The 121896-nt window shown below is 42.7% G+C and overlaps 2 protein-coding genes across 9 annotated transcripts; one reads left to right on the top strand and one right to left on the bottom strand.

The window, feature by feature from the left end:
- Positions 1-14916: 14916 nt before the first annotated feature.
- On the bottom strand, positions 14917-29326 carry LOC136102320 (uncharacterized). 6 transcript variants are annotated; one of them, XR_011739478.1, is made up of 7 exons: positions 27171-29284; positions 23064-23284; positions 22493-22633; positions 21663-21748; positions 21106-21202; positions 18664-19619; positions 14917-17907 (listed from the first exon to the last, which is right to left on the bottom strand). XR_011739478.1 is itself a non-coding variant. In XM_071809815.1 (7 exons), the coding sequence occupies exons 1-3, from the start codon at positions 29324-29326 to the stop codon at positions 23279-23281; spliced, it is 276 nt and encodes a 91-aa protein (XP_071665916.1). In that variant the 3' UTR covers positions 19448-19619; positions 21106-21202; positions 21663-21748; positions 22493-22633; positions 23064-23278. The 6 variants fall into 6 exon arrangements, 1 of the variants encoding a protein (XP_071665916.1); XR_011739479.1 differs by having other exon boundaries at positions 14918-15677; positions 16630-19619; positions 27171-29303; XR_011739480.1 differs by having other exon boundaries at positions 14919-16786; positions 17780-19619; positions 27171-29292.
- A 20-nt stretch (positions 29327-29346) lies between these two features.
- Positions 29347-56642, top strand: EXOC5 (exocyst complex component 5). 3 transcript variants are annotated; one of them, XM_065838226.2, is made up of 19 exons: positions 29347-29478; positions 33517-33608; positions 36873-37020; positions 37413-37607; positions 42352-42416; positions 42855-42883; positions 43031-43140; positions 43615-43659; positions 43756-43896; positions 44963-45045; positions 45924-46133; positions 46392-46427; positions 47315-47462; positions 49146-49254; positions 49975-50095; positions 50209-50295; positions 53077-53185; positions 53656-53871; positions 54297-56642. In XM_065838226.2, exons 1-19 carry the CDS (start codon positions 29452-29454, stop codon positions 54483-54485), a joined length of 2160 nt encoding a protein of 719 aa, XP_065694298.1. In that variant the 5' UTR covers positions 29347-29451; the 3' UTR covers positions 54486-56642. The 3 variants fall into 3 exon arrangements, with proteins under 3 accessions (XP_065694298.1, XP_065694299.1, XP_071665915.1); XM_065838227.2 differs by lacking the exon at positions 46392-46427; XM_071809814.1 differs by lacking the exon at positions 33517-33608 and having other exon boundaries at positions 29390-29478.
- Positions 56643-121896: the final 65254 nt, after the last annotated feature.

The raw sequence follows: 121896 nt of genomic DNA, 5'->3' as shown, positions 1-121896 counted from the left end.
ACACTGGAGACATCATTTGACAAATTTGCAATTAAAAAGCACCCCAAAACTAAACTACCCAAAAGCAAAGCAGCCCTGGAAGGTTTGGGGGGGGCTGTAGGATGGTGTTATGGTTTGAACAAAGACTGGGCCAGTGCCTTGTGATGATACTGCCAGGAAATCTCAGACACCTTGGATCTCCTGTAAGGTTTCTAAATATTAATATTTTATTTTCTTGCTGATGGGAAACATGGCATATTTGCATTTTTGAGCCTGAATAGTTTTAATTCAGGGTTTTTTTATTGTACAAGCTCAAGAGGAACATTTACTTTGTTTTCACTGATTAGTTATACAATTATTCCTTTCAGATACCACATGAACCATGAACCATAATATTGTATTCTTTGCTAATACATTTTGGAAGGGGTATTTACATGAAAACACAATACATAAATGTAATGAATTTTTCAAATGAACACATTGGTAATATAAAGTAATCATTATTTTTTTTTTCCTGCACCAAAAATTCATTAAACTTTTCTCAATTAGCAAACCGACTTTTCTAAATAAGCTGCTGATTGAGCAAGAGCTCGTCACGCGAAGCAGCTGGATTTGAGGATGTTGGATGGTGCGTGTCGCTGGGGAGCACATAGGACAGAGATTATCTCCACCAGCCGATGGATCTTCTGCTGGATCCAACACCAACCGAAGGGGGAACCACTTCCAGCTAATACCTAGATGAGAATAATCTCCTGTCTAGGAGGTGAAATGAAGTCCTGGGCCATATCCATCCTGCAGGCTTGTACCAGCACCCACGCTGTTGCCAGCCAGGTCGGGGAGAGGATGCAGTTGAGAACAAACCTGGTTATTTTCAGCTGGATGACGGGGCAGATGTGGCCGCTCACGTCCCTGCAGCTGCGCCGGGAAGAATGAGGCCCGACCGCAATGTAGATGAGTCTCATACACTGCAATATCATTTTTCCTGGATTCAGGAGCCTGGAAAACTGTAAGATGTTGTTTTTTTCCAGGCGTGATTCTGAAACACACGGTCACCCTGGGTTTGCTAGATTGGGTCCAACAGAGCAACAGCAACTCTGTTCAATAGTGACGTGAACTGTTGTAACTTGGAGAAATAAACTCATCCTCCTTCTGAAGACATCCATGAGCTCTGGCTTTTATTTACAGGCTTTAAAACAAAAATTCTATTTCTTCTTTTTTTCCATTATTTCCCGAGGGAGAAATTCCTTTTGTGGACTGGTGAAAATATTCTCTGCACGAACCAGTGAATGATGCTGAAATCTTGGTCTCACTGAAGTTAGTGGGGAGCTTGCTGCTGGCTTTGTTGGGAAGATTTGACTCTGGTCAAGTCTTTTCATACAAAGAGGAATAAATCTGTCAGGAGTGGAGTGTCTCAGCACAATGAACACCTCCCAGTGCCTTTTACATAGATCATACTGTCGTATCATGTGCCTGACCTACTTTGCTTTAATAAGCTCATCTGCGTGCGGTGGAAGATAAGCAAAACCACTCTTCTGACACCAAAAATCCATCCTGTCTGTCGGTATGTGTGTGCTGCTGTTGGTGGGGTCTGATCCTCTCCTGATAAGGGCTGGTTTTCCCTCCTGTGCAAGCAAAACTTCCCCTGGCACCAGTGAGGCTCGAACTGGGAGGGACAGGCTGAGCTGGGGTGTTCAGCTGGAGAAGAGAAGCTCCAGGGAGACCTTATTGTGGCCTTTCTGTACTTAAAAGTGGCCCATAAGAGAGATGGGGACAGACTTTTGAACAGGGCCTGTTGTGATAGGACAAGGGGTGATGGTTTTAAACTAAATCGGGCAAGTGTAGAGTCTTGCATCTGGGTAGGAACAACCCCAGGTTCCTATGGAGTTCCTATAAGTTGGAGAAAGACCTGTTAGAGAGCAGTGTAGGGGAAAGGGACCTGGGGGTCCTGGGGACAGCAGGGTGACCATGAGCCAGCACTGGGCCCTTGTGGCCAGGAAGCCAATGGTACCTGGGGTGGGTTAGAAGGGGGTGGTCAGTAGGTCAGAGAGGTTCTCCTGCCCCTCTGCTCTGCCCTGGGGAGACCACACCTGGAATATTGTGTCCAGTTGTGGCCCCTCAGTTCCAGAAGGACAGGGAACTGCTGGAGAGAGTCCAGCGCAGCCACCAAGATGCTGAAGGGAGTGGAGCATCTCCCGTGTGAGGAAAGGCTGAGGGAGCTGGGGCTCTGGAGCTGGAGGAGACTGAGGGGGGACTCATTCCTGGGGATCAATATGGAAAGGGGGAGTGTCAGGAGGATGGAGCCAGGCTCTTCTCGGTGACAACCAATGGTAGGACAAGGGGCAATGGGTGCAAACTGGAACACAGGAGGTTCCACTTAAATTTGAGAATTTGCTGAATCAATTTGCTGAATCAATTTGCTGGAGCAATTCTGGAGATGAATTCAACCAGTTGTGTTTTACCGGTGAGATGAGGCATGCCAGAAACCAAGCAAATCCACAAAGCTTGGTCTTATTCCTGGGAATAAGGCACCGATGTATCTTTGGGGTCAGCAATGCCTTTGTTTGCAGTTGGTGATGTTAATATTTGGTCCTGTGGGACATCTTGGGTTCATGTTCTTTCTGGTTAATAACAGCCTTTGTGTAGTCGCCCCTTTGCTGGGGGGAAAGGCTAATGCAATACTCACTGCGCTACAGCTGCTGGCTGGGAATTGTCAATAGGTCATAAATAAATCTACCACCGCACAGGAAAGACAATGAGATTATACATCCTCCTACTACTGCCAATTACAGTAAGAGCAACAATTATAAGGTAGCACTCCTACAGCTACCCTAGGGAGAAAATGAGAGGAAAATGTTCCATTAGCCTAATGAAGAGAGTGTGGCAGAGCTACAGTCAAATTTTCTCACTATTAGCCCTGACTGCGTGCCACTAACACACAAGGGAAGCAGGAGTCATAGGGCAACAATTAAAGTTTCTGACAATTAACCCCTATGATGTACATGCCTTTAACCTGATGAGAAAATTAAAAAGAGGCACGGTTACATTTTCCCACCATTAGTCCCCAGAATATCGAATGTGGCATTTGCCAGTGACAATGAAGATTTCTCCTAGGAAATGCCATGTGTGTTGTGGATTTGGTGTTAAAAGCTCTTGGGAGCACTGGAGTGACAAGAAGGCGTGTGGAGATGGCTTAAACCCCTTCTTTTAACACAGAGGAAAGAGTTACTGGCACATTTCCTCATTAGTCAGAGGAAAGGATGGATTCGCTGTGGGTTATTTTCTGGTGTCCACCCCCTGCGATATCCCTGGAGGGGAAGAAAGAAGGAAGACCAGCTTTGGAAGGAACAGTGTTCCAGTATAAGTTGGGGAATGACCTATTATAGAGCAGTGTAGGGGAAAGGGACCTGGGGGTCCTAGGGACAGCAGGGTGAGCATGAGCCAGCACTGGGCCCTTGTGGCCAGGAAGGCCAATGGTACCTGGGGTGGGTTAGAAGGGGTGGTCAGTAGGTCAGAGAGGTTCTCCTGCCCCTCTGCTCTGCCCTGGGGAGACCACACCTGGAATATTGTGTCCAGTTGTGGCCCCTCAGTTCCAGAAGGACAGGGAACTGCTGGAGAGAGTCCAGCGCAGCCACCAAGATGCTGAAGGGAGTGGAGCATCTCCCGTGTGAGGAAAGGCTGAGGGAGCTGGGGCTCTGGAGCTGGAGAAGGGGAGAATGAGGGCTGACTCATTCCTGGGGATCAATATGGAAAGGGGGAGTGTCAGGAGGATGGAGCCAGGCTCTTCTCGGTGACAACCAATGGTAGGACAAGGGGTAATGGGTTTAAGCTGGAACATAAGAGGTTCCACTTAAACGTGAGAAGAAACTTGTTCCTGGTGAGGGTGTCAGAGCCTGGCCCAGGCTGCCCAGGGAGGTTGTGGAGTCTCCTTCTGTGCAGCCATTCAAACCCGCCTGGACACCTTCCTGTGGAACCTCAGCTGGGTGTTCCTGCTCCATGGGGGGATTGCACTGGATGAGCTTTCCAGGGCCCTTCCAATCCCTAGCATTCTATGATTCTATATAGAAAATATCTTGCTGGATTCATATTGGCTAGTAGTGCAAAAGGACAACTTGAACTCTTGCGTAAAGTAGCCACTGGCCTCATCAAGAGCTGCTTCATTTCTTGCAGTCAGTGCCATTTAAGGACTGCAGCCCAGGATTTACCAAGGTTTACTGCACCATCCTGCCTGAAATATTGCCGTTTCTATGGCTTTTTTTAAGGCAAGGGAAGGAATATGGTGTCCTGAAAACCTGCCTGTAGCAAGTGTCAGGCGTGCTGATTTTTAATGGTGGTGCCTAAGGTGTGTTGGAAAGTCATAGCTCAATTTTCACGTCAAAAATTCTGGAGGGAAATTCAAATCTTACACTAGCATGGACTCAGGCCCTCTCTTCACGTTTTTGCATTTTTGCTGTTGCCTCTGTGGCAAGTTGGTTTTAGCTTGAGGATCCATGTCAGGAGCCAGATTGGCATCTATCTGGGGGATGCGGCCTGGCACGTGGGTTGGCTTTATTTCCACACCCCATAAAACGTGAGAAGGGAAAAATCTGGTTTTGGACTTCACACAGGCTTGTGGTGCTGGAGTGTCTCAACACTGCTCAGCCTGTAACGTGATTATCCTCAGAAAGCCCCTCTGTAGAGGATGGTGAGACCTTCCTGGGATCACCTGCAGATCAGGAGGACAACAGCAGAGGGTCCAGGTTGGCAGGATCCCGGGCATCTGCGTCCTGGAACAGGATCAGATATTAGCCCAAGCTTAGCACCATGTTGACAGATCTATGGGTTCTTCTGCCTGTAGCTGCCTCCTGTCCAGCCTGTGCAGGTCTATTTGAGCTAAAATTCTCGCTCCACATCTCAGGAGGGTTTGTGGCTTTTGAGCTTGGCCTTGCTGAGGGCTGAGCTCGTGCTTGGCTGGACCATCCTGTCTCTGCCATGGAAAGGGTGGTAAGGGCAGGACCCTTTCGCTTGAGCTGGACATGGTTCCCAAGCTCAGCCCAGTCCCTGGACTTCTTGGCTTTGCTTGTGGGACTCTCCACACCATGTGTGAGACCCTGAGCACAGGCTGGGCCCAATTGCCCTGGTCCCAGCAGTGAGATCTGCAGTGCCAGACTCCTCCTTGCCAGGCCTGAGATAAACACCCTCAGATGGTTCCTGTCTTGCCATTTTGGGGAGCAGCCACGGATTAAGACTTGCTAATTCCCTTGTACAGCTTCAGATCATCCTCCCTCCAGCTACGCTGAACCACAGTTTTTCTAACTTGCTGCTTAGCGAAAGGGCAAGCACAGTTTTTGCAGCATTGCCGTATCTCTTTGCCATGCCTACAGACACAAAAAGACTCTCCCTCTCATTCCCTTTCTTTCCCACTGTAAGCTCCTTGCCTTCCTAAATGTCCATCAGTGCTCCGGATTTACCGTATTTTCAGTAACTCATTTCTGAGTCTAAAAGAGAACTTGGCATCCGTGTATTTATGTGACACTGGGAATGAGCTTCAGGGTGGGACTTTCAAAGCCAGCAGAGAGGTTTAGAAGCACAAAAGAATGGTGGCTAAATTCTGTGGCTGATTTCAAATTACCTGAGCAGAGAGCCTGTCCCAGCACACCCCCTGGATGACCTGCAACCAGAGCGGGACCTGCTGCACTTGAACCTCCATTTTGATGGAAGATGAAAACGCATAAAGCAGATTTATGGCCACATGGTCCCCAGGTTTGGCCCAGTCTGGATGGTGAGGATGACCATGCATGGCCCAGCACAGAACGTGGGGAAATGTAGGTCCAACCTGTGCCACCAGCTGGGCTTGGCCGAACTGAGAGCTCCCCTTGCTCCATGGGTGACGATGTTGCCCTTGGCCTGCTCCTCAGGGTTCATACCTTGGATTTGGTTGCTTTAGAGAAGGCCCTTTTGCTTGACTATGGAGCAGAGGGATGTATTAACAGCAGCTGAAGAAGTACTAAGATAGAAAATCTCAGATATCCACCCAAATATCCCATTCATTGACAAGGACAATCACAGCAGGTGGGGAAACTGGAGCAGGAGGGAGTTGGAGGAGGAAGATGGTGGCTATGAGACCACATCCATCTCCTCAGAGAATCTTTTCCTCCCTTTCCATGCCTTAGAGGCAGTGGGGCTAAAAACTTCACTGCTCTGAGTGATTTGTGTAGTAATTTCAGAGCTGACAAGCACTACGTGGCAAATCTGAATTCCACTTTTAGCCCTGTTAAGAGATAAGGAATAGTGATTATTATAATTATGATGTGGTTACTTTATTGGTTAAATTAACATTTCGTTGTTGGGGTTGCTGTGCAATATACAATATTATTTTACCTACTGTGCCTTCAAAGTCATCTTGTCACAGCAACAGCATGGCAGCATGGAAAAAGCCTTTTAACAAGTAGGTAAATACATGCCTTTGGGGAAGCCAGAGCGATAATTATGTCAGCTTCAATACATTTGACAGTGAAAAAAAATAAGGCTAAAAATAAGTTGAAACAAAAATGATGGAAAATATTGAATGCTTTAAATAAAGTCACTGGAATCGAAAGGGTGCAAGGAATTTAATACGTTGACCTTACTCTTTGGACTAGGTATGAGTAGTCCACCTATTCACACTGCAAGGGTTGCGTTAGGCTTACAAGGGTGTGTAAAGGGATCCTACACCCATTCTCCAGGGATCAATAAAGATGTATCGCTCGTCCCATCTCAAATGGGTGGAATAGTTCCTTCCGTACATGATCATGCTTTTGCAAAGCAAAACTCCTGGAGACGGTGCCCCCCGCTTGGCCATCTGGGGTCAGAGCCCCCATAACACGAGCTGCTGCTTCGGGGCACATTTCCCTTTTCTTTCCCAATATTTTATTCTACAGATGCATCAGTGCTTCATTGTCTATAAACTAAAATTGGGGATGTAAATCAGAAGAAGGATGTTTCATGATGTGCATGTGTGCTCCCCCAGCTCAGCTTCCCCTCCCTCTCCTCCTCCTCATTTAAAGTCAAAAGGTTCACCGAAAATCACAGCTATGAAAACACAATTATCCTTTTTACGAGCTACTGAATATCCCGTGCATATATGATCGCTATATTTGATTACACAACCACTTAAACAATATTCACACACTAGTTTGCATCTGTATGAAGCTACAGTTGGACACTTCGAATGGGTTGTTTGCTGCGTACCATGTTCTCCATGAAGAAAAGCTGCAAGACTTTTGGATAAAACACATGTCAAGTCAGGTATATGCATAAAACGACATTATTTTTAAGATAGCTTGATTTGGAAACAGGAAAAAAATCCCCCGTACTGTGCTTGTCCTAAAAAGTGGGGGAAAAGCTTTCTTCTGAGTGTAATCTTCAAAACCTGAGTTTCCCTTCATTAGGCTGGAAGTGGGAAATATGATTGCTTTTTTTCCCACAATAAAATGCTTGTTTCCCTTAGTCTTCCCTCAGAATGGTGCAGACCATCCAGAGCAGCTGAAGATGAGACTAATCTACCTCCAACACTTCAATAAATCAAATGTAAATGTTTGTTATAATAATGCCTCCATTGTCAGCACCGACCTGGGATTTTTCAACCTCTGACTCCCGGGCAATAACCGGCTGAGGAGCAACAGCCGAGTGCTGAAAGAATTTTTCAACAGCAATTTGCTTGTTCCAATTTACTTTTCAGGGCTGCTGATCAGGATTGCTGGCCAGCCGGTAAAAGGATCTCGTCCTATTAATTTGGCCCAGCCTCTCCTCTTGTTCTCGTCATATTTAGTTTCTCCGGTAGTTCCAATGAGTAAGTTAATTGAATTAGAAGTGCCACCGGGAGCTTGCCTGCGGATCTACGGTTTCATGTAGGAAAGCAGCTCCCTTTGGCTGCAGAAACAGATCCATGCACATGTTGAGAAGGTGAAGAAATGTCTAGAGATGACTTATTCCCCCCGTGATAGCCCCCAATTCTCCTCTCAAATTAGTCAGACAATAAAACTCCCTTCATCTGGCACCGGTTATTCTCCAGCTTGCTCCTTGGACAAACACAAATGGGACCGAGAAGCGTGATCGATGCATTGGAGCAAGGATTGGGAGCGCAGCGATTTGGAAAGTGATTTTGTAGGAACGGATTGATGCCGGTTGTTCTCTCTGTGGCTTGAGGCCAAATGAGTCTGTTTTAGCAACGTTATTTTTAGCAGTGTTATTTTTCTAATTGTTTAGTCCTCAATCTCAGCTCACCCACTGGTATCAATAAATACAACTGGAGCCTGACTTTGTTTCTATTGGCTTTCAATTAAGCTCAGGGTGAAGTATGGACACACTTTTTTCTACCAGTAAGTAGATAAATGGAAACAAAGTCATAGTTTATGCTTGCTATTGCGTTTTTAATGAGAATTAGATGTGAAAGGTGCATAATATTGTACTCCCAAGCCTTGCAGGTGTGGCATTTGTAAATTGAAATAAACCTTGGAGAAGCCCTGCAAGTGGCAAAGTGATTTCATAGCAACTTGAGAATATAACCCTGAGACCATTTCAAAGCTTTGCACAGCTTGTTGTAGTCATCAGGGTGTTTTTTCCCAGCACGATGTATCTCTGCTCACCTGGACCATCCCAGGATGCTGCTGAAGATGTGGCTGCTCTGGGCTTGGATGGGACGGGAGCTGAGAATGAGCCTAAATACTTTTAAAGGCCAAGTTTCAGTAACAAAGTCATTCCCAACCCTCTTCCAGCCCTAAAACTAAGCTACACCGTGCCAGACTCTGAGGAAACATCCACCTAGAGGAGCAATAAATGAAATATAAAAAATAAAAGGTGAAGAATGGGATGGCCAAATCCAAGGCAGCAGAGTTTGCAATGGTGCAGCAAACCAGTTACACCAGCGAACCAGCAGCCTGCTGGGAAACCCACACCATATATATAATAAGCAGCATAGAGAAATGACAAGTAAGAAGCCATCCCTTCCTGCCAGGCTGGGTTTTGCAGCTGAAGCGATGGTTTTGCCTTTAGTGCCACCACAGGAGGGCAGAAAAGGCCTTTGAAGAATATCGGCTTTGCCCGTGAGAACTGCAGTGTTGCTGAAGTAAATCAAGTTCTTCTTTTATGAATATATCCCTGCCCTTTATTGAAATTAGGAGGTTGACCTATTGTACTTCACCTTTAAAACAGAGCTCTGCGCAGTGGTTTAAGGTATTTATTCTCTACAAATGCCGCTGAGGGCTGAAAACAGAAATTATCTGCATATTAGGGGTGCTGTCTGTTTTTGAACAAACCCCCGTTTCTTAAGAAATTAAACCACAGATTACTATGATTAATTAGGAAATAGCTTTTAATGTAATCAGAACAGAATATCGTCCTATATTATGTATTTGATGAATGTTTGTTATTTCTTGATTTGGGAAAAACAGCCACCAAAACTGATGGATTGCCATTCAGATACTTTGCCTTAATATATTTCCCATCTTGTTTATACTATATACTTATATATCCGTATATAGTGTATATACATGAACACAGACTCACACAACCACCGCAAATAAAAAACACCCCCTCCACATTTTTCTTTTTGCTCAAAATCCAGGTGATGCAGTTGAGGCATTTTCTATACCTCATATAAATACGACCCAATCTTCCTAAATAATGTAATGTAGTCATTATCTAAATCGAGTCATCAATTATCCATCACCAACGAGGCAGCACAGAGAGCAGCATGGGGCTCGCGGGTCTTTGCTTTGATTGCTTGTGGTCACCCTGTCGTATTTGTTGTGCTAGAACATTGGGTAGACAACAGTTTGGGCTTATTTGCAAAGCTTAATTTCTTTCTTTCCCTGCTATATAGTCAATATAGAAAATATTTTTAAATTCTCCCTTTTTATTTTTACCGAACCGTAAGTACATGTAACATTATATTTGCAAGAAAGACCCTAAAGCCTTACAGACTATCACGTTACTCCAGATTTTGGCATTTCTTAAAAGGGATTTCTTTCTTAAACCCACTACACTGTAATGGCTCTTAAGAAGCTGTTACTGTCTTGAGTGCAAATCCTTCTTAGTTTGTGTATTATTGACCCGATCAAGTGTGATGGGGGCCTTCGATGAGCCCTCGGGGGGAATTTTGCAGGCAAGTGTTGTAAGGAAACACTTGAGAAATGATCATTGGAAATGGGAGTAAATGAGGAGGGGTGGAACTGGGGTGGGGAAACCCCAGGTTAGACCACAGCACCTTCACATGCAAGTGCTCATCTCCTGGAGCAGCTTTTGCAAAATGCAGATGTATTTAATATAAAGGAATATATAATAATAATAATAATAATAATAATGATAATAATAATAATAGTAATAATAATAATAATAGCACATCAGAAGGATGGTTTAAAGCGTGCTTGTAGAATGTAGAAATTCCCAAATACAGCCCCGATTCTGCAAGGACATATATACACAGTTTCACTTTAGGAGGTTAATTTTAACAGATCCTACAAATAAGGTATTTGTTTAAGTAAATGTCGAATATCTCAGGGTGGGTAAAGTCCTAAAAGTGGAATATAATAATTTTTCTCCCCTTTCTCAGGCATAATTACATACAAACAACCCCCCTAAAATCAGAATTTAGAGTGAAAATCCTGGCGGCCACTTTAACCAAAAAAAAAGAGGATCCTGCAAATGATATTGTTCCGCCTTTCCACTCGCAATAAGAAAATACAGCTTTGCGCCCAATCCCCTAATCAGCTTCTCACGGCCTGACCCAACTAAGCCCTGGATCAGGACCGCGCTCCCGTGGTGCCGTCTGGGTTGCGGCAGCGTTTGTGCAGGTTACACTTCTACAAAATGATGGCATAATTTAGCTAAAAGGCAACATATTGGTGAGTGGGAAAGCAAGGAAAAATATCTTACTTGAGATGTCAGGCAGCCACAGATGAGTTGCCTAAATTTTTGTATTTTGGTGAATGACTTCTCTAATCTGTCGTGATGTATTTTCCTTCCTAAACAGGTTTTGGCACAATATTGCACTTGCTGGAGAAGCGGAAAAGGGATTTTTAGCGAAAAGCAAGAGGAATCCCAAGGAATAGCTTTGAACAGATTAAAATGTTTGTGCCTTATGTGCTTTTTCAAAAGCAGAGATCCACGCGTGCCACGCACCGATCTGAAATAAAGCGGCGGCTTTGTAAGCGTGAGGAGAAACCTGCCCGCAAAACAAGGTCTGGACGTCGCAAAAATCACAGTGAGTGGGAATATCTTGGGTTTGAAGACGTTACCTCGGCCGGCCGGCCCGTTCCAGCAGGACCAAACACCGCTTGGTATTCAATTGACTTTCTAAATTGGGAGACAGGACTTTCCATCTTCAAATACTGAAAATAGATTGCATTCTTGGCCCTTCGCTTTGAACGGTTGGGGAGAATAAACGCGCACCCTGGTCGTGTTCTAGTGATCTCCCTAATCTCGGTTGCACTTTGTCAGGACGAGGTAACTGGTAGTTAAGTGAAATACCTTAGATCAAAGGGGGATTAATCGCCAACTGAATCCTTGCTGAATAAACCTGTCATTCAAGAAAATTATTTCCACTGAACTTAGCAGAGGATTGAAGGTATTTGCATAACAGGGACCAACGTACTTCAGCCAGGTTAAAAGGTTCAGAATTCAGGCAGTGTTTAGCTTTTTGGCTCCTTTTCCTTTCAGCGGCCCTGTACAATGGTTTTTAATCTGATAATACAGCTAACTATCTAAATGATGTCAGAACAGGAAAGTATTGCAAAGTTTGGCTGAGGGATGGATCAATTTCACTTTCAGTAACTCCTAAATCTGATTTGTTGGAATTTAAGATGTAATCCTTAAAAAAAGTCCCTTTTAAACCGAAGGGCTGTTTATTAACATCCTTTTTTTATTTGACCTTTGTCTTAGAAACACCGGCTCTTGCCTGCTGCCTTATCCGGGGCTTTTGGGATCGTTTAGTCCAGGTTTATACCCGCACATGCGAGCGATGCCCGTGGCTCATTGTGCCCACCAAACACAGGCACACAAACCAATTTTCAGTCTTTTATTCTTCAAAGATCATCTTTTTGTAGGTCACCCTGAATTCGAATGTGAGACGGAGATAATTAAATAACGGGACCCAACAGGCTGCCATTATTTTGAAGGATCAGCCCTCGGAAGAGATTTAAGTCTTGTTCAGTATTTGTTGTGCAGTTTTGGCAGTGATTTTAAACTGAACAATTTCTGTTTTATTGCAGTTGTTTTCTTGCTGTGACTTCTCATGGAGAATTCATTTCTTGAAGAGAGAAGAAGGGCTCTTCCAGGGCTGGAAGGCAATGGCTTTTTAATCTATAAAAATTGGGAAAAACAGTTAAAAAAATGTCGATTTCTAGAGAATGCTTTATACCAACTCCCTCCCCAGCCTTCCTGGGGCTCATTTGCAAACGCTTACACCTTTCCTACCTTTTGGGCATATGGAAGGGTGTTGAGCTACATGGCAGACATCAGGTTTCATAATCAGATTTTGACAATAAATGGAATTTAGCCACTTCTGCATCCAGCCTGTGCCTGACACCATTCATTCTTTCAGGGGGCGCCGTTCATATTCATCGCAAACTCAAAGCATCTTTCAAGTTAAAAAAATCGCAAAGAATGGTTATCAAAGAAAATGAATAAAATCCATATTGAGATAATTTTTTAGAAAATGATTGAAGTTTTAACCCAAGAAAGGACTCTTAGAGTTTCTTATAGCTTAGAATAAGAACATGTCAATCACGATTAAGCTTCTGGAATTGGAATCCCTTTGAAATGCAGCTGTTTCTTCTTTAATTGTGGCAGCGGACTCAAAAGAAAAGAAAGGTCCAGCCTTTAAGATGAGTAAGGAATACAAAATAGCTCAGGATTAGTTGCGGAGTTCAAAGGTCGCTAATTACACTAAGGAGTTCCCAGACACAGGGAAAACATTAAACAGGTCACCTACCAAAAGGGAAACAGACTTTGACTTCAAAAATAAAACAATAAAAAAGAAAAAAAGGAAAAAAAAAAAAAGATCCTGAAGAGATAGGTTTCTAGAGAAAAGCAAAAGCCACCAGCTGATCTTATTGGGAAGAAAATGGGTTGGGTTTAGTTGTCTGCTGTTACGTGTCGCTACAGATGGCATCGGGCTTTCAAAAAATTACCTAGAGCTCAACCAGGTCTCTAGGGGTCTCTGTGAAAGCAAGAAGGGGAAAAGGGGGCAGGCCTTTGCCTTAAAAGATCTGATTTGTATAGAATCATAGAATGGTTTGGGTTGGAAGGGACCTTTTTAGGTCACCTAGTGCCACCCCTGCCATGAGCAGGGACATCTTCACCAGCTCAGGTTGCTCAGAGCCCCGTCCAGCCTGGCCTGGGATGTCTCCAGGGATGGTTCAGCCACCACCTCTCTGCCCAACCTGGGCCAGGCTCTCACCACCCTCAGGGACAACAATTTCTTCCCCATGTCCAGCCTGAATCTCCCTCCTTTCGTTTAAAACCATCACCCCTTGTCCTATCACAACAGGCCCTGCTCAAAAGTCTGTCCCCATCTTTCTTATGGACCCCTTTTAAGTTCACAAGGCCACAATAAGGTCTCCCTGGAGCTTCTCTTCTCCAGCTGAACACCCCAACTCTCTCAACCTTTTAGTTGCATTGTGGGTCATGAGTCCCTGAAAAAAAAACAACCCAAAACATGAGGGTTGAGACTTCCCCATCAGCATTTTGGGATGAGGCATCTGTGCGAATGGGCATGTCTCAGATGGGAAGCCTTTTGGGAGCGGCCTTCAGCCCCTTGGTGGGTGGAGAGGTGAGGTTTGGGGCACAGTGGCCCTTCCCTCAGGAGAAGCACAGCTCCTTGATTTTCCAGCTCCTTGATTTTCCAGCTCATTCCTGGCCCCATTGCCTTGGGATGGACTGATGGGACTGCTGTCCCTCCGGGCATCCTGCACATCAGACAGCCCCTTATGAACCAGCACTCGTGTTTCCAAGGATGCTGGTTCCTCCTGAAATTCTCTTGGGAACACACTGCTGGTTGTCCTGTCTCCTGGAAGGGCTGGAGGAAGCGATGAACCTCTGGTCCTTTAGATCTGCATGTGGTTGGAGAGCGCCCATGGCTTTATTGCCACTTTGCTCACAAGAGAGAGAATTCTTGTTTTCAGGAAAAAGAGCCTTTTTCTCTCAGATCCTGCTCCCCTGCATGAATCATCATCTTATTCCTGCAAAAACTGGCAGATCGGTACATCGAAGGGCAAAATTAGATTTGTGGACATAACAAAGGGAAATTTTAGATAATTGAGGAGATGCACCTATCTAAGTGGCCTGTGCTGGGCTTGTACAGGCTCATACTCGTGCCTAAGGAATATTTAGCGTTGATATCAACGGGAGTCAGACTTGAGAGTTAAGGCTCCATTCTGTGTCTTCTGCACCTGAATAACTTGGGGTGGCTCAAAGGGAAGGGAGTTTGGGAACAACCCCAAGGTGCCCCTTTGGGATTCCCACTGACATCCATATGGTGCTATAGCAGCTCTTCCAATGAAGCTTGAACTTCCCAAACTAGGAGCCACAAAACTCTAACGGCTCTTTTGGGATTGAAGGCTGTGGGGATCTCCTGCCATGGTGCTCTCAGGATTGACACGGCTATGGGTGGGCTTGGTTTTCTCCACCCTAAAAGGTGCTGTTGGTAGTACCTTGTATTTTGTTCATGCTGATTCTTCGGCAAATTCTTGCTGCAGATACAATGTGGTCCAGGTTCAGAACCCAGTCTGGGGTGCCAATGTATGATGGGATAGCAGGAGGCCATGTAGGGAGATGGTGACAGTAAAATAAGGCTTGGAGAACTCCAGCCATGGGAAAGAGGAGGAATAGGACCAAATTTCAGTGTGTTTAGAAAGCTGGTAAGTGGGAGCCTATGGGCTATAAGTCAGATAGAAGGCTGCCCAGGAGGGCAGGTTTTTCTAACATGTTGTCATCTTCTAAATGATGGGAGAACAAGGTGGTGGTGAAGGAGACAGCAAAAGTACTGGAGGACAAACTTGGACATACAAGCTCTTTTATGACTTAAAACTCAGCAGGGCATGTACAAATAGGACAAAGTGTGACAAATTTCTCAGAAAGCATGAATACATACAGGAAAACTGCTATTAAATGTTTAATGCGTTGTTGTTTCAACGTTCAACTCATTAACAAATGACCAAAGGAGTTAACACTGGCAAAAACAGGATAAAAATGCAGAGAAGGGAAGGCTAAGTTATGCACAAGAAGTAGCTGTTTACAAATTAGCTGAAGTAACAGGATTTACCCCAAAGTACTTGAGGAACTGGCAGATACACCTTGGTGCTGTCACCAACTACCTTGGGAACCTGGTAGGAGGGAAGAGTTTCCAGAAAACAAGAAAAGCACCAAATTGCTGAGCAGCGATACGTGACAGCCAGCACAGATTTGACAACATCGAACCACGTTAGGTGAACTAATTCCCTTCTGTGGTGAGAGGAACAGACCTTGTGAATCTGGGGGTGGCACCTGCTGTCTCACACGTGGGCACTGTGTCTCCCAATATGACTGGCAAGCTCAGGAGATATGGCGGAGGTGACTGGTGGGATGATGTTCCCCAGCTGAGGGATGGTGGGCTTCCTGGTCCCGTCTTGCTTCTGGTATGATTCAGGATTTGGAGGGGGAGTTCACAGGACACCCGAGGAGATGCCTCTAAGTTTACATGATACCTGAGGAGGTCACAGAATCCCAGAGTGTCAGGGGTTGGAAGGGCCCTGTAAAGCTCATCCAGTGCAATCCCCCCATGGAGCAGGAACACCCAGCTGAGGTTCCACAGGGAGGTGTCCAGGCGGGTTTGAATGGCTGCAGAGAAGGAGACTCCACAACCTCCCTGGGCAGCCTGGGCCAGTGTTCTGTTACCCTCACTGAGAAGAAGTTTCTTCTCAAATTTAAGTGGAACCTCTTGTGTTTCAGTTTTAATCCATTGCCCCTTGTCCTATCATTGGTTGTCACCGAGAAGACCCTGGCTCCATCCTCCTGACACTCACACTTTACAAACATTAATGAGGTTGCTCTTCAGTCTCCTCCAAGCTCCAGAGCCCCAGCTCCCTCAGCCTTTCCTCACACGGGAGATGCTCCACTCCCTTCAGCATCTTGGTGGCTGCGCTGGACTCTCTCCAGCAGTTCCCTGTCCTTCTGGAACTGAGGGGCCACAACTGGACACAATATTCCAGGTGTGGTCTCACCAGGGCAGACAAGAGGGGAAGAAGAATCTCCCTGACTACTAACTATCCCTCCCCTAAGTTCATGTGACATCTGAGGAGATCTGATTTCACGTGGTGCCTGAGATCCCTCTCCTTTCCATGGCACCTCGGTACAACCCTTTGGATGGACCATGCTGAGGGACAGGCAGGATACACCAAGGTAGCAAGGGAGCGGGGGTGAAGAACAAGGGAGATTTTTGATGAGAAGCTCAGGAGCTCTAAGAAGCTTCAGAGTCTGGATGTTTTTCTAGAAATGCGGCCATGTGGGTTGTAAGCATCACACCAGTGCCAGGTATTCATCCTGAATTTTTCCTTCTTGTGCATTCAGCTGGTTCTTCTACCTACTCTAAGTCTCTTTGACACTCGACCACCATTTTCTCTCACTCTCTACCAATAGCACCTGTTCTCAGATCCACACCTTTGCACCTGCTTGTGCTGGAAGTCTTTAAAAGTTGTTTTTTTCTGAGACATCCAAACCATCAGGGTTTGATGAGGCCTTCAGCACCTTCAGTAACTGCTGCTTCTCAGCCACTGCACCAGCATCAATGCAAATTCTCCATTTCCTTCCACACCTTCTAGAAAGAGTTAAATAACACAGTCAGGCTTCAAAACATGTTTGGTGGTGCTTCCCCGTTGCCACTGTATTTAGAAATGCCAAGAGTGTTCCTTAATTTTGAAGGTCCGTTACTTCAGTTCTCTTTGCCAATTTAATGTACAGACTCATCTAAAAAGTTTGACAGTACATATTTGCTTTAAATTCATGTCAGTTGGCATTAGTTACATTACCCCAAAATTTTAATGAAGTTCATTTTAATAATGAAGTGAGTTCTATCCTAACTTCTTATTTATACCCATTATTTTATTTGGGAAAAAAGTTGGGTTGACAAGCCAGTATTTATTTAAGTTTGTTCTTTTCCAGGGTTTGCTTGTTAGTTTTCTTCTAGGCCTTTACTAAGCCTGGAGAACTCTTTGGCCACCTCTTTGTGCAAATCTATCAGTGTAGATCTCATAGAGTTGATACTTGTGACACAATTATAAGCATTTCAAGCAGCAAAGACTCTTGGACCAAAAGAGTATATTGTTATTTTTTTTCCATTTAACACAGATTATTTTTAAGTAACTGTTGTATTATCTTCAGAGAACTTGTTTTTTTTTAAAGAGCTAAAGGAATACCAGAGACACAGGGCTTAACCACCTTCAGAACCCACCAGAACTACTGTTAGATGCCACCTCTGCCACAGAGTCCTCAGGCTCATGTGAGCTCTCAATCTTTCCTCGATTTAGTTTTTAAAGTGTTTTTTTCTCCCTTTTAAAACAGGGAAAGTGCTCAGAGTGTGTAGAGAAGCAGCAAAATTGTCTGGGGAACTCCAAGGGACACACAGAAGGGTTCAATCATTTTTAACTCCTTGAACTCCAGACCCATCACTCATTTCTCTCCCTGTGTTCTCCAGGTCTCACCTAAAGGTACCTCAGTTGTGATAGACCTGAGTTGCTACAATGTACTTACTAAGCTCACGAAGTTCATTACTAAGCTCACTTTACTAGCTTACCGGCTTACGAAGACTTACAAAACATCCATGAGAATGGGCTCTTCCCAAAAGCCAAGCGTAGCCATCAGGTCAAGAGAAAGGCATCATCTGTTTCACCACCAACTGATCCAACAACCTTGTCCAATAACCAGAGTTGTTGCACAAACCTGTTGGATTAAGACACGTGCCAATATAACCTCATGTTTTGCTGCCTGACTCATTCGTGGGTGCTTTCCATGCTGCATATGACAGGGTCTTACATTAATTTTTTGCTCCAAAAGATGCTTGCTTTTTTACATGTATAGCTGACTGGATGCTATTTAAATTGACTTTCTTTATGAACTGTGACTAGGGCTTATTTTTGGAGTAGGGCTTATATTTTGAGCATCCTCAAAAATCCTGAAAAAATCATGCTAGGGCTTATTTTTGGGGTAGGGCTTATTTTTGGGGAAACAGTACAATCCAGAGGTTTATGGAGCAAACCCTTCTAATAAATCAAAACAGGCAATGGGTGGCATGAAGTTATAGAAAACTGCTCAGGGCTAGAAGAGAAACATTACCCACCCCAAGATCCTGACAAACAGAACGTGATCTAAAACCTTTCACAGAGAGATCCCCTCTCCCCGCTCACATCGTGGTGTCCAGACACACTGACTGTAACAGGTAGGGGCTGGAATCTGGGAAAAACAATCATTAATTCACCTTTTGCTGATTAAAATGGACACACCACCTGTGTGAAACGAGTCAGAGCATAGCTCTGTTTTATAGGTTCAGCTGAACGACATGTTTCACGTGAATTAATCCACCCCTTAGAACATTTAGCCAACCTGTTAGATTACCATCTCAATCTAAGCATTTTTTAAATTATAGCTTAAACTTTTCTCCTTACATAATCACTTATCGTAGAGTTAAACAAGAGGTACCGGAGTAGCCGGTGTGCTTGGTTATTCAATGGTGTTCTTCTCTTCTTTTGTGCTGCTCTTCAGGTTCCTTCATGTTTTTCACCAGCCTTTCACAATTTGCTCGTTTCCCGATAACTTTTTTAATGTGAATTTCCTGTGTTCCTGCAGATACCAAATCTCTTCTCAAAATTAGCTCTGCCTCTGTAAACAGAGTCCTTTTCTTTTATGCCTTGTTTTTTTTTCCAGGGAAAATGGCTCGGCAATGTTGTTTTGGAACCTCCAGCAAACTTGGCTGGTTTGACCTGCTCAGAGCTAGGCCTGGGATTTGATAGAACCAGCTTCACACCTCTGGATCGTCACTAATTCTGGGTTTCAGAACAATGCAGTTCGCTGGCTTGTATGAAACGCAACTCATCACTGACAGAGCAATAAAACCCCCTCTATTATCCTCTCTTTTAGAAGCTCTGCTCATGCCATACTCCCCCCACCCCCCCAAATCCTGTAAATTCTTGACTCGTATGTATTCTGTAAGCATCTTGTGAAAATAGCAGAAGTCTTGCTCTTAACTGTCCTATTAATCTGGGGTCTAATCAGATTCTTGTGACCTCATGACACATCTGTACCACTGGGTGCTTCTTTTGTACCAGTTAATGTTAGAAGGGAAAGTAAAAATAGCCACGGTAAGTACATTTCAAATTGTCTTCTCTGGGCTGTTATCCACAACTAAGCAACTTAAAGCCAACTAATGCTTTTAAGAGAAGTGATTTCTTTTGTTTTTCCTCAAAAAAATTGTTAAGCAAACATGCAAACTACAAGTGCTGGAGGATGTTTATTTTCACTGTATCATGAAGTTACTCTCATTAGCTGTCCATTTTGTTTAAATACAAAAATAATTCACAAGCAAATGAGTCAGTTAGGGCTTTGTACACCATAGGTGCTGGTCCAGATGTAGTAATGGGAAGAAATTAGTTCCAGGACTGAAAAACAAGCAAGAAAAACAAGCATTACAAGGTGCTTATAATCAGACATTCCCTCATCCAAGTTAAGAGACTACTAATCCATCTATACCAGTTTACAGGAAAGGTATAATGGCCTCTTTGAACTCTAAGACTCTTATTATTATTTGAAAATAATTTCTGATAATGAGCAATTTCAAGTCTCAGCTTCAATTACCTTTACCAAGGTATGAGCTTAAAATTCAAACAGAGGTTAAGTCCAAGGCAGGTGAGTGGCTTGGATTTTGTTCAATGAATATAAATTGCGTACTCGATGTTAAACATACACTATGAAAATGTTGATTTTTGTGTTACAATTTAGGACTGAGTGTGACCCGTCGCAAAATTAAGTGTAGATGACAGTTTTCGAAAGGTTTTTACAGACTTCTGTTAGCATGACTGACAGAAGTTGCAGTAGATAGACAGCAACAAATGAAAAAATGGTTCCATTAAGTAGCGCTGCTCAGATTTAACGAGCGCTCATTGTATTCCCAGTTTGTGTATTTTGGCAGACTTGGAAGCAGGCATGAGTTAAGTCAAGCATAAGCAGATTTGGTTTCTGCTCCACGGATTTTACGTAGTGCCACGTCCACCAAGGGATGCTGGTGCCACCACGCTGACCTTGCATAGGGGAGCTGGTTCTGTATCTGGGTATTTCCAATCCACGTATCGTATCTCTGACAAAAGCTTCCTAACCAAGAGGCCAGACCATGGAGAGAGATTCTCTGCCCCCCCAGTAAAAATTCTGCCATGCAGAGCACAGTAAAACACCACAGGGTGAAGGGGAGAGAGCCCAAGAGAGAGCCTGAGCTTTCATGTGAAAGGGAGATGCCAGCACCTCCTCCAGGGATGCATTAAGCATCACAAGAAAAAAAATACGAAGCAGAAAACAAAATTTATGGGATGCTCCAAGCAAACCTGGAACAAGTAAACCTTTGTCCAATTTTAACTACTGAATTTTAGGCATTGACATCCAGTTCAGGATGGGGCAACGAAGGTGATGAATGGAGTGGAGCATCTCCCGTGTGAGGAAAGGCTGAGGGAGCTGGGGCTCTGGAGCTGGAGAAGAGGAGACTGAGGGGGGACTCATTCCTGGGGATCAATATGGAAAGGGGGAGTGTCAGGAGGATGGAGCCAGGCTCTTCCTGGTGACAACCAATGGTAGGACAAGGGGCAATGGGTTCAAACTGGAACACAGGAGGTTCCACTTAAATTTGAGAAGAAACTTGTTCCTGGTGAGGGTGGCAGAGCCTGGCCTAGGCTGCCCAGGGAGGTTGTGGAGTCTCCTTCTGTGCAGCCATTCAAACCCGCCTGGACCCCTTCCTGTGGAACCTCAGCTGGGTGTTCCTGCTCCATGGGGGGATTGCACTGGATGAGCTTTCCAGGGCCCTTCCAACCCCTGACATTCTGTGATTCATAACTTCAATATGCAGTTTCAGTTAAATAAACGACATTTTGAGCAACTCACATGCAGTAATTTTGGGTTTTCCTGGTGCGAAGATCTGAATAGAATGTTGGTCTACATAACATCCAGTAAGTGTGAAATCTGGGATCCTAAAATACAGCTGCAGAAAGAAGGAAAACATGACCAGATGCACATTGTCATACTGGCAATCTGTGTTACGTGCGCTTGGTGTACAAGAGTACTCCAAAATGACAGGAGGTCAAATCCCGTAAGCAAGAAAACAGAAGATTCCATGCTCAGCACAAAGAGGTTACCAATTATGTTTGATTTAAAATCAACATATTTTCATAGGCTATTTATGATAATTAAAAAAATTACTACTAAGGCCTCTTTTCACAGCCTGTGACTTACTTTTACGTAAGCAGTGTTCCCAGTGCAAACATAACCAGTTGGGTGCTATTTGCCCACAGTGCCAAAAGACAGTTATAGAAACTTCCAAAGATTTAGGGAACTTCTGTCCTAAAGCCAGAAACAACATTTGTAAGAAATTCTACAGCTGTGCCTACACCACACAAAACCGACTGGGGAGGAATTAAGAACGCATGGGGTATTCTGCTTACCGACGACCCAAACCAGTAGGCTCTTCTCTCATGACAAATCCAGTTGGCCATAACTAACTTGGGACTCTAATTAAGCGATTGGGCCCCTGCAGTATAACAGAGGAGAAATAAAACCACTGGAATTAGTATCATTCAGTATTTGTTAACACCCATTTTGTTAAAGCAACAAAACGCTGAAAGACGTTATTTATGCGCATACAGACAAATCACACTTATCTGAGCACACCGCTAATTTGTGGAAAGAAATTACAGAGCAGGAGGAAATCACCATGGTCTCAAGCTAGTAATCATAAAAGAGCTGTTGATATTTTACTGTCTTTAGTTCACTGATAGTGTTTTACTAATGCTATGATCAGCATCATCAACTTTGTATCATCCCATCTTTATAATTTCGATGATAATTATGTGACGGCATAGCCATTGCAGTTGCCGGAGAGGCTTAAATGAAAACTATCGTTTTAATTTTAAATAACTGTATTTTGGCTAAGCTGATCTGTAGCTAGGATTAGCAGTCTTAAGGAACAGGTAACCCCGGGTTGTTAGTGATCTCAAGACTTAATCCACCTGAAGGACTGTGCCAGGGTTTCAATGAAAATATACCACAGGGGAACAGGATGCGCAACGCAAGTATTCAGAACGTTACTAAATATTCTGGTATGATTCTGTATTCTGGAAATTACAAGAATCCCAAGGGGGCTGCCTGACATATGCAAGGTCAGTGTCTACTGGTAGTATTTTGATGGAGCATCATCTGTCGTATTCACTCCTGTTAATTTCAGGAAGACCACAGAGAAATGGAAGAAATTTGGTTAGGATTTCTTTATTCTTACCTGTTGAAAAAAGGTATAGGAGCTTCACAATACTCAAAAAGAACTCCTCATGCTTTTATGAAGCTTTAAATTAACTGTTATTTTTAACTGTGAATCCTCTTTGATGAGTTGATAACATCTCAAAATTGGTGGAACAGGAACCTGGAAAAAACCGTATTAGTTCCCAAGATAAATTAACACCATCATCACAAGATCTGTTATACACTGTTTAATTTGCTAAAGTACTTTAAAAAATAACAAACGTATTAATTGTTGACTGTACCAAACTCTTGAGGCTGCTTGCGATAAGTAGATTTGTGGTATATCCACTTTATATCTCAGCCTGGATATATTTTGTCTAAGTAGTTCATTTAAATTAAGATCAGTAGAGTCAAGCAGTCAAAGGTACCAGCCCGTCCTGAAGGTGACTCAGATGACTCAAGCCCTGAAGCACCTTCCAAGCAGTTTATTATATAAAAACCATTTTACCCACCTGTATCAGATTGAGATTCATTCAGACACATTCAACAACACAGGTATTTTTATTTCTGTTGGGAGACTGGAAAATAACACAGGTCAGGGATGTTATTACCTGGGAAGTGTGGTAATGCAAGTTGAATGAATCTGAAGGAGGAATGAAAGGAAACTTTTATGGTCTGTTATACGCAGAATCATCCAGGGGCTCAGCACTGCTGGACATCAGCATGGCAGGGTCAACAGAAGTGATGGACCACGGTATCTTGGACTGGAGGACCATTCGTCGGGACATTCAAGCTTTGGGCTGCGTTTGGTGCAGATCCCTCTACGTCACACCTGAAAAAATGAAGTCAAGAAGTTATTCTTGAATTTTCCCCTCAAGCCAGAATTAGATGTTAAAAAATGGAATACAAGAGTGTAAAAAAAATCACACTAATGTTTTTCAAACATGAGTACTGACAAACACTTCCAAAACAGTCCCTCCCCATTTCTGCAGCCTTTTGCACAGCAGTGCTAGTGAGGCCGTCTTAGCTAAACACCTCTTAATTACCAAGGACTCTTTAGCAAGAAAAGAGCAGATAAGCAAGCCACGGACTTACTGTACATCTACGCTGTAATGAATGTCACATAAACACACTTGGGGATTGTCTAATTAATTCAGTGACTTCTCAAACATCCACCTAATGTATTGAAGTGCGCTATTAATGGCCACTGTGGTCCCACGTCAGCTTTCTCCTGGGCTTCTCTTTCTTTTAAATATAAGGTCATCCACTCAACAAGTCAACCTAGAAATGTGTTGCTCTGTGAGCAGGAACCTGTTCATCCCCATGATCTCAACCATCATGGCTGGTGGGAAGTCACCCTGTCTTCGGAAGGGCAATACCTGCGTTGGTTTCCTTCAGAGATGAGTATCCCTTCTCTTGCAAATAATTAAATTACTGTGATCCCCTTTATTAGGTCTTTTTCCTCTTAAAACACTGGTAGTTACAAATACAGCGCACTGTGATGATGTAGTGTGCTTCCTACGCATAATCCATGACAAAGAATCCTAAATACACCAATTATAGAAAACACAAATATGAATGTATTCCATAATTATCTATTCAGCCAGTATGCCCCAAATTCCAGTATTGACCAATGAAAACCGCTGTCACGTACAAAACAATTCAAAGTAATTACACAACCAGATTCTTTCACCAGGTTCTGTATCAACAGTTTTTACATCGGTCCAACAAACGGCACTTGTGGATTCAAAAGGTTGCCGTAATAGAATAAAGTAGGGTAGAAGATTGAACTTTCATTTGGTAGGAAAATTAATTAAAAATGGTCATGTGAAGACACTTATAGAAGACTCACTCAGAAATTCCATTTCTAATAATTATTTAACACATTGCTTATTAGTTAGCTAGAGATAAACTTGGTGTTAGCACTGCTGTTTCTTAGTCTCTATACGCCAAGACTTTACAAAATCATTTCTCCCTATTTCATTTAAAATAAGAAAAATTTGGGAAAATACATGCAATGTAGCTACTGCTGGAAATTTACATTTCATAGTTACTGAAAAAATGCTTGAACGATCCAGGAAAAAACAGTGAAGATCAAAATAGGGGAAAAAAAGCACTGCTGACACGTCATTTTAATTTGTAACAGTTTTTTGCTCTTATTCTCACACCCGGTTTCATTTTTCCAACTTGTAGAGCTGTCATCCACAGGGCCTAAGAGAAGAGCTGGTCCTTGCAAGAGCCCACTGATGGTAAGGAGGGGAGGCCGTGGCTCCAAGGTCTCCTCAATTAGCGAAAGACACTCATTTATCAGACCACTCTTCTGAAAAGCAAGCATGGGCCAGAGGTCCCCTCCTTTGTCGTGAACTGAATAAACCGACGAACGATTGACGCTCCACAAAAATATGGTCATCTCTAAGTTGCAGTTCCAAAAGCAAAGCTTTAAGAAAGGTGCTGTCTGATGGTGCAGGCACGTGTTGACCTGTTGAAGGTCTTGGAGTGTATTTCAACGGTGGGGTAACACCTGTGACATGTGTCATTTAGAGCCACCAAGATGCTGAAGGGAGTGGAGCATCTCCCGTGTGAGGAAAGGCTGAGGGAGCTGGGGCTCTGGAGCTGGAGAAGAGGAGACTGAGGGGGGACTCATTCCTGGGGATCAATATGGAAAGGGGGAGTGTCAGGAGGATGGAGCCAGGCTCTTCCTGGTGACAACCAAGGGTAGGACAAGGGGCAATGGGTGCAAACTGGAACACAGGAGGTTCCACTTAAATTTGAGAAGAAACTTGTTCCTGGTGAGGGTGTCAGAGCCTGGCCCAGGCTGCCCAGGGAGGTTGTGGAGTCTCCTTCTGTGCAGCCATTCAAACCCGCCTGGACACCTTCCTGTGGAACCTCAGCTGGGTGTTCCTGCTCCATGGGGGGATTGCACTGGATGAGCTTTCCAGGTCCCTTCCAACCCCTGACATTCTGGGATTCTGTGAAATAAGAGCATCTTAGCATAACTCATCTTTTCACAGAATCACAGAGCGGTTGGGGTTGAAGGGACCTCTGTAGATCCCCCAGTCCAACCCCCCTGCTCACGCAGGGTCCCAGAGCAGATCACACAGGTGGGTCCAGGCGGGTTTGAATGTCTCAGAGGAGACTCTTTTCCCACCCAAAATACCATACCAGCAGAGTTTCTAGACTCAATCCCTTTGCTGGCTGTCAGAGAATACAAAAACATTATAAAAGTGTTTGGAATATTGATACAATCAAGGATGGGTTTCTCTTAGGTATTCAAATAACTCCAAAAGGCCTCCCGGACCTCAAAGTAACCTCGTTCAAGTGGAATCCATCAGTGTCCCAATGGAAAGAGTGACAGGGTCAGCATCTAAGTTATTGCCAATAAAGCTATTTCACATGTAATTAATATTCATTCTAGCTGGTGGATTTCTAGTGGAAACTTTGAGCAAATCCATTCACTCATTTTTTTAATAAAATGTGAATTTGTGTGTTCACCCTTCCTGTTGCACAAAGGTAAAAGGTGTTTAAATGGCACCAATGAACCCAAGGACGATTCACACCAGTGCAGGGAAACTTCAACAGCGAGATGTTTCTAAGAGGCCAAATCACATTGCAGACAAGTTTTCAGCCATTTAAGAAAACTGATGTCCCACATAATCAAATTCAACTAAAATCTTTACAATATTATAAATATTTTACTGTGCGCAAGTCAATTTTTTCCAGCAAGAGCTGGTTTTAACGGGGGAGAGAAATGGATTCCACCCTGCAAGTGCAACATATGTGACTTAAGGCTTTTATGACTGTTTAATCATTTCAATATTTTTTTGAGTATTTAAGATGTAACCATGTCACGGAGACACAAATTTTGTACATTTTAAAACTGCTATGCCGCACCAATGTATATATTTAATTTCAAATTCCCTAGAGATAATGTTTGAGAAAAGTCATACTAGCTGTTAATGCTCCATCTGGGATATTTTTCTTCTGAAGCGGTATTACTTTTTAAAGGAGAGAGGGATGAATTTCTGCTCAAGCTAACCTCAATCTATCAAGAGGAACTGGAAAGCTGTCTTTTAATAAATGAGAAAAGAAAAACTATTACTTCCACAAATGCATTGTTTTTCATCCTTTCTTGGAACTGAGCGTCTCTTTTTAAAGACACATCCACAGTCTGCTGCTTAAATTGCCATGGAACTTGTAATGCCAGCAACGTGGCACTTTGGTTTATCTCTAACCTCCATATGGAGCGCTCCCCGTCTGCTCCTCAACACTTGCACGGTTCTTACCCCGTTACCTCTAAGTCCCACCTACACCAGCTTTTCTCAACTGAGCAGCAGAGTCTCTTGCTGGAGGCAGCTTCGTTTCCTCAGGCTTATTTGCAGCGACTGTGCTTTTTTTCTTTGATTCTTAATCAGGCATCTAGGGCTTTTTTATGTTATTTATTTTTTTCAGTAAGGAAAAAGCAAGCACAGGCAGAGAGAAGCCAGAGGCACGAGATCCATAAACAGGATAAAGACGACAGTAAAACGCCTCCTTACAGCCTCATGTCTATTTTGAAGAGCAAAGAGAGTGGTTTTGCAGCTTGAAAATTCAGGAGGACTCCCAGAGCAAGGCTGTTGATAAGAGGCTACACGTAACTTTGGCAAGCATCTCAGTCAATGTTCCCGAAACAAAGGAAGGGGTGATATTTCAGTCTAGTTTTGTCTTACTTATGTACCAACCTGTCTGCTCCATTTGCTGAAGCTGTCCCCACACCACCGCAATCTTCTCCTCCTCCTGCTGGATCTCCCCAGCTTCAGCTGAATCATTAGATGATGATTTAGCCCTTCGGATCTCGGTTCTTCAGTATTCCCTTCTAGAAAGTGATGAAAACTTAAAAAGATGACAGTTTCCAGGGATGAATGAGCTTTGGTGATTCAAGAGAGAGCCCGTACTTGTTGCCCGAATTAAGTTATGATCGGCTCAAAAAGAAAAAGCGGAATGCTTTGATGTCCCAGATGTCTTCTCCGAGGTTAAAGATCAGGGCTCACGTATCTCCAGCTGAGTGCGTAAGTCCCGAAACCAACAGTTTCCATGCGATCCCGCATTCTTTATATTGTCTGCGCGCTTTGTTGAATTTAAGGTCAGTTAGGAGGATAAACTTGGGGTTTCCACAGCCCTATTATTTCCTCTGGGAACGTGAAAGATCTAAGTCTGGAAATCACTTCAAGCATCAAGTCGAGTTTGCCCTTTTCAAAGGGGCTACTCCTTGTCTCTGCCACTTACTGTGTGACAAGTTACTTCACATATCCCTGTCACTACCCCCCCTTTTCCTCCATGGCGATTACACTCTCAGATTTTTGGGACAAGGCTTTCTCTTTCTCTGTGTTTGTAGAGGGGAGGCCTCATCTCTAGTCTCGTAGGTAATACAAGGACTATAATACTAATCCTAAAACAATCAGAGGAATGTCCAACGTGGAGATCTGTCTGCACCTGAAGATGGAAGATAGCCTACTTGCTCTTTTTTTTTGTTAATCCTTCTTGGTTCCCTTTTCAGTTTTACCGAATTCAGACTAGGACTGTAGGTCGTGTCTCTTTGGCCAAGTCTCACTATTTTCCCTTTTCCTACCTCCCAAGTTGTTTTTCCTCTCGCTCTTCGGAACTGGGTCCATCAAAATCACGCATGGAAACGGCAACAAACTTCACCAGCCCAACAAAAGCAGCCTGCCCACTTAAAACTCTGTAAGAGTTCTGAATCAATTCCTCCTTTGCTTCGCTACCTTAAAAAACCCTGTCCTTGAATGTAAAAATTGAAATAAAATTCAATTACAACAGCTTTTTACTTATAGCATGCTACTACTACAGCTTTGCTACTCTACTAAATATGCTATTTCTAAGACAATATAAGGGAAGTTACTTATAGACTGGTCCTTCTATGCAAAAATTAAAATCAAATGGAAAGTTAAATTCCAGCCTGAAAATACTGAACTTTTAGTTCAAGTATGGAACAATGTAAAGAGAATATAAGCAAAACAGAAGCAAAATACACCTTTTCCACTTTGCCCATTTTGTTGGCCTAATCACTTCATAATCCCCACCTTATCCTTTGCCACGTAGGGACAGCGAGAGCTCGGTAAAATCTTTAACAATGATTGCTTCTAAACTGGATTTTAACGTGGCTCGGTCCAGTTTAGTTTCATTTATACAGAGCAGATCAAATAGAGAGAGGATCAGAGGAAATGAGAGTCGTGCAAAATGCAGAAAGAGAAACAAACAAACAACAAAACCCAAACCAAACTGAACCAAGCAAACAAAAGTGAAAAGAAAAATAAACCAATCAACCCCACGAAACAGAAACAAGCAACAAAACCCAAACAAACACACAAAAACCAAAACAACAAAAAACGCAAACCAAACAAAACCAAAACCAAAACAGATTTAGGCGGTTGTGAAAAGCACGTTATCTGAACGTAGACATTTTCAAACCCAGGTTCACAAATGTCCAGCGGCCGGGGCTGCTCTGAGGAGCGAAGGGATTTATAAGACATCAAACTATTGTTTGTTTCGCGGCCCCGGCCGCTCTGAAAGCACCGGCGGCTCCGACCCGAACCCGCGGACTTTTCTCTCTCTCCCCCTTTAACCGGGGCCAGACGCTCCCGACGGGCTGCGGGGAGAGGCGGCGGCCGTAATCCCTCGCCGAGCTCCTACGGACACCCAGCCCGGCCGGTGTCCCCCCCCGGTTCTCCACACGCCCGCCGGTACCTGGGGAGGTGCCCGACGCCGCCATGAGCATGAGCAGCCGCAGCCGTAGCCCCGCGGCGGTGCCGGCGCTGACAGCGGCCGCCTCGGCGCGCAGCTGCCGGCCCCTCCCCGGCCCGGCCGCCCGGCGCAGGCCCATTTCCGGCGGGCGGAGGCGGCGCCGCGGCGGCTGCTGCTCCTGCCGGGGCGGCAGGACACAATGGGCGGCCGCGGTGGGGAGGTGGTAGCGGGCCGCTGAGGAGCCTCGCCGCCCTCCCTGTGGCCATGGCCACCACAGCCGAGCTCTTCGAGGTGGGTGCGAGCGGAGCGGACCGCGCTGGGCCCGGGGGTGGGAGGCGGTTTTGCGGCCGGCCGGCGCTCTGAAGGGATGCGTGGCCTCATCCTCCGCCCCTGGCCGAGCTCCTGCTCGGGCGGGGATGGAAATGGGCCCTCCCGCCCGGGGTGAGGGGGTGTAGGGGGGCGAGCGGCGCAATGGGGGAACCGAGGGAACTGGGGGGCTGAGGAGAGCTGCCCCGGGAGGGCTGCAGCCCCTTCCTTCCCTAAGGCCAAGGGGGTTTCGGTCCATTTTATGCCTGGGTCTCCTTCCCCGGGGCTCTGCAGCAGATGGGTGCTGCTCTGGGCAGGGTGACAGGCCAGGCCAGGCCCCACCGACAAGCAGATAACGTGGCTCCTGTGCTCCTCAAGGCACACACTCAGTTGACCTCAGCGCCTGGTGTGTCAGTGCAGCTTCGGCTTCTCTGAAATAAGGAAATAACTTTGCTCTCCCTTTTGCTGCAGTGGAACAGAGGTGCAAAAAAGCCTAATAACTTGCCCAGGACCACACGTGAGCAGGGAAGGAATATAGATTGAATGTTAGGAAACATTTCTTCATGGAAAGGGCTGTTGGACATTGGAACAGGCTGCCCAGGGCAGTGGTGGAGTCACCATCCCTGCAGGGGTTGGACAGACATGGAGATGAGGCTCTTAGGGCCGTGGGTTAGTGCTAGAGTTAGGTTGGACTCGATGATCTTAAGAGTCTCTTCCAACCAAAATGATTCTATGATTCTCTAGGAAGAGTCTGGGAAATTCTTCTCCCCTGGAGTGGACCACAGGCTTTCATGATGTGACCTGTGTTTGCCCCCCTGGCCGGTTTGTGGGGATGTGATGTTGCTATGTACCCTGTGTTTGCTCTCTGAGTCACTCAGGAGCCGGTTGTTGGTTTGGTGTGTTCGCACTGGGACACGCTTTGCCCAGCCTGCACGAAAGGTCTTCCTGTTTCTGTGGAAGATCCTTTCTCCGTGGTTTATATCAATGCATTGTGTGTGCTTTTATTTATGAATCGCTCTTACAACACATGAGTGTTATGACTCACATCTTTCAGCTTGCATGGTTTAAAAAAATAGGAAGACTAATATATTACATGTGAAGTAGCTCAGTGCCAGGTTTTGTGCCTTCTCTACATGTCTCTAGCCATCCTAGGGCTATGTTGATTTCTCAACGTGATGACAAGGCAGTTCTGTTCTTTGTGGGATGTGGAATGTGAGATAATTTGGATGTGGAAATGAAACTGTATGTTTGGGCTGGTTTGGGCCCTACAACAGTTTGTTCCATTTTGCAACACCAATAAATGTAATTGCAAAGTAGGTGAGACCTTTACCCAGAGATGGGGCTTGGAATTATGTTTTCCAATATGGAAACCAGTATTTCTTTCTCTCCTCTTTCACTCCAATGCAAGAGATGTTTTGTTGCTATTCACTAAATTCATGTTGCCTACTCTGTTAGTTTGAAGTCACTGCCATGAAGGGTTAGTATGTGAAAACATGTTCTAATTATGGGAGTAAGCCTGAGCTGCCTACTGAGGGTGTTATTTGCCTGAAATATTCACATGAAAGTGTATTTGAAAGTCATTTTCAATATAGTTATGTGATGTTGTGTAGAAAGATCTGTGCTGAAAATGAACCCAATATGGACTCAATTCTCCTTTGTGTAATTTTACAACAATTGCTTCTAAACTGGATTTTAATGTGGCTTGGTCCAGTTTAGTTTCATTTATACAGACCAGATCAAACCAGGTTATCACCTCCTTCAGGCATATCTCTTATTAAATCAGTAGTATTGGCTCAATAGATGGGATCCCGTTAATTCATCTATGGCTAGAGGGGAGTTCAAAGCTGTGAAGAAATTGACTGTTGGGGCTCATCTGATAACAGGCAAAGGACTTGCAAATGACATTTGTAATAACTGATTTCCAGCATTTTCTGCAGAACTGGATAGGAGACTTAAAATAGGAATTAGGTGGTCAGCTATAGGTAACCCTATTATCAAGATGACATTAAAAAGAGCAAATGTATAGGGAAGATTAGATATACAAACAAAACTAAAAAGTTTTGGATTTGCAGTGGAACGCGTTAAGTCAGGTCTTAAAAGACACTGTTGAACTTAATTTGTTCTTTATAAATCAAGTGGGTTATTTTTAGCACACCCTTTGTGAAAATTTGGAAGAAAAAGCTCTTTTTTTTTTTTTTTTTCCCCCTCTGTTGGTCAGTATTTTACCTATAATGGTATCCCCACAGTTAATATTTTTCAAATAATAGAGAACAGGAGAAATGCTGAGAAGAACCATAAGGCAATTGGGAAGCTGGAGGGCTCCCCTGGAGGGAATGTTACTGTATTGAATGGCTCGTTCCCAAATATTTAGATGTAAAGGTGAGATAAGGAGAGAATTTACACTTGATATGACAACACTGCATTGTGACTTTTGTTGGAAAGGATTCCTGTAAAGGAAACTTATCGTTGTGTATCAGGAAGAAGTGGGTTAGAGATGAGTGACCTGTAGAGAAACTGTTTGTACGTGGTATCATCCAGTTATTTTTCAAGTTTAACCACGGAGGGTGAGCAGAACACAGTTACTCTGGTCAGTTTTTGAATGAGGAGTGACTGGGTCATCTCTTGAAAGGGTGGAACTTCCATCCTGTCTAGCAGGATTCAGCATGTTGCAAAGTATATTTAAAGAACTTTTATATTTCTGTTTAATAGCCGGACCTGACTCAATAGAGTAGAATGTGTTTTTGAGGAATGACAAATCTTGAACTGGCAATATTTTCTTTCCAACCCTTGTTTCTAGTGATTAGCACCATAATGCTGGTTTTCCCCTCTCTGTTACTTCTGGAAGGTCTTAGACCTATTGATACAAGAGCAGATTTGATACCTGTGCAGGTCTGTTTGGTTTTGATTAATTTTTTTAAACCAAGCTTTATCAAAAGCACTGGTACCACGTTCACGTTTCATGATCACAGATGAGTTGTGGTAAATGCCACTGTTAACCAGAGCTGCTCCCAGCTCTGTGTCGGGTGATGTTTCACAGTTAGAACCATTGCTACATGGAGTTGTAAAGTTTTCCGTGAAATCCTGGTGGCTGGGAGGATACTTTGTGTATCCTTTCCCAATGAAACTGAAATGATAAATAGTTGGTTTTTAAAGTATAGGTGGCGGACTGTGTTTGGGGTATTTGCAATTAACTATGTGAAGAAATGTTTGAGCTGGATTAAATGTTAGGCCAACTAAAATAGGAGCTCTTGGCTTTATTATGAGGTCTCTGCCTTCAGAAAACACTGTAGGGTGGAAAAGTAATCTTAACTGTTTACCATTGTGCGGTATATTTATGGAAGATCCAGCAAATATTATGAAACTTCAGTAACCTTGTGTTTTTTAGCATCACTTATACCTTGTTTTCCTTTCTTGGGAAAGTCAGGGTCCGTCATCTGTTTTTGTGCTTGTTTTGGTGGGTTCTTTTTCCTTTTGATCTGCTTTGTTTCTGCAGCTGCGGTTTGATGTTGCGTAGTGTCCAGTGCCAATCTCGCGCTGTTTTTGCTACCTCGGTCAGTTCTGCTTGTGATGCCGTGTTGCGAACTTCATCAGAGATCTGAGCGACTGCAAAGAAAACTTAATTTGCAGCGGAATTTTTTAGGCAGATCAGTTCTCCTGTGTGATTCGCGATGGAGTATCTCACATCAGTGTAGCTGCTGCCCGGTTGGGACACTTTGTAATGACAAGTGTAAGGTCACCTGGAAATAAGGACGGGTAATTTAGAGCCAGCTCTTCAGAGACCCACAGCAATTTGTTTGCTACTTGTTTGGCAATCTCTAGACTAGATGTTCAAACCCACCACATGAGGAACAAAGTTCTCTATATTAAATACATAAACATAAGAGGTGACGGGGTGATTGTCAACACTTGTACTTGCTCTCGGTTGTGGTAAAGCTTCCGAATGCTTTCAAAATGATGTGTAAGCAGCTGCTTAAGGACTGACCTGCTGTGGCACATTGTAAGGAGTTTTTATTCTGTGGCCAGGAGCCTTTTGTGGCAGATGAATACATTGAACGCCTGGCATGGAGAACACCTGGAGGAGGTTCCAGAGGTGGAGAAGCTTTTGATCCGAAAAGGTAAAATGAAATCGCATAATGGTCAAAGTGAATGTATCTCTAATTGTACTGTTTTATTACACATGTAACAAAAAGCCTGTATGTAGTGTTGGTGTGTGTCCAAGGAGGTTTTCATTTGGGAGAATTGCTAGAATTTGTGACCATGAGCCAATTATTCAGAACCAATTATTCAGTAACAAGAGCAGGGAAAGTCACTTTCCGATTTAGACCTTTTGGATGAAGGAGAATTGACGTTGCTTGTCTTTGTCAGACATGAATGTTTCAAAGCACTGGAGTTGCTGGATTAAAGCATAATATGAGGCTTCAGTGCTATGATAGTTAAGTCAATTTAATGAGTTTCTTGCTAGTTTAGCTTCCTGAGCTGCCTTGTTTTAAGACCCAGTGGCTTACAGTCCTGGCTGAAATAAAAGGCACAAACAAGTAGGATGGGAAGAAAGGCAGGAACCTGGCAATGTTGACTTAGATGATTTTAAACTGAATTTGTGTAGTCTGAACCAAAGTCTGCTGCCCAATGGAGAAGGGCTTGTGCCCCTTTTGCTGTTAGCTACGCACTGTGGTGGCTCATCTTGAGCATGTTCTAGGTGTGTGATCCCATGCTAAGTCAGAAAACTAACCTGATGAGAAAGAAATAATCTTTTTAAGTTGGATTAGCAATTTTGGGGGACTGGAAGAGCCTGGAAGCAGGTGCAGAGGAAAGAGATTGTGTGTCTCTGAGCAGGTGGTGAGAAGGAATGTAGGTATAGAAAGGAGCAAGTGTAGGGTAGGGGAGGAGGTGGTTTGGGACCTGTTTGTCCTGCACTTGTTTGCTGGCTTGGTTGTGCTCAGCCTAAGAAGCCAGCTCTGTGGTTTGGTAACTCAGATGCACCATTTTAAACGGTGGTTTTCAACACCCAGAGCTTCTGTACTCCAGACCTCTGGATCTTTTATTTTGGAAGGAGTGACTCTCTCAAATAGTGCTACTTCACAGCTTTTGTACCAGTATTGATGGTCTTTCTAGAGACATAATTAACTCAAGTGTTTTCATTTTTCATGTGATTATAACTTAGGGAGATGAGCTTGACCTTCTTCGTGTTATAGATATTGGAATGCTGTTGAGCTAGCAGAGTCAACAAGAAATCTAGATACCTGAATGTTAATTTAGATTATGATGGTGTAAATTCAAAGTGCAACAGCTGTTCTTTATTGACTGCTTGTCCATATAATATTATTCCAGATTGAGATTGTTTGTAGTAACCTGAGCTAGAACTCTTGAGAAGTTTAGGAGTTACTGACTTCATAGATGAGGTGTTGTTATTCAACAGCAAATATGAAAAAGCTTCGTTAGTGTGGTCAAAGGATATTCCTTCTGGAGCTGTCTGGCTTTTTAGGGGTGAGCAACAAGAGGGAAGGATATTGTTGGAGTTCTAGCAAGATGCTGAGCCCATGATATTCAGTCTGAGGCCTGTATCCTATGCAGAGCTTTACACATGATTTAAGCAGCAAGAAACCTGGAAATACACATTGCTTCCTGTAGCTCTTATTCTACATTATATACTTTAGTTAATGGTTTGTACCAATACCAACTCAGTTTAACTCATTTTCTATATTTCTGCTGGTTTGCTTGTGTTAACTTCTGTGATGGCACTTTGGTGTTTTTTTCAAGACAAGTGGGAGAATCCTGCAACAGTAAATATTTTTCTTGTGGGATCTTGTAGTATTGGGTAGGGAGCCAAGATTAATATCAAAAAGTAACGGACCTTTTGGTGTATGCTTTTTCTTTTTTGTTTTTAGAAGGTGATGCTTTTTTTTGGTAGAATGTTGGATTCTTTATTTCTGTTCCAAGACACCTGACTAAGAGCTACCTCTTCTACTTGAGCATTCTTTCCTTTTCTTCCTTGTGGTCTTCTGTGGAATAGAATGTAATGTGCTTACTCTTGAGCTTCTGCTGAGCAGGAACTAGAGGAAAGAAGTTATAAACATCTGCCCCAATCCAGTTTTCTCTAAGTTGTGCCTTTAAGTCACTTTCTGTTGTAAAGATACTACTTGAAATAGGTTTTTAGACCAACACAGTGAGCAGAAGGTGGTTGATGTGCACCAAGCAGCAGGGAAAGCCGGTCATTTTAGCAGCAGAAGTTAAAACTGAAATTCAGTGATCCTCCACGCAATTAAAGAGAATCACATTAGTATCATTTTGCTATTGCTTGGAGAAAGCTCTAGATCAGGGGCGTCGAACTCACTTTCACAGGGGCCACGTCAGCCTGGTAGTTGCCCCCAGAGGGCCGAATGTAATTTTAGGGTTGTATAAATGTAGAGGTGGGAAGGGCTTCACATTCCCTGTATACCTTCTGAACAGATTATATGTGAAAATGCAGATGCCTGAGCGGTCTAGAAATAGCTCCCTAGAAGGGATTCCCATATTCTGTCCCTTGGCATTAAACCTGGACAGCAGAGTTCTCGGATCTTTCATATGTTTTCAGTTATCGCCGTGAGTTTTATCGCCATGGAGGATCTGGGAATAATCCATTCCCTGAGCATCAGTGACTGGGATGTTTAGAAAAGTATAAGCTGAAAAGATGACTGGAATGGGACAGAATGGACAAAAACAGGAATGAGGAAGAGAGAGATCTTGGGAATGGAATGGAATGGAAAAGAATTGAGGAAAGTTAAGAAAGCCTTCCAATGTACTTACTGTGTTTGTCCCAAAGGGTAAAATATGAGAGTGCAAGAAAAATCGAAGTGATGGGAAAGGACAGGAGAAAAACCTTCACATGGCTTATGTTACTGGAAGAAGTGAAGTCAGGAAACAACGTGGTTATAACCAAAGCAACATTATGAGACTACCTGATTGTATTAATTGCCTATTAATGGAATGCTGATTTATAAGTTTACAGTAACATCTACAGGACAGTAGAAAATGTTTTCCTGTTACAGCTTTTGCATTGAAGGGGGATGTAGTAGCCTCGGCTCTCTTTGCCCTGTTGAGACTTATTTAGGAAAGATGGGTGTGTAGGGATTTTTATACCTGTGGTAGAGGCATGTTCTTGAGTAATTGGTATTTAGGTTTTCCCCTCAGCCCCAGCATAGCGTGTGTATGGTCATACAGTGTTTATGTAGGCATAGAGTTCTGCACAACTAGGGTGATGTAGTTTAAAACAAAATAGCATTTGTAAGTTAGACATGAGCCTCATAGGCAAGTTCTTATTTCTTTGAGGTTTTTTAAGCTCTGTGCAGAAGACAATGTGTTTCAAACTAAAGTCTGCTTTACTGTATTTTATTTTAAATCAGATTATTGGAAGAATTTGTAAATCATATCCAAGAATTACAGGTAATGGATGAAAGGATTCAGAGGAAGGTGGAGAAACTAGAACAGCAATGCCAGAAGGAAGCCAAGGAATTTGCCAAGAAAGTACAAGAGCTGCAGAAAAGCAACCAGGTAAAATCTAAAGACTATAGTCGGTGCTATGCTGTGCAAGTTTTAAAAGCATCACATGGGCTATTCACATTTCTTGGTACAGCGTGCTACTGTTTGAGATAAAAACAAAGAGTTTGATGAAAAACAGTTTCCCCTGTCAAAGGGGGCTTATCTACGTGTTCCGTTAACGAGCGGTAGCTGTTCTAAAACTCTTCACAATAGTTAAAAGGAAGACACTAAACCTTAAGCAGTTGTGTATACTTAATTAGCGGTTCTGAGTAGTTCTGTAGTTCTGAGATACAGCACCCGCAAAGCTGGTGCCTGCGTTCGTCGTGCTTTTTACTGAAGTAACTCTGGTGTTTCCTAAAGCACAGTAAATGGAAATTGTGAGTTCTGTGTCTGTGTTCTCCCAGGTTGCCTTCCAACATTTCCAAGAACTAGATGAGCACATCAGCTATGTAGCAACTAAGGTCTGTCACCTTGGTGACCAACTGGAGGGGGTAAACACGCCACGGCAACGGGCCGTGGAGGCTCAGAAGCTGATGAAATACTTTAATGAGTTTCTGGATGGAGAGCTGAAGTCTGATGTTTTTACAAACTCTGAAAAGGTAAGAGCTGTCAGCGGGATGAAAGCAGTTCAAAGCAATAAGCAGTACTGCCCTAATTACAAGCTGCTACCATGACTTACCATGGTCAGGCTTCAAACCAGTGAGTGGCTGACTTGTTAAAGTTTCATTGTTCTGAAATGGAAATTAACAACACTAGGCTGCAGATCGCTGATAAAGCATTTGTATTCCATGATGCTTAATGTGGCAATGTTGGCTTTTTTAATTTTATGAAATTATCGGAGATTTGAGAAATGCTGGAAAGGAAACTTTAGAGTACGTACAATATCTGCCTTTTTCCTTTGAACCCCTTGCCTCCAATCCACCCTGTAACGCAGAATGTTTCTGAATACAACTTCTTTGTGAAACTTTACTCTGTTGGGTCAGTCCACTGGCCTTGGATACCTTTTTGTCACAGCATGCCTTTGGGCTTTGTGTAGTCCTGTGGTTATGTCTCCACCCTCTGAATTTAGAGGAAGCAGGCAGGGAAACTTCAAAGAAACCTGAAAGCATTTTGTTTTTCTTCTGCTTCAAGAGTTTGTTCATAAAGCAAACGTAATCTGAGTGGTGTGGCTAATAGAAATATATTGAAGGAAAAGTGTTCAGCTGTAAGCAAAAGGGCACATGTTATATTTCCCACTGCAGTTTGAAAGAACAGTAAAGTGTTGTGGGGTTTTTTTGTTGTTACCTTTTTGGTTTGTTTTGTTTTGTGGGTTTTTTGCTGTTGTGTTGTATTTGTGTTTTGTTTTGTTTTGGGGGGTTTGAGGTGTGTCCTGAAGAATCTTCCCACTCTTCTCCAGTTCTGTGCAGTGGTGTGGTTGTAGTCAGGAAAAATATTCCAGTACGTGGAAACAGTAAAAACTTGGTTTGCACATTCAACAAAAGCTACGTGCTTGAAATGCAGCTCATAAAGGAACCAAGACTAGGTTAGTCATCCCCTCTCTACTGAGCTGAAAGTATCTGTCAGAGAAATGAAAAAAACTAATAATTTCAGGTAGTTGTATTCCCAAGAAGTCAGTTGCATAGTGACTTTTGATTGATGGTCTCTGGATTAAGTGCCAGTTGATAGTTTGCCCTAATCAAAGAGGGAGCACATAAAAACTTCTCTGACTTCCAAGGGAAACAGGAAGGTTTCACATAACAGAAGTTCTTCTATGGACAGCCTTTTCCAGACCTGCATATAGAATTAAACTTTCACTTATAACTTGAAGTTTCATAATACCTTCTGTTGAAGGAGCTGAAAAATCTGGTAGATACGTAGGGTAAACCTGGAAATCGGTAAACAAATTAATCTTGAAGAATAGTAAGACATGCAGCAAATCTGGAGGAAGATGAACGTAATAAAGGTCAGAAATCTTGTGCCAATCTGCAGAGGAAATGTGTGGGAACATAAACAAGATTTTCTGGATGCAAGTTATCTTGGAGACGAATTTCAGTCAGGGTGGGGTAGTACCATTCTCGAACTTTTTGCCTCCTACTTTAAATAGTAAGTAGAAGAGTGTTTATAAAAGAACCTACTGAGACATGTGCTACCACAACTTCATGCGTCTTTGGACTACAGATAGTTCTAAAGTATGAGGTAGGAACAAATGCTCTTAAATGTGAAACCTTAATGCTTTGTCAGAGTCCTCAATCTGATTGGATTTTAGATAGTATTTTGGAGGATGTTATAATTATTTTTGTCCTATGCCATCCCTCACAGGCGTGAGTTTTTCTTTGAGACACTGAAGGCAGGGGATAACTATGAAAGGAGAGTCAAGGAAGTAGTTATAATGCAGTTCTTTCCTAGGGAATTAGTATTTTTCTCTGTCAGTTCTTTAAACTGGTTGGATTCTTTCTTTTCCTACTCTCAGATTGTTGCTTACCACATTTCTTTCTCCTAGCTGTACTGAGCAATTTCTAACTAATCATCTCTGTGAAGGTTTTTCCTTGCGGTCTTGTCCCATTCCATGTATCGTCTTCATCCTCTGAATCTTTACCATTTCACTGCCAGCTAACGAGTCCCTCTCCTGTATGAGTCTTGAAGTGAGCAAATCACTCCAGTTAAAACAATTAAACTCTCAAAATGGTAGAGCAGCTCAGTTGTTTATCATGCAACAGCATTGTCTTGTGTTTGCTATTACTATTTCATGCTTTGCCCCATCCATGATGTCAACATTATTTGATTATGCCTTTTAATTTGTTCATAAAAATATTTAGTGTTAAAATTGTCATTATTTGTCCAAGATTTTCCTGTTGTGTTTTTTTTTCACGTTAGAGCCTTTATTTGTATTTTCCAGAATCTATATGTATTTTCATTTAATAGTTTACAGAAGCCCTATTCAATTAAAAATGAAATATGTCCAGATTTAAGCAGAAACCATGGAGAACTGATTTGTCATGTCTTCTGATGTGCATAAGAAGAGGTCCTGAATTCAATACAAAGTTATTTAACAGCTATTGTGTGAAGAGAAGACAATGTTGCAGTTTATTGTTTATTTTCTGTAAATCAGTGAATAACTTCTGATATGTAGACTAATGGCATCAGTATTGATCACAATTGGTAGGTATTAAGGTTGCTGTAGGCTAATAGAAGTAACTGCTGTTTCATTGGATTTATTTGAGGAGCATATGTAGCGGCTTTTGACTCAAGAGGCTATTGTTCAAAACATAAGCTGCTCTTAATAAGCAGAATGGAGATACTTTACGAGAGCTGAACAACCTATTTTTGCTGAACAACCAACCTACGGGTCTTGTTCTGTTCTTAGAAAGTTTCAATCCCAACCTGCTCCAAGTGGCGGGAGGATAGCCTTTCATTTCTTCCTTTCCTCTCGCTGCCATTCCCTGGAACACGACCAACAGAAGAACAAGATCAACTGCACATTCTCCCTTGGGTCAGCTTGTAAAGGTTTTGCTTGAATGTCGTAGCTGGAGCTTCCATCGTGCCCCTGGGGTTGTCCACCAGCCACCCAGATGGCATCAGAAAGCCTGGAAAACCATCCCAGAGCTGTGTCTGGCGTGAGCTGGTCAACACTGTTCACTTCAATCCTCTGAACTTCAGTTGCAACCAGCTGCGTTCTCCACGTTTTCAAAAGCAACAGCGTTTTCTGTAGTTTGTCAGACGGTGAAGCAGCCACTAACTGGTACTTGGCTACACTTCCCATGCTGATTGGTTGTGGGGGGAAAAAAAAGTGATAAAAGGTTTTGCTGGCCAGGACAGAGCAGTGATTTGTATGCTGCGTTAACTTTATTTGTTAGCTTTTGTATTTGTGCAGCTATTCATGTTTTGTAGATGCATGATTAACTTCCATCTTGATTTTTGCTTTGGCCCTCAGAGTTTGTCATTTCTAATAGGGAAATTTCTCCTTCCTTGGGAGAATATGACATACTCCCAACTATACTCTGCTTTGATCCCCTTTCTCCCCTTCCTCTCCTCTTCATGGTGAGCACTGTTGTGACTTTTTTTGGATACAGCCGATTCCATCAAGGGGAAAGGGACCTGGGGGTCCTGGTGGACAGCAGGATGACCATAAGCCAGCACTTGGCCCTTGTGGCCAGGAAGGCCAATGGTACCTGGGGTGGATAAGAAGGGGGTGGTCAGCAGGTCAGAGAGGTTCTCCTGCCCCTCTGCTCTGCCCTGGGGAGACCACACCTGGAATATTGTGTCCAGTTGTGGCCCCTCAGTTCTAGAAGGACAGGGAACTGCTGGAGAGAGTCCAGCGCAGCCACCAAGATGCTGAAGGGAGTGGAGCATCTCCCGTGTGAGGAAAGGCTGAGGGAGCTGGGGCTCTGGAGCTGGAGGAGACTGAGGGGTGACCTCATTCGTGTTTACAGATATATAAAGGGTGAGTGTCAGGAGGATGGAGACAGGCTCTTCTTGGTGACAACCAATGACAGGACAAGGGGTAATGGATTCAAACTGAAACACAAGAGGTTCCACTTAAATTTGAGAAGAAACTTCTTCTCAGTAAGGGTAACAGAACACTGGCCCAGGCTGCCCAGGGAGGTTGTGGAGTCTCCTTCTCTGCAGCCATTCAAACCCGCCTGGACACCTTCCTGTGGAACCTTATCTGGGTGTTCCTGCTCCATGGGGGGATTGCACTGGATGAGCTTTCCAGGTCCCTTCCAATCCCTGGCATTCTGGGATTCTGTGAGCCATGTCTGCAAGGGTTGCTAACCATTTCACTTTTGAGTTCAACAGAGTTTTCTTCTGCTTGGGTGTGAGTCAATAAGTCTTTTATCCTAATCCCTTATAATGCTGCTGTTTGGCCAGGTCTGTGTTACAGTTATATATTTGATTCCCGAATGGGAAGGTGACAATTTTCCTGAGGTTGCTCTAGTTACATTCTGATCTAATCAGCCCTGAGGAATCTTTGGTTGGCACAGTGTGGTGATGAGCCATCTATCCAGGTAACTTAGACACCTACACAGACAAGCTCCATGTGAACACATAACTGAAGACTTTTTATCATCTTTTGACCTATGTAATTTTATGTTAAAAACCAACCAAACAAAACCCCACACAAACCAACAACTACAAAAACAACCCTCCCCCCAACACAACACAAAATCAAACCAAACAAACTAAAACAAAAACAAACCCCAAAACTTTAAGCATCATAAAAGAACATACCGGGACTTTAAGTGGGTGGTTTCTTCCATGGGTGCATCAACTGCACGTATAAAAATTAGGCAGTGGAGGAGGAGGAAAGGAATAACCCATGATCAGACCTTCTTTGCTAATTCTGTCATGTTTTACTCTTAACAGATTAAAGAGGCAGCTGATATTATTCAGAAACTGCATTTGATCGCCCAGGAACTGCCTTTTGACAGGTACAAGTCTATCTGAACTTCTTTAGGGGAAAAAAAATCATCCCATAACTATAATTTTCTCATGCTTCCCTTGTCTACTTTTTTGGTGCTTTACTTAGTGACTCACGTAGCCTTTAAGATGGATTGTGTGCTTATTTCTTTCTTCTATTCTCAAACTTACGTTCGCGCGCTCGTGTTGTAGGATCATCCTTACATACACATCCTAAACTGCTTAGCAGACTTTAAATGGGATAATTTTGCTGTGCTGACTTAGTGTTAGATTTGAATTAGATGCTTGTAGGTTTTTATGGATATATAATGTGTAACTGTTCTGTCATCTTTGTGTTACATGTTTTCATTCTGAAGCGGACTGACTGTTATTCATGATCTAGGATGGCTGTGATTCTTCTCGTGATGTGGATTTGAATTTAATCGTGGTATTTTTTTTTTTGTTAACAGGTTTTCTGAAGTGAAATCAAAGATAGCAAGTAAGTTATCAGTTCTGTTCAGTCTGTGTTCCTGTATTTGAGTTGTTAAATATGATTAAAGAAGTACGCAATACTGTCGGTGTTACAGTTTTGGTCGGTGCTTGCGTTACGTAGCCTGATGGATTTTTGTTGTTATCCCCTTTCCAGGTAAGTACCATGATTTAGAGTGCCAGCTAATTCAGGAGTTCACCAGCGCACAGCGGAGAGGCGAAATCTCCAGAATGAGAGAAGTAGCAGCAGTTTTGCTTCATTTTAAGGTAAAAACCAAAGGTTTCCATTTAAATACATAAATAAAACAACCCATGATACACCAAGTGCTTGTTTTAAGTGGACATGTTTGCATGGGCACAACCGCCACACCAGATAACGTGAATAACTTTAAAAATACTGAGATGTTCCATCTGAAATCAAGTGCAGGGGAATAAAGGAGGCAGACGATGGGGGATTGGAGGTGGTGTCAGTAGAGACTATTCCAAGATAATATTTTCTTGTATATGTGTGAACTGACTTCCATGCTCAAGAAAGTGTGTTGAGACTTGTGATGTGTATCCACATAGAGTGGTGAAAAGTGACGTTACGTTAGGCTTGTGACAAAAATGGGTTTAAAAGAGTCTACGCTTTCAATGAATCTGGTTTTTTGTTCAGTAACAAGGATTGTTCCCTTCATTTCATTCTTTAATGAAAACACAGAGAACCTGCTTTAACACCAAGTTGTTTTGCTCCTTCCACAGGGCTATTCCCATTGCGTTGACGTGTACATAAAACAGTGTCAAGAGGTAAATGCGTTTTGTTTTTTATGTATCTCTTTGTGTGTTGAACTTATTTATCGTATAGTTCTAAATATATGACAAAATGTGCTTCTGAAACCCTAGGGTGCATTCCTGAGGAATGACGTCTTTGAAGATGCAGCCATCCTCTGCCTACGAGTGAATAAGCAAGTTGGAGAAGTCTTTAGCAATCCGGAGACTGTGCTAGCCAAACTCATCCAAAATATCTTTGAAGTTAAACTTCAGGTATATTTTAGATTTTTAAAACATTGAAGTTCGTTGAGGTAACTTTTCATTAAAAAGCATTGTATCTAGTAGTAACAATTAACGAGAATTGATAATATTTGTTATCTTGGATGAGAATGTGGAGTCACAGCTGATTGCTCTGTAACAATTCAGACAGATAATCAAGCCTGTATAAAATAAAGCTGCTTGTACTTTGAACACAGTGCGACTGAAAATAGTCAAGTTCAATATGTAAAATTATAAGGAAATCAATGTGTTCATTAGCTAATTCACAAGATGCATATTTAATTTCCACTGGATGCCCCCTACCAAGAATGTCAGGAAGTTTCATGTTTAATTGTTCATCCTTGGAACTGAGTTTCATGTATAAGGTTAGCAACAAACAAGCCAAAATAGCTCATGTTGTGAATACCGTCTCACAGCTACTGTAGTATTTATGTGAAAGCCTGGAATAGTTGGAAATATTAAGTTTCCCATCCTGCAAATACAGTCACTTTAATGTGTGAAGTCAACAACGTGACTATTCGTTGCAAAAAGCACTATCTCTGTAGACATAGTTCTCCTTATGGTGTAGAGATCGAGCTTGTGTTTTCACCCCCAAATCTGTGTGTTGGGTTTGACTTAGTATTGTGAGGTCATTGACTATTTGGACAAATATTAATTACAAGAAGGCTCTAAGCTTGTATCTGCTTTCTGTATGCATTACAAGAAGTGAATATGTAAGCGTCTCCTTTGCTTACTGTCACCTGCAGAAATGCCCCTAGGCCTCTGGTGTGTTTTATCCTTAAAAAGAGGAGACTTCGTTATTGTTGGTCAAGCATATTTTCGAACCGATCTGTCTCTGTCTTTGCTTCACACGCTACTGCTTTGTATTACTAAATAATTTTCTTCTAACAGATGCATTTAACTCTATAGAGCTGTAAATTAGAGATTTTAAACCAAAGAATATATGAATTACCTTAAGGAAGATGTACACTTTGCAGTAAATTACATATAATCTAGGGAATCACGAGTATGATCTGTGGTTGCTAGTTAATCTTCTAACAGATGTACCCAAATTTTACAGAGTTATGTGAAGGACCAGCTGGAGGAACACAGGAAATCAGATGCAGAACAGTATCTTAAGAACCTCTATGATCTATATACAAGGTATTTTGGTATTGATGATGAAATTATTGTTGTAAATATTCTCTTGTAGTATGCTGATTTATTATCAAGATGTGGGAAGAGAAGCCAAGTGTAAACTTCTCCTAAAAATGAACACAAGAGCTATGGGGAGAGGCTGAGGGAGCTGGGCTTGTTCAGTCTGGAGCAGAGGAGGCTTAGAGGTGAGCTCAGCACTCTCTAGAACGACCTGAAGGGCAGTTCTAGCCAGGGGGGATTGGGCTCTTCTCCCAGGCAGTCAGCAATAGGACAAGGGGGCATGGGCTTCAACTCTGCCAGGGGAAATTGAGGCTGGAGATGAGAAAGCAATTCTGTGCAGAGAGAGTGGTCAGCATTGGAATGGCTGCCCAGGGAGGTGCTGGACTCACCGGCCCTGGAGGGTTTTAAACTGAGATTGGCCATGGTACTTAGTGCCGTGATCTGGTCAATGGACTGGAGTTGGACCAAGGGTTGGACTGGATGATCTCTGAGGTCTTTTCCAACCCAGTCCATTCTGTGATTCTGTGAAATGGATATTTTTTGATGGACATTAACTTTGACAGTGCTTGCTTTCCTGAAGAAAATTTAAAATTGTGGTTATTATTTTTCATGGCAAGTATTTAGTATAGTGATCTTTGAGAGTAATTTTAGAAGTGTGCCAAAGCCAGTCGTCTGCATCTCACCAGTGACTCATTTATTGCAATTGTACCATATAGAATTGAACACGAATTATGCAAAATTCTCAACTTAAATGTAGAGCTGCTAGAAATCTTAATCGCAATCAGGATTCTGTTGTGCTACGTGCTTTACAAACATGTAATACTGTAATTCATACAAATTCAACGCTTTCCTCCTCTCCCTTTCTTTGTTTCTTTTGCATAAAGAACTACTAATCTGTCAAGCAAACTGATGGAGTTTAACTTGGGTACTGATAAGCAGACTTTCTTGTCTAAGCTTATCAAATCCATTTTCATTTCCTACTTGGAGAATTACATTGAGGTGGAAATTGGTTACTTGAAAAGTCGGAGCGCTATGATTCTGCAACGCTATTATGATTCCAAAAACCACCAGAAAAGGTCCATTGGCACTGGAGGGTGAGTTTCTTCTGTCAAGTTTCTTGCTTTTGAAATGAAAGGGGGGGCGGTAAGGGGAAAAACAGTGTTTGCCACGTCAGATGATGAACTGCAAGAGAGCAGGGGTCTAAAATGACCTACAGCTTTTTAGAATTTGCTGTCACTTTGTTAACTTCTGCTAAAAAGTGTCTTGCTCTCGGTACATGTGAAAGGTGATGCATGATATTTATATGCTCGTGGGAAATGAAAAATACCAGTTAAACTTATGTTTCAACTTAGGATCCAGATCCACAAAAGGACTGAAGCAAAATTAAGGTACCTAAAGCATGTATATGTGTGTATCTAAAAACATACATGTTTTTTTCACCTGCCCAGGTCTTGTGGTCCCCTCCCAAGACCTAGGAAGGGGAAAAGACCATAGCAGTGTCAGTGAGAAAGCTCTTAATGAGCCCAGAAGATGCAATGGACTTAGAGAAAGGTAAAACAAGACTTCATTATCCTCAGGGTAGAGAAACTCTAATAAAGGAGTAGCAAGAAGTGGGAAAGGAAGAATTACAACTTGTGTGAAGCAGAGGTGATAAGAATATTGCACCTTTCAAAGAGCTACTGGGTTCAGTGTGTCAAGAATGAGAAGTGATTTGGAGAGAACAGCAGCAGCGAAGTAGTGAAATGAATTAAAAAACAAAGATGAAAATTTAATTTTCTTGGGGAAAATTAAATTGATCATAGTGACCGACTTCGTGGGTTGTTTTGTGCATGGAAATGTGTTGGAGCATGCTTGACTAAATCAAGACCGCTGAGACAGTGGATGAGGATGAGAGGATTTGTGGGTATGGCAGAGATAGAAAGCTCTCATTAGTGCTCTGAAAGTATCAATACAATATATGACAGAATATATGGAGGCTGAACTTTGTCCACAGACCATAAGTGCCGCAGGATTTGATTAAAATGACTCTTATTCCCCATGGGGAGCAGCTGGTGCCGTGGTACAACACAGCTGACCATGCCATCAGACGCGATAGTTTTACATTTACCGGCAATTTTTGTTAAGCTTGCAAGACTGTCTTAATGCTTGCGTATCCTAAACCGTGTCTTGAGTTCTGTTTTTGAAGTCAACAACTAAAACATCCAAAGTCATTGTTGAATTTGAGCATCAAAATTGCCACCCGGTCAAATCTCCTTGTGCTATGTCTTTGCTCCAGTATTCAAGACCTCAAAGAGAGAATAAGGCAACGTACAAACTTACCGCTGGGGCCGAGCATTGACACGCACGGAGAGACTTTTCTGTCGCAAGAAGTGGTGGTTAACCTTCTGCAAGAGACGAAACAAGCTTTTGAAAGGTGTCACAGGGTGAGTTTGCTTCCCGTGATCTCCATTAGCGATGGAATTTTTCTGTGTGGAATTAAATCTCCAGGTTCGAGTTTTGATTCAAGCGTGATTGGAAGAAAGGATGGGCATTATTAAACAAATTCATTCTCGTGTCTATTTTTTCACTGTATCAGGGTCATGGTGGAGTCCAAGTATTTGCTTTTTGAGTGTGGGTCTAGTTGTATTATATGAGTTTTAATACTATTTTTAGAAGAAGGGAGGAGGGTTAAACCTATTATCTTCATTGCTTTTCTTACTAAATCAGACCCGAGGCTTGAGAAGCCTTTAGTGTAATTTCTTTATCCTGCTTTAAAAATATAGAGAACTGTTCAACAGTTGTTGTCAAGTGCCGTTTCTTTGGGCATTAGAGAATATCACCAATAAAATGCTGGGAGGAATAACCTTTAACATTGTTTCACCTTGTTAACTCTGTGTTGTTCTTTAAACACTTTAATCTAACAAGAAGAGAAAAAAGGTGTTTCCCTTCTGATTAAATTGCTAGTTTGACTGCCTGTCAATTAGCATTTGGTACTTTAGTATAGATGAAACCCCTTGAAATTTAGTTGCAAACTAGGAATATTTTAGTAACTAAACACGCTGATTTCTAACGAATTTTAATTCTAAATTAGCTCAGTGCATGAAAAATTAACATTTCAGATATTAAGAAGTTTTAATATTTTATGAACTTAGAGAGGCCAAAGATGTAACAAAATACAAATACAGGGCTGTAACCTGCACACACTGGGGTAAAAACCTGCTCAGTGGTGGAAGTCAATGACTGCAAGATGAACAGGTAGATGATTTTTCTCAATACAGTAGCTGCTAGAAATTGTTAAATTAGTGATATAAACTAACGTTTTGCAGTTGTGCACAAGTTTGGTTGTTTATTATTTTCTTTCCTGTTGGGATCAGATATTTTTCATGCTTGTTCTAACAACAAGTGGATGTATTTGGGTAGAAACCAAACATTGGCGGGTAAGGAGATTTTTAGAATTATAAGGTTGTAACTTCTCCATTATCATACGCGCCTCTGGGGTTTTGTTTGTGGTCAGGACAAACTGTGCAAAAGAAGTCAAACGTGTCCCTGGGTAACTAATTGTCATATTGATATTAGGTGACAGATGCATGCGGATACACCGTGTGTCCCAGCTGTGACTGCTTTAGGAAAAATCAGTTGTTGATTTGGAGTGTAACCGTCTATCGGAATATTGTGGTGGTTGGAAACCTCTGTAACCATGTTTGGTTGTTGGGGTTTTTTTGCTGCCGAAGTGATCCAAGAGCAGCTGCCCTGCGTGCTTGAGAAGCTCCATCTAACCCAGGCTCCTGCCTCTGGCCAGTGGCAGAAGCTCAGTAAAAGAGAAAAAAGGCATTTTAATGACCATTAAACAATCTCTACCTTTAGTAACACTATTATTAGTAGAAACTCTTTATACTTTTACATTCTGTATCATCCTGTGGTACGTTTTTCACTTTACTTGTTGCTGATGAAGGTTTTTTTTCATTCATTCCTGCATAGTTCTCTATATGGATGCTTTTAATTTAGAACAAAATTCCAATTATTCTGGAATACTTGTTACATTTTAAGCTTAACCCCTATGCAATATCAGATAAACTTTCAAATGTACGTAGAACTGACCTTTGGGATATTTTTTTTCGTCTTTAAAGCTCTCTGATCCATCTGATTTACCGAAGAACGCTTTCAGAATCTTTTCTATGCTTGTGGAGTTCTTATGCACTGAACACATTGATTATGCATTAGAAACAGGCCTTGCTGGTGAGTATAATACCTTCGGAGCATTTCATCTCGTTGGCCTTTTTGGGCAGGTGATCTTTGCGGGTCCTTGCTGTGCCTTATTGATTGGCCTTATTTAGAACGTACTAGTTAAATGAAATGCGTTTTAATGTGTTTGGGAGTCGGTATTTAATGTCTTCTGAAGTGGAACTTCCATTTGGGGACTTGATGCACACAGAAAAACGTGCTGCTGTCTTCAAGCACGTTTATGTCACGAAAACTGGGACATCAGCACTATCTGCCTCTTTTAATTGTTCTCCGTGCCACAGCAGGAGAATATATTTATATTAAGGCTTTTAGTGTCTTACATTTTATAAGAAGTCCATGCTTGTTTGGATACCTGTGCGTTTTAAGAAGTGACAGTAAATAGGAAAACTGCTTGTATTAAAGAAGCGAAAATCTTGATATTCAGCCCCCCTCTTTTCCCATATGAAAGCACAAAACTTGAGTTCTAAAGAAATATTTAAATTGGCTGCTCCATTTTGCTTTCAGAAACTTGAAAAGCAATATACTTCTATGCTTATGGTTATTACCTGCTATAGCTCGGAGAAGTATGCTATATATGGCACCATGGTAAATATTTGGAACTCTAAGCCTGTGATTTAAGCATTCATGGAAAAATTCCGCATATTTAAAAAATCATCATGCTAATTATAAGGACTGCGTGTCATTACAATCCTAATGAAACCTTCTTGGCTTTAGGCATTCCCTCTTCTGATTCAAAGAACGCAAACCTTTATTTCTTGGATGTTGTCCACCAGGCCAATACCATTTTCCATTTATTTGACAAGCAGTTCAACGATCATCTGATGCCATTGATCAGGTACCTTATTTTGATTAGCATTTCCTCAGTTGTGTTGTAATTAGCAGACCCAGCAGGCAGATTTGTGTTATTTTAATGCTCTGTCACACACTCAACCCTTTATACTGTTGCAGTTCTTCTCCTAAACTGTCCGAATGCCTTCAGAAGAAAAAGGACATCATAGAGCAAATGGAAGTGAAGCTGGATATGGGTATCGATAGGCAAGTAGAGATTTAAACCTTCTGTTCATCATCATTTTTTAGAAAACTCCTTTGTGATGCCTGTTAGCTTTCCTTTTAAGGATGAGTTGTTTCTGAAGACAAAATTTTTAATTATTATTATTACTTTAGATCTGTAAGTATGCTTTATTGTGCATAGGAAATTTAGATTCATTGGTTAGTTAGAGCGTCTTATTTCCCATGGCAGGTTTCTGACCCATAAGTACTTCTAGGAGGATCTTCAAGTATTTGTTGAAGTTGAAAGAGTGCAGTAATTTGGTTTTACCTTACTGTCTCAAACTACTTTTTTCTACTTTAGGGAAAGGAGTGATGATTGAAATAGGTTAAAGACTTACAGTATTTCCATTAGGAGCAAAGTTTGACAAAAATAGGTTAGATGATTTGCTTGAATCTGTGCGGTGCCATGGATTAGACCCAGTCATACGAGTCTGTAGACCTGGAATAGCTTTGATTCTGACGTTGACTTGCTTTGAGGTTGTGAGTGACTCATTTTACAGCAGAGGAAAATAAAAAACCAACAAGCTTAACATTAGGAAATGGAGGTGTTGTGCGATACCCTACTTTGGTCCGGAAAGCACGTTGTATTCCTATATTTCAAGGTGAAATTAGTCAACCTAGAGCATGTTACATGAACTTTCTGTGCCTGTTTTCTCTCTGCAGTAACAGGAATAAGCTGTCCTGTGGGTAACGAGGGCTACTCTGCAAATTAATATTGAGGTTTTTGTAAGGATCGCACCATACCGGAGAGGCATGAGAACAGTGTAGGAAAAGCAGGCTTTGCATTTGTGTCCTACTGGCTACTTTCTGCGGAGAGGTGAAGAGGAGAATGGATACATTATGTGCACCCACGTTTTCTGTAGGTGGAAGAAGAAATGTGGAGGGTGTGGAAGTGACAACTGAGATTTTAGCTGCTCCTGCTGGGAGTGACCTTAAAGGTTTAAACACCAAGTTTGAAATATTTGAACCGTTGAGGCCATAGGATTAGGTCTGTTAATAGACAGACGTAGCTTGGTCATAGCATTACAACAGTTTGCAACTGTTTGTGTGAAATAATTCATCTCTTAAAAGTGACAGTAACACTTAGGAATCACAGAATCCCAGAGTGTCAGGGGTTGGAAGGGCCCTGGAAAGCTCATGCAGTGCAATCCCCCCATGGAGCAGGAACACCCAGCTGAGGTTCCACAGGAAGGTGTCCAGGCGGGTTTGAATGGCTGCACAGAAGGAGACTCCACAACCTCCCTGGGCAGCCTGGGCCAGGCTCTGCCACCCTCACCAGGAAGAAGTTTCTTCTCAAATTTAAGTGGAACCTCCTGTGTTCCAGTTTGTACCCATTACCCCTTGTTCTATCATTGGTTGTCACTGAGAAGAGCCTGGCTCCATCCTCCTGACACTCCCCCTTTCCATATTGATCCCCATGAATGAGTCCCCCCTCAGTCTCCTCTTGTCCAGCTCCAGAGCCCCAGCTCCCTCAGCCTTTCCTCACACGGGAGATGCTCCACACCCTTAATCATCTTCGTTGCCCCTTCAAGTCCCTGCTGGAAAATGGTCTGTTCAAAGGTTTGTGGACACAAACTTCAAGAAAGTGTTTGTGCTTTGGCACATAGAAAAGACAGATTAGTTTTGAGATGAATGTAACATGTAAAATGTTTCTGTGCCGGTTTACATGCCACTGATGCTGTTGAGAATTGATTTTCTTGCTTAAAGGAATGATCTAGTTTAAAACTAAAAGCAAATTTCTCAACATGGATGGTTTCAGTGTTATCCAGTCTGAAGAAGTCCAACAGCAACTTGTTGAATAGTGTTCATAGCTGTTGTCCGCCTCTGAAAGTGATTTATTAGCCAAACAAAATTATTTCAACTTATTTTCTTTCAGTATTTCCGTGTAAGGAGGAGTGAGGGGGGGTGAAGAAAAGGGAAGGGGGAAAAGAAGAAGAGATGAGAGGTTCTTGGCCAAGGTCAGCACTGAGGGAGGTGTGGAGCCTCTCGCCTTGCTTTGCTGTTTGACCTTTAGTTCGGACTTCAAGTAAACCAGGGTCTTGACCCTAGATAATGTTCTGAGAAGATAAAACCTGCGAGGGAGAAATAAATGACACTGTAAAACTCTATTGGATTTCTGGGAACAAAAGAAATATCAGGCTCTGGTGGAGGAAGAGGTTTTTCTTCCCCCCTCCCTTCATTTTCCAAGTGTGTTCTGGTGCTTGCTTCTGAGTAATACGCAATGCGATCTCATTCTGCTAAACTCTTTGGAACCCTCCCTTTGCTGATTCCCTCGGCATTGAAGAATTCCATCCAGTTTCTCTGAAGAGCTGGATTTGAATGGATTACTTGACAATTAATGTGTCCCCGTTCAAACCAGCTGGCCAGCCTGCTGTGTGCTCCGCTCCAACCACTGCACTTGCAGGAAAGAGTATTTTTAGGGTTGCTGGTTGTTTATTAATCTGATTCTCATTTTTTCATATAAAATCACGCTTATCTTTTTGAGAGAATTGCATTGCTACTTCAGAAGAGTCCATGTGCGTGTGTGGATGTCTGTTAAATGAGTATTTCCTTTGATAATGTCCTAGCATCGCTTGCTTCTTACACTAAAAGCAAACATTTATTATATCTTCTGTAGATTACTCGAATGTTAGGGATTGATGGGGTGCTCCTCATTGTTTTATACTGCTTACTTTTGCATAGAATTGTATCAGTATAAGTAGATACAAAAATAAAGGCAATTAAAATGCTCCTTTCCAAACCCTGTCTGTATTTGTAACTTTAAAGGACACTGAATTGTATGATTGGACAGATGAAGCACATCTTGGCTGCAGAGCAAAAGAAGACAGATTTTAAACCAGAAGATGAAAACAATGTTTTGATTCAATATACAAATGTAAGTAAACTAAGTCCCAGCTCATCCTATAGCCTCCAATGTTCATAAGCGTTATCAGATACATCCTTACCAAGCTCGCATTAGACAACAAGTGTGTTTGATTAATTTGCTTTGCTATCCCATTTTGCACCAAGCAAATCCTCCCCCCACACAGTCCCCCTGCCTGATCATTGTTTGAATTAAAAGCCCAAATTAAACTGTTCTGTTCTGAGCTGGTATCAGCTATAACTTAATTGAATATTGCGTTGCATCCATCTTTCTCCTCACATTTTTTGCATCTTTATGTGGCAAATAAAAAACTCTTGGAAAATTATTAATTGGAAAATGATGAATTCCAATGATGCGTTGTGTGAAGTTTAAAGACTTAATGACTGATGTTCAGTTTACGATGTGGAAGCCACTTTGAGAAGAACGGATTTCTAGAAAGTTACCTAACGCTTTTCTTTCTTTCTTTTTCTTTTTTTATTTAGGCTTGTGTTAAAGTCTGTGGCTACGTTAGAAAGCAGGTGGAAAAGATAAGAAACTCTATGGATGGTAAGAATGTGGACACAGTGTTGATGGAACTTGGAGTTCGCTTTCATCGACTCATCTACGAACACCTCCAGCAATATTCCTACAGCTGCATGGGAGGCATGTTGGCTATTTGTGACGTGGCAGAATATAGAAAGTGTGCCAAAGACTTCAAGGTAAGCGTGTGCAGGTTGGTCACGTACAGCCAGGTTGAAATGAGTAGCAGGAGTCTATTTTTAATCAGATATCTTCATAAAAATAGTTGGTTTCTATTTGTACTAATTAATAAAACCTCGTGTTATATATTGTTACTATACTAGCAGTTCTTTATAATGTCCTCAAGAGCAGTTTCCTGATGCAGTTTTATTGCTTGCAGGCTAGGTGTGTTTATTGAAGTATCAAATTTGCATTATTATGTGTTCTATGCATGACTTTGTGTGTGTACAGATGTATACGTGTGTGTGTCTGGGCATTTTTCCCCACACATGAGGAGCGAATGATGAGTGTAAATTGTAGGGAGGAAGTATTTTGAGAATGTAGGTGAACATAAGACTTCAGCTCAAACTCTGAATATCTTTCTCTGTTTTTCTCTCACCCACAGATTGCGTTGGTGTTACAGCTCTTCGATACCTTGCATGCACTTTGCAATCTTTTGGTGGTAGCCCCGGATAACTTAAAGCAAGTTTGCTCAGGAGAACAACTTGCTAATCTGGACAAGAACATCCTTCACTCCTTTGTTCAGCTGCGTGTTGATTATAGATCTGCTCGTCTTGCTCGTCACTTCAGCTGAGATCATGGGAGGAGATGATGTACTTTTGGGCAGATCTCAGTTGTTAGAAAGCACAGGGAATGATTTCTTACCAACCCATGGTTGTAACTTTTGTGGGATAGTGACTGTTCAGAATAAAGCAGCAGCCATATTTAAACATGGTCATGTAGAAGGTGAGCAGGTGAAAATCTGAAGGGTATTTCCTATAAACTAAAGTTGTCCCAGTAAAGAATATTGCAAATCTACTTGCTACTGATCTTTTTTGAATTGGAAATGTTGGTGTAGGAAAGCAAGTGGTGCACTGAAAGTATTTTAGTCTTCAATATTGAATTATCAGATACCATTTGTTAGACTTGAACTGCAGAGCATAGTGTAGGTAATGGATTACATAGAATAAATAGACCAGTGTAAAAACATTGTCCATCAATTTTAATGACTTAGACTTCAACACAGCTAATCATCATCAAATTATCTTTGATTGGTGTTTCTAAGTAATTTCTTTCATTTAAAACATCCTGCTCAATGTAATTTTTTTCTCTAATTAATTAGCTTGGAATTTCTTTGAGATGTAGGAGTAAATGCAGCGCTATCCCAGAAAGATGTAATTTATTCATTGTGTAGCATTCTAAACAGAACTAAAGTGGTGAAAAGTTTGGGGGGTCTTTTTGGTTCTTTGACTTTGGCGTTTTTTTGCACTTAACAGTCAAGGGCCCACCAGAATGTATTGGCATCGTACGATCTGACGTTCTTGTTTCTGACACTGGCACACTGAATTTTATATATGCTCCTAAATTAAATGCAGCTGCCTTGTCTAAGGTGTTCTTATTACAAGCTGGAAATGCCCATTGTCAGGTTGATACAAGAGAATTTTCTCCTGTCTCTTGTTTTGTATGTAAATAAATTCAGATTATAATGAGGATAAAATGTGGCCAAGTTGTGCAGATGCGGGCGGAACGGAGAGCGGCTCCAGCAAAAAGCTCGAGCTGAAAATTCCTGTACTGAAGGTAATTGATCCACAGTACCTGAGCAATATCAAATGATGAAGCGTGCGAAAGCTTCTCTTCCACGGATCACAATTTTAACATTGCGGACAGGCTACTTTTGTGTCTGTTTCGCTGCAGCGTTTATTCAGGGTGGTTCAGAGATGGACCCATAGTGCGCATCCAGCAAATTGAAGCAACGGTGGTGTTTGAAACATCTGGGGTAGCTTTTCCACAAGCAGTTCGGGGCTGTTGTAAATAGAGCTTTGTTCAGAGTGAGCTCTTGTGGAAAACCAGGTAGGAGCTGCTGTGGTTTGTGTCTTCAGTCTGACTTGTATCATCACTGAACAGATCTGCTGTGACACTTTATTTCTACTGTGTGCTCAGCGTGTGTTACGGAAACTTCCTTCTCTCCCATCTTGAGAGCAGCATTTCTAATTATTTCTAAATGATTTTCCTGTTTCTTAACGACTTCCCAGGTGTAGTGAATATCGACAGGCTTGTGTGGAACTTCTCTTGGTTAGTTGAGGTTCTTCTGCTTCGTTTTCGATTTAGCAGAGCATTATATCAGTAAACAAGAGCAAGGATGCCAGACTGTGTCCGAGTATTTGGAGAGACTGGCTGCTTTGTTGGGCTCCGTAGCTTTATTCCTTGGCCATGGCAAAGCCTCAAAGAGTTTTGGACACTGGAGGAGGCACATGCTTGTACTGCTGCCATTTATTTTTCTTTCTGATGTGAATTCAGATGATACCTCTGTTACCTCTGTAACCGAAAGCCAACAATTTTCAGGCTGTGGTTTTCTTAACCAATACAAAACCTTTCTACAAAAACAAGTGTCAATTTGTAAACACTCCAGACCAGTGGACATCTTGAGATTGCGGATCACGGAAGTGCTTCAGAATTTGTTGTGTGATTGTTTGACTTACTTTAAGGTCGTATGAACCGTATTTACCATATTTCTCGCTTTATTAGCTGTGTTTTCCATGCATATGCTCATTGCAATATTTTCATTATGCCTGTTAACAGGGGACAGCAAAAAGTAGGTGAATACTTAAACTTAGACATGTAAACTGTTCCTCAATAAAAAGAATTCCCTCCAGACACTTTTCTCATTTCATTTCCATGTTCTTCATATATCTTTATACTCAATTGTATAAGCCCTTCTACTAAAAAGAATAAAAGAATTTTACTGACCAGATTTATCGCTGGTGTGAGCTTTCCCTTTCCCCTTCCTTTAAAAACCCTCAGCATGCACAGTGAAAGAGTTTCTATTTCTAGAGAAGGCGACGTTGTCAGTAAGTTTACTTTACAATACAAGTTGGATTGGGATGGGGTGGGGAACTCTAATTTTCATTTAGAGCTTTTCTAGCATGTAATTCGGGCAAATATTTCCAGTGGCTTCTGAATGCAGGAAAGTACTATCCAAAATACGAATATGCCTTTTAATGTTCATGCAATCTGTTAAAATGCTGCCTTCCTAATGCTCCCTCCTGGAACATGGGCATTTAATGGGCTGGCAGCCAAACGAATGCCTGAGAGGGGGTGTGGATGTGTGTGTAATTATGTTGTCTACAATTGGGGGAAAATGGCTTTGTTGTAGGCTGGAAAAATAAGCTGTGTTTTTACAAGTCCTCTAATTTATTAACGTGATTTGGTATTGTGTTCTGTTTGCGTGTGCACAGAGGGCAGGAAGGAGTTGGTGTTCTTGAAGAATGATTTTTTTTCAATGCAAATAAAAACATAAGAACTTGGGAGATGGAAAAAGATCTCGATACTTCGAGGGTAAGACGTGAACTAAAAGAATCATAGAATTATTTTGGTTGGAAGAGACCCTCAAGATCGAATCCAACCATTAACCCAACATAGTCCCTGAACCTCATTTATGTGTCTGTCCAACCCTCCAGGGATGGTGACTCCACCACTGCCCTGGGCAGCCTGTTCCAGTGCTTCACAACGCTTTCCAGGAAGAAATTTTTCCTAATATCCAATCTAAACCTCCCCTGGTGCAATTTGAGGCCATTTAGTCTCGTTCTAAAACATGGAGAACAAACAGTTTTAAGTAGCGGAGAAGGAGGAGGAGGTTAAAATGTGATTAATAGAAACCTGCCATACACGTCAACGTCAGAGAGTAAGCAGGATATGAATTAACATCTCTTTACAGCTGTGTCCCACCCTGAAATGAAGCGAGCTTCTGGAGGAGGGGGTCTGGTCGCAATCCTTTGCCATGGAGCTGTTTGTTCATCTCGCCGTGGTTGGATTCTGCAAGAAGAGGCAGGAGCGTACATCTGCTCCAGAGGACGGTGATGCTCTCAACGTGAGCTCTGCTTATTGTCACTGTAAGGAGCAGAAACTCATCAGCAACACCCAGTCCAGCTGGGGGGAAGAAGAGTTTGCCAGAGCTAAGCTTATTTTATCTTTTCTTTAAAGACTTAGAATGGTCTGGACAATGGTGACTGCTTGGCTTGAGACTGGCGTTGTACTGGCAGGTGGGAAGTTGGTTCATCTCACAATAAGAGAACTTAGGTTGGGTTTTGTTTTCTTTTTTCTCCTTAGCTTTTGTAAATTCACTTTAAATCACTGGTTGCTTCAGTGTTTTAGCTCCCACAGATAACTCAATTTTGTCTGCCTGTGGAGCATCCCTCTGCCATCTGGCTACTGCTGTGGTGCTGTGGTTGAGTGTTGTCTGAACTGTTTGCTCCATTTCTGTAGGAAATGTAGCAAAAATGCTGCATCTTATAAAGTGTCCTAAAGAGCAAGAAGCTCCCTGGGTTCCTTCCTGGGCTTGAGACATGTAGATCTGTTCTTCAGAAGCCCATAATTCCAGTTTCATTAATATGTGCCTGACAGTAAAACTAACGTGCTCAATTTTAGGTGTCATGACAAATTCTAGAACGGGTGTCCTTTGGCTCAAGTTTCATGGTCATAACTCTTAGTTTGGATCAGCGCTTGAGTTGAGGTGACTACAGATAGGGAAACCAGGCTGAGGTGATGGTTTTTCCCGCACAAAGAAGTGGTTAAATAATTGCTTATCTAATCTTGGGTGCAGGTAGCAATTCACACTCCTTCACACTTCTCGTCCCAGGAGCACAGGGAGGGTGATCCAGCCATCACCACCAAAAGCTGCTCTTCTGGAGGACAACTGAAAGGCAGGAGCACCTTTCCTCTCCTTATGTTCTGCTGGATATTGCCTTATAATGCCTAAAGGTATTATTTCCACCACCTCTGTCCTAGTGTAAGTGGAGACAGATTTGTGTTTTGCTGGCTACATTGGAGTATTCTTTTCTCTGGACATCAAGGCTGCCGTGTTATTTGCTTTTCTTTCTCTGTATTTCTACACCTTTGAAGGAGGGGAGGGACCCGGACCTTCTGCCCAGTCGTGTTCACTGCTTTGCTTGTCTTTTTTCCCTGCATCCTAATTGCTTATGGTGGTAGGAGATTTCTGTACTATCTCTTCTGCTCAGGTTGCTCAGAGCCCCGTCCAGCCTGGCCTGGGATGTCTCCAGGGATGGTTCAGCCACCACCTCTCTGCCCAACCTGGGCCAGGCTCTCACCACCCTCAGGGCCAACAATTCCTTCCTCATGTCCAGCCTGAATCTCCCCTCCTTTAGTTTAAAACCATCACCCTTTGTCCTATCCCAACAGGCCCTGCTCAAAAGTCTGTCCCCATCTTCCTTATCCCCTTTTAAGTCTGCAAAGGCCTCAATAAGGTCTCCCTGGAGCTTCTCTTCTCCAGACTGGACAACCCCAGCTCACAGCCTGTTCTCATAGCAGAGCTGTTCCGCTGTTAAAGCTTCACTCTCTCCTTTCACTGAAACCCAAAATTGTCCATAACACTGCTGGAGATAAAGTGTCAAGAAACAAATACTGGTTTGGGAGACAAGGAACCATGGCAGCAGTGGCTGTTGCTGGAAGCTTCCTCACGCTGTGTTTCGTTGTTCTCAAACCTGGATTTCAGGAAGATAAAGGAGAGAACAGTCTAAGAGACATCAGTCTTCTTCATTCTTGCCCTTTGTGTGCACAATGGAGCTCCATAAGTTTTTGGGGCTGTTTCTGCTCTTTCCCTCTTCTCTGACTGGCTGTTTCCACCACAGTTTTTCCTTGCAATGTGTTCACCTTAACCTGGCTTCATCTGTTATCAGGGCTGCCCTTGTCCTTTTCAGCCCTGTCCCAACTTCGTATCTGGGCCTAAACGAGCCCTTGCACTGTTGTACATCTACTTTTCCCATTTTGAGCATCAATCTGTTGGGGTCAGGAGCTGTTTTTCTACTAAGTATCCAACCTCATCAAGGGCACCTCTTTGCTTGAGAAGAAAGGTGAGATAGTGAGGAGATGACCCTCAAATAGATTCATAGGTGCATGTAATCAGGGTTAATCCTGCTGAAAGGCATGGTTGAGGTTCACTTTAGTTGATACTGCTAGTTGGAGATGATCATTTTGAACTCGACATTGTTTTGATGAACTTCCATCTGAACATGAGCAGAAACTTCTTTGCTGGGAGGTGCCAGAGCCTGGCCCAGGCTGCCCAGAGCGGGTGTGGAGTCTCCTTCTCTGAGACATTCAAACCCGCCTGGACCCGCCTGTGTGATCTGCTCTGGGACCCTGCGTGAGCAGGGGGGTTGGACTGGGGGATCTACAGAGGTCCCTTCAACACCAACCTTCTCCAATCCTATGAGGTGCTGGAGTGTTACAGAGAGGCCAGCTAACGTGAGCTTGTGTTTGAAACATTTTTATAACATTTTCCTGTAAACAATTCATTAAAATGACTTCCTAAGTCATAGACAAGTGGATTTTTGAAGGTTGCTCATTTTACTTATCCACCCAAAGTCAATTTGAGTATGAATATATAACATTTTACTCATAATAGCAAACAACTTGAGAGAAGAGACATTTATTCTGGAGGCAGAGATTCAAACTAGACAGCAATGATGCATTACAAATATATAATTATTTGCACTAATATTTGAGCAGGTGGAATGGATTAGTACATAGTCAACATTGCACTGCTGATAACATGTATTTTTCTATATTAATATGTACTGTGCAACATGTATTAAAATTGTCAATAATTCATTTTAACAGAGATAACAATATTTATATTGCTGTGTTCTACAGACAGCAGAATGAATTGTTAAAATGTGCAAAGCTGGGCTAGATTTAACTTAACTTTGTTTCCCAGTGTGTGTGGTTTTAATTTCTCATTAAAAACAACAACAACAAACCCCAACATCCATCAACCTAGAAAGTTTTTTTGCTCTTCTGTGGAATTTCTGATCCAAATCGCTTTCACTCCCACTCTCCCTAACCTTGTAGGAATCATCTTTATGTCCTTTTTTTTAAGTCTATGCTCATATATATTCATCTCAGAAGGAGCTGTGGGCATGAATTGCTTCTTCCTCTTGTCTAGGTAAGGTGTTTATTCTGAAATAGCGTGTTAGATTTGAAAAGCTCCTTTAAAAGTGCGATAACATCCTTCTGTGGTGGTTGAGCATCTACCGCTAATGCCTGCGTGAGCCAAGCCCCCAGTCGAGACTAAAGAACATAACGTCTTGCTTAGCTGTTGAGAATCAACTTGCTGGTTTTTAATTTACTGTATTATTTTATTATTATTGTTATTTTTCCTGCAACAGTGAGAACCTTAAATAGAAATTTTGCAGCAGAGCTTGAAGTCCAGGTCTTCTGAAGGAGGGCAGACGTAGCCAGCTTACATTCACTCAACATATAGGGCACTGTGCCAAATTCACTGCTGGTGTGAGCAACTGTAACTTTGCCAGCTTCAATGAAAATATGAATGTTTAAAAGTCCGTAAGCACGTTAGACGCATACCTTTGTCTTTCCACAATTAGTTTTGTTGCTTACATAGCGTGAGCCTTTCTGTAGCACGTAATCCAAAACCTAAATATAGTAATTCCAATGCACTTGAGATCAATTAGATTTGTACTTTTAAACTCAGTTTTGTCTCTAAAGATAATGTTATGTTGCTGAAGGGATTTGGTATTTAAAGTGTCTGAACAAGTCGAAGTGGCTCTTGGGCATTACAATTTTTATTTAGCTGCTTTTAGCCCAATCACTAATCAAATTAAAACCTACCATGACTGGCGTGTAACTCAGAGCAGACGGTGGAGCGTGTTTAGCTGATAGCACTTAATTTGGTGTCGAGTGAGGCGCTAAGGTGGTCCTTTTGTTAGCAAGAAAGAACGTCTCTTTTCTGAAAATTGAAAAGTAGGTTAAAGGAGCTTTTTGGGAACAAAATATTATCCGTCCAAGGTGCAGTAGTTGGTGGTAGAGCAATGAAGATGATTGAGGGAGTGGAGCATCTCCCTTATGAGGAAGGGCTGAGGGAGCTGGGGCTCTGAAGCTTGGAGAAGAGGAGACTGAGAGGTGACCTCATTAATGTTTACAGATATATAAAGGGTGAGTGTCAGGAGGATGGAGCCAGGCTCTTCTTGGTGACAACCAATGGTAGGACCAGGGCCACTGGGTGCAAACTGGAACGCAAAAGGTTCCACTTAAATGTGAGAAGAAACTTCTTCATGGTGAGGGTGGCAGAGCCTGGCCCAGGCTGCCCAGGGAGGCTGTGGAGTCTCCTTCTGTGCAGACATTCAAACCCGCCTGGACACCTTCCTGTGGAACCTCAGCTGGGTGTTCCTGCTCCATGGGGGGATTGCACTGGATGAGCTTTCCAGGGCCCTTCCAACCCCTGACATTCTGGGATTCTGTGGTAGCCCCTACAAAGATGCACAAAGATCCCCCTGAAGTCTTTATGCTACAAAGGCACTTTGCTTTAAAGGAAATTACTTCATTTGGTCTTGGTAAATAACAAATCTGTAAGAATAATACTGTGGGTTGTGTGTAGGGAGGGAGGGGAAGGGTATGAAAAAGCTGTCAGTATTCCTCTAGGAAATCAGTGCGGAACGTACCCTCGGATCAGACCACGCAAGGGAAAACGCCTCGTGTGGCAGCAATATGGTGCAAAACGGAGTTTATTTCCCATTTAAGACACCGCACGTGTTGAGAAAACCCAATCTATTCTTTGTGCAACGCGTAATTCTCTCCATGTTGGTGTTTTCAATTCAGCCCCACTGTATGAGGCAGCAAGCAGGAAGGTGGGCAGTTCTGTTTTGTTTCATGCAAAAGAACACGATACATTTAGCAACGTTAGGGGCCTCGCTTAGAAAGAGAAGGCGGAAAATAGTGATTCAACAGGAGTGCTTGGTGCTCAACTGCTCAATCCTGTTGTGGGGGCAGAAATCAACAGTAATATCAGCTAAAGAAGAGAGTTCATCTTGGCTCTTTATTTCCAGGATGGAATGAGGTGCTGATCAGGTCTGCCCTTTACTCCTAGAAACTTGTGAGAGTCAGTCAGGTTGGTTGCATGAGGTACATTGTGTGCTGTCAGATACACTCTTACACTTGTCTAGAGCTTGAACTGAAGGTACTTTCATAGAATCACAGAATGTCAGGGTTGGAAGGGCCCTGGAAAGCTCATTCAGCGCAATCCCCCCATGGAGCAGGAACACCCAGCTGAGGTTCCACAGGAAGGTGTCCAGGCGGGTTTGAATGGCTGCAGAGAAGGAGACTCCACAACCTCCCTGGGCAGCCTGGGCCAGGCTCTGACACCCTCACCAGGAACAAGTTTCTCCTCAAGTTTAAGTGGAACCACTTATGTTTCAGTTTGAACCCATTACCCCTTGTCCTACCATTGTTTGTCACTGAGAAGAGCCTGGCTCCATTCTGACACTCCCCCTTTCTATATTGATCCCCAGGAATGAGTCCCCCCTCAGTCTCCTCCAGCTCCAGAGCCCCAGCTCCCTCAGCCTTTCCTCACACGGGAGATGCTCCACTCCCTTCAGCATCTTGGTGGCTGCGCTGGACTCTCTCCAGCAGTTCCCTGTCCTTCTGGAACTGAGGGGCCACAACTGGACACAAGATTCCAGGGGTGGTCTCCCCAGGGCAGAGTAGAGAGGAAAGAGAATGTCTCTGACCTACTGACCACCCCCCTTCTAATACACCCCAGTTTTAGGTGCCAGCAAATTGATTCACTCCATAAAAGATGAGAAATGGCTCGTTCTTGAGCAGAACTTGCTCTGTAGAAAACAGATACTGGAAAAAAAAAAAAGATGTGCTGAGGAAGGTAGGGGAGGGGGACATAACAGTTTAGAATTCTTTTTGTTCTAATTTAGTGGAATGCTGTTTTTGGATATCAGCTGATGGTGGATTCCGAGGGGAAAATGGAACGGAGCCAACTCTGTGATGAAATAAGGTTGTAGAAGAGAACATAGCTACTCTGCACTATGAGGCAAGATGCAACTGGACCCAAAAGAGTAAAAGAGGAGCAGTTCTCAAGGCGTAGTTACATCATGGGGGGCTGATATCACTGAATTCCTACTGTGAATTTAGAAGAGTAATGTGCTAGTTGTGTGGGGTTCCTATATCGCGGACTAAGAGAGAATTGAGCTCTTCCAAAGTCTGGTTTATCCTGGTATATAACAAAAGCAGAACAGATTATTTGCTTCCTGGAAGTGTCTCAACTGCTCCATCAGTTATAAAGGGATGCAAGCAACTTGTTTAGACCGTGCTTAAAGGGTGAGATTGCCTGATTTAATTGTAGAAGCCAATGAAGCCCACTGATACTTGGTATTTTGATCCCTGAAGACTGTATGTGATGAATTCAGCCCTTTCAGCTTGTTTGGATCATTGGATTCCTTTTTTCCTGGCAAATGGGAGAATCTAGAGCTGATTTTATTTCATGTGGAATTCTGGTGGTGGACTAAAGAACAGAGAATTTGATAGAGGGCAAATACTGCGTTTCAGTGTTCAGTGGTTGTCTTTAGGAAGGCTGCACAGTGGCGTTGCTGATGGGTTTATCTCCAGTGACAGTGCTGTGTGAAGGAGCACGTTAGTGTACATGGTGATGCAGGCATGAAAACTGTGCTTCCTAAATTGCTTTGATCCCTGTCTCTTTGGCGATCTCAAAGCCAAGGGATGAGCCTCTTCTGGAGGAGCCATTCTGTTGTGACTGATGAAGAAAACAAGCAAATGGAGGAATAAGAGAAAAGAGGTTAAACTGGACAAAAGGCTTGGACGGAAATCTGAAAATTGCTTCCTTTATTTCTCTTCGCTTTACTCTAAACAAGTCTTTGATTTCTTTAATCTGACACTGGCTAACTTCAAACAAAATGAGTTTTCTTCTAGCTTGGTTCCCTTCTGCTTGGCACCTCTCTCCTTCCACACCTGCTGGTCCTTGGCAGAGAAGAACAGACCCTCTTGTTCTGCTCCCCCTTGGATCGCAGCTCTGCCGGCGTGAGTGGCAGCTGCTGTCTGACCGTTTGGTCGACTGGTGATTGTGCATTTGTCTAACGCCGCACAATGAGGTACGACACAAGTTAGACCATCTACCGATACCACCCGTCTGTTCCATCGCTGCCTCCTCATAGAAATGGACTTCCTTCTGTTCTCCTTGATAGTTTCTTTTCCAGATCTCTTCTTACTGAACTCCTCAGAGGTGGAGCTCTGCAGTGCTGGTCCTGGCCTACGTGATTTCGTAGGCTTTTTGATATTTCAGAGCTACTCTGGCAGCCTGTTGGGGTGCACCTCGTGTCTGTCTGCTTCCTGCAGGGCTCTGTTGCTGAGCTGCCCCTGTATGTCCTCGCTACTTTCACCCTCTTGTTTTCCTGGATCATCTTCTAACCAACTCTTGTCAGGCTGTAACAGAAATAAAGTCTGCTGTCCTTCCCAGGGGAGCTGAAGAATTAGTGAACTTTACCCCTATGCAACAACGACTGTTGTTTCTAGCCATCATATTTGCCCTTCTCTGTGTGATGAACTGTGAAGCATAAAACATCTTTCTTGTCCCATCAAAGAACCACTTGGGCTTCCAGATGATTTTTTCTTGACCAGTTCCCTCAGGTTAGGACTTTGAGAGTCTGTAGAGCTAAAGGCTACCACCAGCATCAAGGAGAAATTATTTCTTTCCTTCTGAAGAAAATCCTGGGTTTGGCTGGACATCCTCTCAGATGCCTGGTCTCTCCTAGGGTGCTTCCATCTGACCCGCCATTCTCTTTCCTCTTTGCCTTGGGCCTACCTTACCTGGAGGCAGTTTTCATCCCCCCTCCCAAGCCACCACACACTCTTCAGCCAAGGCGTATTTGGCAGGATAGACAGGAACTATTCCAAGAATAGGATCTTTAGCAGTCAAGCAGTTGCTTGTCATCTTGTCCCCTCCTGATTCACAGGTGGCTTCGAGCTTCCCCGTCTGGCAACACAGGAGGCAACTGCTAACAGGCCCTAGTTGATTCAACTCCATAAAACAGAAGCATTTGGAATGACAGGATGAAAGATCACCTTTTTGCACGGTCATACCCTGAAGGCAGGCCTTTTATTCTGCAACATCTTCAAAATCGTGTTTGACATCAGCCTTGATGTGATGAAATATGGGTCCTGTCCATCCCAATCTTGCCTTGTTGTGTTTAATGTTTGATTAGTTGGTTCATGGCATCCCTATCGGTCCCCTATGCCTATTGAGAGTATACCATAGACTTGCTGTGCCCGTTTCTCATATGTGAGCTTAATCTTTATTGACTTGGATTTTTCTGTAGCCAAACCTTTGCAATTGGCCACATCATCTATAGCTGCACTTAGTTGTGTGGCAAGTATAGTTTCACTGCTTTTATTCCTAGGTATCTGACACGCACGGGATCATTCAGTCTGAAAGCGACCTCAGAAAGTTATCTGGTTCACCCCCCTGCCTTTAAAGCAGGGTGAGCATCAAATTCAGGCTGTTATAAACAACAAGTTTAACAGCACTGGACAGAAGGTGCAGAAGACCCGTTTGCTGATGGTGTGTATCTAAGTCCTGTTTTCCCAGGTGGGTGTTAATTGTTGTCCTATGTGGTTTTTTGTGGTTTCTTTTTGTTCGTTTGTTTGGGTTGGGGTGTTTTTTTTGTCTTTGGGGTGTGTGTGTTTTGTGTTTGTCTGTAAGGGCTGCTCTTTGAATGGTAAACAGAGATCTGGTTTCCAGGGGAATGATGTCCAACAGGTTGCTGCTCCTGAAGGCTCTTAAGCCTCCCTTAAGTCACCTCTGTGCTATCCTGTGTCCCCCAGCGTGTGGGTGGGTGAGTGGCCATTTGTGCTTTGTATCCTTTTGAGATATACATCTCATGTATCTCACATATATTAACATATGCACTAACGAGACACCAATTCAGACATTTCAACTGATCGATAGATGGGACAAACAATAAACCATTGCTGTGCTCACTCTTTAGTCTTTGTTTTCTTGAGGAGCTAGTTTGTATTTCTGAATTTTGCATTGAATGTTTTGCACGAAATTTATTGGAGCATATTTTTAAGCTTCTATGCCTCTGCCACATTTGGTTAAGATGGACTAACGGGCTAAAGCAACCTCCACTCCTCAAAATTCAGAGAGAAGAATCAGTTTGGATATATCCAAGGTGAGACCGTGAGTTTACATAGAATCGTTTTGGTTGGAGAAGGTGTTTAAGATAGAGTCAACTGTTAACCCAACACTGCCAAGTCTGCCTCTAACCTGTGTCCCTAAGAACCTCGTCTATGTATCTTCCAAACACATCCAGAGATGGTGCTGGTTTCAGTTTAAGCGGAAGTTTTAGGTATAGTCCATAACACTGGAGACGTCTGTAACCGAGGTGACATGCAAGGCATCACAAGATCTGTACATTAAAGGGATAAAGTCCCCTAGCAGGAAACTGTTGCCATTCACTGATCTTCTGTAAAAAGCTCAGTCTATAGGACTAGAGGGTTATGATTGGGAATAGATCCTCAGGTAACAACCCATCTGCAGTTCTCACCAGGTTTTCCACCTGCCAGCCGGCATCACCTCAATCGCACCTTGTTTAAAGCTTTGCAACTCTGCTTGCAAACCAGGTTCGGTCAGACACTGCCCAAAATAATTGGGGTGTGCTTGACCAGATAAAATGGAGACATTGAACTCCCTATGAAAAGTGATACAGGGTTATTCCTGTGCAGTGTTCCAAAGGCATAAATCTGAAGTAACTATTCCCCAGGCTTGAGGGCTTAATCTTTATTACAGTGTCCAGTAGCAGCATGGAGCTCAGGGTGGATTTGTCATGAGGATGTTCACCTGAAATTCTTCATGAGGGCTCTCTGCTCTATAGGTACCCTCCCAAAAAGGCAAAGAATATTCCCCAGAAGTCAGAGAACACTGGTTTGGGTGCTGTGATGGAGAATTTATTTGGTGCACAGGCTCATGTGACAGTGAAAGAAGAATTTTGGGGCCACATTGTGCAGAAAGGGAAGTGTAGGTAAGATACAGAGTAGTTGTGGTGACCTCTAGGAAGATTCCTGGGGTGAATGAGACTTCTAGTCTGTCTTTCTGGTATTCAGTCTTGCTCAGGTACTGCCTGTAAAAGGCAGTCTCCTTTTATAAAGGAACAGAAAAACAGCTTTAAAGCATATTTAAAGGAGCAAGTTCGTGATCCAGGATGGACACGAGACACTTCTTGCAGTTCCTAGGCAAGGAAGGAAAACATGAAGCACTTCCCCAAGCATTTTAACCATTTAAGTTCTTGATTCTTGAAGGAAATATTTTGTTTTGCTTTGTTTTCCTCACACCTCTGTGAAATTTGGAGTTATTTTTTGCGATGGGGCTTTCACCTGAAGTTGGAGGAGCACGGCTACTGGTCTCTCTTTCCAATACACAAAGGAGGGAAGGTGCCTCACTTATAACTCAAGCAGAGAAACAGTTAAGCATCTTAAGCTGTGTAAGCAAAAAAAAAGCGATAAAAAGTTGCCAATGTATTTTTGACAAAAGAGAGGAAAATGACAGGCTGTTTGGGGTATGTGAAACATTTTTCCTTTCATACATATTGACAGCCAGAGGGGGGTTATTATTGAGAATATGGGTAAAGTTACTGCCAGTTTCTTCTGGTACTCATGTTTAAAAAGAAACTATGGAAACCAGGAGTAGGAATATTAATTAAGTTCAAATTTGGAATGCCTTTGCCAGGAGTGGCTGTATGAATTCAATGAAGCAGCCTGTTGGGTTGCAATTCACTACGTTGTTTGCAGTTTAATAGAATGCTGAACTTTTCATAAATTAACATGTTGTTTCAATAATCTGATTAAAAGGTTATTTGTTGATAAGATTAGCCTTAGCTGGGGTGGGGTTTTTGTTTTTTTTTTTTCACTTTTTTGCTTAAAGAACCAGTGTATATTTTCTTTAATCAGTATACAGCCATAAACTGTACCTTAGGGGCAAGACCATTGACTCGTTTAGATGGTGGAAGTGCAGACGAAGTCAATGCAGCTGTGACAGTTTACACCACTTCAGGATATGACCCTTGTCCCCAGGTTCCAGTGAGCATCTTAATTATAAAGATTTTCTAAAAATATTGATTTTTTTGAAAGGATTTTGGTTAGCTGTGGAAGTTGATTTAATCCTATTTTTATACAATAAGATAGCAGTGGTGATACTTTATTCTGTTCTAGTTTTCTTCCTTATACTTGAGTATATTACCTGCTGTATGTTTAAAAACGTCATAAAGGTATGTGTATGGGTGTGTATAAATATACATATATACAGAAAGAGATAAGGGGAGACACACTCATAAAGAGATGCAGGAAGAAACCTTTGCTTATGGAGCATCACCTCCAAGGACTTTTGAGGTATCTGCAGTGGAAAGTTGAGTAAACTCAACACTTCAGCACCCTGTTTAGAAACTCAGGTCCACAAAAGTATTAGAATGTCTAAATCCCATTATTTTGAAGAGGTTTTACATGCCTGAATAACTTTAATGGGTCTGTGCCATGATGTGGCACCCCTTGGTGCTCTGCAAACGTTGGCTGAGTCCATGGCGACGGATGTAAATGTTGGGATGTACGTTGGCTCTGGTAGCAGGCAGAGAAACAGAAGCACAGGATGACAGAGATGCCTCCAAACAGAGCGGACAGGTCCTTGTTTGTGCAGACAGCTGCCCTCTCTACCCGATTCCTTGTGCACCTTCTCTGCTACGTGGATTTAACCACACTGGAGTCCCACAACTGTTCACCTGCCTCCAGCTCTCCATATAGAATGACAGAATCATTTCGGTTGGAAAAGACCATTGAGATCATCGAGTGCAGCCATTAACCCAACCCTGGCACTAAACCGTGTCCCTACAAACCTCATCTATGTGTATTTTAAACCCCTCCAGGGATGGTGACTCCACCACTGCCCTGGGCAACCTGTTCCAATGCCCCACAGCCCTTTCTGGGAAGAATTTTTTCCTAATATGCAATCTGAACTCTCCTGATGCAACTTGAGGATGTTTCCTCTCATCCTATCATGTGTTCCCTGGGAGGAGAGACCAACACCCTCCATGCTCCAACCTCCTTTCAGGCAGTTGTAGAGAGCGAGAAGGTCTAACTTGCACATGCAGGTGCATCAGTCGGCATGATGGTTGTTGAGCAGAACTCACCAAAAGCCCAAGAATAACCTGAATTTTCCGTCAGATAAAGATAACCACATACCTGTTTGCCTGGAAAATCAGGCACTAAGTGATGAGTTAAGGGCCAAACAGAGCACTCAGTTGTGTTAACTGTTCCCATAAATGAGTCCCATTTTGACCCAACCCTGAGCTCAGCTCACTGAACCGTCATACACGTTCAACGTTAACATTTGCTGACCAACATCCCTCTCCCATGGTCACTTTTGAAGGGACAACTCTACTTTTGCAGAAGCATCTTGTAGCTCAACCAGGGGAACGTAGAAGTGTTGGAGGGCGAGGTGGGGAACGGAGCAGAAGTGTTGATCGGTGTGCAGGACAGGCAGAGTTATCCATGGGATGCTGCTGCGTTTTTAGGAGCGTAATGCAATATATTCCAAGTAATCCTCTCCAAACCCTTCATGTGAAAGGCAGAGCTTCAGGAAGGCTGCCAGTTATGTGTAAGAATAGAGTAGCTGCTCTGGTTTTTAACTGCCTTACATCTTTACGGTAAGAATGGTGACTGTGTTCAGAAAGCGCTTATTAAGCCAAAAATAACCCCCCATTTTTCTGTGAAAAGCGAGTTATAAATATAATCACAGTCAGCAGTAGATCTCAAATCTAAATTGTATGCTTTGCTGAGACTTTTTTTTAATGTATTTTTTTTTTCCAAAGCGGAGGTTGAGATGGTAAAGATGCACTTCACGGGGATGGCAGAAGGGAGGCAGCCTTGTTTCAAGTAATGCTGGTTCTGGGCGTTAATCCAAAATGCACAGTAGGCAGAAGTTAAAAGGAAGTGCTTGCTTTTAGGTTTTTAAACTATATCCCTTAATCCTGGGTGATGATTGACAATCATGATTTAGAGTACGAGGTGCCCCTTTCTAATCCGGCAAGTTTGATGTTATTTGCGTATCTAGTATGGCTTTATTCAACTAAAACTAAGTGGGAGCCTGTGCAATTGATGCCACATTTCAGAAATGAGCCTGGACTCCCAGTCTATTTACAGATTAGTGGATACACAGTATCCATAGTACTGGCCTTTTTTAATGTGCGTGTGTGTGTAATTTAAAGACTCCAAAAGGCAAATTGACAATTAAAGTGTTTCTTTCTGGGTAAGAATACCAGTGGGAGACTTTACACAGTTCACCGGGAAGGGAAGCAATATACAAGATTATATTAATCCTAGTTTGATAATTATAGCAAAATAAGAATACATGTTTGTATTTAATAATGATTAAAAAGCTATCATTTATTGGCTTTGTGGTTTTTGTTATAACATATGTGCTTGATCTTGGTTTCAGCAGAAATGCTTTTGTACTTGCTCAAGTTTGTGGTAAGTAAATGTAAAATGAAGAGAACAAAACAGTTAATGAGTATTTGCCTTGTAAAGGTGAGGTGAGACTTCTTATCATCTGTGATCAGGAGCTTTTAAATGGATCTTCCTTAAAGAAAAGAAGTAATAAATCATGATCATTAAGAATGGCAAATAGAGGAAGCATTAGAAAAAAGCTGGATATGACTTAAGCACATAAAGCTTTGCAACATCTTCTGCATTTTACAGGGTTTACTGTTGATTTACCCAACACAGACTAGCGAAGATGCACACTCTTGCCGATTGAAGCTTGGCATGTATATTTAGCATTAATCACAAGCAGCTGTGGTGGAGGGAAACCTTCTTTCTAGCCAGCCAGATTATATTAGATTAAAATGATCCATATGTAAGGTGTTGCAATACCTACTACTGGGGCAGGAGGGAAATCACATTATACTTGCAACTAGATTAACACAGGGATTGAGCTGACAAATAATTCTCTCCTGCTTTTTATTTTATTTTATCAGGTGGGAAAAAATAAGATGTTGCTGCATGCTTCTGTAATTGCTTTGGATGCACACGCCAGCTCCTCGAGTCGTCATCGGATCCCGGCAGAGCCCGATGCTATAGAATATATGCATTTAAACCCCAGTTGCCCAACCCTGTCTGCAGGGAATGTGGCTGCCTGGAAGCTGCAATGGGCCAATTAGTGCATGATGTTGCATCGTTTTGCACTTTGGATGCTGGAGAAGCTAACTGATGGAGGGGTCTGCTGTTGGGACAGTGCCTGGGGAAACAGGCTGCACCCAGTTATAATTTGGTGTCCCATCCATGGTGAGACTGCGCTACCATGAATGGGGCATAAACACGTACTGTGCGCTTGCAAAACTCAATAATAATTTCCTTTGTGGCTCGAGACTGTCAGCAGAGGACAAAACGTGATGTTTTCTGTACTGTCCTGGAGAAAAAATAGCTCAATACAATTTTGCGTAGAGCTAAGGAGTGGAGGGCAGCGGGGCCAAGCTGGGTTTGCATAAGGCCAGTGTAGGAATTTGGCTGCCAGGGGGAAGCAGGGGGCTATAGAATTCACTCTCTCGATTGTGAATAGCACCAGGGGCTCCATGCAGAACGACTGGGATGGAGCGGTGGTGGTCCTGGGCATCCTTCCAGCGCGCTCTGTCGCTGAGGAAACTCCTCTCTTCGGTAGTTTTGTCTGAGCAAAGAGGACGGAGTCAGGATCCTGATTATCTGGGACGCTTGAGGAACCCATCCATATTGTCACCTTGTTACAGGTTTTTGTGCTGACCCTTTGTCCCCTGCCTAACGTCTGATAGCATCAGGTATTGGGACACCATTGGACCCTCTCCGAACCAGGTCTAAGGCTGTATTCTCGCATCCATTTGTTCCTATGCTAAGAGGACCTCCTTACTATTTTTCTGGTCTCATGCACTGAATGTGAAGCTCAGAGCTGGGTCCTGCTCCCTGCAACGGAAAGCTGGTGTCTCACCCTTGCAGTGCAATGCTGCCGTCCTACCTTGTGAGCCAGCTGTAGCTGTCTTGAGAGAAGGGTCTTGGGCTGTGAGAAGGACCATGGTGCTGCTCTGCAGCTTGGGTCCTGTGTCCCCATAGCATCATAAAAGCTGGAGAGGGACTTTTTACAAGGGTGTGTAGTGATAGGATGAGCGATAATGGCTTTGAAATTATAGAGGGAAGTTTTCCATCAGATATCGAGAAGAAATTCTTCCCCATGAGGGTGCTGAGGCCCTGGCACAGGCTGCCCAGAGAAGCTGTGGATGCTCCATCCCTGGAAGTGTTTGAGACCAGGCTGGATTGGGCTTTGAACAACCTGGTCTAGTGGAAGGTGTTCCTACCCATGGCAGGGGGTTAGAACTAGATGATTTTTCTAGTTCTTGGAGGAGACTGAGGGGTGACCTTAGTAATGTTTACAGATATTTAAAGGGGGAGTGTCAGGAGGATGGAGCCAGGCTCTTCTCGGTGACAACCAATGGTAGGACGAGGGGCAATGGGTTCAAACTGGAACACAAGAGGTTCCACTCAAATATGGGAAGAAACTTCCTCATGGTGAGGGTGTCAGAGCCTGGCCCAGGCTGCCCAGGGAGGTTGTGGAGTCTCCTTCTGTGCAGCCATTCAAACCCGCCTGGACACCTTCCTGTGGAACCTCAGCTGGGTGTTCCTGCTCCATGGGGGGATTGCACTGGATGAGCTTTCCAGGGCCCTTCCAACCCCTCACATTCTGTGATTTTTAAAGTCCCTTCCAACCCAAACCATTCTATGATGCTATGGTCTTGTGCTCTCCTCAAGAGTAGTGTACAGCTGGGTTGCAGTTGAGCACTCAACCTGATCCTCTAACTCAGCCGGTGAGATGTCACACAATGGGAAAGAAAAGTCCTGAGAGGTCTGATCTGTCACTCAATTAGAGCTTCCAATTTATTGATGTGTACTGCAATGTGTCTCAGAAAGATTCTGGCCATCTTCCTACCTGGTCCTATTAAATATGACACCGTGGGACCATGTTTGATGCTTCGGGCCATTTACATGCAGGAAATACTTTGGTTTATACCAGGATTTGGATGCCTGTTGTTTTTCCAGGCAATGACTCCGTTTTTGATGGGATCTCAGGCTACGTTGCGGTGTATTGCTGCAGTATCGTTCAACAGGGACTCCAAAGCACTTTCAATAAGTCAGAAGTGGAAAGATCTGAAAAGCAACATGGTTTGGACTCCTGTTTTCACTCAGGAATCCTTGAAAATTGAATCTGTTGAGCTCAATTAAACCCTTTCCTGTTTAATGAATACTCTGGGTGCCTGAAACACATGCCAGTAAACCTTAACACCATATTCCACAGCTTATGGCTTCTTATCTTCCTCCGCATTTCAGAGTATGCCAGCAAGCTGCTATATGAAGGATCAACTGAACAACTTTGGAGTAGAATCACTACCTAGGTATGAAATCTGAAAGGCCTTTCAAACGATGCTCATGGAACCTCTGTGTCCTCAGTTTAAGATGTGTATTTCCCCAACAGAATTGGTGGGAATGAACTTTCATATTCCTGTTTTTATGTGGGCTGGTTTTAGCCATGTGTCTACCTGTAAAAGTGCAGTGCAAGGGCATCTTAAAGATGATGGAAGTGACAACTACAAGTGCCCAGAGTAACTTTTATAGGTTATAATCTTGTGTATTTAGGAATCTGACCTCTCATAGCCTGGGACGTGGCCCCAAGCTTTGGCAATAACATGTTGAGAAAGGCAAGCTCTGCGATGATGCACCGGTGTTTTCTCCTTATGTAGGTCACAACTTGAACAGCGCTTGTCAGTGCTCGAAGATGAAATGTTGTCACCAGTCTCCTAAGGAAATGCTGTTTTCCACCCATGTGAAAAACATCTGTTTCTTGTAAATTTGTAGATTTAAGCGGTGGTGGTTTGGACAATTGATGTCTTTTAAAAATGTCTTGTTCTGTATATCTCAATGAGATTTAAAAATCAATCAAAGTCTGAAAACTATATACTCTCCACAAACTTAATGAATGCGTGTCTCTATGAGAAATTGCAGCTTGCGTTATATTTTGAATTAATTGGCAAACAGTTACATAAAGAGATCATATTCAGGTCTCTGAAGAAGGAAGCTGGGTTAAGAATGAGCGTTCATCTTTAAATCTGCTTTTTCTGACTTTTTAAAAGCTCCATTTGTCAAGATGTAGTTGACTCTTTGGTTTTATGTATAGATTTTCTATCTTTGTTTTTCTTTTAAACAAAGCATATGGGGGGAGGCAATATAACATCAAAGCATTAAAACAGAGAGCTTTAAGGGAAGGAAACGAGAGATGTTAAGATTAGGTGAACGAGGGAAGGCAAAGGTGTGGAGGAGATGTAATCAAGTAAATAAAGATGTGGCAGCGAACTGCTCTAATGAGACATGAGGCTAATTAAAGGAACAGATTTAATTATTCTCAGATATTTGACAAGACACGAGAATGAGACAGGCTGTAATCTCAGGCCTGCTGTAGCTCCTTTTTTTTATATATAGTTTTCCCTTATGAAGACATGGAAAACCTCCCTGAGATTTGACCTTATAGATCATGTTCTGTTTTCCTTCTGGTGATGCTGATTCAAGAGGTAGGGTGTGTTATTGTTTCCTGGCCCTGCTTTCCATTTGATGTTTGGGGAACCATATTTGAAAGTTGGGTTTTATCCAACTTGCAGCCTCTGCTCCATCAGGAGAGTAGGTCCCTGGGTATCACGTTTATCCCTGGATGAACCTTGTTTTAGAACTCAATTTGTGGGCCATAGCATAAGGAGGAAGAAATTGTTGTCCCCGAGGGTGGTGAGAGCCTGGCCCAGGTTGGGCAGAGAGGTGGTGGCTGAACCATCCCTGGAGACATCCCAGGCCAGGCTGGACGGGGCTCTGAGCAACCTGAGCTGGTGAAGATGTCCCTGCTCATGGCAGGGGGGGCACTGGGGGAGCTGGGAAGGTCCCTTCCATCCCAAACTATTCTGTGATTCTATGATTTCCTGTTAATCAGAGCCCACCTTGAAATGAAGTGGCTGTCCCTTACCCATCCCTGGTGTCCTGGATGGAGATGGCAGCTTGCTTAGACCTAGTCTGCATCTCTTGAGTTATAGGCTGGCCTATGTGGATCTTGTTCCTCAACTGCTCTCAGGAAAGGATGGAGAAATATGCAAGTGTGAGTCGTTTGAACTGTGCTGAATAAAGGTGACAGAATTACTGTTCTAAGCCTGAGCTGCAAAAGACTCGTCAGCCAAATTCGGCAGCCTCCAGGTCTCTCAGATGAAAGAACCCAGGTATGCACCATGAAGCTGTAGGGTTTCTTGGGGCCAACCGCCTGGATGTTAGGCTTTACAGCCCCTGATTCATCAGTGCCTAAATGCTTCAGTGGGTCAAATGCATGAGTCTAAACTCTTCTGAGTGCTTGATCTGCCTCACCTGAAAATGAAACAATTTGTGAAGATTATATTCTGAAAATCAGGCACATTCACACTTAAGGCTGGGGGGTGTGTGCTTGCCGCACAGGGACTGAAGCTGCCTCTCTAGAATTTAACGGCAAACGTGTTGCCTTCCATGGTCCAGATCGTTGTTGATCTGTTATCATCAAAAAAGAACGAACTGTATGACAAGTTCAGCTTTCCCCCGCATGCCTCACTCCCTCCTCCTTCCATTCCCCTCGTCCTCCAAAGAAAACTTCTGTGCGCTCGCCTCTTTCACCGCCTTGGCACCGTATTAGAATACTTGCAGCAAAAGGAAAGAAAAGGGAAAAAATCCTGAAAGCCATGCTTTTCCCTGTAGGTTGGCACCACCGCTTCAGCTTTCATCGGCGGGAGCAGCATGCCAATCTCACGCCAGCACAAACAGATGTGACTCTAGAGCTTTGAGTGTCCAATGAAAGAGGAATTACTCGCTGAACCACACTCTGAAAGCGGCCAAACGCACCAGTCTCCATTGAGACAGACGGTTTCTCAGAGCTTTGCTTCAAGGTGCCTGGATTTCGGTTTTCTTTATTTATTTATTTTCCCTCCCATTGTGCGCTGACATTAGTCCAACGTTCAGCATATGATTTCTGCTTCGTAAGAATGTTATCGGACCAGGGTAAGTGCATGGGAAGGCTGTTCGCTGCTCTCTGAAAACCACTATATACATAATGCAGGACCGGATGTATAGATGGGGTGAAATGTATTCCACATGCATTGGGAGCTCGTGTGTATTGAAAACTTGTGCAACAGATAAACTGCATTTTAATTTCCACAAAACCAGCCAGTTTTCATGCTATTTCAAGTATATAAAGCAGTAAAATACGTACGATTCAGTACGCTCCGCTGAATCGGAAAAAGGAGGTGCTTAGTTGGCAAAACCACTTAATCCAGACATCTACAAGGGAAATCGTGTAAGTCCAATGATGCTTAGTGGCAATGAGTGCCACTTAATAGGGATTGTAGTTCTGCTTAACTGGGACACCTCCAGATGATTTATTAGGCTTAGTGGAAGGGGGTGAACAATTTGCTGGCGGTATTCTTCCAAACACATCCCTTTTTCTGACGTGCAAAAGAAATCACTGACTGGCCTGCAATATTTGGGGTAATACTTGCTCCTCAGAATTTTGCTAAGGCGTCCCTCTGACTACTCCTTACATGTCGATACAGTAAGAAATCACTGCTTGCTCCTGAGCCAGAGCAGACAGTTGGTCGTGGTGGATTAGCTAATTTTCGCAAGACTAGCAGGATCTCCTGTGATCATCTGTCCTGACATCTGGCTTATATTACATTTCATCCTGAATTTGCCCCACCAGGCTCATCAATTTTAGGTCAAAATACAGTCCAGATTTTTGGAGTTGGAGTCACAAAATTGACTTCCTTTTTTGGTGATGCCTTCCTAGTGTTCATACAATAAAAATCAATCTATAGATGAAATGCTTTCAGTCCTTGGAACCTCATATTGGAGTGAGAAAAGAAACAGTTTTTGGGCAGTGAACCAGATTGAGAAGCATTGATGTAGCTGAACCATGGTCTTCAATACTGGATCTATTTTGTTTAAAACATACTGGAGATTTTTTTATTTTGTCTAACTTGTCTTTGAAAGCTCTGTACACCATTATATCCCTTGGCGTTATTTCACTGCCTTTCACTACTATTGCTGCATTGCTTAAGGGCTCCAATGGCATTGGATGTCATTCTCCACAAAGCAAAAGGTAAATATACGGTAAGAAACTAGATCCTAAATAACTGAGGATCTAGAGAAATGGAACAAATAACCTTAATCAGGTGATATTATCCTCATTCTGCAGATGGAAAACTGCATCTTGGAGAGATTAAACAAGTTCTTCAAAACTCAGAGCAGGATCGGGACTTGAACCCTGGTGACTTTGCAGCCTAGTCCTGTCTTAACCGCAAGACTAACTTCCTCCCGAGATAAGGAACGCTCAAGGTAAGATTAGGTTCAGAGACTGGAAAGCAAGTTGAATGCTGAGCCATATGACAAGATGTTCTAGTGAATTTTTAATTGTTGGCTGTGTGGACATGTGTGAAAAGCAATAACCTGAGGAAGTCCATCCTACATTTTGGAAACCGCTGTAGTTTTGCAGCTCTTGGAATGAGTCTGAAGTGAAAAATCTGTTCTGTAGCACGTTCCCTATCATGTTCCCTCTAGATAAAGCTTTAAACTTGTCAACTTAGTGGCTGTTATTCCAGGAATTTGTCCTTGGAACTCGCTGACAATATCCCTAATATTTGGCTAGAAAGAAATCACTTCTGGGAAAGACTAAGATGGTGCTATTTGGTCACAATTTGATAGTTATCTGTTTCCTTGTTATACAAATGCAATGCTCTGTGATTTTTCTACCAGGAAAACAGAAAAATTCGTATCTAGCTAGTCCCTTTTAAAGTAGCTTTGAATCTTTTAGCAGCTTCAAGATAAAGGGTTTTTTTCTCCATTACCTGATTCATACCTCTCTGCTTTTTCTTACAACTACCAGTATGAGTTTAATTCCAGGTGACTAAAACTATGTTAACTTCTTTTTAAGAACACACAAAAATGGAATTGTACTGCTGTGGTTTTTCTACTCCATGGAACCCTCCTGGATGTTTGGCTGGGACATCAATTCTGTGGAAATCAGGACTTTTAAGGAGATTGTAGAAACTGAATTCAGCAGTACAGGTGAATATACCTTAATTTTAAGCATACAAAATGACCTCAGCTCTAGTGACAGTATTTATGTGCTCTTAGTTAACAGTGCTTCCAATGCAATGGTGCTGATAAATTTCCAAGCTTCTCCTTTGCTGTCACCAGCCATGTGAACACTTGCAATCCAGCCCAGTGCAAAGACAAATGCCAGCAAAGTAGCTCAGGAGTGTCCTTAGAAGTGGTTCTTTCAGCCTGAGCTCCTATGGAAGTCCTCCATGAAGTCCACCTATGGAAGGACTTCACATCATCTTCCCTCACAACTCCCCAAAAGGACTGGTTCTTCCTTTACCTTACTCTTCCTGAGGGTCTTCAACCATCAAACTAAAGGTGCATTGAGGGTTAACTGTGCAGATGATCACCAAGTTAAGGATCAGGCTCAAACACAAACTTACCTGTGTAGACACACCGTGAGTCACTGGAAAGCTTTCGAAAATCTCACCTCAAAGGTCCAACACAACTGCCATTGAACTCCAACTACTGACTTCAACAGAAACTCAATCGGCCCCTCAGCAAGGAATTCTATGCATGTCCAACAGATTTTACAGTGTTTGTTTTGAAAATCGCTTTTAAATGGGTATAATGTGCTGAAGCGCCGTGTCTGTGTCCCACTAACTCAGCGGAAGCAAATGGAGCACGTTCCTTTCTCCTAAGGAAAGGTGGGATGAGGTGGGAAAGCTACAATTAAAACCGACTCATGCTTTTCCTATGAATTTGTTCTAGACCCACATTGTCTAATACTTCTTCTCGTTCTTTTGTTCATCTCAGGTTTGAAATATTTCTTAAAGTCTGCCCAGTATGAGGCAAAGTCCATGTTTCTAGTGAAGGATTTTTACTTTGACCACTGTGTCTTAAGGGCTCTGCTGCTACAATAGAAGGCAAAGACAAATTTTGTTCATGGCAGTCTGTAAATTCCTGCTCCGTAATCTTGCCTTCCCACCTGGCACATACAAAATGGATGCCTGGTGGTTTCTGAGATTTCACTTTGCTCCTGGTCAGGAGCTGGACTCATCTACCAGATCCTTGAAACTGTGTGCAGTTGTGAAATTTGGATGAAAAATAACTTTGAAAATCTAGGAGCCGGTGTGTTGGAAGTCAGTTACAAATTCTTTTTAATTTTTTTGATAGTGGTATGGGTCTTAAGGTGGGCTATGTGTATTGTATAAAGTCCAGTTAAATCCTTTTAATTGGCCCTTACCTGCCTGTAGCATCAGAGGGCCCCTATCTAGCAGCAACTTCTGTGCATGGTTATTTGTCCATTCCTTTTCCAGTTTGCAATTTGCTCATTTTGAGCTGATAAGTGTTTGCTTATATATATCTGCATGTATTGGGTGTAGAGTCACTCAGAGCTTAGAAATGATTAAACAACCATTATTAGTGTGTGATAGTGTGTGTTCCTACACTGCATGACATTAGGACATATGTACATTGCTCCACTTTGCATCCATGTAATATCCATATGCAGTAGCACTGCTGGTAGGGAACTGCAAAAGAACCTGTTTGCTAATGAATTTGCATTAAAAAACAAACAGAATTTTCCACTGAATGTATAAGCTTAACTATGTTGATGTAACCCCCTCTTTTGGAATTGTATGAATTATTTTATGATCATACGACACATTGGTTAAGATCGAAGAGAGACAGCAACTATCCAAGGTTGGACCAGAATAATAAATCAAGAATGATTAATGGACCAGAAGAATAAATCAGTAATAATTAATGGACCAGAATAATCAATCAATAATGATTAACAGCACAGAATAATGTTCATGTGCAGATTGTCTTTGGCAGGAAGGGAGCCTGCGTTGGATGTCAATGTGAAGACCCCTGGTGGGACTGTAACCACTGCACTGGTCCTGCCTGGTGAAACAGATGGAAGGAGTCTCAGAGCCTCACGTTTCACTCTGTTTCCATCCTTTTTGTGGCTGGACCAGTCCAAGCAAAGTCAGTCAACACCTATGATGTCCAGCTGATGGCAATAGCAAAATTGCTATGGAGTTAGAAGGGCAGAATTATTATGCATCTAATGGACTGATGTGATCCCGATGGTAAATGTAATGTGGGTGGCTTGATTCTCATCCGAAAACTGCAGATTTTCTTACCCTTCGATGGAATTAGACCAAATTTCCTCAATTAAGTGAGAGGCAGATGCATATGCGTGTGTAAGACTAAATGCATCTGTCCCAGTCCATATGCAATATCAGTGAAAACATGTATCTTTGTATATCTTCTAGTCTGGGCCACATAGTGTAATGTGCAATTGGCATTTGCTTTGATAATGAAAACAATGCTTTATGCCATGATGATCCCAATTCCATACTTGACTGCATAGTCATTTAACAAATCTTTCACAAGAAGCAGAATTTTTCGATGAAACCATCCCTTTTCTCTCCTTTTTGCTGTTGCTTTAATATGCTGATAATACAATCTGAGCAGCTGAAACATGTGAACTTTAAATTACTTAAAAGTCGGTGTGTTTGAAAGTCAAGCGCTTTATAAGCCCCATTGATGAAAGGTCTCCCAGTTAGTCCAGAGAAGTTTGGTGGTGTTTTGCTTTTGGGTTTTTTTTTTTGGTGTGTTGGTTTTTTTTCTGTCATTTCTGTCCTGTTAATTTGAGCAGAAACTGTAATTAGATGTAAGTGGTCTTGTTCCCACAGAAATGAATGGCAGCATCTGGAGAGAGACAACCGTTCCAAATGCTTTTGGCTACCCGCTCTCTACAAGTTACCAGTATGGAGCAAGGGCCCGAATCCAGACTTCTGTCGGCCTAATTTTATATCTGTGGAAGCACAACACTAAATCCAATATTCAAATGCTGTGCCGTGATGGATGTAGGACAGAGCGCATTCCAGACTTTTATGTTGCCGGCTCCTCTTGGGAGGTCGATCCTTGTTGCATCTCCAGGTGGGATTGGACATGTTTCTCCAGATGACCATGGCTGGGAAAAGAAGCGAGAGTTGGCCAAAGAGTTGGGTTTTTGTTTTGATTTCTTTGCTTTCCTCCCCATTTTTCCTTTTCCATTTCATTATCCAGTTTGACAGTATCTGGGCTCTGCTTCCCCAGACAGGAGCATGGCTGTGTTTGTAAACAGTAATTGAGTTAAAAGATGTTTTGTGTCAGAGCTGAGCTCATTTCTTTATTTGCTTGCTCTGCAGAAGGGCTGCTCCCATACAGAAGTGCAGCCGCTGCGAGTGTCCGCCTTGGAGCACCGGGTCTCCACAAGGTCACACAGCTCCTTATCACCACCAAAATATATCTACAATGAGCATTTATCATAATCAGCACCAGGGTGTTGCATTTTTATCAAACTTTCTGTCCCCTAAAGGAGAATCAGACTTGAAGCTGATAGCACTATTTCACACAGAATCACAGAGTGTCAGGGGTTGGAAGGGACTTGGAAAACTCATCCAGTGCAATCCCCCCATGGAGCAGGAACACCCAGCTGAGGTTCCACAGGAAGGTGTCCAGGCGGGTTTGAATGGCTGCAGAGAAGGAGACTCCACAACCTCCCTGGGCAGCCTGGGCCAGGCTCTGACACCCTCACCATGAAGAAGTTTCTTCTCAAATTTAAGTGGAACCTCCTGTGTTCCAGTTTGAACCCACTGCCCCTTGTCCTACCATTGGTTGTCACCGAGAAGAGCCTGGCTCCATCCTCCTGACACTCATCCTTTATATATTTCTAACCATGATTGAAGTCCCCCCTCAGTGTCCTCTTCTGCAGCTCCAGAGCCCCAGCTCCCTCAGCCTTTCCTCACACGGGAGATGCTCCACTCCCTTCAGCATCTTGGTGGCTGCGCTGGACTCTCTCCAGCAGTTCCCTGTCCTTCTGGAACTGATGGGCTAAATATTTCCATTCAGCCTTTCCAGTTAATTGAAATGGGTTGAATTTTTTTTTCCTTTCTTCAGCTTTTTAACTTTCCTGTTGTGTTCAGTAGGAATTTGCAGTCTTTGAGATGCATTTTCATCTCTGGCCAAACACTATATGCAGCTAACTTCGCTTGTACGGGGACTCACTGTCCCTGGAGGTTTTTAAACTAAGATTGACCATGGCACTTAGTGCCGTGATCTGGTCAATGGACTGGAGTTGGACCCAAGGGTTGGACTGGATGATCTCTGAGGGCTTTTCCAACCCAGTCAATTCTGCGATTCCGTGATTCTGTGATCACTCACTTCATACCGTGTGTGACAACTACACGTGCAGGATACACGTGATGGCACATTTAAGTGCCTTTTATTAAACTCTCCTGTCAAGCAAAACCAATTCTCTTGTTCTGCCTTGCTAACACTGGTGATAACGTAGTCTTTTCCCTACTTGCTGCTGTTCTCCAGGGCTGTGTCTCGTTTCTTTAAAATATGCAAAGGGAGGGGGAAGGAATTTAGACTTTTTTTTTTTTTAGAGCTGCCTGAAAGATTTACAGGAACGGTTCCTACAAATCTAATGGGACTTGTGTATCTAAACCCTTTCAAAATGCTCAAATCTCCGACTTCTGCTGTTATGGAGGCATCAATGATGGCCCAATAAATGAGGGGAATTGAGATTTACAGTTGAAGGGTTGTCTCAAACTTACTATTGTGTATAAAAGAAAATACAGTGTTTCTTCCCCAAAGCCAGGGTGCTTACCCTGAGTGCAGAATGAAAGTCTGAGCATTTACAAGTAAATCTGTTATTCAGTATGGGGAATTAGATTGAATTATTCATCCTTTAAGAAATTTAGGAGCGTCAGCCACTTCTTTCCTTGATAATTTCAGTAATACAGTGGTAAAGTCACTTCAGACTTGTCATATGGCTAAGGTTCAGTGACATCTTTTCTCTGTACATTGAACAGTATAGACTGTGTATATAAAATAATTAATTGGTCACAAATAGGTATATTCTGTGGACAGTAATTCATCCTGTTGTATATAAAGAATAATCTTGGTATCGCAAAATAATATTTTTACTCCTGTTCTTGCAGACATTAGAAATCTTCGTTTGCTGTTACAAGTTGCCCCCTTTTCTCTCTGTCAAGGGCATGCTGGTTGTTCTCTGTAAAAATTCATGGATCTCTGAATTTTTTCAGAATGCTCATTTTTCTTTTTCTTTTGGCTGTTTCCTAGGATGAATGCCTGTAGCGTGGCCTTCCCTTCCCAGAGATGCTTAATTGGCCTTCCTTCAATCACACGCAGCATTTGCATGCTATTGACGTAATTTGGATTTAATTATACTCACTATATTTGGCTGTTCCTATATTTTCCATACTTCCCTATTAGTTCTTCTACAGGCACACAGTCTGAACTCAGGATTCACATTAATGCTATATTTTGAAATGAAGGGTTTTTTGCTTAGTAAACATGTAGATATAGTGATCCATATAAGAGCAAGAAGCCCTGCTGTTTTCCAGTTGAGTCTAACATTAGTCTGAAGAAGACTGATCTTGACTGGCTTTTGCAAGACCGGCTTAATGATCCATGAGAATCCACAATCACAAGCAGGAGGAAGAATCATTAATTTTTCTTTCCCCTTGGTTGTTAGGAGATGAACAGTGCTATTTTGAAATTATTCCCTTTCACAAGTGCTATTTGCCATGGGGCTATAAACTACCTGAAGTATTACCTTTGGTTAAGGAGGGTTGTTATAGATAGGCTTATCCAAACCATGACCTGTCTCTTGCCACTTCTTCAGGCATCATTGTATTCTGGTGGAGGATGATTATGAAGGGCAGGAGAAGACTTTAGGTGATGATAATGTAGACTACAAGGACAGAGAGATGGACTAGATTACTAGAATCATAGAATAATTTTGGTTGGAAAATTCCTTTAAGATCAAGTCCATCTCTAAACCATATCCCTGAGAACCTCATCTACGTGTCTTTTAGTAGTGGGTAGTAGCTAAGGTGCTGCTGCTAAATGAAAAATAAGAAGAGATCCCCTGGGTCACATAGTTATGTGACATCCTGATCCATACAGTGATGAAGTGCCATTCATAAACAGCTCAAAGTCCGTTTTAATTCTAGCTGGGGCCTGTGTTCTTGAGTGGAGAGGGAGAACTGTCCTGCTAGTCCACTTAGCCAGGCAACTCTACACCCACCTTACACTCTGAAATCTTCCTCTAATTTCCAGTCTAAATAAGATCAGACCTCTCTTGTGTTCATGTGCATTACGGTCCTTTGGCTTCAGTAGTTTCTCCCTCTAGGCATTAAATCTACAGATTTATTTACAGCAGATCTACCCCCTCCCAGTCTTGTTTTGCTAAAGCTGAATAATTATTCTTTATGTACTGTCTTGCGCTATCAATCCCTGTGACAAAGCACGATGCCATTTCTCAAAGAGTTATTGGATATCTCAAGCTGCTTTAATAAGAATTCACTTAGCGTTTTTTTCTCCACCAGCTCTTGCATTATTCCCTGAACAAAGCCACTTTGGTCTGCGGAAAGTCTAGAATTCGGCTCAATGTCAGACTGACATCCAGTGGAAGTGTGGTAGAGCATCTCCATAGCACACCCACCTGGCAAAATCGTGGTTGTCATTGCTTTAGATTTATTTTATTCTTGCTTCACCGAGCAGGGCAGAAACTTGCCGAAGTCAACATGTGACGAATGAAATGGCTTTCGTTGTAAGACCTGTCAATACACTTCAGCTTCCCTACAATAAAAGGGTGACTCCTTTGACGTGTGGGACTTGCACCTGTCTTCCTTCTGAAAGCAATACATTCTCGATATGCTGAAATGCCACTCTTAGGAAATCAACAGAGTTAATCTATTGGGAACACTGAGGTCTCAGGGCCAGCTGTTCAGCTTTTCTTAGTATCATAGCTCCATTGATCTAAAGCGGCTCTGGTGACACACACTGACTGCTCATACCAGATAAAAATCCCTTTTTTAGTTATTTTGTGCTAGGAGAATAGTGATTAAGACTGATCTGGGAACAGAACAAAATGGATTATCATAATAAGTAATAACTGGGAAAGGGGAGGTCCCTATAGTTTGGCCATTTCATGTTTAACTAAGTGGGAAGGGGTAGGGGGAAGCAGGAGATGCTCTGGGTTTGGTTTGCCCATATTAAGTAGGCAGTGGGCAGAATGAACCTTTTTTCCCCCATTCCATGTGGTTCCCACATGGCCTTTTTCTTCCCAACAGCCACCAGCATCAGTGTCTGGGACTTTGTCACCTTCCCTTTCCCTACTCACAGTGTTTGGTCACCAGAATATCTCATTAAATGGGTTGTAATGGCTCCTGAGGGTGGGCAGACAGTAGCTGCTGCTTCAACCTCATGGCGAGCAAAATTATGATGAGATTTTAATAATCTTTTTAATTCTCCATAGAAGGCATTTAGCTCGTGGATCCTGGAGAACTTGTGGGATGCTGGGAGAACCTTTGACCAGGAAGATTTTCCCCATCTCTTCGAAATGTCTTAGAGGCAAACAAAAGAAGAGCTTAATTCACTTGAAGAAGCACCAAGTGTTCAAGGTAATTTGAAATCCTTTATCTGTCAGTATTCTTGACAGCAATCAAGCACAATAGAAAATAAATAAATAAATCTAAATCCCGTAGCCATGGAAGCACACTTTAGATCAGATTTCTATTTGCATGCTTCATACATATACATAAAACATATTTCATGTACCAAGTTAAATAATGCACAATACTTAAACTATTCTCACTTTTTATCCTTTGGTTATTGTAATTACAAGTAATTTTGTGAAGGATTTTCTATTTTTAAGAAATCACACTTTTGTACTTGATCCAGCTAACAGGATTTTCTTACATTACTTCATAAAGAGACCATCTTTAAACTTCTAATGTTATTTCTTATTCATTAGTACATATGCCTGTAGGGTATGTTCATAAATGGGTTAAAGTTACAAAGTTATGCTTATAAAAGCTCATGGTAATTTGGAGTATCAGGAGGATTTATTAATTTTGAAATCTTAAAAGAGCAAAAGCTAAAATGAGATTGGATTAAGTATATTCTTGCATGCAGTTATTCTAAACACCCTTAAGGACCGCAGACTAACTTACAGAGGACATTATGCAAATATGAATATATCTCTAAGTGCCTCATAGGCTTGCTGATGTAATATTTTACATGGTTAGTTAAGTACATCAAGTAAAAGGTTTGACCTTGATATACTGTAAAAGGTACTTATCCCACAACACCCAATTGTTTTCAGTGCCATTGTGAAAGATATCACTCAAACGTGCAAACAATTTTGTGCAGAAATCTCATTAACTGTAGCTCCAGCAGCCAAACAACTGTCCACAATACCCAGGCTCTTTCGAAAACCAAAGAACTACTTTATAATTTATCTTTATCAAAATGCTGTTTATATTATCGACAGTACCAGGCTGTACTTATGTAGTGAGATGACAATTTCTTAGGAGGACAAATGGAGTTTCTAGGCTTTATTCCTGGCACCTGTTCCCATTACACAGTTCAGTTATTTTTAAGGACATAGAGAAGGTGGAAGACTACAATGCCCTAAAGTCAAACACTGTTTTGGGGAAGGGAAACAAGTTCCAGTTTTGATCTCGGCTTGAAATTTCTGCAAATTCTTGGATTTGCTTTCCTCTTTGATTATGCAGCAATAAGCTTGACTATAGGGACTTCAATGTTACATTTTCCTGTATCTTCACTCCTCCTGCCCCCACTCAGTTCCATCTATATATGTGTGTGTATTTATATATATATATATATACATTTATTGAGGTGGTAGTGAAACAGAATAGAAAAATGGATTGCTAAATATTGTGTGTTATCTCTCCTGTGTGTATCTGAAGGGAAGATTGGCTGATGTGGCACCTGCAGATTACTTTAGGGTAAATCCTTGTTTGTTCTGTTTAGCATTTTTGTGGTTATCACTAACAGAACTGGAGGGAGAGACTCTGGAGGTGGATGGGGTAGGTGTGGGTTCTTTATATTAATCAGATGGAAAAAGCAGATATTCAGTCTTGCACACCAAGACGTCAGCCCCCTTCTTAAGTCTGTATCATATCAAGCTGTTCCTGTGGGGTTCAAGCAGTAAAGAGAATAATCTCTCTCAAGTCCCTCCAAAGTGGTCAAAGTGTTCCAAAAATATTTATGACACATTATGCTCACTGCAAATACTCACTTGAAGTCACCTTTCTCATGTGGTGGTTTGAGAGTGGTCGAACAGTTGGGGACATAACAAAATACAAAGAATTGAATAATGCAATTTCATTGGGGTGATATTGATGGTGTGGGGTATCGCACTCTGAGTAGTGTTGTTTCATTAGGTCCATCTTAGGAAAACGATGAATTAGCTGTGAAGTACAACCGCAAATGTTTCGTTAGCATTTGCCAGCTACCTGGGAAAACCTGACCTGCTGGATGTGGCACAGAATGAAATATTATCCCAGAAAAAAAAACCCATACGATTACAGCCTTATATGAGCAAGAGTCATTTCTGTGCCCGCCTGCCATGCTGTGGGTTTGCTCAGTGGAAAAAGCCAATGGTTTTCATATCAGATGAATGGCTCTTAGATCTTCTCTATGGTAGGATGTTACTTTTGAAACTGATGTTCTATTTTGGGGTGAAACATTAACTCAACATTTGGTTTGGGGCCCTCTTGTTTTGAAGATTATGCCCCCTGATAGGAGAAGTGTTTGGAGGCAAGATGAGGTTTGAGAAATCATATTCCTCTCTGAGTCTTACTTGTAGGAAGGCCTGGGATGGATATGCGCTTATTTGGCTGGAATTTGAAATGAACCCATTTCCATGCCACAAAGACACATCCAAGGTGCATGTGAGTATATCCTGTGGAGAAAAAATGGAACAGAATAGTCTTGCTACTTACAAATACTCTTTTTCCTTGTTTCCCTCCTTTCTTTAGATCAATTTGTTCATACAGGTAATTCTGGATATCCATTTCTTCTGTTGGCTATATCTAACCAGAGTAAGCCTGCTTCCTAAAGGATAATGAAAAAAACCTATATTTTGGGAAGGTTACTGACTTCTTTTGCTTTGACTTGGAAAATGTAGTTACTACTACTTTACTAAATGCAGGAATTACCACTGGGATTTGTCAGGACGTGGTGCCTCAGAACAGAAGCTTCCATCTCTGCAGGAGTGGATGTTAATAAAGAGTTGGACTGAACTTTAACGAAGTCGACTACTTGAAGTAAAATGCCACACACATTGTAATTTAGGACCTGATCCACAGAAGTGAGGTATTTGGTTAAGCAGTCGGGTGCCTTGTGAATTTACAAACACAGTTAAACAGATTAGGTTAGGTTGGTAACTCAACAGAAATATTTGTTGGTTCCTTTTGGCATCTGTCTACAACTTTGGTCTCTGAGAAACCTGCCTGAATGTGTCTTAATTCTGCATGGTGTTTGAAAGAATTTCTTTTCTTAAAATGAGTTAATTAAATAGGTTCTTAGCTATGCATTTTTTTTCTTAATCCTAGTTTACTGCTGCGTATGACCACACTACATTTATCCTTTTTATCTACTAAGGCCTCGTAAACAACAACAAAAAATCATTATTAATACATTCATAATGGACACACACAAAAGCTGTATGGAAGCACATGCAGTGCGGTATGTATGCACATAAAGCAGCAAGTGGTATTCCTCCATCCAGATCTGGCTCATTTTAAATTCAGTTAGGGGGAAAAAATATCACTGAAAAGATAACTTATCGCACTACTGAAGATAGCTTTTCTTTTCTTCTTTTTTTCCCCCAATAGTGCTGAGTGTGTGCACACATGAGCTGTATAAATCAAACCATAGGAAAATGTGGATCTCTTAACACAAGGATAAACACAATGTAGTTCTTTAGTGTCCTGTGCCAGGGAGGCAACACAGCTTAACCCACAGGGACCTGGGTGGAAAGCCAAGAGGGCTGGGGCAGATCAACTGCAGACATATACATCTGAGTGAGTGAACATACGGGTCTATAAGTAAACCAGACATATACAGCTGTGCTGGTCACCCCAGGGTTCTGATGGGAAGCAAAGACGCCCTTAGGGTGCAACTAAGTTGGCCAGCTTTTGACAACTACTTTAGAAAAGGTGAATTGCACCCTATGCTCCACTGATTATAATGACTGGATCTTCAGTGGCTTTAGAGAGAACCTGGAGTGATTCGTAATCTTATAGTTCCTCCCATCATCTGCTTACCCCCTATGTTGTAACTTTGAATTAGGGTTCACCTCTGGCACTATACAGCACCATAAATAGTTTGGGTTGGAAGGGACCTTCCAAGCATATCCAGTCCAACCCCCTGCAATGAGCAGGGACATCTTCAACCAGATAATGTTGCTCAGAGCCCCGTCCAACCTGGTCTATATAACACAACATGATGCTGAGTCCAGCTGGCCTTTCTTGGTGATGTTGAAATGCAAATAACATTTTTGTTTTCAAGAAAATGTAGCAAATATTTTGCACAAATTAGAAGAACATCAGATGTGTCCTGGAAGTGAACACTTAGTATCTTGGACAAATATAAACTACTAAAGGTGCAAAAATTAAAGTAAAACAAGAACCACTTACCTCTCAAAAACCCCTACTGTTCAGGAGAGAGCTAAATCTACAGCCAGTTTTATTCACCTGATCCATCCGTAATATGTTGGTGATGTCTTGATGTTGTGACATTGTTTCTGCCCTCTCGTCCTGTTTTTGGGATGCCCATGTGTGTGGGAACTGGCTTAGCCTGCTTGTTCGTACTGACTTGCATCCTATCATCAGAAGGTTAATGTATAAAGGAGCTGGATGGCTCTCAACCTTATGGAAATTATTGTAATACTGTAAAGCAGCACAGCTGTGTTGACTTACACCTGCTCTAGTCTCTGCTCTAGAATCTTTATGAAACAATTACTGAGAATATATAAATAGCAGATGATTAGATCTTGTGGGAGGAAAGGTTCTATAACACGAATATACCAGTTCATGGCTGTGCTTCCAAAGAAATCAATGACAAAACTTTCTGATAACTGGGATTTTGTGGTGTGGGGATGTCAGTGATGATAACTGAAAGTTAGGAAAACCGTATTTGGCCATATTTTTTTTTTATAAAAATTCAAATATTCCAACAAGTAGAAAAAATTATCTCTTCAGGTGGAATTTAAGGCTCTTTGAACCCTAGAGGATGTATCTCAATGTGATTTGAAAGATTTTATTTTTAACTCTTAGTTTTTTAAATTTAGGTTTATTTAGAAATGGAAGTATTGGGTTCAGAATGAAGGACCAAAATATTTAGTTTAGGAAGTATTTTTCACCAAAACAATTTGTGATAATTGCATTGACTTTCTGTGCAGTTTGGTTGACCACAGTTTGTCTCTTATGAAAGGTGTGTTGTGCACAAACATCCTCTGGCTCTGCTCATTTCTTTTGTTTCCAAGGTCATTGTCAATATCTACAGATGTCCCTCCTTTTTCTGTCTTTCTTGCTTCCCATTCTCAGATACTCTTTGGCCAACAAACCACATAAAAGGTTAAAACTATTGTCTCTTCAGGTTGTGGTGTGGGGGGTTTTTGGTGTTTTATTGGTTGATTGTTTTCTGGTTTGGTTTCTGTTGTGGTGGTGTTTTTTGTTTGCTTGTTTTTTTAATATATATATCACAGAATCACAGAATGGACTGTGTTGGAAAAGCCCTCAGAGATCATCCAGTCCAATTCTTGGTCCAACTCCAGTCCATTGACCAGATCATGGCACTAAGTGCCATGTCCAATCTCAGTTTAAAACCCTCCAGGGCTGGTGAGTCCAGCACCTCCCTGGGCAGCCATTCCAATGCTGACCACTCTCTCTGCACAGAATTGCTTTCTAATCTCCAGCCTCAATTTCCCCTGGCAGAGTTGAAGCCCCTGCCCCCTTGTCCTATTGCTGAGTGCCTGGGAGAAGAGCCCAATCCCCCCTGGCTAGAACTGCCCTTCAGGTCGTTCTAGAGAGTGCTGAGCTCAGCTCTAAGCCTCCTCTGCTCCAGACTGAACAAGCCCAGCTACCTCAGCCTCTCCCCATTGGTCTTGTGTATATATATATGTATATATATATTATTTTTTTTTTAACTTCTGGCTTCCTTATATTTTCCATCTTTCATGAAGTGCAGCTAGTGCTGGTCACTGCTGTGTGACCAGATCCTTTCCCTAGCACACCTTTCAGACCTCTTCTTCCACGCTGACTCTCTTCCAGAACATTTCTTTTTACATTCCTTGTCTGGACTTCTCTTTAAAGGCTTTTTCCTCTCCTCCAAGCCTCTATCTGTGGCCACAAACCTGGCCACATCCCCATCCCTTTGGACACCCTGCTGTCCTTTGATTTATCTCATGTTTGGTTGCCATTTCCAAGCCATACTTTCACCTGCCTGTATTGCAGTATTTTTATGGAGCAGTGATTTCACAGGTTGAAGGCAAGTGTGGAGAAAAGTGCAATGAAAAGTGACCAGGGGATCACACTAATGACTGCTCTTCAACCTAGCTGGACACTAGATCCAATTTGGAAACTGTATAGACACATTAGCACGACACTGTGTCCAAGTTAAGAAGCCCTAATAAGCTGATACGGCTTCGTGTGTTCCGGGGCAAACTTGGCTTACATTGTGTTGAGCTTGGATCCATCTATACCCACTTATATGAACATATAACTTTATTTTTCTTGAATCTGCCTCAAAAATTCCTCATGTCTCCTGCCCGTGCTGTTGGGAGCTTTCCTGGTGGGTTCTGCTACAACAAGCAATCTGTTGTGTGCAGGACTACAGTTGGTGCCTCTTTCTTGGATGAGATTAAGCAAAACAAATACGGTGGTTGCACAACGGCTCATCTCTGACGTTGGTGACCATTGCAAATGCATTTATGGGCTGGAGCCCTGGGTGCAGGACGTCACTAGCTGGTCGAAAGCACTGGCAGGTGTAGCAGTGATATGGAGGTGTAGCTGAAATTTAATTTCCTCCAGAACCATTTTCCACAAGCTGTGCAAACTTTCTTTAGCTAAATAAATACACTTAGAGACAAAGATTTCCCGTTTTCCTAGAAATACTTATGGTAACAACTGCCTGTGCTTTCTCTCCTGGAGCCTTAACAAACAGCCTGCACATTTGCATTTTCTCTAATAGTCTCAGCAGTAAACTTCCTTCCAAAAAGAGGGGGGAAAAAGAAATCTTGTGTTCCCTGAATGCAGAAAGAAATTACACATTCTGTCTCTGTCTCTCGTACATACAGATACACAATTTAGTACTTTACATCTTCAAAGCACTGCTCAAATAGGGACTAAATTGTGTTTGTAAACTCTCGCTTTGGGAGACAAGTTCAAATGGGGCTTAAGTCCCAAATGAAATGTTGCTGATCTCAGTCAAGCTCCTAGTGGACATTTGCCACAAAAGCACAGCATTGTTTGCTTGTATTGATAACAATTAGCGTTATTGCTCTGTGTTACAGCACAGCCCTGATCAAAGACATATTGTATGATGCACTGGGCGCACACAGAATAAAAGGCTGGCCCGGCCTCAAAATGTGTTCTTCTTTCTGTTTTGCAGAGGAGGGAGAAGGGGCTGCAGTCCACAAATACAGTTAAACTGATGCTTACTACTCTCCAGGTTTATTACCTATTTTGCTAAATCCAAGGTGAATTTATGAAGTGGTGTGACCATGGTCACGGGGGGAGTCTATGTCAAAGCCAGGAACAGAACCAAGCTCTCATGAGCCCATAGAAATTGTGTTAACTGCAAGGTTACCCTTCCTCTCCAAATGGAGTTTAATGAATATAACACACTTCAATAGGTGTATTCATAAGAAGTTACCCATTATGGATGTAATGCATGAGTTTTTCTCTCTTGGAAATAGGTTACTCTTACTGGCCATTTCCTGGTCAGGTTTTGATGAGTCCCTTTCAGGCACAGTTCCCATTGAAATAGGTTTGCCTGAATGAGGACTTAAGGAACAACTGAATAAAGACCTCTATAATTGCTCTATAATGATTAAATGGTTCCCATGAGCAAGGCAGTTCAGAAAGACGTGCTTTCACTTAGCAACATTTGCGCTGCCAAAATGAAATAGCCACATCTACTGCAGGCAGGACTTAATTCATTATCGTTACTGTTTTCTTCTGGCAGACTAGAGATCGGGAAGGATCCGACCAGGGAAGTGGTAGACCCTGTACAAGCACATTGGCCATGCAGTCTCGGGGCCCTTGGTCTGCTCCCTTGTGTGTTGATGTTGTGTGCATTTGAAATAATTTCTTTGTCTTATTTTTGCCCCATGTGTTCTGCTCTTGACATGGTGTTTGGGTGCAGATGCTAGTGATGCAGTTTAAAGGCAGTGTTTCTTCGGAAAGATTGGTCTAGAGAGAAGACAGATACATAAACTTTATTCTGAGATGAAGTGTAAACTGTTCCTGTGGGAGTGACTGGGTCTTCATGTTCTATTAAGTTAGCCAAAAAAGATCGTTTATTTACTCACTCTCTTAGGTTGGTTCGTTTTGTTGTTGATGTTTGTTTATTTGTTTGTTTTAAATCTACATACTGTGGCTTAAGAGAAAGGACAAGAACTGTATTGAACTCTCTAGTAAAGAAAAGAAAACAGCAGACTAACTTCAGGGGTTGATTGAAAACCCACCTAAGAAAGTCTCACCCTTTGGACCTATTCGCTGCTGGATCTGGTCTTGGGACCACTATGGAATGGTCAAAGGCAGCAAGAAATGGTGGGTTATGGACTGTTACAAAGCAGCAAGAGGAGGCCACATGAACAGAGCAACCTTCTCATGGTTTCTAAGAGTGTTCTCTCATTGTGCATCCATCTTCCATGAGACATTTGAGGCTGTTTGTTGGAAATCTGGAGGCTTCCCCAGCTGGTTTTGAAATTCTCAAACCCACTTTGGACACACAGGCCAATGTCACACAGTGAATGCTTGCACCCCGTCTTTGGAGATTTCCCTTCAGACTGTGGCTGCCAAACAATGGAGCTGAATTTCTAAAAAATGAGGAGCTCATAAGAATAAGCTATGCATTGTCAGCTGTAAAGAGAGAAGAGCGTTTTTCTTTTTCCTCAGGGCCATATTCTAATCTCAGATGCACAGTGTGCATTACCATATAGCTTAAAAAAGCAGATATTTCTAAGATGATATGTACAGTTGTGTGGAAACCTCTCAAAGGAACCAACAACCTTCAAGAATTTTTCATGTACTCAAACACATCCACCGACACGAGCCCCTGGTAGACCATGTTTGGTTAAAGGGTGAAAGAGATGATGGGAGAAGTAAAGAGAATAATGGGTGAAGAAGAGGAATACAGTGGAGCTGAGTTTCCTTTCACTTCTGAGAGGGACGTGTGGCTGAAGCATTGTAGGTTGTATATCTTATGATAATATAATAAGACATCACTGGACTATGAGAGTAGAGGGTATATTGAGTCTTACAGAGGTACAGAGGTAGTAAGAGAAGTTAACGTATTTTAAGAGACTATGGGATTTGTTGGTTTGTTTGTTTTGGCTTGCTTTGTTGTTGTTATTGGTCATCTTAGCTTGTGACAGGAACAGATCGCTCAGGCCATTCGAACCAGAATTAATTGGTGTCAATAGCTGACGGGTGTCTGACCTCAGTCTGGCTGCTGGGAAACATCCACCAGCATCGCGAAACCATCCCGGCAGCAGGCGGTGATAAATCACGGATAGATGGGGCCAGGAGGAACCTCAGGAAACCATGTAATCAATGAAATGGTGTCTCTTCCATCCCTACAGGCTGAATATCACAGTTTTCACATATCCAAGAGTCCCAATAAGTTACACCTGGAATATTGTGTCCAGTTGTGGCCCCTCAGTTCCAGAAGGACAGGGAACTGCTGGAGAGAGTCCAGCGCAGCCACCAAGATGCTGAAGGGAGTGGAGCATCTCCCGGGTGAGGAAAGGCTGAGGGAGCTGGGGCTCTGGAGCTGGAGAAGAGGAGACTGAGGGGTGACCTCATTAATGTTTATAAATACAGAAAGGGTGAGTGTCACAAGGATGGAGCCAGGCTCTTCTTGGTGGCAAACAATGGTAGGACAAGGGGTAATGGGTTTAAACTGGAACACAAGAGGTTCCACTTAAATACGAGAAGAAACTTCTCAGTGAGGGTAACAGAACACTGGCCCAGGCTGCCCAGGGAGGTTGTGGAGTCTCCTTCTCTGCAGACATTCAAAACCCACCTGAACACATTCCTGTGTAACCTCAGCTGTGTGTTCCTGCTCCATGGGGGGATTGGACTAGGTGATCTTTCGAGGTCCCTTCCAATCCCTAGCATTCTGTGATTCTATGATACCTCATGCCTTTGGGAGTTTGCGGTGTGGGGGTTTCAATAGTGGTAGGTACCAATGACTCCCCACAGTGCCACACTGCAAGATGGGGCTGGGCTAGGCAGTGTTGGGGTGCAGTGATGTCTGGCAGCATTGGGGTGCAGCGATGCCTGGCAGCCCGGGCAGCAGTCCATGCTAACTTTTCTCCAAAAACCACAGAGCAGGACTTGCCAAGCAGCCCTTGTGCTGCCACAGCTCTGTTTGGCAGCCCGGGGATGCAGCTTCCAGGGGATCTGCACTCAAAGTGAGCAAGAGGCAAATGGTCCCCCCTGGAAGCTGGAACATCTGCTGCTAACACCTAAGCTTGTGATGGTTAATAAGTGTCCAGCTTAACTGAGGATGCTTGTGATCATATGGTAGCATTTCTTGTCTAGGCAAACATTTGAAAACATTGCACAGAATCACAGAATCATTTTGGTTGGAAGAGACCCTTAAGATCATCAAGTCCAGCCATAACCTAAATCTCGCACTAAGCCATGTCCCTAAGAACCTCATCTACACATCTTTTAAACCCCTCCAGGGATGGAGACTGCACCACTGCCCTGGGCAGCCTATTCCGATGCCCGCCAGCCCTTTCCATGAAGAAATGTTTCCTAATATCTAATCTGAAACTATGGATTATATAAAGAGCATGAGCTATCTCACCCAACAGGATGGGTAAAGTTTAAGCCACGGTGCAGCACCCTAATTTCTCTGCGCCTGGGTGGTCGGATGTGGTTTTGTGCACCTGAGATCTGCTTGCCTCAGTTTCACGCTGTATCTTGGGTTATAAGGGTGGTGTCTGTGGTGGGAACGGCCCAGCGAATGCTTTGCAGGTGAGGACCTGATTTGAGAGGGTGCAGAGACCTCAGGCAGCAGCAGAATGCTCTCCCTGCTGTATATTAACACATTATCAATTTCCTATTCAATTTTGGAAACAAATGCAGATACAGCACAGTGGTGGTAGCTCCAGGTTAGTATCTGAAAGGAAATTTGCATTTCTTGGGTAACCAAAGCAAGGGAGAAAATCCTCCATTCCACTTTGCATTGGAGTTGTAATAGAACACTGTCATCCTGATGGCATGTTGAAGGGGTTGAGATTTTAGGGTATTTCCTTTTCATGTTTCCTTATCCCCAACATCAGTTCCCATGACCATGTGTTGGGCCTTAGCCAGCTTCTTTGTCTTTCATCTAGGAGCTTTTCTTTTATGGGCATCAGGACAGCTGGGAGAGAGAAGACAATTCTGGCTGTGACGGGGAAGTGTCACAGTTTGGCAGGCACCGAGCTCAGACAACATCTCTGAGCCTCGCTCCTGGAGTTCTCACGCAACCTGGTAGGAAAAAGAAGACACGAGCTTGCCTCGTGCATCCTTGAAGAGACAGAACAGATGCTCATTATGACCCTCCGGGATCTGTCTGAGAGCAAGAAGCAAAGCCAGCTTCACGACTCCATTTATCTCCGCCAGGCCTGTAAGATGAATTCAATCATGCCAGTGTCAAAAATTGCTGTCAGATCTGGGAGATTAGTATGGACATTTGTCATGTCCAAAGCAAAAAGAACTGCCTATCCCAGCAGCATCATTCCTGAGCCAGTGAACCCCCCAGAGCACTGTACCTGCTCTTTGGGAAGTGGATGCTTTCACAGGTTTGTCTCATTACTCCACTCAAAATTTTTCCCTGCCTGCAAGGATAACAAGCATAATCCTAGTCTCAAACACTGGCTGAACTACTGTGGGGCTTGAAGAAACCTCTCTGGTAATCTTTTAGAGAGACAGAGCATGTCCCGTATGAGGAAAGGTTGAGGGAGCTGGGTCTCGTTAGCTTGGAGGAGACTGAGGGGTGACCTCATTCATGGGGATCAATATGGAAAGGGTGAGTGTCAGGAGGATGGAGCCAGGCTCTTCTCAGTGACAACCAATGATAGGACAAGGGGCAATGGGTTCAAACTGGAACACAGGAGGTTCCACTTAAATATGAGAAGAAACTTCTTCCTGGTGATGATGGCAGAGCCTGGCCCAGGGAGGTTGTGGAGTCTCCTTCTGTGCAGCCATTCAAACCCGCCTGGACACCTTCCTGTGGAACCTCAGCTGGGTGTTCCTGCTCCATGGGGGGATTGCACTGGATGAGCTTTCCAGGTCCCTTTCAACCCCTGACATTCTTTGATTTGGTGCTGTGGACCTCCGTGTCCAGCACTGACCTTCTATCGTGCTATTCTCTCACCAAGACTGCTAAAATTTTGACCTTCAGATCCTTTCCCATCCTTTCTGGAGAAGTTCAGGGAAAGTAAAGAAGAAAACCAAACTGCGACAGACTAGGTTTTGATGGAAGCTGGGGTTTTGCACTTCACTAAATGTTCAAACAGCTCTCCAAAGTCTTAACTGTGCTTTTTATGACTAAATGAAGCCGTGATAATGAACTTATAACAGTTAAACTCTGCTGGGTCCTGGCCTAGCAAAGTACTTAGATGAGTGTAACTTGAAGCCTATCGAGCACAATGCAATCACTCTCAGGTTTAGGCTTGAGCACATGTGTAATACCTTGTGGAGATGGGCTGGTTCTCAGCACCAAGACTCCAAGGCAGGGATTGCTCAGCAAGAGGCTCAAATAATAGCAAAATAATGACCAAAAAGCTGCCTGTTCATTGCAGCCTCTCTGGACACACAGGAGGTGTGTTTAGGGAGCAAGGACAAAATGAAAGTGGTAGAACAATGAGCTATTTCAAGCACCTGAGAATACATTTCAAGCAAGAGAGAGAGGAAAGAAAACCAACAGTGAAATTTCTGAAGCAGCACTTGAGTGCATTTTTTTTTTCTGCTGTTGGTTGATGTATCACCTTTCTTATTGATTTTTTTTTTCTCTTTGCACTGAAAATATACATTATCTTCCAATCCTTCTTCAGAGAAGTAAATCTAAAATGAAAACAAACCACACGTTTGGCCAACCCTGCCTTAAAAATTACACATCAAGAACATTTCCAGTGACAAATACTTTCAAGGCAAACAAACTGAAGAGAAATTAAAAAATCTCTGTGGGGCATAAATATGTAATTACACTCACACAGGGAGCATTTTATCAGGTAAACCATCCTACTTTGCTAATTGAAATGCTGCAGCACAAGGTTTTTTGACAAAGGGGCTGAATATGCATGCGTATTTCTCACTGCTGCTGTTTCATTTCTCTCTCTCTCTTTTCCCTGTGTGCTCCAGCGATGGGGCAAGAAGATCACTCCTGCTTTCTTTGTTCAAATATCCCCGTTTCTACCACCTCCACTTGGTTCTGGCAGGGAAAGTTTTCCTTTCACTGAAGGCACAGGTTTGTGGGGTGTTTTGTTGATTTGAAAAAGAACCTAGACCCCAGGACCCAGTAAATAAGTCTTTTTGTTAAACTAAATTCTCCAGAAACAATAAAACCTTGAGAAATAAAGCAAGAAAACAGAAAGAATAAAAAGAACTGCAGGAAGTAGGTGCAGCTGTGTTGATCTAATCCCACCAAAACAATCTTAGCAGGGTGAAGATGAGTTATGGACGTTGATGGGAGCAAGGCTGAAGTTTGGGATTGAAGAGGTTTAAAGTCTGGGTATCAAGTCTTTTGTTATAGAAGCATTTGTCAGCATTTAGTGGCCCTGGGCAACACTCAGTGAAATATTTACAGCATAATCACTTCCAAGAAGCATGGCTGCTGGCAGGCTATTTAATTGTCTAAATGCAAAATGCAATGCCAGCTGTGGTTTTGCTCGTCCATCTGCAATGGCTCTGCCATGCCAGTTCTCCTGCCCTGAGGAGGAAAAAGGACGTAGCCCCCCCCAGGAAGGAGGGGGACATAAGAGTCTCACACACCAACCAAATGCTAAGGCTTGTTCAGCAATGGTGACCAACTGTGACAACTAGGCAGTGAGAAGACTTAGTGCCCAACCTTCCTCTAGAGCATATGGGGGTGCCAGTATCTTGTCTGGCTTTTTTTCTCCTTGCAAATAAACAGGAAATAATACGTTGTTCTTCTCTTTCATGTTGCCCAGTTTGGTCTTTCTCTTGCTTTTTTTGTTCCTCTAATATGCAGGACAGAAGATGCTCTGGCTACATAGCCTTTAGCCATCATTGTGTGGTTTCACTCATTTTCTTAATGAGTTTTATATACTCCATATTCCCTTTCTCTGCTTTTCTGCATATACCCTTCACTTTCACAGTCCTTTTTGTAACGCCCTGCAAGTGTAACCTTGACACTATTTCCAGTTCTTTTTCCAGGCTCTGCTGTTTGTTGTGAACAAAAGAAGCTTGACCTGAGCAATAGAGGGCCTGATGTTTCCAGAGAAGGGCTTTACCTTACCATGTACCTCCCCAGGTAAGTCATGTCAAAAGCATGTAGGCATGTAACCCCCTGGAAATAATTCTAAAATGTCCAAAATAATTTTGAGCAATGTCTTAGTCTGTTTCTACTTCCTTTGTCTGGCTTTACAATGTGGTGATAACAGTGTGTTTTCTCACAGGAGTGATGTGATTGAATAGGGAAGGAATAGGAGTCACTTAGAAACTAAAGCACTGTGGTTAAAGACCAAGCAGTTGCCAAACCTTGGAATACATGTCTTCCCACCAGTGTTTTGCAGGACCTGAGTGGTCAGGTGAGTGAAATTCAGGTGCCATAAAGATTTTTTCTGGTGTAAACTGAAGCATTCAGAAAATGTCATTATCTTGAGAGTTAAGCACCAGCTTGGCAGGGCTTTAATCTAGACATCCAAGTCCGCTTGTGGTTCTAGGTTTTGGTACACCAGGTGTTTTATTCTTGACCTGTTTCATTAAACAAATGCTTCTGGGACTAGGATATTTGCTATTGACTCTTCAATGTCCTTGGCTGGTTTGTGTCCCTCCTGAGTCACATGCACAGGGATGCTTGCCCATCTTTTTGTCCTCCCTTGCTTTGTCTTTTGAGCTGTATGGTGGATGTTTGCTCGATAAACAGTGTTTGAAGTCGGTTGTCTCCAGGTAGTTGTGTTGACCGAAATCACTGTGCTGTGGCAGAGTGTGCAAACAGAGCAGCTTAGTGGATACTGTTATGGTTCATGTGAAGCCTTCAGACATGGCTGATGAGGATTCCCTTAGTGACAGATCAGTGGATGCTTGAAGGAGTTTGACACTGCATGATTTTCTATTTTATTACTATTATTTTCCTAAAATATAATATTAACTTACTTGAACTTATAAAAAATGCAAGTAAGGCATCTCACATCAGTTTGGCTGGACAGCTGGTTATTGAGACATTAAACTGTAATTCTCCACCTGATATTTTTCCAGAAACACCTTTCTTGAACATTTTCAGGGAATGCAGGGACCAAAGCTTATTGTAGTAATATGATACTGTGAGTTTATCATTTAAAAAACAACTTGACATCATACTGAACATTAGAATTCTATCTTCAGCCTGTTGTCTTGCCATGAAAACATCAGACAGGTTGGCCAGAAATTTCAGAGGTTTTGATTCACACCTTTTCCTTGCATTTCGGGAAAAATATTATGTTCTCACATTTCCTACTTGGGCTTTTTGTTATTTCCAGTGAGTGAATCTGCATCTGTTTCAGTGCCTGCCTTTTCTTCCTCATAATGTTAATTAATAATTCCAGGCTGGTTTTGCTGAGAGCTGTAACACTTGCTCCTGCTGGTGGGCAGGACATTTCATTAATCCAACTGTGATGCCAACTAAAAGTCCACCTGAATTTCTATTATCTGGGCTCCATGGATAAGGTCACAGGTTGGGTAATGGGTAGAAAGAGGGAGTCTTGGACATGGAGTCCTGTCCTACAGATATATAGGAATACAGGAACAGCTGCAGCTGTTGGAGAGCAGTAGAAAAAAGATATTGTGTGAGCATCATGCTGGGCTGGTTGAATAAAAACCCCATTTCCTTCCCTCTCCAGATTCAATACAGATATTTCTTGAGTAGAAATCCAGAGAGAGATGAGGAAATCTTCTGCCAGTTTGTTGGCCTGCATTGTCTAACACCTGTTGTTAACTGAACCATCACACATATCTTAAAATACTTTTTACAGCTCTTCCTGAGCCTGAGTTGCTTGGAATCACAGTGGTGATTCTTAAAGCAATTGCCTATATTTATTTTCTTTGAACCTGTGGGCCCTTAATTTGACTGCATAAGCATTTGTAAAGCTTTGCTGGCCTAAGTTAATTCTTGTTCAATAACTCATGAACAGGTACTTGTGCAGCTTTGTGTTGAAAATCTGGTCAGCAGATTGTTTGTAAGACTAACTTTTGCAGCAGAGTTACTCTCAAGGCAAGGCATAAGGATTTAACAGTTCCGTCTGATGGACTTCACTGCTCATAAGCCTCGACCACCCCATATAAACTCTGGCTGTCACAGAATCACAGAATGGTTTGGGTTGAAGGGACCTTCAAAGCTCCCCCAGTGCCACCCCTGCCATGAGCAGGGACATCTTCACCAGCTCAGGTTGCTCAGAGCCCCGTCCAGCCTGGCCTGGGATGTCTCCAGGGATGGGATCATCTGATGTTATCTAAATGCACCTGGAACAGAAAAGAATACAAGGCATGTGAATGAACCTGAAGGGTGTTGGAGGGTTCAGGTGTTCAGCTCTGGAATATCTCAGTGTGGGTTGTGTTTTCAGCCTGGTCAGAAGAGCTGGTCAACCCAGCAACAAGGTGCACACTCTACACATCTCCAGGATGCTGTTATGCAATGTTGCTTTGCTTGCTGACCTTGTAGGCAAACTTTTTTTCCAAACAATGTCGATAGTAGCTTTGAAGGGAAAACTGATCCCCAACCCCTCTCATAAACAAATCCAGCCTCACTTAAAAACCCAGGCGTTTTCTTGGCCTTGCAGTATCTGTCAAAGAGCTGCTTCAGCATCTTAGTGCTTGGGAGCTGTAAGTTCCACCCTGAAACTATTTGGCTTGTTCTGGTATATTCTTGTGCTAATGCCAATTTTCTGCCTAAGTAGCCTTCTTTGATTTATTGTGCTTGCTTCCCTGCCATATTTCCAGAGGGAAAACTGAATGTTTTTACGTCCTCTCTTGAAAGACTGAAATTCCCATTGCCCCAACTCACTATTCTCCATACTTGTTGATATGGGAATATCTCTCCTGAATGAGGCACCCTGCTCTACCAGTGTCCCTGCAGAGGGACCGTGACACTTCCCCAATTCTGTTGGCTGTATCTTGCCAGAAACAGCCCAGGACTGCACTTTTCCACTGCCACAAGATGCTGGGGTCCTATAGGCACCCTGGTAATAGCATATCCCAGTTTTATGTGTCTTCTTTTTTTGTCACCAAAGGGACCTTTCTTAAAGTGGACATTTAAAAACTACTCTTACATCTGTGACTCCTGAAAGCATCATCGTGTTTCCACTTCTCCTAAATACCTTTCAACCTCATATCTTCAGCAAACCAAATTTGTGTCTTCTCATATTTCTCCCTCCTTTGAAGAAATACATTTCCCTTTCTCTTTACACTCAGGTTCACTTTTGTTACTTCATTTCACTTGGATTCCTTTGCCTGGGCAAACCTGGGATCCCTCTGTGAGGCTGTGAGGCTGGTTAGTGTGATGTGTCCGTGCAAAGAAATGTCCTTGATTGGCCATTTCTACAAGGACCTGCCTGCCTGAGCTCTGCAATTATGTGGTTTTAATTGGCATCTAATTTAGGAAGATATTATATAATATACTTAAATGAAAACCACAGAGGTATTTTTAATATGTAGGTTAGAAATTGCAAACAAAATGATAAGTAACTGAATTGCCTTTGAGCTCATACAGGCAAATTCACATTTACTTTCCCTTATACTTAATGTGAAATATACCAGAAAGTCCATAATTAGAAAATTATGAGGATTTAAAACCTATATTGCAAAAATACATTTCTGTGGCTCTGGAGGCTGCAAACATACTTTCCATGTAGAGCTGTATGTTGCATTTATGCTGATTTAATCATTCATTAAACATTAGTAAGAGGCCAATTATGCTGTTCAAGAATAAGATGTTTTACGAGAAAATGACAAAAAGATACATGTAATCATTGAAATGCCAGTTTACAATCAGATAGGATGGGAAATAATCCCTTTAGCAAGCTTAAGCTTTTACATATTAATGGCAACATTGGGGAGAGTGGAAAGAGGGCTTTTACAGCCTTGCGGCCTTCCGGCCCTAATCAGAAAGTGAGTGTTTATGATGCTCTGGACCAAGATTTAATGCACTATTTTATTCTGTGGCAATGAGATGAGCTTTTTAATTGCCCTAGCTGTATTTTAACATACGTGCGTCTAAACATGGATATACAAACACGGACAAAATAGGGGCTAGAAATATTATGCTGGTTCTTCAGAGAGGTGAGGTGTTTTGGGGAGGCAAGAGAGTAAAGATTCGTTAGGACATTTCCATACTTGTATTTTGGAAGTCCCATGTCAGTCACTTTGTGGGAAAGAGAGGAGAATGGAGAGGATAAGCTGGTAAAATCATACTTGTGAAATCATGGCTGCTGGAGAAGTGGGGGGACAGAAACTCATTTTATTCCACCTCTGTTCCAACACAAGACTTGCAGACACCAGCTAAACTCATGGGTGATACATTCAAAATAAACAGAAATAAGTGATTCTTTGCACACGGTGTTGGGAAGTGGTGGAACTCCTTGCTGCAGGATCTGGTGGATGCTCTAAATTCACATAAGTTCAAAAAGCAAGTAAATAAAATCACAGAAATGAAGTTGTTTGGGAGCTATTAAACCCCATCTTCATTTTGCCCTGGAAATTCCTCGGCTGCGAATTTTTGTACAGTAGAGAATATGTATTATGGAAATATCAGTCAGGTTTGTAAACCAGCCCTTAGCCATTTGCATTCTGTGGCTACTGGAGGCAGAATGACGAGTCAAATAGACCTTTCAGCCAAATCAGCATGGTTGTCCTTATGTTTTCACATGTGTGTGTGCATACAGCAGTAAAAGATATTCTTTTAAAAAAACTATTTTTGTGGCCTTGCACGGACTTTGTGAGAAAATCATTCAGCATTGCTTCTCTCACATATAACACATGCCAGAAGCCTAAAGAAGATGACATTCAGCAAACCAGAGACTGCACTGCTGAAGAAACAGAGGCTGCCATGGTGTGTATGAGATCAGAAAATAGAAAAGGCTACTCAAGGCTGAAAAACAACCGAGGTAAGTTCAAAATGAAGAAAAAAAGACGACTAGCCACAGTTGTTAATTTTAATGTTCTCATGAACTTTGCTGCAAAGAAACTCACCTTTGAATCTCTCTGGGTTCTTCCCGTGTCTGAAGTTCCCATGTTTCCTCTGGGATCCAAACTCTCCTGTCTTATTCTCTAAGGACATTTGGACTAAAGGCTGAGTAGGGTTGGCCAAAGAAATTCTATTGTGATCTGAGCAAACGCTTGATCCCTATAAAAAACCAAGGACAAGAAGCCTAAAGGTATGGAGACTAGTTTGCAGTGAAGAAAATGGACATGGGACCAAGAGGTCCTGGGGCAAAACAGAAAAACCAGGGAAGACTCAGGTGAGCAGAAGGTGGGTTCCAGATAAACTTCAGCAAAACATTGCTCCAGCTTCCCAGGGCCATGCCAAGCATTGATGTTCTCCAACTCCTTTACCGACTCGTACATCTGGCTGCCCAAACGCACAGCCCCCTTTTCCCAAATCCAGTTGGTCAGCTGTCCCCGTTGCCATGCCGGCCTCTGAGCAACGGACCTGAGCGATGCTGTCGAGAGGGAGAAAAATGTATTCCAGCGATAATATTGAAGGGTTACAGCTGCCAAACACTCTGTGTCTGTGGAAACACCTGTTGAGTAGCTGTTGCAGTGGGAAGAGCAAGATGAAGAAAGACAGCTGTAAAAGTGCCAGCAGCAGTAGGAAGCTCTACCAAGACTGCTTTGTGCCAGTTAGAGATGTGCCAAATTATTTGGCTGCATTTCAAATATCTGGGTGTCCACTACATTTGCCAGCTCGCGCTCCCAGGGAATACTTCAGCATTAACACCACTACTGCCACACTCCTGCTGCTCCTCCACTTTAATTTCAGCCTCTACGTTTCTTTATTTCTTTCATTTCTAGTTCCTTTTAGTGCAAAGGAAAGCCCAGTGCTGCAGCTCAGAGCCCAAAATAAGGGCTGGGATCTGCATCTGGTAGGAGGACAAAGCATCACTGTGAAGATTTCTGGCCATTGGCTTGTAAGACGTGCTGAGTTATTATTTTGTGTCTCTCCTGTTGTTGGTGGTTTTTGTTTTGTTTGTTTTTTCTCCAGGGAATAATAATTTTATCTTTTACAAACAGTTAGCTAACTTGCATGCTTCTCCTCCCTATCCACCTAGGAATCCTTGGAACTGCAGAGCTCAGCTTTGGGAAGTTTACAACGGAAATGAAGCTGAAATTCGAATGTTTTGATGGACTGGACAGGTGGTGAGGTAGAAATACAAGGGCAGAATGCTGTGGGGAAATATTTCCAAACATTTTGTACCTATTCTGAGGGGCTTGTGTGCCATCCATAGCATTGACAATACTCAATGAGGAATGAGAGAGCTCAGAGCTGGAAGGGGAATTTATTTTTTCAAAGGCAATTCATGAACTAAAAGCACTCTCTATGCAAGCAAATAGTGGAGAAAAGATGGACTTGTAGAGTGAATCTGCTTTAGAAATTCTTCCTCCTAAAGTGTCTAAAGGGTAGAGATGGATACAAACTGGAACACAAAAGGTTCCACTTAAATTTGAGAAGAAACTTCTTCATGGTGAGGGTGACAGAGCCTGGCCCAGGCTGCCCAGGGAGGTTGTGGAGTCTCCTTCTGTGCAGCCATTCAAACCCGCCTGGACACCTTCCTGTGGAACCTCAGCTGGGTGTTCCTGCTCCATGGGGGGATTGCACTGGATGAGCTTTCCAGGGCCCTTCAACCCCTGGCATTCTGGGATTCTGTGATTCTGTGGTATATGTTCATGTCCTGGACCATACCCTCCCAGTTCTTCCTGACTTTGCTTTAAGCCTATTCGGATCACCAAAGCCCTGTAAAAAGGCCACAGTGTAAATCCATCGCTTGTCCTCAGTAAGATCTAGAAGTATGCCTAAAGTTAAGCTTGTCTTTCTAAGAGCTGTGAAATCTAAAATGAGCAACTAAATCTCAAAGAATTAAATTGTTGACAGAAGAATTACTGTAACTCTATCAACTTCTCACCTTGCCCAGGTGAATGCCAGACAGGCCAGGAGACACCTGAATTTCAGGGCAGATCTGTGCCTGTACTGCTGCAGCAGGTTTGTTTCTTTCCTGCTTGACGCAATCATCTGTCATCATGATTTGTTTTAAATTCCAAAATCCAAAGAATGATCAAAAACTGCCCTGTATCAAGGATCTAATACTTTTCTCAGGGACCTTTTCCTCTTCCCAGGAAGATTTTTCTAACAAGTGTTTGTGGGATAAAAATTATCTTCTTCTGTCTATTTATGCATATTTGTGAGATATCTTTATCCATGACAGTTGATTAGCCCTGAAGGTGGTTATTTCTCTGTGAAGTATCATTGCTTTGCTGGTTGCAGATGGAGATGGAAAGGTCTGAGCCTTCTGGGGCAGAGATTCACTCCTGTTGTTTAATTTTGAGCAAAACAGGATCCAGTTTGAGCTGGGGTATCCAGCCCTGACTGTAAGGCACATAACAATGGCTAAAACAAAGATCTTTCACACGCCCTCCCTCACAACAGGACCCTTCTTGAGAATAAAGCTGATTTATTAAAGAAACACAGATCTGTGCTTTTTGAATGAGAGAGAGAAAATACCACACTATACAAACTGGCACAAGACCAAGTATGTCCAGGACAATATTTTTTCCCTTTTGAGCTAGCTTTCCAAACACCCTTTGCTCTAATTACCCTTTTCTTTTCCAAAGCACCAGTCGACTTGTTCCTCTTGTGGATTTTTTAGGCCGGGATTAGTATCCCTGTGCCTGACTTATTCTGCTTTTACCTGCAAGTGCAGGTCAAAGAGCCATCGGTTGTGCCTCAATAGTGCTCACCAGACTTCTTGGTTAATCTTTGCTCCAAAACAATGGGGTTGTTTTGCAGAAATTCCTGTCTGTGTGTTATCCAGCAATGGAGGGACAGTTACTTTTCCCTGAGCTTTCAAATGTCCAGTGGAACAAGAACATCCTCTTGAAAATACTCTGGCTGGATTGCCTAAATAATTAGAAAAGTCTCTGACTGTTGCTTTGACCATGTCAAACTTCCCTTCAGACAACCAGAAAATTCATCTTTCCTACTAATCTTCCTGACTTTGATGCCAGATTCACGGGTTATGGTCTGTTATTCCTGAGAAAATGTTATCCGAGTCAATATTTAGTCAGAATAAGCCTTAATCACAACATAGTTATGCTTCATTAAAGAGGTTTTCCATTTGCTTCATTCAGAAAATAATGCAGAATGTACCAGAAGCAAACAAATTGTGTAGATTTCCTATTCATGAAGCTCTTTCTTTCTTCCATAGAAATAAAGGGCTGATTACTTGTTCAGAATCTTTTCTTTCCTTTCCTTCAGAGGAGGAACAGGGTTATATTTTCTTGACCTTGCTAGTGTAGATGCTCTTGTTGGGTGGTGCCCAGCTTCTCACACTGCTGATGAGCAGACCTGGAATGACACAGGCTGTTGTCCTCTTAGTGTTTCCCTTAGGCACCATCCAAAAATTGCTTTAATCTAAAAAACCTACTTTTAGGAGTGGTCCTATCCTGGGTGTAATCCCAGCAGTGTAGCTCAGGCTGCCTGTAGATCCCATCTCACCTTCAGATGGGAAACATCCAAGGAAGTGTCCCCTTGCCTGAAACCTCCTGTGTGCCCAGGCCTTGTACCCTATCTTTGGCCCCATGGCACAACCACAGAGGAAAGTAGATGGAGGGGCTGAGACTGGTCCAAGCAGCTGATCCTTTCACAACCAGGCACATGCTAATGGGCAGATATCAGGATCCCCAAAATGTAGGTTGTAGGCATGGCAAATATGGCCATAAAGCCTCTCCACACAGCCATGTGGCCATATTACCATAGTAACTGCCTATTCAGCTGTCATTAATAGATTTCTTTATCCTCACAACATCCTGGCAAAGGTAAAAGAACTGCTTTTGTCTCTGTGTTGCACAGAGGAACCTGCATGCGGAATGATGCTGCCTTGCCTCCCGCAGCCTGGGGCAGCACAGAAATCACGGCATTTTCCTTCTTTCTTGCACTGAGATTGTAGGTCCTTCTTCATTTGCCATTATCCCCCATTCATCAGCACAGACCAGACTAACTGGGAGAGGCTGCAGAGAAACTGGTGGTGGAGGAAGACCAGGTGGTGTGTCAGAGTCTGTCCTCTTCTGCTAGGCTTGGAAGAGCAGATGATTACGCCTGCAGTCTCATAAAAAATATATATAAAAATAAAGATTTCTTTCATCTCTTTCCTGAGCAAAGGCCAGTGCTGAGCCTAGCAGATTATTCAATAACATCCCATAAAAATATTAAACTTCTATATCAGAACCAAATTAAAATTCTATTTCACCATGTGAACAAAGGTACCCAAATCGATTTCGTCTCTCTCTCCCTCTTTTTTTCAAATTTAATATCACACAGAAGAGAGAAATGAAATCTGTATTTAAATGGCTGTGGAACATTGCGCATTAAAGTGCACAGCAAGTCACTCCCTAAAGCACTCCATATGATATGTAAATCTTTTGATCTTTCACAAAATGCATGAGTTCCATAAAGAATAATGAGTACTAGCTTGGGAAGTACAATATTGACTGTCACTGTAGTGCACTTAGCCACAATTATTATTTGCATGGCTTTTGCAACATAACTGGAGGGGAGAGTCCTGTGAATATTTTTAGTGTATTCTAATAGCTACTAAAAGAGATTTTATTTTATAATAGATGCATTCTTTCTTTTGGGTCTACAAGGATTTTTTTTTTCAATTTATTCATTACATTTTTTACTCTTTATAAGAAAGCATCTGTGGGGAAAAGCAGAAGAGCATACAAGTCCTGAGGAAAGAAACAATTGACATCCTGCCCTGCCATTAGCTGCAACAAAGCGGGGAAATCGACAATAATATTTAGCTATTCTATAAGCCAATGAGTAAAGTTTAACTTGATAAATGATCTTAGGTATGATCCGCCTGAGGGAGCTTGAAGTGATAGCCCGCCTTTGAGGCATTTCTGAGAACCAGACAGATTCTCTGCCAGGTGTAAATGGACAGAGATCCCATAGGATCAGTTTGTCAGTGACCGTTGAGGTTCATGGGGCCTTTGGCACCAACCCAGCATGTTCCCTCTGACTTTCAGCATGGAAACGATTTAAATGCATCAGCCTGGTGGCGGCTGGTGCTTATTTCCAGTACCAGCAATGGGGAGGGAGAAGCTGAGCCATGGTAGACTCACGTTGAGCCTTTCCCATTTTCTTCCCAGCTCTCCAGGGATGAATTAACCCAGAGCCCTCCTGAAGGTGGGGAGCTGAACTCTGTCTTGCAGAAGAAGGGATTTCTCCCATCTTGTGGACACCGGCATCTGGGTTTGTTCACCCAGAAGATGGGAAGACCACAAGCTCATGGTGGAGATAAGTGAGGTAGGAATAAGGACTATCACAAACACCACATTAAATGAAGTAGAATTAAAGAACTAACTTACAACACCTTTGTTTTCGGGTTTCCTTCCTGAAGTTCTCAATGTCTCTTTAAAGGTTCTCTCTAAGTAGCTCAATGGAACAGGCTGTCCAGGGAAGTAGTTGAGTCACCATCCCTGGAGGTGTTTAAAAGATGTGTAGATGAGGTTCTCAAGGGCATGGTTTAGTGACAGAATTAGGTTAACAGTTGGACTTGATGATCCTGAGGGTATTTTTCAACCAAAATAATTCAATGATTCTGTGTTTTTTTAATTGCATTACACCAAAGCCCAGAAGCTACTGAGCAAAGTTAGAGTTGGTTGAAGTGGCAGGGAGATGGTGAGCACTTCGTGGAACACAAAACACAGCAAATGGGCATGGATGGCTCTGTTGTTCTTGTGCATCTTCTGAGTAGAAAAAGGCAGATTATTGAAGATGAGCATTTCTTGTAACGTAAAAATGGCTGAGTGGTCCAAAGAGGGACTCAATGAAGTCAAGTACTGTTTTACCGTTGACTTCTCAGGGAGAACAACACCCACACGTAGGACGGGACCTGTGTGTGATCAGGCACTGATCGCCTGGCTCCTCTTTGGTGTGTAGATCACTTTGTCATTGGGACAGAATTACAACTGAAGAAACAACACGTGTCAAAATCAAACCCAAAGATCAGTCTGCATCCCTGGTGTCCGCTTGGTTCAGAGAACAGACCTCTCCTTGCATCAGGCAATGGTGGTTCTTAATAGTTTGCACTCATCTGGTCTCAAGGTGCAGTCTACAAGGAGAAAGTAAAGTCTTCCCGTGCCTCAGTTTCTCTGTTTGTAAAACATAGTGCCATTTTCTAGTGCAGAGGATGATTTAGATCTTGCTGAGTTAATTATTTCCACTTTTCTTCCTGGTTCTGAATTGCCCTACCTTTTCTGATAAAATTTTTAGTTTATAATTTTATTTGGTGTTCCATGTGCAAGTCCATCTTGATGAGAAAAAGACAAGTGAGTTTTGGTTGAATGACCATATTGTTGTTTGCAGAACAAGAACCAGGTTGTTGATTTTAAGTCTGTCTTTTCTTAAGCCTGGAATATCATGATCATTTAAAAAAGAAAGGACTCCTCTCTGAAAACATTTGTCAGAAATAAGCTGCACCAGTTCCCAAAAATCTACTGAACTTGTTTACCTGGTAGGACTTGTAGTAATTTTCCATAACATATTGCCATTTATTATGCTCTGGAAAGGCACTGTAGTGATTTCAAGAGGAGAAAACCAGGAAAGATTATTCATTTCACATCCTCATGCAATTCTTTTGTAGGTGGCTTTCAACAAAGGGTGATATTGGATTACATTCATTTTGGTTCTTAATAAACTAGTAAATCTCCCATTGTTCTATGTTGTCCAATTATAAAAGCAATGAATATGAGACTAAGCACTTCAAGATAACCATAGCTTTAAAGATAGACAAAAAGCTTTATAGATTAAGATCAGAATAAAACTGCCATTTTTGTAGCGTTTTGATGAATAATATTTTGTGAATTAAAGCCTTCTCTCTCAGGAATGTCGATAAATTACTCTTTAAGTAGGAACCACTGCAAATCTCAGGAAGAGTTTCCAAATATCTAGGGTACTGAAAAGGAAAGGAAGTAAATCCTTCATGGAAGTTACTTCCTCACTGTCTGAAAAGGTGATTATGAAGGGTATTTCCTGAGGTCTGTTTGCCTGTAGGAGTCATCTTGGGATTTTCTTGTACTATTTCTGTTGCCTTCCCATTTAGGAGGTAGTGTCTTTTCAGACACGCATCTTAACTGCATTGTGTTTCAAGAACTGTAAATTCAGTACTTTGTAAAGTCTTAATTGGCAATAAAAATTAGCATTTTGAAGTCAAGATTTCCTTATTTTGTTTGGTCTTTCAAAAATCATCCAAGAACTGCTTCTGAGAAGTCTCTGGAGGTAATGAACAACATTGGCAACTGGTTTAAATATACCAGACAGGGGCTGGAACACTGTAGTAAAATTTTAAGCATCAAAACTTGGGAACAAATACAAAGAGTTGCAAACCACAGCTGTAAATCCTGCAGAGCAGAGTGCTCTGTGGGCTTGTGGATTGAGATCATCGCCTTATTCAACTCAGTGCGAATTAATGAGCCATCTACAAAAACATCTATTAATCTATTAATTGCCAACAGATTCTTTGTCAGCAAATGCTTAATAGAAAGTAGAGGCTTCCACCCCTTTAATCCTCACAATCCTACCTTGCATGTAGCTTTCCATAATTGTCATGTGGAATGGCTCAGTACGGTAAATTCGCCCATCTACAGAGAAAAAGCAATGACCTATGGCCCTCTACAGTGGTGATACAGGATAAACATCCCATCCCGTTGCTCATTCTGGTTGTATGTTAAAGCATAATATAAAGGAAATGTGTGTACACAGGTGTCATTTTGGTAGAGAGGAAAGTACATAATGAAGTGATGTTGAAAGATGCACATAGATGGATGCGGCGTGTGTCTGAACCCAAGCCTTAAGCCTTTGTCTCATCTACGTGAAGGTCCAGCACTCATCTCTTCCCTTGGCTTGGTCTAGGATGGATCTTAGCATCGGAAAACTGCTACAGCCTTAGAGAGCCTGAATCATCTCTTTGAATGCAGCCTGGGAGGGACGCCATGCTTGGCAGCCCTGGCAGCAGCATTAGTGTCGTAGCTCAAAGGAGAAATGAAGGGTAGAGAGAAGATGTTTCCCTGCAGTCAATACTCTCCTCCCATCCTTACCCCCTCGTTGCTTTCCAGGATTTCAAGCATCTTCATCTCTTCCCGGATGGCTCTTCCATTCGAGAGTGAGCTGCTGGGTAAAAAGAATTCATTCACTTGGGATTGTCACTCACATCATGGGACCGTGCCTGAAGCTGCAATCACACCTTTTGATCAGTTCTGCTGAAACAACCTGTTGTTTTTTATAATAACATTTCCATTGGGAATATTCAGATGCTGAGGCTAAAAACAACCATTTCATAGCATACAGATGACTACACACGCAGTGACTTCGCATTTTTATCTTTTTGATTTTCCAGTGGGTGTATTTGCCTGGGTTTTTTTTCAGACCACATCCATCTGCTTCGTAGTTCTTACAAAAGCTAGTTTACATGCAATTATTGCCATTAAAAATGTGGAAAGAAAGCTCGTTGTACAAATGCATTGTTTTTCTCCTTTTAAAGCACACAGAAGCTACAAAACTCCATGGAGCTGATTGATGGATGGGTTTATTCAATTATTACTTTCAGAAACTTGTTCTCTGTCTTTCCCATAGCAGGTGCAGGCGGTGACATGGCATTTGCTCTAATAATTACACAGTTTTTTGTAAATAGCAGAACAAGTCAGGATGAAATATAGCACTGACCTCAGGCTGTGGGAAATTATTCAGCTTTCTCTTTACCAAATTTCAAATACTATGTTTAAATTATAAGGTCATTTTAATTCCTGTTGCATCTCCCACCCCCTCTTACTCCTGGAAGAGAGGGAGGAAGACTGGGGGATGAATAAATGGAAGGGACAGTTCGTGATGGGTGTTGTTATTGCAGTGAGTTACTGCAGGAATTGGGTGAATTATAAAGGTGATTTGGGTACCCTGTGCTGCAACCTAGCATTAAAGGACACTGGGATGTAAGAATTAAAGTGGTGCTTTGTTAAGTTTAGTGCTTTTCCAGGTGAGGCACTGCAGCTCACCTTCCAGCAACGTGTTCACAGTGTGTCTTGCTCAGGTCTCCTCCAACATGCTTCATCCTGTGCTTCATCCTGCTCTTCTTAGGGCAACGAAGATGCTGAAGGGAGTGGAACATCTCCCGTGTGAGGAAAGGCTGAGGGAGCTGGGGCTCTGGAGCTCGGAGAAGAGGAGACTGAGGGGGGACTCATTCATGGGGATCAATATGGAAAGGGTGAGTGTCAGGAGGATGGAGCCAGGCTCTTCTCGGTGACAACCTATGGTAGTACAAGGGGTAATGGGTTCAAACTGGAACACAAGAGGTTTCACTTAAATATGAGAAGAAACTTTTTCCCAGTGAGGGTGTCAGAGCCTGGCCCAGGCTGCCCAGGGAGGTTGTGGAGTCTCCTTCTGTGCAGCCATTCAAACCCGCCTGGACACCTTCCTGTGGAACCTCAGCTGGGTGTTCCTGCTCCATGGGGGGATTGCACTGGATGAGCTTTCCAGGGCCCTTCCAACCCCTCACATTCTGGGATTCTGTGATTCTTCTGTGTTTGAAAGAGTCTGTACTCAGAGTTCAGGCCTTTCTCCAGCATCCCCCTCTCGTGTTTCTTTCCCTAAGCAAGGGATAAATAACAGGTTCTGTGCAAGTGGCTGGGTGTACTCAAATTCTTCTCAACAAGAACAGCAACCAACAAGGAATGCCAAGACAAACATCCCTCAGTCACCAGGAGATCCTTCCGCAGAGAAATGGGATCTCTAAAGAGCTTTTGTCATCCTCTGCCTGTAAACTGTTCCTTGAACATCTCCTCCCTTTGGGGTCCAAGAACACAGCAAGTGGCTCGTGTCTGTCAGCTATACTCAGATTTGGAGCTGGGCCTCCAAAGGAGTAGCTGTCCCCTTTCACACCGATTTAAGACAACAGGAGATCAACAACTAAAGCCTGTTCCTGTAAGATGCTCAGAGCATATCCATAAGCAGCTCTTTTGCTGTAGTGTTGGGCCTGTGTGCCTCCCAATGGCTTGAGCAATGCGAGAATGTGTGAAATCTGGAGGCAGTATTTCCAAACTTGAGTGCCTAAAAATTTCCATCAGGGCCAACATTTTCAAAGCCAACTAACAACCATCTTGAGGACTCCTTTTGACTACTCAGTTTTGTCCCTTTGAAGTGGCTCAGCTGGGTTACCCAGGACCAATAGCCACCCTGGGTAAATCCTGGGTCTAAAGCAACATCTGGGAGACTTGGTATCTTAGCATCTTCATTCTCAGCTCACACTGCTGCGAGCTGCCACATGTTTTATCAGATGTACTGATGTACTTGCACTTTGCATTGAAATCAATAGGAATTGATAGTGTTTGGCACCCGCAGCCTTGCTTACTGATGGCAGTGTGTAAATAATAGGTTGTGAAATCAGCACCCTTTGGACACGTTAGCTTGTCTGCTCTCTATCAAGTGTGCAGTGAAAGGAGAATAAACCTAACAATGAAAATGTGTGTTCAGTTTATATATAAACTTAGCTGAACAATATAAGGTTTCAACGGAAGGTACAGAGTACGTATATGAATGAAAATCAGTTGATTGTTACCATGTGCCTATCAAAATGAAAATAAGGTCATTCACAAATCTTAACATTTTATGGAGGGGAGGAATATTTTTTTTTAATTAGGATTAAAAGTATTATCTACTTAAAATGTGCCCATGCATACAGTTCTGGCATAGCCTATGGCAACACCTATAATTTTAAAATAAAACATTTTTTTTTTCAAGAAGGAAGCAATTTTGAGTGATAACTAATTTAGATAGTGCTAATTATATTGGTTGGAACTTGCAAGGCAGCCAATGGATAAAAAGTTGATTAAAGCAAAGTTATGAAACAACAATAAAAAGCTCTAACTCTGCTCTTTAAGATGTTCTGAACATTTTAATGTTTGTTCCTGCCAGCTCTCTTATCTGGGCTGGAAAACGAAAGTTTCCATACACCTGTTTGAAATTAGACAAGAGGAAAAAGTGAGAGCTTTTTGGTCAGTTTGAGAACAGTAGGTGTATTCTACACCCTGAAATACTGCTCGGATGATGTAATAATTTACATAGGAATATAACTTACCTGATCCTTTGTGTTTTGAACCTCTGGTCAGTGTTGCTAAGGCTGAGATGAGCAAAGAGGAGTAGCTGGAAGGATTTGTGAAAATATATTTCTCTTGCAGCAATGCAAGATGTTGCCTGGGGTTGCTCTCTATAGGTTCTTCCAAGTGCATGAAATGTTTTACTACGTGATTACATGGCTGGACCCTACATTTATTTAATTTCTTCTGGAGATGCTTTCCCAGCTTGGATCTCATGGACCAAGGATGTCTTATATCTACTTCCAGATGTTTCATCTTTGGTTTTACATCTGCAGTGAACCCTCCAGCCTTGCTGGTTCATAGCTGGACATGTCGTCTCTAAAGCAGGAATGGACAGATTCATTCATGGCTTTGTGGCCACGAAAAACACAGGTTTGACAGCCTTGTCCATGGTGGACACAGTTAGGGTTGCTCTGCCCAGGCCAAAATTCTGCCTTTTCTCCATCTTAGAATTTTTCTGCTGGAAAGGTGAGTTTGACGGACCCTGGCAGAGAGTGACCAAAGGAGAGGCATCCTTGAGAGGATGGGGAGAACCAGATCACAGAAACACAAAATCACAAAGTGGTTGGGGTTGAAGTGACCTCTGGAGATCATCCAGTCCAACCCACTTGAGAACGCAGGGTCACCAGAGCAGATCACACAGGGTCGTGTCCAGGCGGGTTTGAATGTCTCAGAGAAGGAGACTGTGGCAGGATGCAAACCCCCCTCTCTCCCCCGCCTCCTTTATCATGGAAGGAGTAGGCACATCTCCCTCTCTCTCTGTTTGAGGTTAACACCTCCTTTTGCTTGGCCTCAGAGCCCCTGGCCAGGGCCATTAGGAGAAGGGAGCCGAGGTGCCAGGAGCCGCTGGGCACCTGTGACCAGTGTGGGGATGTTTGGAGGCTTCAGGGCACCCACAGCTGGTGTGGGGGTGCAGAGAAGCTTCTGGAATGCCCACAGTCAGGTCTGATCAGCCAATCAAAACAGGAGTCTCGTCGAGACTCCGCCCATTGTCGCGGGTCTGTGGGAGCACAAGCGAGATGGTGCAGCCGAGAGCCCCGGGATGGAGACTCCACTTGCCTCGCCACCACGGCTGTGAGTGAAACTGCTTGCAGGATTGCGAGTGTATTTATACTTTCCGTGCACGTATGAACGTGTAACTTTCCGTGTTTAATACAAGCACGTGTACTTTCCGTGTACATTTGCACGCATATTTTAAATTATTTCCTCACACAATCACGAGTGTACTTTCCTCCCGTGCTTCCACATAAGCACGTGTAGTATCCTGTGCACATTTGCACGTGTAAGTAAATTAACCCTTGCAGGATTGCGAGTGTATTATAAATTTACCCTCGCGGAATCGTGAGGATAGACTTTCCGTACTCACTACGAGTATGTGTATCTCTTTAAAATAATCCCACAGCGTGCTCTGGCAAGTGTGGACTCCTCCGGGACTCAGGGCTGGCTCCGGCATTGTTTTGGTGAAGCCACGTGCATGCACTCTGTGGACCGCCTGTTGTATTAGTTGCTGCCCCTTAATAATTTTCCTCAACTGATATCTGAACCTGTATTTAAGTCACTTTTGGAGTGCTAAAAGCCTGTTTCTCACCGCTTTAATAAAAGTTGGTTTGGACCCTGTTGTCCCTTAAACGAACCTTGCGGTGCCTCCGTGACAGAGACTCCACAACCTTTCTGGGCAATCTGTTCCAGGGCTCTGAAAATGCAGAACAAGGTGTAGGTAGTTCTAGTTGAATACTAATCCTGTTGATCACCCCATTCTGTTCCTCGTTGCGTGTTCCCTGCCCTCCTGGCTGAATAATTTACACACAAAGATGGTATGGTTAGTGAGTTTTCCTGAGAGATCAGGAGGATCTGACTGAGCTACAAAAGGAAGAAGCTGATGCTCTTATCCTAACTGCTGGATCTTGCCTGCGAGTGGCCTGGTTTCCTCCAGCTGTACATGAAATCTCTTCCCACTTCCTCTTCTTGCTTGTGCCCAAAAGTCTCTTCTATGGGAGCTATGCTTTTGTGCTGTCCTTTCTTCAAATTTGCTATTTATTGGAAACAGAAACCGCCCCAAACCTGGAATTGCACTGCTTTGTGCGTAAAACTGGACAGTTGATGGCTGCAGAAAGGTGGTCCTGGACCTCTTCTGCTGCTACATGATGTAGCACCCCAGGACTGTGCGTTGCTGTAAGGAGGCACAAGTAGAAGGCAACAGAAGAAAAAGGAGGCAATATAAGGGCTCATCATACTTTACTTGTGTGCTGCTTCTCTTAACCGGCTACACAAAAGTTCGTTTTTTGCATTTTGGGCTGTTTCCCTGTGCAGGTAATCATCAGTTGCACACTGAAGAGCGTGTGTGCCTGAGGATTTTGTATGTAACATGAAATTCTGATCATGAAGCAATGAGGCAATTTTACCTCTCCAGTTTGACTTCAGTATTGCCATTAGTGATGCTTACTGGGCTCATATTTTATTTTATTTTAGCACATGTTTGCTTGATGTACAATCCATGGCACCCTATGAGCATTTGGGCATTTTGAAATTATCAAAAGAAGGGATAGTTATTAAAAGAAATGGGAAAACACGTAAGAAATAGAGATATTTAATACACATCAGCTGGACTGTCTGTAAGCAGCCTGGCATAAGTCATCCTTTAATAGAGCTGTAAGAATAATTAATTTTTCAGTTCAGTGGTCAAACTGAAAAACTGTGAGGCAGGAAGGAGAGGAGGTGAGTGGGGTGCGAAGAAACAAGGAGAAACGTTTGGGTCAACCTTATGCAAGAATTTCTAATTTTCTCTCGCTGAAGCAAAACAAATACAGGTATTATCTATTCCTTTGAAAAGTCGCCTATGCTGATTGTCTCAGCATAACATTCCTTCTAGAAGCAAGACCTGGAGATCCTGCCTAGATGGTGGTAACACAGAGCATCTTTTCTGAAATGTCTCCTTCCCTGGGCAAGCCCACTCAATCAAATCACTGTTAGTGCGCAGAGACCTTTATTAAACATATTATTTATCAAAACCTGCTGCCCAGCTTCAATCTGATTCTGCAGCATCGTTTTCCAACCCTTCTCAAACTGTGGACCTCGTAAGGTATTTCTACTGGAAGCAAGACCCCTGTTTTTAAGTCTAATAACAATAAGTTTAGTTTTCTTAGTGAACTTTTCAAAGATGTTTTAAAAGGAGCCTGCAAACCCCCAGAAGTACATTGCCCAGAGTAGCAAAGGTACAATGGATAAGGCCATGGATGATGTCAGAAGACCCAGATGGTTTTTTTCCTGGCTAATAAACTCATAAGGGTAAATTTCTTTGTGGGTCATCAGTAGAGATCCTAAAAGAGAGAGGCATTAAAAACACGCAAGCAAAAGAGGTTGCTAGAAGAAAAACCTTTGAAGGAGTATTATCCAATTAGTACTGATAGCTCTGCTAATATGGCAGCAATTAAAATGTTGTTTGTGAAATAAATAGGAGAAGACCTAAATATTCTTTGGACTTACATATGAACAATGCTCTAATATCTGGTGGAATAATTATAATGAAGCTGTAAGTATTCTCTCATCATTTGTTTACTGAAATAGCAGTCTATTTAATCAGTAGCAATGCATTCAAGGTGACTAAATATTAAATATGATTGGCAGCTTACTGCTTGGACTAAAACGATTAAGTAACATGAGAAAGAAAGTGACAGGTGACTTCAGTCCCCTCGAGGAAACATGCCCCAGTCAGGAAATGGATTGAGACTTCTAATAATATTGGTAACAAATAAGTGCTGAAATGTTTGCTTGCAGCAGTCAGTCTGGAAGGGAATGCAAATCCTGTTATACATCTTTTTTCATCTCGGTGAGGTTGCAGTGGCAGCACTCGCCAGCTCGGAGGTACCATGCATTTTAAGTATCCTGCAGAGACAGACACATGCTCGAGATGTGTCAGATTGCCGTGCCAGCAAAGCCACTCGTGTCTCCAGCACCGAAACAAATGCAACCATCCCTGCACAGAGCGGCTGAGCCGCCGTGGCCTGGTGCATCAGTAGCTGCGCAGTACCTCATCTTCACCATTTTTGGAGTTTTTCCTTGTTGCATATGCTGTGGCTTCGCATCCAGTTAGACAAACAGAGGTGAGGGATGAATTGCAAATCGATTCCAGGAGCCTGCAAAGGTCAGTGGAGGAAGTGAGTGAGCCTTGTGCACAAATTGATATTTGCCCCAGGCTCTGATCTGGAGTTGCAGCTCTGGAAAGGGAATGCAGCAAGCGAGGTGTTTCCAGCACAGTGTCTCACAGGGGGATGCAAAGTGATCTTTTCTCTCAACTCCAGATACAGGGAAAGCATTTGACTCTTTGGGTGAGTCCATGGGTAAGGAGGGGAGATTCAGACTAGACACAAGACACTAGACAAATTGTTGTCCCTGAGGGTGGTGAGAGCCTGGCCCAGGTTGTCCAGAGAGGTGGTGGCTGAACCATCCCTGGAGACATCCCAGGCCAGGCTGGACAGGGCTCTGAGCAACCTGAGCTGGTGAAGATGTCCCTGCTCATGGCAGGGGTGGCACTTGATGACCTTTGAAGGTCTCTGCCAAACCAAACTATTCTATTATTCTATTCTATGTTTTTATTTTTAGGGGGCTGAGGTTCCTGAACCCCTGCACTAATGTGAGCTTTGACTCCAGTGTACACCGTACCCCCATTGTGTGTTAATTGTGCCTAATGCTAAATCAAAGCTCAGGTAAGGACATGCTATTGCAAGATGTCCACACCAGAATACACAAGAATGTCTCCTTCCCCGAGACCACATCCTGATAACCTCACTGTAGGAGTGTGTTGCTCTCTGGCAGGCCCAAATCAAAGCACCACTCTTCTTTACCAAGTATGACAAATTGGCACCCTGCCTCTGGCTAGACCCAAATTAAAACTGAGAAACTGAGGCACAAGTTAGAATAAGAAACTGGCCAGATTTGTGCAGGATATCCACAGCTGGACCAAAATCTGAGTCTAATTCTTCTGTCTTCCAGCTCAACACTTTTTCTAGCTGGTCCTTCCAGGTTTTCACGAGCATCTCTCTCATTTCTGGCTCTGCGGAATAGGTGTTGAATCTAAAACTTGCTGCATGGCATCCTGCAGTTGTTGCTGCTGCTCTTGTCTGCTTCTCAGCCCAAGTAGCCCAGTAAAGAAGTTGGGGAGCTTGGGGTAGCTATGAGGACAGGAAGGGAGACTCATTTCTCTCTCCACATCCCTAATGGGATCCTAAGTGTAGTATAGATATGAGTGTCAATGCCCTTTTACACAGAAAACAGAGAATGAATTCCAAACTGGAGACAGCTGACCCTTTTAGTACAATGCTTAAA

The sequence above is a fragment of the Patagioenas fasciata genome, chromosome 5 (genome assembly GCF_037038585.1).
Source record: "Patagioenas fasciata isolate bPatFas1 chromosome 5, bPatFas1.hap1, whole genome shotgun sequence".
Taxonomy (NCBI): domain Eukaryota; kingdom Metazoa; phylum Chordata; class Aves; order Columbiformes; family Columbidae; genus Patagioenas; species Patagioenas fasciata.
This window is presented reverse-complemented; position numbering and strand designations above follow the sequence as displayed.

What these genes read in the sequence shown, in the direction of transcription:
- EXOC5 (XM_065838226.2), top strand. Translation starts at nt 29,452, where the DNA reads ATGGCCACCACAGCCGAGCTCTTCGAG. An exon ending in CCACAGCCGAGCTCTTCGAG is followed by an intron (nt 29,479 to 33,516) that starts GTGGGTGCGAGC and finishes TTCTGTGGCCAG; the next exon opens with GAGCCTTTTGTGGCAGATGA. An exon ending in AGGACTGAAGCAAAATTAAG is followed by an intron (nt 46,428 to 47,314) that starts GTACCTAAAGCA and finishes TCTTTGCTCCAG; the next exon opens with TATTCAAGACCTCAAAGAGA.
- LOC136102320 (XM_071809815.1), bottom strand. Translation starts at nt 29,326, where the DNA reads ATGGGCCTGCGCCGGGCGGCCGGGCCGGGGAGGGGCCGGCAGCTGCGC. An exon ending in GGCGTCGGGCACCTCCCCAG is followed by an intron (nt 27,305 to 29,190) that starts GTACCGGCGGGC and finishes ATCACTTTCTAG; the next exon opens with AAGGGAATACTGAAGAACCG.